At 42.0% G+C, this 130160-nt stretch overlaps 4 protein-coding genes across 5 annotated transcripts; 2 read left to right on the top strand and 2 right to left on the bottom strand.

Moving 5' to 3' along the window:
• Positions 1-3459: 3459 nt before the first annotated feature.
• Positions 3460-14578, top strand: LOC109271509 (uncharacterized; the record flags this gene model as incomplete). Its single annotated transcript, XM_053905333.1, has 3 exons — positions 3460-3738; positions 13593-13950; positions 14363-14578. Coding segments are annotated over 2 exons (627 nt in total), but the record flags the coding sequence as incomplete, so codon positions are not given.
• On the bottom strand, positions 10215-12733 carry CLPS (colipase). The gene is made up of 3 exons (XM_019456896.2): positions 12591-12733; positions 10925-11047; positions 10215-10459 (listed from the first exon to the last, which is right to left on the bottom strand). The coding sequence occupies exons 1-3, from the start codon at positions 12672-12674 to the stop codon at positions 10328-10330; spliced, it is 339 nt and encodes a 112-aa protein (XP_019312441.1). The 5' UTR covers positions 12675-12733; the 3' UTR covers positions 10215-10327.
• Positions 13997-40146, top strand: LHFPL5 (LHFPL tetraspan subfamily member 5). Of its 2 annotated transcripts, none has more exons than XM_053905094.1 (5): positions 13997-14045; positions 21419-21966; positions 28603-28839; positions 34583-34611; positions 38123-40146. In XM_053905094.1, exons 2-4 carry the CDS (start codon positions 21555-21557, stop codon positions 34591-34593), a joined length of 660 nt encoding a protein of 219 aa, XP_053761069.1. In that variant the 5' UTR covers positions 13997-14045; positions 21419-21554; the 3' UTR covers positions 34594-34611; positions 38123-40146. The 2 variants fall into 2 exon arrangements, with proteins under 2 accessions (XP_053761069.1, XP_053761068.1); XM_053905093.1 differs by lacking the exon at positions 13997-14045 and adding an exon at positions 14052-15049.
• A 4481-nt stretch (positions 40147-44627) lies between these two features.
• SRPK1 (SRSF protein kinase 1) lies at positions 44628-125907 on the bottom strand. Its single transcript, XM_053905091.1, is given in 16 exon segments — positions 44628-47174; positions 48687-48779; positions 53695-53764; positions 58214-58321; positions 66738-66838; positions 67208-67627; positions 68004-68217; positions 68644-68669; positions 70177-70342; positions 71196-71302; positions 75589-75676; positions 76706-76793; positions 77734-77842; positions 79240-79358; positions 125292-125814; positions 125817-125907. Coding segments are annotated over 16 exon segments (2493 nt in total). The 5' UTR covers positions 125893-125907; the 3' UTR covers positions 44628-46989.
• Positions 125908-130160: the final 4253 nt, after the last annotated feature.

The raw sequence follows: 130160 nt of genomic DNA, 5'->3' as shown, positions 1-130160 counted from the left end.
GAGCAGGGGAGGGGCAGAGAGAGAGCGGAACACAGAATCCCAAGCAGGCTCCACACTGTCAGCACAGAGCCCGATGAAGGGCTCAAACTCATGAGCCATGAGATCATGACCTGAGCCAAAGTCAGACACTTAACTGAGCCACCCAGGTGCCCCTCAGAAGCCTTATTTCTAAGGCGAGGTCTCTACCCCTATAGTTTCCTCCTTCTCTCAAATACAAGGCAGAGACTCTGATGCCTTGATGCCCTGAATTCAAGTCCCATTTCATTTTCTTCATCCCTGGCACCAGAAGGACTGCCTTCCTGCAGGTAGCTTGGGCTGTGTGAATACTTCTGGCCAGTGAAGTGACCAGTGTAACTTCTGGGCCGAAGCAGAGAAGCCCAAGTGTGACACAATAAAAAGGAAGACTGTTTTTGATGGTTGGCCTGTGACAGTTTTCAAGCTGTCACCATTTAAGCATTGTGTCACCCCTGTGATGACCGCACTAGCCCGCAGTTTGCAGATGGGGAAGCTGAGGCTCAAAGAAGTTAAAAAGTCTGTCCGGGATCATGCTGCCAGTAGTCAGCAGAGCTGGAATTGGAACCCAGATCTTGAAAGTGCCAGAGCCCCAGTGCAGACTAGACTATTCTGCTGGCAGCCAAATGAGCATAGTAAATGGTTCAGGACGCAGCGGCGCTTTCTGGAAAACGTCCACTTCACCCCCTCTGTTTGTTCCTCTGTTCCTTTGATCTGGGAGCTGGCAGCCGGCCTCTCCAGTCAACCCTAGGAATGGGCAGTCACACCTCATTAGGTACCCTCCAGGCCTCCATCACATGGCAGTCACATGCCAAGGCAGGGATTTCGGTGGGAACTTAGGAGCACCACCACCAGCTCTGGGCCATGACGCAGCTGCTGCTCCTGGTCCTCCTCTCCCTCCTCCCTCTTTTCTTCCTTCTCACCAGCGGCTCATTGGGCACGGGACGAATCAATTATTTGGTAAGGGACCTAGAGCATACAGTCGCCTCTTCTGCCATTGTGCTGAGACCCGCACTGTTTGGGGAGGTGGGTGCACACTGATGTGGGTCAAAGCCGGACATCGGAGGCAGCAGGGGGTGATGGCTGGAGGACGTCCGGGAGGAAAAAGAGACCCCCGTCCTAGTCACGGGAGCTGTGCCAGGATGTGCGAGGCGCTGCCACCGCACAGGGGAATATGACACAGGACTCCCCACCCCCGGCTTATGTCTGGTAAGAGAGACAGACATTCGTTCAGTCAACCCATTTTACCAAGCACCCAGGGAAATTCTTTTTGTAGGTGCTAGAGATAAGGCTGTGAACAAGACATAAAAATCCTTGCCCTTGTAGTGTGGCTATTCTACTCTAGGAGGCAAATAGGTAAAATATTTACATATCCCAGGTGATAAACACCTGAGGACAAAGGAAATAAGGAAGAGGCTTCAGGTGTGGTGGCGTAAGGAGAGGTTGCGGTTTGAAACAGTGTGCTGAGGGAAGACTTTATGAACAAAGCGAAATTTAGGCAAAGACCTAAAGGTGTGGTATTACAATATTACAACCAGAACCTACCAAGGGTGAGGACTTTAGTCCTAGAGGCTAAGAAACACAGCAGTGAGCAACATAGGGAAAGAGCCTTGCCCTCAGAGTTGAGGCTCTAGCAGGAGGGACACAGAAAGTTAAAAAAGAAGAAGAAGAACAAAAGATGAAGATAATTTCAGAGAATCCTAGTGTTGTGAAATAGTGAAGCCAGGTGATGAGGGCTGCTGTAGCTGGGTGTTTGGGGAGGGCTCAGTGGGACACAGTCAGGCAGAGCTCAAAGGACAACATGTTCTGGGCAGAGGGACCAGCAAGTGCAAATGGCCAGGGGCCAGGTGATTCTGATATGTTCAGAGTCCCAGTGATGGCTGCAGGGTGTGTGTGTGTGTGTGTGTGTGTGTGTGTGTGTGTGTTGGAGGTGAGGCAAGAGATCTAGTGGTGGGCAGGCAGCCCTGGGATGAGTAAGCCCTGCAGGTCCCATAAAGAATTTTGGTATCAAAATGCCCTGGGGGGTGGGGTGGGGTGGGGTATTGCTTTGAAGCAAGGGAATGACATGATGGGATTTACCTTAAAAAAAAAAAAAAAAAGATTCCTCCTGGAAAGAATGGGGAGAGGGGGGTAGGTGAGACTGTTGCAGGGTGGAGGTCAGGGGTCTGGGGTGGGTTACTGGGAAGAGTGAAATCAGGGAAGCCAGTAAGAGGCTACTGGCAGTCCAACCCTCTCCTGCTTTATTTTCTTTATGGCACTTAGTCAAACGCAATAGATAGGATTATACATACATAAGTAATAATTGTTCATTAATAATATCTAACACATATATGTTAGGTAAAAACTATGTACAGTAAAATGCCCAAATCTTGATTTTACATTAAAATCAATTAATTTAAAACCCATGCAAACACCCTCGTAACCACCACCCCGATCGAGCTACAGAGCACTTCCGGCACCCTGCAAGGCACCCTTGGGCTCACTGTCAGTTGTAGGGCGAAAGGTAACACTCTCCAGACCACTTCTGTTCTAGATTAGTTTTGCCTGCTTTTGAACTTCATGTAATGGAATCACACAGTATTCTTTTCATGGCTTCCTTTGCTCAGCATTTTGTGCCACTCTGTCTATTTCACTTATTTATTATCTGTCTTCTCCCTAGAGCTGCTCATGCTTGTCCGATAGCAAATCACGAGTCGCAAGAGTGACTGAAGTTAATTAATTAAAATTAAGCAAAATTTAAAGTTCAGCTCCTCATTCACACTCGCCGCATTTCTAGTGCTCATTAGCCACACGTGGCTAGCGATCACCAAATTGGAACATGCAGAAAAAGCACATTTTCGTCCTTGCCAAAAGTTCTACTGGACAGCTGCTCTGGCGTGCCAGCTCCAGGAGGGAAGGCGTGTCTGGGCATTTCTGTTTGTTTTGTTCCCAGCTGTATCCCCGGTGCCTGAAACGTACTTGGACACAGTAGGTGCTCGGCATTTGCTTGTTGAATGAATTGAACTTGTCAGAGGGATGATGGTGGCAGTGACAGATGATGTGATGGCCTAGCGCTGGGGATCGCTGGTGTGGGTGAGTGTGGGGGAGGAGGGAGCCTGTAGGTGCCGTGCAAGCTCGACTGAAAAGGTAAGTAGGGGGGCTCCTGGGTGGCTCAGGTTAAGCCGAGTGCTGACAGCTCAGCGCCTGGAGCCTGCTTTGGATTTTAGGTCTCCCTCCCTCTCTCTCTGTCCCTCCCCTGCTCGTGCTCTCTCTCTGTCTCTCAAAAATAAATAGAAGTTAAAGAAAAATAAACATTAAAAAACAAAAAAGTGAGTAGGAGTTTGCAGAGAGAAGGTTGTGCGGCGGAAGGAACCGCAGGAGCCAAGACGGGAAGGCCTGGATCACCCTGGTGTGTGTGTGAGCGAGAAGTAACCTATCTGCGGGACTCTAAAGGCAAACCCGTGATATCTCTTTGGTCCCCCTTTGGGAAAAATCCGGCGCCCCTCCGCACAGACATCCGCCGTCCCCAACTCCAGCCCGGGCGAGAGTGGGGGCGGCGGTGAGGGCGCAGCGCGGGAGGGGAACCTGCAGGGAGGAAGCCCAGGGGCGCCATCTCCCCGCGGGACGACAGGGAGATCTGCATCCAGGAGCAAGAAGTGCAAGAGCGGGTGCTGTCGCCGGGAGACCGAGGGCTGCGAGTCGCACTGCGCCCCCAAGGGGTCCGAGGGCAGCACGCGTCACCCGCAGGTGGGTGGCGGCGCCCCCTGGGGGGCGGGCGGGGTGAGCGGGGAGGACCCCCGGAAAGGAGGGGCAGGGGCGGACCCGGAGCCCAGGGGAGGGTGCGGGGTCGGCGACGGCGATCCGGAGCGGGGAATTGTCTGCTGCGACGGCACCTCCCAGCCGCTTGGGGGAGCCTGTGGACCGACCCAAGGTGGGACCCCACGCCAGGGGCTTGGAATCCAGATGGTTTGTTGTTGTTTTTATGTTTATTTATTTTGAGAGAGAGAGGGTGGGAGTGTGAGCGGGGGAGGGGCAGGGAGAGGGGGACAGAGGATTCCAAGCCGGCTCCGCTCTGACAGCGGAGAGTTGGAAATGGGGCTGGAACTCACCAAAGGTGAGATCATGACCTGAGCCCAGGTAGGATGTTTAACCGACTGAGCCACCCAGGCGCCCCCATGCTTCTCTTTCTGATATAAGTTCCCCTTTTCAGTGGGTCATCTAAGTAAACTCTGGAAGTAGCATTGTCAATTGGCACAGGTAGAAGGTCTGGTCCTAATCATGGTTCTCAGCCCACCCTTCTCAACAGCCCCACGGGCTCTGCTGTGGCCCCAGGTGTTCTGGGCCAGAGGTTGTGGGCTGGGGTAGCCTCTGAGCTGGGTGTGCAGGAAAGGGGTGTTGGTTTGCTCATGAAAGGACTTCAGGAGAAAAGATGGCGGTCCCCTGTGGGAGGGTGTTTTTTCACTCGGGATAGACACCTGGGCTAATGACAGGAAAGGTGATGCCAGAGAATGAACTAGGAGAGCACCAACAATCCTAGGGGTCAGCCTGGAGGAGGCAACCAGAGGCACAGACTGAACAGTGCATGAAGGGGTCCCTCAAGCCCGGGCTCCTCTGCTGTGTGCAAGCAGATGGTCTTGCAGGGGAGCACTTCCAGGGGAGTGAAGGCTGCCCCCTCAGGGCTGAGGGCAAAGCAGCCCCCAAGGTCAAGATCAAAGTCCTGCCTTTCCCATACATTCCTGGGCCTGTGTAAGGAGTGTCCCTGCCTGCCGAACCTGACGTGTGCATTTCCAAAGAATGAGAAATCATTTAACATCATCTATGGCCGTTGTAAGAAAATTGAAAAAAGGAAGTCAGCTAAGAACATTTTCTTGTAATGCTCCCTCTTTGCTGCCTTCCCCACCTCCTCCATCTATTCCTACGCCTCCCCAAATTTGTGTTCTTGCCCCTAGCCCTCAGAGCCTCCACCAGCAGGGGAGGGGCAGGGAGGGAGGGAGGGATGATGCACCATCACTGGAATAAAGACTTTTCAGTGTTTGCTGCCCCTGGTGCCAGGGGCTGGGGAGGCGTGGCTGGGATGGGCCGGGCACAGGTTGCTGGGGAGTGAAGGGGCTGAGAGGCCGGAAGCTTAGTCTTGGGCCTTTCCCCTGTTGGGGCATGAACGAAAGTCCCCCAGAGGAGACTTGAGCTCTTCTCCCCACCCCAACCCCTTTCTGGCTTCAGCCCATTCCATAATCCACCCGCCAAAAGCTCAGTTCACACCTGAACTCTTGGTTCCCCCTGACCTTAAAGGTCAGAAATGTGAAAGGAAGTGTACAAGACAAATGTGTATGAAGAATCGGCAGTCTCAGTGGGTAGAACATGTGAGTCCTTCTCTGGGTCATGAATTCGAGCCCTGCGCTGGGTGTAGAGATTTAAAAAAAAAAAAATTGCCTGTGTTTATGGAGCACTTACTTTATGCCAGGGGTGGTGCCAGATCCCTTACACACAGGATCTCATTTCATCCTACAAAAAAACCTTAGGAGGAGGGGTCAGAACTTTGATCACCCCATCTCAGGAGAACCTGAGACAGACTGAGCAACTTGTTCACAGTCACAGCGCTTGAACGTGATGAATCGGACTCTTTTGGGAGATCAGAAGAGAAAGGAGGGATGAGAAAAGGAGAGCCAAGGAAAGAGCGTGAGGAAAAGAAAGATCAGAGCGCCTACTGTGCTGTGGGGACGGGGAGACAATGAATCAGGACGAGTTTCTGCAAGCTGTACCTTTGGGTTGTGAGGCTTTAAGAGCCAGACGCTAGCTTGCTGGCTGTGAGTGTCGTGAATTCTCTGCAGAAGCAGGCTTCAAGGCAGCCCTGCTATATTTGGGTTACGTTCTGGGAATAAATAATTCAGATTTGGGACCCAAAGTTCCATGGTTAGCTACACTTCTGATTAGCTGAACCAAGTGTGAACCCAGATCTGAGCCAAGTATGTCCTCCAGGACGTCAGGCTTATGGTGCGAGAGCTCAGTAGTTGAGATGGAAGCTGAGGTTTACTTAAAGCACCCCCTGTAAGTCTTAGCAACACTCTAACCTTTATCTTGGCGGAAATTGCTCCTAAATGTGTCAGACAGATCCACAGTGTCACATGTACTTCAGAAAGACACAGGGCTCCGGTGCATGAGCTCCCCTTATTTGGAGAAAATCTATGAAAGGCCCTTGGAAGGGGAGATTGCAGGCTGGAAACCCAGCCTCCAAGAATACCTAATGTCTTCAAATTTAGAAGGGGAGGGGGAAAATACATTGCTGATGTGATTACACTGGTTTCATACAATGAAGAGGAGAAACTTTTCCTCTACCCTCTTAGGTTCAGTGTTGGGGGTCTGCAAATTAAACTGACAAAAGACAGATTGGCAAGAGAAAAGAGAGATTTTTTTTATTCACATACAGACGCATGTGGGGGAGTTCACAGAAAAAGGTGACCCAATGAGTCAGTTAGAATTTGGGGCATATATATCATCTTTATTGGGGAAGGGGAATGGGAGAAGGACCCTCTGGAAAATGGCTTCTTAATAGGGGAAGAAAGAGCACTTAGGGGAAAACACATTATTTTTTTTTTCAACTTTTTTTTTTTTTTAATTTATTTTTGGGACAGAGAGAGACAGAGCATGAACGGGGGAGGGGCAGAGAGAGAGAGGGAGACACAGAATCGGAAACAGGCTCCAGGCTCCGAGCCATCAGCCCAGAGCCTGACGCAGGGCTCGAACTCACGGACCGCGAGATCGTGACCTGGCTGAAGTCGGACGCTTAACCGACTGCGCCACCCAGGCGCCCCTAAAAAACACATTATTTTTAAGAAAGACAAATGGGCCCTTAGGAGAGTAGATGACAGTTATGATAGTTTTTGTGACAATGTCCATTTAGGTGTGGTGCTGACTTCTGCAGTGATAAGATTCCAGCACAAAGAGTCAATCTTTCTTGGTTGCCAGAAACTTCTCCAGGAGGGACTTTATGATAGTTGAGTTCTTTGGGGAGGCTCTGCTTTTAGACAGATGAAGGAGTTCAGAAAAATGCCTCTTCTCAAAATCCTTCAGCTTAAAAGAGCAGCACTGTCCAGCAGAAGGTGCAATGTGATTTTAAATTTTCTAATGGCCATATTTAAAAAGTAAAGAGAAACAGGTGGAAACAATTTTGACAATATAACACAATCAAAAATGTTATTTCAACGTGTAAAAATTATTTGAGATCTTTGACATTCTTCTTTTGGTAATAGGTCATCTGAATCCAATTTGTATTTTACGCGTACCCCAATTCAAGTGCTCAACATGTGACTAATTGGTACCATATTAGACAGCATATGTCTACAGGGTCCAGCATCCAGCATTTTTTATGGATTCAAGGCTGAAAATATTGCCACTTCTGTAGCTGAATTTGTAGCAGATCTAGAAAAAAGTTACAGCAAGGTGGGGAGCTCCTGGGGTTAGGATATTAAGGTGGAAAGTATCAATGGCAAGGCTACAACCTGTAGGACATCTTTATGGGAATTTGAAAACAGGGACTCCTTGGGGCCCCTGGGTAGCTCAGTTGGTTAAGCATCCGATTTTGGCTCAGGTCATGATCTCCCGGTTCGTGGGTTTGAGCCCCGCATTGGGCTCTGTGCTGACAGCTTGGGGCCTGGAACCTGCTTCAGATTCTGTGTCTCCCTCTCTCTCTCTGCCCCTCCCCCATTCATGCTCTGTCTCTCTCTCTCTCTTTCTCAAGATAAATAAACATGAAAAAAAAATAAATATATTAAGAAAAAAAAAAAAGAAAATGGGGTCTTGTCTGGGCTCCAGGCTGGGTGAGAAGAAGGTGCCTTTGAACAGCAGCAACACAACAAAAAATGTTCCCCTTCTTCCAGCAGTCGTGTATTACTCAGTCTCAGTGCCAAAAACAAGAAGCACTCCAGATGGTTCAAGTAGAAAGGATTTAACACGGGGAACAGGGGGTTGAGGTCTTTGCCCCTTGCTGCCACAGAGCCCAGCTTCCCACTCACCCCTGGAAACTCGGGACATTTCCCTCGCACCCTTTATAGACTGTAACACAGTGCTGGGCACTATGGTCATTCAACAGATGTATGAAGAAGTGAATGAATGCAGGTTCCCACCCAGCTTTGGATCTAGGCACCACGGAGTATGACCCAACCCTGCCTCAGAGTCTGAGCCCCCTACTGGGTTAAGATATTGAAAGCCCCTCCAGTTGAGCACTAACTTAGGTATGGAGGATACTTACCTGACTCCCCAACAGCCTTTACCCCTCTTCCTTGCTAACTGAACCCCAGTATTGTTTGGCTGGTACTGGGCCCAGCCCTGGGAGAGGGATCTAATTAGCCCAAGCCAGTCATGGCGGTCCTATTCCCTTTGCCCAGTACTTGCTTTCCCAGCTTCCCTTGTGGCCAGAGGTGGTCCCTTGACCCAGTTGGAGCCATTGAGATATGGAGATGTCAGCCTGGAGGCTTTTGGGCAAGATAAGAAAGTAGGCTAGGAGAAATAATCTGCCCTCAGCCCCTATCCAGCCACCCTCTACTCCATGCTTCTTAACTTGAACTTGGTAAGAGAATATGACCATTAGGAGCTGCCGTGAAGGCATCTGCCAGTTGAGAGGAGGTAACAGACGCACAGTTCTGCCAACACTTCCTATCTCCAGACTTCTTTTTAATGTTTGTTTGTTTGTTTGTTTAGAGAATGAGTGGGGGAGGGGCAGAAAGAGAGAGAGAGAGAGAGAGAGAGAGAGAGAGAGAGAGAGAAAGAGAGAGAGAGGGAATCCCAAGCAGGTTTCCTGTCAGTGATCAATGCAGAGCCTGACGAGGGGCTCAATCTCATGAATCATGAGATCACGACCTGAGCCCAAATCAAGAGTCGGACGCTCAACTGACTGAGCCCCCCAAGGTGCCCCCTCCAGACTTTTTGATTCGTGAGAAACATGTGTCCCTATTTGTTTCAGCCATAATTCCTTGGTTTTTTTTGTTACTTTTCAGGTAGATCCTGTCTTAACTCAGAAACCTAGTGGCTACTCTAAGGATTCCTTAATCACAGACTACAAAATCCTGGGGCTGGGAGAGCATCTCAGCTTTAATTAGTTCATTCTCTTCCTTCTTTGCATGAATCTCCTCTCCTACATCCCCACTGAGGGTCAGTGAACCTCCACTTGCATATCTCAGTGACGGGGACCTCAGTACTGCCTAAGGCAACCTAGGTTTGATGGTTTTTATGTTAAACCAAAACCAAATTCCCTACAATCCCACCCATTTGTCTTAGTATGAATAATTGGGAAAGAACCAGGAATTGTAGAATGGGTAGGGGGGTGGAGTTAGCGGGTGTGCTGCTAACTTTTTCTTTAAGTTTTTAATTAGCAGACCTTTCTTTCTTCTTTCTCTTTCTTTCTTTCTTCCTTTCTTCCTTTCTTTCTTTCTTCCTTTCTTTCTTCCTTTCTTCCTTTCTTTTTCTTCTCTTTCTTTTTAAAGTTTATTTATTTATTTTGAGAGAGCACAGTTGGGCCAGGGGTAGAGAGAAAGAGGAAGAGAGAGAATCCCAAGCAGGCTCTGTGTGGTCAGTGCACAGCCCCACACAGGGCTCGTTCCCATGAACCGTGAGATCACAACCTGAGCTGAAATCAAGAGTCAGACACCTTACCGACTGAGCCACTCAGGCAACCCCCAGATTTTTCTAATTATGTGACATTGAGCAAGTTGCTTAACTTCTCTGAACGTTAGTTTTTGTTTTTGTTTTATCTATAGAGACGATATATTCTCCCTCCTAGATCATTGTGAGGATTTGCTAGCAAAGAGTAAGCCCACAGCAATTGTTAGTGGTTTGACTCCTTAACACATGGGTTGTGTCAACCAGCTGGCATATCTGAGAGTTGGGTCCAGAAAGCAGATAGGACCCCAGGACAGGGGGTGGTAAATTTTGACGCAGGGCAGAGAATATGGGCCATTATGACTCCCCTCGAGAAGTGTGTGCATGTACCTGTCTGAGAACTTGAGGGGCAAGAAGCGCATCCCAGGGAGGTGTCACGGTCCCCAAATGGAGAGGTTCTCAGCATGGCTGCTTCACAACCTTGTCTCCAGTCTGTCCAGCCTCATCCCACCTGGCCCCCGACCCATCCCTCCTTCCTCTGACCTATTGACTTCCTCTGACCTTGATGAGGCAAAGGCTTGAGGTGACATCAAGGAAGACGCTGACTCAACAAGAACATTCAGGAGCCTGGGGAAGGTTGCAGGAAGAGCTTTAATTGCTGAGAATCCAATCAGAAAAGGGAGGTGCTGGCCAAGGGGTGGCCAGCCAGGGAGGGGTGGTGGAAGAGGGGCAGCCTTCGGTGGTTTTACTCCCGGGAGCGTCCAGCATCGTGGCAGAAGCCAAAGTTGGTATTGGTGATGGAGCCCACGATGGTCTTGTCAACCTCACAGGTCAGGCCCCGCTCACAGGGACACTTGTAGTAAACCCCATAGAGTGTCTGCAAAGACACAGGGCCATTGGAGTCACAGGCTGTGTGTTGGGGGGGGGGCTACTTTGGGCATAACGTGCCCCCTGGCCTGACCCCAAGAACCCCTGGCCAGTCTCTTTTCAGTCTGTCTTCTTCTGACTGCCACCCCAGAGGGCACTGTGGGCCCCGAGGCTGGTCCCACTCTGTGCATTTACGCTGACTAATTACATCTCTCTGGGGAGGCCTCTATTCACCTGTCCGTGAAACGGGGATAACAACCCCCTGCCCCCATTCATCTCACTGGTCACTTGTGAGGGTCAAAGGAGATGATGGCATGGGAAAGTGCTTTGAAGCCTGCTGACCTCCCCCTCTTAATCTCAGCGTTCAGGGCCCAGGCTGACGCTCCTCCGCGATCCTATCCCCAAGCCTGAGGGCCCTCCTCCTCTGAGCGGTCCCTCTTCCCACCACGACCGCCCCCACTCCGTGGGCACCCACCTTGGCAGAGCACTCGCTGTTCTCACTGGCCTTGGGTGCGCAGCGGGCCAGGCTCAGCCCCGTGCTACGGTGGCAGCACTTGCTCTTGCATTGAAGGCTGTTCAGGCAGAGCTCGCCGTCTTCCTGCCGGGGCAGCCGGTTAGCCCAGGACCCCTTCCCTTGGTCCCTTCTCTACACCCCCCCTGCCCCGCCACCCACTGCCGCTGACAGTGCCTCCCCTGGTGGGGGCGTGTGTAGAGGAACCCAGCCCCTGGGTCTGGGGGCCAATCCGCCTACCCCCAGCCCCAGTGTGTGAGAAGTGGGCAGGGTAGTGGTTGCGGGTCAGGACACGGGTTCTAGCACCCGCTGTGCTATCAACTCCCTGGGTGACTCTGGGCAAGTCACTGCCCCACACTCTGCCTCGGTGTTCCCAAAACGGGGTCTCCAAACTTCTCTGGTTCCCACGCTCCGTGGAGGAGCCTGTGAAGGGTGAGGACCTTCTCCCTGGAAAATTCCTCCCTCCCCTGACTTTTACATATAACCTCAGGGGGATCCCGGACCCTCTGAGCCATGTAAGGCCCTGAGTTAAGAACCTTTGGGTACAGAGGCAGCATGGGGCAGCGTGACAGTGTGGCTCTGGAGCCAGCAGCCTGGGCTCCAATCCCTGCTCTGTGTTTTCCAGCTGTGTGACCTCAGGCAGGTGGCTTAACCTTTCTCTACAACTGCTTTCCATCTGAAAACAGACCTGATCCGAATAGGACCTATCTCGCGTGGTCAGTATGAGGCATTTAGAACTGTGTCTGTGTGTCCCTCTAGGTCAGAAGCCAGACTCCCTGGGAGAGCTTTTTAAACTACTGCACATTTCTGAGCCAGGGTTTCCAGGGCAGGACCCTAGGGCTCTAGGTTTTTCTGAAGCTCCCTCAGCCAGTTTGAACCATTGCCCTGAGCATGTCCCATGCTGGTCAGCCTTGTCTGAGGCGCCAGCGGAAGAGGGCAGGACAGTCGTGGGCAGGATAGATAGAGATGCTTCACCTCTCAGCCTCCAGGCAGCCCCAGGTGGAGACATTAGAGGTTAAGATCGAAGCTTAAAAAATCTCCACCTGGGCACATGCACCCCAATATTTATAGCAACACTATCGACAGTAGCCAAATTATGGAGAGAGCCCAAATGTCCAATGACTGACAAATGGATAAAGATGGATAAAGAAGATGTGGTGTATATATATATATATATATATATATATATATATATAATGTAATAATACTCGGCAATCAAAAATAATAAAATCTTGCCATTTGCAACAATGTGGATGGAACTAAGAGTGTATTATGCTAAGCGAAATTAGTCAGAGAAAGACAAATATCGTATGATTTCACTCATATGTGGAATTTAAGAAACAAAACAGATGGACATAGAGGAAGGAGAGGAAAAATAAGATAAAAAAAAAAAACAGAGGGAGAGGTGTTGGTGGGGGCTGGGCTAAATGTGTGATGGGCATTAAGGAAGACGCTTGTTGGGATGGGCACCGGGTGTTCTCTGTAAGTGATGGATCACTGAATTCTACTCCTGAAACCATTATTACACTATATGTTAACTAACTTGGATTTCAATAAAATTTAAAAATTAAAAAAAAAAAAAATCCCTGCCTGGATGTTCAGATGACTCCTTCCCTGAAGCCCCTCTTACCAGGTGGATAATGATTCCCCGAGGGTCAGGCACCGCATAGGCCACTGCGAGGGCAACCAGCAGAAGGACGAGGACCTTCTCCATGATGGACGGGCACAGCTGGTGTAGACAGCCGCTGGCAGGTCAGGTGGCAGAAGACAGACCCGGCCTGGGTGGTGGAGGTATAAAAGGGACTCTGTCCACATGTGACTCACCTTCCCCAGCCCGCTCGCTGGGCTGGACGTGAACCGAGGCCCAGCTGTGGCCAATCTGCTGGGGGGGGCGTGTCCTGATAAAGCAAATGGGCGACACCTGGTTCCTTGTGCATGCGTGTGCGTGTATGTGTGCACCTGTGTGTGTGTGTGTGTGTGTGTGTGTGTGTGTGTGTGGTGGTGATACTGCATCGTGGTTGGGTGTGGACTCTGGAACACTTTTACTTGTAAAGTTATTAGCTGGGCAAGTTATCTGTTCTGAGCCTCAGTCTCCTTATCTTCAACTGGGGATCATTTTGAGAGTTGGGAGGGCTGAGTGAGTGAATATGTCGCATATATCTTAACACACATGGGTAGCTCAGCCCCGGGCTTGGCTCTGTCATTAGGATGTGTCAGCCGCTGTTACCGGTGCTCCGTTCCCCGCTGGTGCCCGGAGCCCTGGTAGGGCTGGGACTCGGGTGAGGCAAGAGAGGCACCAAGGGTGTGAGCACCCCCTTCAGCTTTGCATGTAGGCACCTCTCACCCCAGTCTAGGCCCTGCTTCTGGCTCCATCCAAACCCAGGGATCAGGCCCCGGTGAGGAGGGGCCCCAGCCTCCCCTGGGGCATTTTAGGGCAGGTCGAGGCTGCTGGGGCTGACCCGCTCTGTGATTGACCACCGGAGGGGGGATGTGTGTTCTCACTTCCCACCTGCCCTCACACTGTGGGGGAGGCGGGGAGGGGGGGCCTGCCTCCGTGAGTGATTTCAGGGGCCCTTAGGATGGTCCTTCTCACACAATTGTCTCCCGTTTCCTCTTCACTCAACATCTGCAGTCCCAAACCCCTTCAGTTAAGGCTTCCACTCAGCCTGTCCCCTACACAAGGCCACCTGTGAACGTGAGCTGTAGTCTATCCTGGCTGAGGACGAGGAAGTCTTGTGAATCGCAGATGGACCCAGGTCGGGGGAGGGGGGCTGAAGGCTGGGAAGGGTGCAGCTGCCAGAGTGTGCTCAGGTGTGGGACCAGAGCAACTTTCCCTGGACGACCGCTCACTGCAGCCAAGGATCCCATCCCAGGAGGTGGAAGACCGCCCCGCTGTGGAGGCCCTGGATCCGGTTCCCCAGAGCACAGCTTGGATCCATATAGACTTGGCTTCCAAACTCGGCCCTCCCTAGCCACGTGACCTTGGACAGGTAATTTAAATCTGTAAGCCATCTGAGCCTGTTTCCTCTGTACCGAGGAAGATGATGGCTCCTTTGTAAGGTCAGGATTGAGTAAGACAATGCAGGTGGGAGTGCCTAGCGTCTAGTAGGTGTTCTGCCCTCGTAATACTCCCACCCCTCCGCCTTACAGCCCTAGAGGGTGGAATAGAGGGGAGTAGCTGGAGGAACGAGCTAGGAGACCCTCACAATGGGAGAAACCTGACACAAAAGTATCACTGATTAAAGCAACACTAGTCTGTCTTATTTTTATGGAACTCAGTGTTTAAAACCACTTTCCCCTATGAGGTCATTCTGGCCCCTCCTTCGCTTCCCACTCCCCTCCCCCCCAGTACCCCTGTGAGCAGAGCCACAGGGAGGGTAATTGCACTTTGCTTTTCAGCAGCCAAGGCCAGGAGGCTGGGGAAGGAACTGGCGGAGCTCTTTCCATCTGTGACCAGAGCTGTGAAAAGTGCATCAGTCCTATCTCCGGCTGGTCACAGCCAACTTCCCAGAGGAGGAAGAATGGAGTTTTTTCCGTTACAGATGAAGAGTATAGCAAAGAGAACTTTGGCCAATGTTTCTGCTTCCAAAATATAAGCAAAAATTAGATTTTTTTTTTTTTTTACCAAATCCCCATAAGGTTTAGCCACCCCTTGCCCAATCTAAAGAGTGTTGTGCATTGCGTTTTTCCCCTTTAAAAAGGAACCCCACATGCAATCACATGGATTAACTTCAGAGGCATAATGTTGAGTGAGGAAAGCCACAGACAGAAAACATACAGACTGTGTGGTTACGTTTACATGCAGTTCAGGAAAAGGCAAAACTAACCTATGGTGATAAACATCTGCAGGTTTACCCCTGGGTGGGCAAATTGGCTGGGAGGCGGCAAGAGGAAGCCTTCTGGAATGTTGGAATTGTTCTAAATCTTGATTTGGGGCATTGAGAGAGAGAGGGCATGAGTGAAAGAGGGCAGGGAGGGAGAGAGAGGGGGGAGAGAGAGACTCTCTGATGCGGAACTCACGAATGGTGAGATCATGACCCGAGCAGAAGTTGGATGCTGAGCTGACTGAGCCACCCAGGTGCCCCCACAGTATGTACTTTTAAAAAGTTGTGTTTTATTTTTGTTTTTATTTTTGGCCTGGCTTCTTAGCATAACACATTTGGGATTTGTGCACGTTGTGGCCGGTTTCTGTAGTTTGTTTCTACTGTTTCTGCTTCTGTTGTGTAGAATGGAACCACAGTGTGTTTATCCATTCCCGGCTGAAGGACATTTGGGTTATTTCTGAAAAATTTGGGGCAATTATTAATAAAGCTCTTATACAGGAGCACCTGGGTGGCGGGGTCGGTTAAGCGTCTGACTTCAGCTCAGGTCATGAGTTCGAGCCCTGCATCAGGCTCTGTGCTGACAGTTCACAGCCTGGAGCCTGCTTCGGATTCTGTGTCTCCCTCTCTCTCTGCCCCTCCCCCACTCATGTACTGTCTCTCAAAAAAAAAAAATAAACGTTAAAAAATGTTTAAAAAAGCTTTTATACATATTTGTGTACAGGTTTTTGTATGTGTGCAAGTTTTCATTTCTCTGGGACAAATAATCAGGAGTGAGATGGCTGAGTCTTGTAGCAAATGTTTGTTTCAATTTCTGAAAGATGTTGGACTGTTTTCCAAAAGGGCTGAACTAATGTGCATTCCTATCAGCAATGTATAAACGTTCCAAATGCTTTCTACATCCTCATCAGGGTTCGGCACTGCTGGTTTTTTAGTTTTTTTTCTCTTTCTTTCCTTCTCTTTCTTTTTTTTGTTGTTTGTTTCTTTGTTTTTGGTTTTTAATTTAGCCTTTCTAATAGATGTAAGAGCAGTATGTCATTTGCATTTCCCTACCGACTGATGGTGTTGAGCATTTTTTCATGTGTTCAATTGCCATCCATGTATCGTCTTTGATCAAGTGTTTGTATCTTTTGCCAACCAATCTTTAATGGTTTTTTGTTTTCTTATTACTGAGTTTTGAGAGTTATCAGTGTCCTACAGGGGCTTGAAGTCTGTTCATATTATTGGGAGCCAGTAATGACTGGCTGGGTCCACCTTAGTGGGAAATCCATTCAGTCTCCGTCTGTCCCACCATGGACCCCTTGTTATGAGTCTCTGAGCCAGTGCAGGGTAGGAGTGGGTGGGGAAGGAGGCTGGCTAGCATTTACAGGAGTGGGGTGTCCTGTCCAGTTGATGTTAAAACCCTCTGCAGTAGCAAACCCTTGGAGAACATTCTTATAGGACTCAAATACTCTCTGGTTTTTGTCCCTATTTTGAGGATTCCATGTACCCTACCCCTTTCCTGAAACTCTTAACCCTCCAACCTTACTCTGTTGGAGACGATGACCATCTGGCTTGTACATCAGCTGCTGCCCACAGACTGACGTACCTCAGACTGTCTCTCCTTACAGGAGAGGTGGTATACTTTTTGAGGCAGCCATAACAAATTACCACCCACTTGGCAGATCGAAACAACAGAAGTTGGTTCCCCTACAATTTTGAAGGCCAAAAGTCGAAATCAAGGTATCAGCAGGGCTGTGCTTTCTACGGAGGCTTTAGGGGAGAATCGGTTCCATGCCCCTTCTTGCTTCTGGTGGTTACCAGCTTCCTTGGCTGAAACCCCATCATTCTAGTCTCGACCTCCATGGTTATGTCACCTTTTCCTTTTTGTCTGGATTCTCCTCTTGTGTCTTAGAAGGATACTTGTCATTGGATGTAGGACCCGCCTAGATAATCTGGCAGGATCTTCTTATCTCAAATCTTTACTTATAGCTGCAAGGAACCTTTTTCTCAATAAAGTAATTTTTACAGGTTCTGGGCATTAGGATGTGGATCTTTGGGGGGTAGATAATAACAGCACTAGAAGTGCTACCTTCTGGGGAGATTTCCTTTCCTCACTGTCCCCAGGGCTGTCCTGAGTGGGGTTGTCATGCCACAGTAGTCCACTCCCACCTGGCCAGCACCCCCATCAGAGCTCTCTCTGGAGCAGGCGGAGGGTGGGGCTTCCACAGTGAGGGAAGAGGCCCGACTGTCCCCCTGGCCTCATACAGCAGAGTTTCACCCTCACATAGGAAGGAGGTCAGGGTGCTGGCCAGCCCAAACCAAAACAATGTGACAAGTGTCCACTAGAGACGGACATTTGTCTGCCTGCATCTTTTGAGTGACTGGTAGTGACTCATTTCTACAGCTCCCCTGGGGACATAGTGCTCTTTTTGATTTATTATTCGGAGAGTAAGAGAGAATGCCACAGGCTTTCACGTAGCTCTTCCTGGTACATTTGTCTTTAGCTCAAGGGTCAGGGAGCCAAGGTGAGGATTTGACCTGTTCCTGAGGTGATCTGGCGTAACCATTTAGAACATAGGATGGATTTCAGGCCTTGCAGTTCTGTACTCTCACAGCCCCTGAATCTTATCTTAATGGCCCTATGCCTTATAGCAACAGGTCTCAACAAATTCTCAGAGCCATAGCACATAAAGGTCTTGACTTAGGTTTTTTAAATCTTTATTTATTTATTTTGAGAGAGAGCATGCTCATGCCTGAGTGGGGGAGGAGCAGAGAGAGAGAGAGAGGGAGAGAGAGAATCCCAAGCAGGCTCTGCATTGTCAGTACAGAGCTGGACTAGGGGTTTGATCTCATGAACCATAAGATCATGACCTGAACTTAAATCAAGAGTTGGATGCTTAACTGACTGAGCCACCCAGGTGCCCCTTAACTTAAAAACATTTTTTTTAAATGTTTTTATTTATTTTTGAGACAGAGAGAGACAGAGCGTGAGCAGGGGAGGGGCAGAGAGAGAGGGGGACACAGAATCGGAAGCAGGCTCCAGGCTCCAAGCTGTCAGCACAGAGCCTGACATGGGGCTCGAACTCACAGACTGTGAGATCATGACCTGAGCTGAAGTCCGACGCTCAACCGACTGAACCATTCAGGTGCCCCTTATTTTATTTTTTTTAAAGATTGTATTTTTAAGTAATCTCTACATCCAACATGGGGCTTTAACTCACAACCCTGAGACCAAAAGTCTTATGTTCTAGTCAGGTACCCCTCATTTTATTTATTGAGTCAATAATCTAGATATTTGAGCTTGTCTTGCTTGATATTATTCAGTGCCCCCCACTGAATTTCCTGATTTCTTCATTCTCCTTATTTTATTTATTTATTTTTAGTAGGTGCTGTGCCCCAGCATGGGACTTGAACTCACAACCCCTCAACCAAGCGTCACATTCTCTACTGGCTGAGCCAGCCAGGCACCCTTTCTTCATACCCTTTAAATCTATTTTGACCAGGGCCGCCTGGGTGGCTCAGTCGGTTAAGCGTCCAACTTCAGCTCAGGTCATGATCTCGCGGTCTGTGAGTTTGAGCCCCGCGTCAGGCTCTGGGCTGACGGCTCAGAGCCTGGAGGCTGTTTCAGATTCTGTGTCTCCCTCTCTCTGCCCCTCCCCTGTTCACGCTCTGTCTCTCTCTGTCTCAAAAATAAATAAACATTAAAAAAAAATTTTTTTTGAATAAATCTGTTTTGACCAAAGCCACTTGGCTCCCAGAACTTGTCCCTCAGAGGGCACATGATCTCTGGTGTTCATGAGTGACAATTTTATTAGCTATTTCTCCTCTGTGTACCATGGAACATAAACAGGAATCTCAGAGCGTTTTGCCCGAAGCCCTCTTTCTGGTGCCAATGTTTGGATCAGTTAGGGCTCTTTGGTGCCCACGGCCAAAGCGTACTCTGGCTAATGAAATAAAAAAAGAAGGAAATAGAAGGATATCGGGTGGGTCACAGAGCTGAAGAAGGAGCAGGGCAACTGTCTAGGCAGAGTGGGAATCAGGGTGTGTCTGAAGTTCCCAGTAGCAGCAACTCATGGATTGTTTCTTAGGGATGTTGCCAAGGCCTGATAAAGCAATAGCTTTTTTTCCCTTTTGTCAGTCTACTACCAATTCAGATTCTCCAGGGAGAGACTGATGGCCTAGTTTGGGTCACCCACTCATCCTTGTCTCTGGAGTCTGTATGCCCTGTGATTGTCTCACCAGATCCTCAGGAAGCAGGAGAGTCTGTTCTCAGAGGCAGGGGAAGTTGTGCTGGGCAGGCCAAACAGAGGTGGTTCACCAGCCTAGAGCCTTCTCTGAGTGGGAGAAGATACAGTCTGTCTCTAGGGAAACTGCCGGTCTGATGGTGGACACATAGGCTGTGCCCTCAATGACCTTCCAGTCTGATGGGAAGACTGGTCACAAAACCAAAGAGATTTAAGAGAAAGAGGAAATGTAGGCAGTGGCACAAGTATGTTCAAGACAGGGTTTGGGGGGGGGGTGAGGGGAAAGACAGGGTTTTGGTTTTTTTTAGTAGTGAAAAACTGGAAACTGCTAAAATACCCTAAAAAGGGGAAATGCTCAAACAATTAAATGATTACATACTCTGAATCAATATACACACATTAAAATCATGTTTTTGAAAAAAAATAGTAATATGAGAAAATATTAATGGTGTAATGCTATGTGAAAAAAATTGGATACTAAATTGTCCAATTGTATAAAGCAGTATATGCAGAAGGAAGGAAATATGTCAAAATGTTAACAGAGGTAATAATAATGATAAACCTTTTGAGTACTTTTATATGTGAGGCCCTGTGCCAAACAGTTTACCTGTATTATTTTACCTAACCCTTAGGTGATAGGAACTATTCTCCCCATACTTTTTAAAAGCAGGCTCTACGCCCAGTGTGGGGCTTGAACCCGTGACCCTGAGATCAAGACCTGAGCTGAGATCAAGCGTCTGACTCTTAACCAACTGAGCCACTCAGGCTCCCTCTCCCCATTTTATAGATGAAGAAACTGAGGCTTGGGGAGGTTAAATCCACAGATAGTCATATAGCTAGTAAGTGGCTAACTCAATCCAGATGTGTCTAAAGCCAAAGTCCATGTGTTTTTTTAAAAAATGTTTATTTATTTATTTTGAGAAAGAGAGAGGGAGGGAAGGAGCATGAACAAGGGAGGGGCAGAGAGAGAGGGAGAGACAGAATCCCAAGCAGTTTCCACACTCAGCATGAAGACAAGCTCATGAATGGTGAGATCATGACCTGAGCTGAAATCAAGCGACATTTACCTGACTGAGCCACCCAGGCAACCCCAAAGTCCATGTTTTTAAGATAATCTTGACTCCCCTTAGCTTCCAATGTTGGGGTTATGAGTGATTTATATCCTTTTATGTAGCTTTCCTGAATTTGCTAGATCCCTACACCAAACATGTATTTACCTATACAGTCATGAGAAATACATATTTTGAAAAAGAAGGGGGAAAAAGAAATATGCAACAAAAACATATAAACAGGAGAAAGATATTGTATTGAACAAAACCATTTGGTAATGGATACCTGGGTGGCTCAGTCAGTTAAGCGTGGGACTTCAGCTCAAGTCATGATCTTGTGGTCTGTGAGTTCCAGCCCCAGGTCGGGCTTTGTGCTGACAGCTCAGAGCCCGGAGCCTGCTTGGAATTCTGTGTCTTCCTCTCTCTCTGCTTCTCCCCCGCTCACGCTCTGTCACTTTCTTTCTCTCTCAAAAATAAATAAACATTAAAAAAAAAAACATATGTTAAAGTCTGGGAGGCCTCACAAGTATTGTCCTTTGCTGTGCTTTGTAGTTTTTTAATATAGCACTATCAGTCTGCATTGCAAATATATCTACGGATATACATATATGTAAATGCCTCACTGTCTTTGAGGGGAGGGACCCTCTTTTATCTCTGTGGTTTTGCCTAGGGAAGATACCCTCCAACATGGGGCTTAGCACATAGTAGGTTCTTAGAAATTGTTGATTGAAGAGAAACCATATGGACTAGAAACCAGTGACCGGAAGACACAATCAGAAAAGGTTTTGCTGGACTCCCCTGTATTGGGATTTCTGAGAGGGCGACTAGGGAGCCAGGGCGGGGTTGGATGGGATGGGGGAACAGTGTTCAAGGAGAGGTTTTGGTTCTGCGGCAGGAGTTGAGCGGGAGGAATGTGACAGCTGCAGCCCCACCCTCTCAATTTTTGTCACCCCCCCCCCACCCCCCCAACTCAGGAGGGTGAAGAGGGGTCTCAGTTCCCTGAGAAACTGAGCGGTGGGCGGGCCAGGAGCTCCCCACGCCTCCCCGGGCCCTCATCTGTTTCCCACCCTCCTCCGACCGGAGTCCCGAGGCGCTGGCCGCGGTGCTGAAGCAGCGCTCTCCGAGGAGGGAGGAAGGAGGGGCCGGGCCGCGGCGAAGAGGCGGAGCTCTATGAAGCTCTGAGCTGGAAAGGGGGGAGGGGCAGGGCGGCGCCAGCAGGCCCGAGACCCTGGCAGGCTTGAGAGGAGGCAGGAGACTGGAGACGGCCTGGCTAGAGTGGACAAAGGCATCTGGACAATCTTCCTCGGAAGAAACCAAGGTTGTCGTCCTGGTCTTATAAATCCTCTCTCTTCTACCTTGGAGGGACCCTCACCTTGTGTCCTGACCTCAGCCTCGTTCCCAAACCCATCTGAGGAGTGACTGACTTCTAGGCTTTTCTGTCTGCGAAGCCACTAGCTTACAGCCCACAAGACCCCAGGTGAGGGCCTACTGCCTCACCATGGTGAAGTTGCTGCCCGCCCAGGAGGCAGCCAAGATCTACCACACCAACTATGTGCGCAACTCGAGGGCTGTGGGTGTGATGTGGGGCACACTCACCATCTGTTTTTCGGTGCTTGTTATGGCCCTCTTTATCCAGCCCTACTGGATTGGTGACAGCGTTAACACACCCCAGGCAGGCTACTTTGGCCTTTTCTCCTACTGTGTGGGCAACGTGCTGTCCTCTGAGCTCATCTGCAAGGGTGGCCCGCTGGACTTCTCCTCCATTCCCTCTAGAGCTTTCAAGACTGCCATGTTTTTTGTGGCCTTGGCCATGTTCCTCATCATTGGCTCCATCATCTGCTTTAGCCTCTTCTTCGTCTGCAACACGGCCACTGTCTACAAGATCTGTGCATGGATGCAGCTGGCTGCAGGTGAGCAGGGTTAATGGGAGGGCAAGTGGGGGCTCACCCCCCGCCACAGGGGACGCTGCACCATTCCGCCCTCTGGAGGCTCTTGGTCTTCTTCCCAGCTGTTCCTCTTTATTTTTTTTTTTCTTGAAGATTTAATTTTTTAAAGCAATCTCTACATGGGGCTTGAACCTACAACCCCGAGATCAAGAGTCACATGCTCCACCGACCGAGTCCACCAGGCTCCCCTCAGCTGTTCTCCTTTAGCCCAGCCCTACTCAATGCTCTGTAGAAGCTTCTGAGGAGTAGAGAACTTTAGACTGGTTGAGACCAAAAGGATCGTTGAGATCAAATTGTTCAACCCCCTCATCTTACTGATAGGAACTGAGGTCCAGAGAAGGGGAGTGACTTGCCCAGGAGCACACAGCTAGTTGATAGAAGGTGTCCTGACTCCCAGGCCACCACATCAGAGGTTGTTGTTGCTCTGAGGAGGAAAAAGAAGGAAGCTTCCATTGTCAGCCATGTGGAAATAGGATCCAGCCCAGGGCAAAATGTCAGGCACATCCTAGATGTCTCCATCTCCCACTTCTGGGCGTTTGTTCTTTCTCTTTATGGATCCCCAGATCCCTGCCCTCACTCTTCCCCTCTCACCCAAAATTGCTCTCAGGGAGATTCTAAAGTCAGTTGTTTATTTGGAGTGTTATGCTGTGACCTTTCCCATAGAAACTTGCATTGAAGTTCTCTCTTTCATGGTGGAGTGAAAGTCTTTGTTCCCTAGTTATAGGTTTCTGTACTTGAGGCAGCAAACGGGAGTGATATTTTGTCATGGGGGGAGTGGTGGTGGTGGCTAGGGTCTTTTATTATTATTTTTAATGTTTATTTATTGTTGAGAGAGAGCATGAGCAGGGGAAGAGTCAGGAAGGGGGGGAACAGAGGCTCCAAAGTGGGCTCTGTGCTGACAGCAGTCAGCCCTATTCAGGGCTTGAACCCATGAACTACAAGATCATGACCTGAGCCGAAGTTTGAGGCTTAACTGACTGAGCCACCCAGGCATCCCAGATGGCTAGGGTCTTTTAAAACTATGGAGGGGTGGGGCACCTGGGTGGCTCAGTTGGTTAAACCTTCGACTCTTGGTTTCCACTCGTGATCTCACGGTTTGTGGGTTCAAATCCCACACTGGGCTCTGCACTGACAGTGCGGAGCCTGCTTGGGATTCTCTCTCTTCCTCTTTCTCTGTCCCTCCCCTGCTGTCTCTGTCTCTCTCAAAATAAATAAATAAACTAAAAAAAAATTAAACAAACAAAAAACTATGTGGGGTAGGTGGCTACTTATGGTGCCCCAAAGCAGGCCTTTCCTGCCCCTTTTTCCTGCTCCTGGCCCAGGCAGGCCTCTCGGTCCTTGGGCCAGCTGCTCCCGTTTTCCTCTAAAGCTCAGGAAGACATGGCCTAAGGCCTTGTCCTTCAGCCCTTGGTCCCCTCCCATCCCAAGGACCACGCATAGACTGCCCATTCTAGGGAAATGTCCAGGGGCAGTGTGGGGACTTCAGACTAGAGAGCAAACCATCTTGATATCGTTGGTTAGAATGAGAAGTAGTATTATCCATAACAGGGGGAATGGAGCGGGGATCAGAATCCCAGACAACAAGGGGCGCCTGAGTGGGTCGGCCGGTTGGGCGTCTGACTTCGGCTCAGGTCACGATCTCGCGGTCCGTGAGTTCGAGCCCCGCGTCGGGCTCTGGGCTGATGGCTCAGAGCCTGGAGCCTGCTTCGGATTCTGTGTCTCCCTCTCTCTCTGCCCCTCCCCCGTTCATGCTCTGTCTCTCTCTGTCTCAAAAATAAATAAATAAAAAAAAACCGTTAAAAAAAGTAAAAAAAAAAAAAAAAAAAGAATCCCAGACAACAAAACACATAGATTCAAGACTCTGTCAGAGTTGGAGGGGACCTTAGAGAGCTATAGGTACCCCCCCACCCCCGCCCAAAGATGAGGAATCTGGGACTGAGAAAGAGGAAAAGACTTGGCCAAACCTGTAACAGATCAACTGGCAACTAAGGACCAAGGAGAATTAAAGCAGCAGGTTCCAAGAAACAAGATGTATTCCAAACTCACTTTTATTGAGCCACACATTTACATAAGTATAATGACTTACAAAGCACTTTCACATCTACCCTCTGGAGGAGCCCATCCCTACCTAGTGAGGTGGGCATTCCTCTTATTGATAAGAGGAATAAGAGCCTTATAGATAAGGCTCCTAATGGGTAACTTGACTTTTAGCACAGGTAGTGGTGGACAGAACCTTTGATTCCAAATTTTGTACTCAGGCTACTCACTTGGCTCCAGAGCTGCGTCTGCAATCCACCCACCATCTCCCTCTCTGGTCTCTCTGTATCATGAGTGAGAGGTTGGGACAGGGCTGAGGTAAATCTTGGTGGGCGGTGGGGAGAAGGAGGAGAAATGCAGATGTAGCAGTTCTGGGACAAAGAGGAGTAGAATGGACCCTGGCATGCTTACCAGCTGGTCCTCCATATCAGAGCTATGGGATGCTGGAAACACAACCATTCCTCTCATTCTCCACACTGCCCCCTCCCACAACCTCCTGCAACAGGTGCCATGTGCTGAACAGGCAGTGCTTGGGAGGGACTACGTGGGGGAGACGTCACCAGGCCATTTGAGTTAGACCCTGCCGGGTCATGGAGCTGGAGACATTGATAGCAGAGGTGGCCAGATGCCATCCCATGAAACATTTACATTGGGAAGAGCAAAAGTGGTGTCATGTTCCATTCTTTGGTGCAGGGGAATGGAAGATGAGCCAAAGGGAGGGATTAAGAGGGGGTCTGCTTTGCAGTCAGCAGCTGGGAGACAGGTCCATTTGAAGATGCCTAAACCAGTTAGTTTAACCTTGCCAAGAAACCTGAGGCCAGGGAAGGGAGCAGGAGAAAGGAAAGAGGATTGGTGCCTGGGCCAGTGGGGGGCTGTAGTTTAACAATGTTAATTGAGCTTCTGGATCCCAGGTATAAGTTGTGTGTGGTTCCAGCTCCTAGAAACACAGGTAGAGCAAGTTGCTTGTCTCTCTGAGTCTTGATAACCTCATCTGTAGGGTGTAGCAACAGCACCTCCCATCACAAGGTTCTTGTGAGGATGGGATGTATACTGCATGTAAAACACCTTGTACGGTCCTTGACACATAGGAGGTGCTCGGCAAATATGAAAAACACAAAAACAGTCAGGATGGGGGGGTGTGACAAAAAAACTCCCAAATCTTAGTGGCTTAAAACAAAGATTTATTCTTTGCTGGTGGCACAAGCTCACTGAGGATCAGCTGGGGGCTCTGCTTTCACCCTTCTCTTCTGGAACCCGGGCTGATGGAGCACCGGCTGTCATCTGGCTGTCATCATTGCAGAGGGAAAGGGAGCTCTGGAAGGCGTCTCCCCAGAAGTTACATGCTGTGGCCCGCAACCCCACACATTTCCGCTCCTATTTTGTTGTCTAAGGGAAGTCTTATGGCCTTGCCCAACTTGAAAAGAGGGGAGCAAGGAAATCTAACACCGCTATGTACCTGAAATGTTTGTGAACAGCTCTAATGGCATTCACATCCCCTGAGGTTGCTTCCATCTGACTTCAATGCCAATAATAATAGCAGCAACTGACTTTAATTGGCTGGTTACCATGTACCAGACACTGCAGTAAGCATTTTCTTTCTTTCTTTCTTTCTTTCTTTCTTTCTTTCTTTCTTTCTTTCTTTCTTTCTTCTTGGTTTAAATGTTTATTTATTTATTTATGAGAGACAGAGAAAGAGAGAGAGAGAGAGAGAGACAGTGCAAGCAAAGGAGGGGCAGAGAGAGAGGGAGACAGAGAATCCCACGCAGGCTCCACACTGTCAGCACAGAGCCTGACTCGGGGCTCGAACTCAGGAACCATGAGATCATGACCTGAGCTGAAATCAAGAGTCAGATGCTTCACCAAGCTGAGCCACCCAGGTGTCCCCACAGTGAGCGTTTTCTATACATGATCACACTTAATCTTCGTAACTCCGCTGTGAGTCAGGTAGTATTATCCTAATTTTACAGATGAGAGAATGGAAGTCAGAAAGGGTAAGTAAACTTGCCTGAGGATACCATGCTGGCCTCTGCTGAGAGTCCTGAGACATTACAAATGGAGTTGCCCCCCACTGTGCCCGGGTGGATGGGTCAGGTGCTCACAGAGGGTCATGGCACCCATTGTAACAACCTGTTTCCAGGTTGGAGGCCCTGGGCTATTTTCCAGAGATGCTACGGAAGGAGAAGGGGACCAAGGGGAGGAGATGGGGAGAATGGAAAGTCCAGAAGGGCAGCTCCTTTCCACATTGACCCATTCCACTCCTCCGCCCCGGTTAAGGTGGGGGCCACGGTTGGCACCAAAACTCTGGTCTTACACCAACTGGGGAAGGCCATAGGTTTTACCGAAGAGCTCTGGGAAAGTCTCCCCTCCCCTATGCTAAGTATCTTCCTGAAACACTTCTCATTTTGTCACGAAGTCTGAAATGTCAGCACTAAATACATTCAGCTCTTTGGAGTGATGTCAGTCTGAGAGTTTAGGGAATTAACTTTGAGGGAAAAAAAAAAAAAAAAAAGCCAGGAGCATGTGTTCAGGTCTTGACTCTGCCCTGGGCAACTCACTTGGTTTCTCTGAGACCTCAGTTTTCTAATCTGTAAAATGGGATATTAAGACATGGCCTACTTCACAGAACTGTTGTCAGGATCAAGAGGAAAAGGGTACACGAAGTATTTTGGACCTAAAAGACCTATACGCTTATATGAATTAGCTTGTCCCATGTAAAATCAAAGGCGAGTTGATGCATTTAGGTGGGGAGGGGGGATCCTGATCTTTATACTTTACTGTGCGTTTGTTTGATCTGTTGACTTTCCTTGCAAGCACAAACGGAGCCCAAGGTAGGTAACTGGGTCCTGTGAGGTGTTTCCCCGAGGTGCTCCTGGGTAGGGCACAGCCTCGGAACTGAAGAGCCTCTGGGCCCGTGGAAGGAGGGTGAGGGCTCAGAAGGTGGCACAGAGAATGGAAGGAACCCCCTGCCTGCATGTCGGTTGTGCTTGGGGTTGGCCTTGGTCACATCCCAGGATCGTGTCACATATCTGTGCAGCTAAGGTGGGGTGGTCCTTGGTGGGAGGGCAGGGAAGTGAGGAGAAGGAGGGAAAATGAAATTTTTGCCTGTAAATACTAAGTCAGTGAAAGCACAGGATGGGATAATTGTAGCTAACACTCGTGAAGCACTAAGTATGTGCTAGGCACTTTTCCAATATTAACTCATTTGCACCTCACTGCAATCCAAACAGGTAGGGCCTACTCATATTCCCACTGTATAGACGAGAAAACTGAGGCCAAAAAAAAAGCTTAAGTAGCTTGCTCTGAGTCACACAGCTAGTTAGGAAAGAGCTGGGCTTGAAATCCAGGCAGCCCGTTCTAGTGTTTCCCGCTTTTCCTAGTGAGAGAATTACCTGAAAGAATGATTTTCAAAACAGGGATTCCCGGGGCACCTGGGTGGCTCAGTCAGTTGGGCGGCTGACTTTGGCTCAGGTCATGATCTCACAGCTTGTGAGTTCGAGCCCCATGTCGGGCTCTGGGCTGACAGCTTGGAGCCTGGAGCCTGCTTTGGATTCTGTGTCTCCCTCTCCGCCCCTCCCCCACTCACACTGTCTCTCTGTCTCTCAAAAATAAACATTAAAAAAAATTTTACCCCCCCCCCAGGGATTCCTGAGCCCACCCCTGGCCTGGGAATCAGCATTTTAAACAAATACTCCAGGGGATTCTCAAATTTAGGGAAGTATGGACAACTGCAGTGTTATGCACTGAGTTAAGAGGGAGAGACCTATTTGCTTGAATGAAAGGTTCATGAGGGAAGCAGCCAGAGATGGGGCTGGAAAACTTTGTGTTTTCATTAAATCTAAGATTCCCAAGTTGCGGGACATACCATGATTCTATGTGTGTAAAAAGGAAAAATACTCCTTTTTTTAAAAAAGTTTATTTATTTATTTTGAAAGAGAGAGAGAGAGAGGGAGAGCGAGTGGGGGAGGGACAGAGAGAGAGGGAGACAGAGAATTCTAAGCGGGCTCTGCCCTGTCAGCACAGAGCCTGATGCAGGGCTCGAACTCACTAACCAGGAGATCATGGCCTGAGCCGAAGTCAGACACTTAACTGAGCCACCCAGGTGTCTCCAAAAGAAAAAAATACTTGTAATCAAACCACGGCCTGAAGCTTTCTTACTATTTCAGAGATATCGGAGCACGAATAAATATATGTCTTAGGAGTGACGAGTTCTCTGGGTCGGGACCAGATTTTGGAGGGGTTTGAAGCCAGAGTAGCCAGTGCCTCGTCAAGTCCAAAGTGAGGGGCACGGCTGAGGGCCTGGTAGGATCACCTGGTGCCATGGCAGAACCTTCCCCGGGCGGAGGAGCTCCACTTTCTGCCTCTATCCCCACCAAGGGCAAGTCACTTTAACTCTTGGATCCTCCATTTTCTCCCCTGTGCTCTACAAGAACCATGGTAGGAGCTTCCCGCCCTCTCAAGGAGGAGGGGGAGTGACAAGGTGGCAACAGTGGGCGGGGGGGGGGGGCAGTAGCAGACTGAGCACAGCCAGCCTGACACCATCTTCACCCTCTCCCACCCCCTCAGCCACAGGCCTCATGATCGGCTGCCTGGTCTACCCGGATGGCTGGGACTCAAGTGAGGTGCGACGCATGTGTGGGGAGCAGACGGGCAAGTACACGCTGGGTCAGTGCACCATCCGCTGGGCCTTCATGCTGGCCATCCTCAGCATCGGAGATGCCCTCATCCTCTCCTTCCTGGCCTTCGTGCTGGGCTACCGGCAGGACAAGCTCCTCCCCGATGACTACAAGGCCGATGGAAAAGGTAACCTGCCCTCCCCCGGGGAGGTGGGGCTTCCTCTCAGCCAGTTACCAGAGGACTGGTCCCTGGCCCGGGGTTGGGGACGGACACCAAGACCAATTGGACACAGGCCTCATTCCAGAGGCCAAAAGTCAGTGGGGGGTTGTAAGCTGGCGGCTGATGAGGCAATGAGAGAGACCTGTGGGGCAGAGGCTGTCTGTGATAGAAGGGTGTCCTCATGCCTCCCCCGCCCCTGACTTATGTCAGGGTCTCCAGGGGAGAGAACCCTGATCCAGCCTGGGGGGCGAGTTACGGCCTCCTAGAGAAGGCGGTGCTGGGGCTGGGTCCCCAAGTTCACCGGGAGTCTGCTTGGTGGAGAGAGGAGCGGCCAGTCAGGAGAGGGGCTGTGTTGTTGGGGCAGGAGGAGAAAGGTAGGTGAGGGGACAGATGTGACAGCTCCTGGAATGCATACGGTGGGCGGTCCCTTGAGTTAGAATAACCTTGGGGTTCTCTGTATGCCATCCTGTTTCAATTTCCTTCTGCCCAAATCCTACCCCTGAGTCATGAGTCAGTTGTAGGAGACCCGAAGCCCAGACGGACGCTTTAGCCTTTTCTGACTCCTTCCCAACTGACCTTTCTTCCTCTTATGGTACTTTCTGCTCCCGTTTCTCTTTCAGGGCATAAATTTTATCTCCTAGTCATAGGGCAAGGCCTGTCTCACATGCGTGTGAATCCAAAATTGCCCACTCTCCCCACAGTCTTCGCCCCATTGACCTGAACTCGAAGGGGGAGGCAAACTCCGTTGCCCCCTGGGACCAAGGACGCTTCCCAGATGAGGAACTTGCAGCCCGGAAGGGAGACCCCCCCCCCCCCCCCCCGCCCCAGGGCTACACAGAAAGGTGGTGGCAAAAATGACCAGACTCTGGCTCAGCCCAGGGCCCACTGCTCCATAAGGAAGTCATTAGACATCTCATCCTCCTCTGGCAGTGGAAGACTCGCACGCCTAAGTTATAGGATGAAAGCTGAAAACCAAATTGCTAGAATGAGCTGGACCAAGGAGGAGAGGAGAGAGAGGTGTCTTTCTGTTGAAGGAGGGGGCCGATAGTTCCTAGGTTCTGGGAACACTTAAGGTCTGGGTGCCTCGAAAACCCCGTGAGGGGAAGGGAAATGGGACTGGTATGTACTGAGGCTTTGCCATGTGCAGGAGTGATGTAAGGTTTGTTCCCCGGGGGGCCATCTTTGTTTAATCTGCACAGCAGCCCTGGGGGGACGGGTTGGAGGTGGGGGGGTCCAGCAGGATCTGTCTGCACAACCAGCACTTTCTCCAGCGATGGAGGTTTTTCCAAGGGAGGCTGCAGCAGGGGCCGCCGCTGGAGGCATTTTGTTCAGCTTTTAGCCCCCAGGCGGGGCCAACCTTAAATCTGGAAACACTGCAGAGAACATTTTTGTAGTCCTTATTTGCATTCTTTCCTTTTCACCAGGGATTCTTTTAGCTGGAAAGAAATGTTACGCGCGCGTGGCGCGGAGTTCCCTTTACAGCGCTTCCTTGTGGAGAGATGGGTTTGTCTCTTTGACCCTTTATCTACTGATCAAAATGTCAGTTGGCTTTCCTCTCTTTCCTTGTCCCTCTTCTTTCGTGCCCCATGCACCTGTTTCAATCTTTTCAGATTCTTTTCTCTCCATATTTTAGTTCCCTCACTATCATGCAGGATTCAATTTATCCTTCTTGTTTATAACCTGTTAGGAAACACCCACATAACCTTTCTGAACACATCTAACTACTTAGTGAAGTAGCTATCGCTGCTGTCAAAGCACAAAATTGGGTCAGGAAAGCAGAATTAAAAAAAAATTTTTTTTTAAATGCTTATTTAGTTTTGAGAGAGACAGAGAGACAGAGCATGAGTGGGGGAGGGGCAGAGAGAGAGGGAGACACAGAATCCGAAGCAGGCTCCAGGCTCCGAGCCGTCAGCACAGAGCCCGACGCGGGGCTCGAACTCACCAACCGCGAGATCAGAACCAGAGCCGAAGTCAGATACTTAAGCGACTGAGCCACCCAGGTGCCCTGGAAGGCAGAATTTGAGTCCCAGTTCCTCCAAGTCGCTTTCCTCAAGGTGCTTCCCACGAAAAAGCAGGACACTAACTCCTGCTCTGCCACCTCTATTATTGTGTGACATGAAGGAAACGATGACAGAAGTGAAGGCTTGCATGAGTACATGGTTGCTGATCCGCTCGTTAAGGGTTAAGGAGGCAGAGGAGAATGAGTGTGGGCTTTGGAGTCAGACCTGGTTTTAAAACTGGGGCTCCGTTGTTAACCAGCTGTGACTGCAGACATTACTCAACTTCGCTGAGCGTTTCCTCATCCGAGCCCCGTTTTTACAGGGTGAGGTGGCAGGTTTCTCCTCGGTTGAAAAAATTACCTACTTCAAAAGATCGTGCTCAGGCACAAGACAAGGATGTCTGCCGTTGGCACTGCAGTTGAAGAGCATACTGGAGGTTATAGCCAGGGTAGTTAGGCAAGAAAAAGAAGGAAAAGAAATCCAGTTTGGAGAGGACAAAGTGCAACGATCTCTACTAGCAGATGACATGATTTTGCATATGGAACGTGCTAAAGAATCCACTAAAAAACCATGAAAGGTAACATGCAACATTAGCGAGGCTGCAGGATATAAACAATATACAAAAATCTATCACATTCGCACACACAGCAGTGAACAATCTGAAAATGACTTGTCAGAAAGCAATGTCACTTATAATAGCATCAAAAAATAAAATATGTAGGGGCACGCCTGGGTGGCTCAGTCTGGTTAAGCGGCCGACTTCGGCTCAGGTCATGATCTCGCGGTCCGTGAGTTCGAGCCCCACATCAGGCTCTGTGCTGACAGCTCAGAGCCTGGAGCCTGTTTCGGATTCTGTGTCTTCCTCTCTCTGACCCTCCCCTGTTCATGCTCTGTCTCTCTCTGTCTCAAAAATAAATAAACGTTAAAAAAAAATTAAAAAAAAAAATAAATAAAATATGTAGAAAAAAATTTAACAAAAGAAGTGTGAGGTTTGTACATGAAAATTAAAAACCGCTGTTGAAAGAAATTAAAGGGCTAAATCAATGGGAGCATCCACATTCACGGATGAGAACACTTCATATTACAATGGCAATGCTCCCCAAACTGATCTACAGATTCAGTGCAATCCTTATCAAAATCCCAGCTGGCTTTTTGCAAAACTTGGTAAGCTGATCCTCAAACTCGTATGGAAACGCAGGGGACCCAGAAGAGCCAAAACAATCATGAAGAAGAACACAAGGTGGAGGGCACACATGCCGTGATTTCAAAACTTACTACGAAGCTACAGTAATCAGGATGGTGTGGTCCTGGCATGAGGATCGACATACAGATCAATGGAATAAAATTAAGAGTCCAGAAATGAACCCAAACATAAATGGCAAACTGATTGTCAACAGAGATGCCAAGACCATTCAATGGAGGGAAAGAATAGTCTTTTCAGTAAATGGCGCTAGAACAACCAGACATCTACACGCAAAAGAATGAAGTCGGGGGCATCTTGGGTGGCCCAGTTGGTTGAGTGTCTGGTTTTAGCTCAGGTCATGATCTCACAGTTCATGGGTTCGAGCCCCAGGTTAGGCTCTGTGCTGACAACTTGGAGCCTGGAGCCTGCTTCAAATTCTATGTCTCCCTCTCTCTCTCTCTCTGCCTCTCCCCTGCTCTCACTCTGTCTGTCTCTCTCTCAAAAATAAATAAACATTAAAAAAAAAAAAAAGAATGAAGTTGGACTGCCCACCTCACATGATATTTAAAAATTAACTGAAAATGGATCAAAGACCTAAATGTAAGATGTAACATTATAAAACTCTTAGAAGAAAACATAGGTATAAATCCTTGTGACCTTGGTTTAGGTGGTGGTTTCTTAGACGTGACACCTAATACACAAGCGACCAAAGGAAAAAATACGTATAAATTGGATTTCATAAAAAATGAAAGCTTTGGTGTGTCAAGGGACACCAACAAGAAAGTGAAGAAAAGACAACCCACGGAATGGGAGAATGTATTTGCAAATCATAATTCTAATATCCAGAATATAATAAGGACTCCTACAACTTGACAAATAAAACTACGAAGAACCCCATTTTTAAAGTGGGCAAAGGATTTGAATAGACATTTCTCCAAAGAAGATATCCAAATTGGCAAGACAGTTGACATCACTAGTCATGAGGAAAATGCAAATTAAAACCACAATGAGCTATTACTTCACATCCCACTAGGATGGCTGATAAAAAAGATGAACAGGGGCGCCTGGGTGGCTCAGTCGGTTGAGCATCCGACTTCGGCTCAGGTCATGATCTCATGGTTCATGAGTTCGAGCCCTACGTCGGGCTCTGGGCTGATGGCTCAGAGCTTGGAGCCTGCTTCGGATTCTGTGTCTCCCTCTCTCTCTGCCCCGTCCCCGCTCATGCTCTGTCTCTCTCTCCGTCAAGAATAAATAAAACATTAAAAATTAAAAAAAAAAAAAAAAAGATGAACAGTAACAGGTGTTGGTGAGCACGTGGAGAAAGGAACTCTCATACCCGGCTCGTGAAAAGGTAAAATGGCGCTATTGCTATAGAAAACAGGACGGCAGTTCCTCAAATGGTTAAACATAGAGAGAGGTGCTCTGTGACTCACACATTTATTCCTAGATACGTAGGCAAGAAAACTGCAAACACGTTTGCACAAAAACTTGGATATAAAGCTTCATAGCGGCACGAAAGCCAGGAAGTGGAAACCAACCAAACGTGAGTCAGCTGATGACCTGGATAAATAATATGTGTAAATCTACACAGTGGAATATTATTCAGCTGTAAGAAGTACTGATAATTTCTACCAAGTGGATGAACCTTGAAGACGTTGCAAGTGAAATGAGCCATACACAAAAGGCCATGTATTGTATGATCCCACTTATTTATTTATTTTTAAAGTTTATTTTCATTTATTTTTAAAATTTTATTTATTTTTATTTATTTCCAAAGCTTATTTATTAAAAATAAATTTTTAGAGAGAGGGTGCACGTGTGAGCGCACAAGTGGGGGAGGGGCAGGAGAGAGAGAGAGAGAGAGAGAGAGAGAGAGAGAGAGACTCCCAAGCAGGCTCTGTACTGTCGGCGCAGGGCCTGATGCGGGGCTTGAACTCACGAACTTCGAGATCATGACCTGAGCTGAAGTTGGACGCTTAGCCAATTGAGCCACCCGGGTGTCCTAACAGCGGTGATGGCTGCACAGCCCAGTGATTATCCTGGAACCCACCAACCTGTATGCTTTGAGTTGAGTAGATTTCGTGTTAGTGAATTGTATCTCAAAAAAAACCAAAAGACTGCGTGAAGGATTAGGCAGTGGGTAAATCACTAACAAAGCCTACATGTTATACAGGCGATTAACAAATGTTAGTTCTCTCCTCGTTCTGTCCTTCCGGTATCTCTACTTCTTACGTAATCACCTGCCCGACCACTAACAGCTCCTGGGCTCCAGGTGCCCACTGACACCCCCAGACACTGGGGGGGACAGCGGTGAGGGAAGCGGTCTGATTGGACCTTACCGTCTGATAAGGGACACCACATACAAAATGCAGTTACAAGCTGGTACACGTTAGGAACAACAACAACAATGCGAGCCTTCTCGAGAGTGAAGAAATCTGATCTGGTTTGGCGAGGGAGTTGTGTGCAGGGAATTATCCTGCAAACGAGGCCCGGGTGTATACACATAATGTTCTCTTTTTCATTGCAGAGGAAGTCTGAAGCAGCTGGCGTGCTGGTGAGTAATCCCACCGTTGGGTGGTCTGCCTGCCTTGGGGAAGGGCTGTGGCCTCCTTGGCCTCCGTTTCCTTACAGACTCATCAGGCAGAATGGCCCGTGGGGCCGGGTGTAGGGGCTGGCGTAGGGCCTGGGGGGAGGAGCAGTGACTCCCGCAGGAGCTAGCTGGCATCTGAGACCCCCTTGTTTTACCTCTTACTTGAGAAGTGGAAAAAGAACAGGAAGAAATAATGTCAAACAGCCAGGTGGTTTCATAAACTCATCTTTCTGTGGAGCCTGGCAAACAAGAACAGACTGCTTAGAAGTCATTCTTGTAAATGGGGCCCTTATTTTCAGAAAGACTTTAAGTGATCTGTAAGAAAAATGGAAAACCTAATTAAAAAAAAAAAATAAAAGTCACAGAGAGGAAAACAAATATTCTAGAAAGCTAGGCTAATAGAAATACTACCTTCCTTATGCTTCCTGATAGCCAACACAAAAAGAAAAATATGACTTTAACTGATTTTAATGTCTGGTTGAAAAGGAAGCACAACATATCAATTTCCTTATTGCCTTTCAGGTTTCCAAAATGTGATTTAACAAGAATATTAAGGAACACATTAAAAAAATATAAAAGCCCATCATAGTATCACCTTCCAAGTAGCTGCCATTTATTGAGGACCTACATCAGGCTAGGCCCTTCGTGTGGGTAGAAGGGGTTATCTCCATTAAAAAGAAACTTTTTTTTAACGTTTATTTATTTTTGAGAGACAGAGAGAGACAGAGCATGAGCATGGGAGGGACAGAGAGAGGGGGAGACACAGAATCCGGAGCAGGCTCCGGGCTCTGAGCTGTCAGCACAGAGCCCGACGCGGGGCTCGAACTCAGGGAGTGCAAGATCATGACCTGAGCCAAAGTCGGCTGCTTAACCGACTGAGCCACCCAGGCGCCCTGGGGTTATCTCCATTTAAACGATTTTAATTTCTGCAAAGTACCTTCCAGTCCTTGCCCACATAGATATACTTTTTTAAATAATAATAAGCATTGCCCGCCCCCACCCCCGCCCCCCCATTAGGTGATTCTCAAACTCTAATATGCATACAACCTACCTGGGAATCTTCTTAAAATGGAAATTCTGATTCAGGGGCCATAGACACTGTTCCTAACCTGCTTCACGTAATGGCTACACTTTGAATAGCAAACTGTTAGAGTGTAAACATTTTCTCATTTTTTTCCCAATGTTCATTATTATAAGTTTTTTAAAGCCACAAACTCCATAGCCCTGGTGTACTTTTTAATGGCTAAACAAGACCTTGGTTATTAGCCATCGAGGACTGTTCTCACAGATAAGAACGTGTTGCTTCTGTTGATAAATTCTGGAGTAGAATTGCTGAATCAAAGGTAACCACACCTCTATGTCTTTTCACCCATTTCTCCTATCCCTCCGTATCTATGAGCTCGTCATTGTTTTTAATGTTTATTTATTTATTTATTTTTGAGAGAGAGAGATAGAGAGAGAGAGAGAGAGAGAGAATTCCAAGCAGGCTCTGCAGTGTCAGTGCAGAGCCAGAAGTGGGGCTTGAACTCATGAACAGTGAGATCACGACCTGACCCCAAATTAAGAGTTGGATGCTTAACCAGCTGGGCACCCAGGCACCCGTTTTTTGTTTTTTACCTTTCAAGATTCCACAGAGATTATAGGCAGTATTTGTCTTTTTCTGACTTATTTCACTTAGCATAATGCCCTGGAGGTCCATTCATGTTGTCACAAATGGCAAAATTTCATTTTTTTTTTGGCTGAATAACATTCCAATATGGATATATAGCACAATTTTTTTTAAGTTTGTTTATTTTGAGAGACAGAGACAGCACAAGTCAGGGAGGGGCAGAGAGAGAGAATCCCAAGCAAGCACCACACATTCAGTGCGAGGCCCAGCACGGGACTGGAACCCACGAAACTGTGAGATCATGACCTGAGCTGAAACCAGGAGTCTGATGATGCTTAACAAACTGAGCCACCCAGGAGCCTCTATAGCACAGTTAAAAAAAGTTTTTTTAAATTTTATTTTAGAGAGAGTGAGAGAGCATGCAAGTGAGGGAGAGGGGCAGAGAGAGAGAGAGAGAGAGAGACAGAGACAGGGGATCTTAAGTAGCCTCCACGCTCAGTGTGGAGCCTGATGCGGGGCTCAATCCTATAACCCTGGGATCATGACCTGAGCTGTAGTCAAGAGCTGGGTCCTCAATCGACTGAGTCCCCCAGGCATCCCCCCATAGCACAAGTTTTAAGTGTCCACTGATGGACAGTTAGGCTGTAAATGGCGCTGCCATGAACATGGGAATGCGTACATCTTTTTGAATCAGTGTGTTTTTCTTTGGATAAATACCCCCAAATGGAATTGCTGGACCATACGGCAGTTCCATTTCTAATCTTTTGAGGAACCTCCATACTGTTTTTCCTAGTGGCTGCACCAACTCATAATCCCATCAACAGTGCACAGATGTTCTCTTTTCTCCATAACCTTGCCAACACTTTTTTTGTGTGTTTTTGATAGTAGCCTTTCTAAAAGGTGTGAGGTGATATTGTGGTTTTGATTTGCATTTCCCTGAGAGTTATTGATGTTGAGCATCTTTCTATGTGCCTGTTGGCCATCTGTATGTTTTCTTTTGGAAAATGTCTATACAGATCCTTTGCTCATTTTTTATGTATTTATTTATATTTATTCATTTTTTTCTTTGCTCATTTTTAGATTGTTTTCTTGCTATTGATTTATAGGAGTTCTCGATATATTTTGGATACATGATTTGCAAATATCTCCTCCCATTCAGCAGGCTGCTTTTTTATTGGTTGATGGTTTCCTTTGCTGTGCAGAGCTTTTTGTGTAGTCCCATGTGGTTTGTTTTTTTTTTTCGCTTTTGGTGTTAAATTCAAAAAATCGTTGCCATGATCTATGTCAAGGCGCTTACCGCCTGTGGTTTCTTCTAGCGGCTTTATGGTTTCAGGTCTGATATTAAAGTCTTTAACCCATTTTGATTTAACTTTTGTGTATGGTGTAAGGTAGTGGGCCAGTTTCCCGGTACCATTTAGTGAAAAGACTGCCCTTTCCCCATTGTATATTCACGACTTGTCATAAATTGGCCACAGCATAGGTTCATTTCTGGGCCGTCTACTCTGTTCCACTGATCTGTGTGTCTGCTTTTATGCCAATACCATACCGTTTTAAGTTTTGTAATATAGGTTGAAATCAGGGAGCCATGGTATCATGCTTCTAGCTTTGTTCTTGCCCAAGATTGCTTTTTAAAAATGATACTTTATTTATTTAAGAGACCTGAGTTTTTACTTGATGCACATTGACTATTATTTTATACACTAACGAAATTTGCCTGTCTGGGTAGGGCTGAATCAAAATGTAAGCTTCCGGGGGACATAGGGCGCATACATGGGGAATTTGGTTTTGCTTGGCTTTCTAAAAGTGTCAAATTTTATACTCTTGCGATTTTTTTTTTTTTTAATACCACAGGTCATCTATTTCCCTGACAATGGAAAATTAAGGAATCGAATTCTTCAGCGATAGAAACTTGTTCCGTCCACGCTTCCCTGTTCCTGGCCACTATAGGTCTGATACCCTGAAGCCTTTCACTATAGGATTCGAACCTGACACTCTCCTGAGACAAGACCTCCTACCGTATGCAGAACACTTTCAGGAGGAGCAGAACTACAGTGACCCACATTAAAGATATTCAGAGAGACATGGGCGGTACTCTCCTGACGGGGCCCCAGTTCTCATCGTATCCCCTTCATACCGGGGATCACGTTACTCCCTGGAGGCCTCTCGTCTGTAAAATGAGAGGGCTGAGTCCACGTCTCAGGGCTTCCCAGGTCTGAGTCTCGAGAGCCTGAGGATACATTCGTTTGCAGGCACAGCAGACACTGCCACCCAGCTCTCAAAGGGCAGCTGAGGGAGAGGCGGTTGTCATGCCAGATCATTTCAGGTTGGGGCTTAGGGGGTCCTTTGCTTCTCCTTTCTTAACTGTTTTCTTATTGATGATCAGAGGTGGGTAAGGAATGGAGGGGCCACCAGAACCCAAATCTATCAGGAAGTCCTATAAAGACTGGGTGAACATAGGATCTAAAAACTTAGGAGAGTAAACTCCATTACGTTCCCTCATAGTGCCCACTCCGACCCAATCAGGACTGGCCCCCAGCTTAAGAAATTTGTTACTTGTGTCCAAGTAATTTGTTTTAGTAATAGATCACATTTCTTGTAAGAACAAAACAAAACGACTTTGGATTTGGCACTCAATGGTGAATCTTTTGCCAGCCTCCAGAGGGGAGCTTGATTGAGGGAATACCTCCTTGTAGCAAAGACGAAGACAGGTTCTTTAGGCTATTCCCTGCCTGGAGACGGTACCTAGAAACAGGGCTTGCTGATTATCTGCAGTGGATAATCCTGAGAGGTAGGTAGTTTTTCCTGGTCTTGCGCATTTACTCAGTAAAGAGAAAATGTAGCTGCTGGTAGAGGAGGGGAGGTAAACACAGAACGAATCTGTAATGGATCTTGTTACTTGATCAAGGAGCAGTCACTGATAACGGTAAAGTTTCTCATTCCTGGGCTGTAAGGGCATTTTTTTTTTTTTTTTTTTAAAGTGAACTCTGCCTTCCAACATGGGGTTTGAACTCATGACTTTGGCAAGAGTCCCATGCTCTACCAACTGAGCCAGCCAGGCGCCCCTGTAGGGCATGCTTTTTAACCAATGCCCTGACAACCTACCCAGTGATGTTTCTTCTACAGTTCAGATGGATTTGGAACGAGCACCCCAGCATCGTCCTGTTGTTGGTAATGGGAACTATTGGAGTGAGACTTAAGAACAATCATATTCAGAGGTGCCTTAGTGGCTCAGTTGGGTAAGCATCTGACTCTTGCTCTTGGCTCAGGCCTTGATCTCAGGGTTGTGAGTTCAAGTCCCGTGTTGGGTACTACACGTGAAGCCTACTTAAAAAAAAAAAAAATCCCATTCATATTTTCTTGTGTTGATAAAATTATTTCAGTCAGGCATTTACTTTATGCAAACTTGAACAACAGAATTTGACAATTTTTGTAGCTTAGTGCCTTTTCTACTTTACATCCATTTATTTCTCATAATTTTACTTTTCATATGAAAAGAAACATTTCTAAGTCTACCTTCTCAAAATTTCTCACTACAATGGCAACCATGGTGGGCCACAGAAGCTTCTGGGGAACTTGAGCATCTGCCAATAGCCTGCACCTTGCTCTTGCCAGAACAGCACGTTTCACCAAAGCAGGAGTCGGTTTACTAATGACCAGTCCTGGAGAAGGATCTGCAAATCTGTTTAGGAGTCAGCCAGCATTTCACCTTTTGCTTGATCTTCAAAGAAACTCAGAATTCAACCTCTCCAATCACAGTAATGATTTTGGTTGAAAGCTAGTAACTGCTTATCAGCTCAAGTGGCTTTACCTTTACTTAAACTCCTAAGGGCACCTTGAATCTCATCTTTGAAAGTACATAGAAAATCAATAAAATCAGCACCTGTCTAACCAAGTTGCCTTCTCACTTGCCTCTGCCTTGGGCTGGGGCATAAGGATGGTTGTGATGCCCAAACTTCACCAGGGACTAGGCCTGGGCCGATATGGTCAAGAGAGGACTAGTCACTTAGATCTGAGATGCTAACTGGATGGATATCTTAAATGCTTTGTCTTACATCCCTGTATTAGTTACCTGTTGCTGCATACAGAGCACATTACCACAGAACTCAGTGGCTTAAAACGTTTCCGTTTTTGTGGGTTAGGGGTGTCTCTGTCTCAAGGTTTCTCACAGGGCTGCAATTAAGCTATCGGGATCTGCCTCCAGACTCAGTGGTTGTCTGCAGGATGCAGACTGTGGGCCTCCCCATACTGCTACTCACATGGCGGCTTGCTTCCCCAGAAAGAGTTCCAAGACAGAACGAGAGAGGGGGGCAGAGAAGACAGCAGGCACAGCCCTTTGTAACCCAATCGTAGAAGTAACATCTGTCACTTTTGCCTTGATCTGTTAAAACAGTCACTAAGTCCAGCCCACATTCAAGGTGAGGGGATTACAAAAATGTGTTCATATCCGTGTGGGAGTCGCTGGAGTCTTTTTAAAAGTTGAAGTTACTCATTATTTTCTGCTGCAATGGGCACTTCCCAGAATGGTTTATCGAAACAAAGGTTAGAGTCCAGTAACCTTACATGCTGATGGATACGTATTTGTTTTGAAATAAGTTGCTGAAGATCAAACAAGGGCTCTGACCCTCTAAACTCACCCCTCTTTGTTATTGAACCTCAAGAGGATTTATAGTAGGGCCCACTAATTTTTTTTTTTCAATATATGAAGTTTATTGTCAAATTGGTTTCCATACAACACCCAGTGCTCATCCCAAAAGGTGCCCTCCTCAATACCCATCACCCACCCTCCCCTCCCTCCCACCCCCCATCAACCCTCAGTTTGTTCTCAGTTTTTAACAGTCTCTTATGCTTTGGCTCTCTCCCACTCTAACCTCTTTTTTTTTTTTTTTTTTTTCTTCCCCTCCCCCATGGGTTTCTGTTAAGTTTCTCAGGATCCACATAAGAGTGAAACCATGGGGCGCCTGGGTGGCGCAGTCGGTTAAGCGTCCGACTTCAGCCAGGTCACGATCTCGCGGTCCGTGAGTTCGAGCCCCGCGTCAGGCTCTGGGCTGACAGCTCAGCGCCTGGAGCCTCTTTCCGATTCTGTGTCTCCTTCTCTCTCTGCCCCTCCCCCGTTCATGCTCTGTCTCTCTCTGTCCCAAAAATAAATTAAAAAAAAAAAAAAAAAAAAAAAAGAGTGAAACCATATGGTATCTGTCTTTCTCTGTATGGCTTATTTCACTTAGCATCACACTCTCCAGTTCCATCCACGTTGCTACAAAAGGCCATATTTCATTTTTTCTCATTGCCACGTAGTATTCCATTGTGTATATAAACCACAATTTATCCATTCATCAGTTGGACATTTAGGCTCTTTCCATAATTTGGCTATTGTTGAGAGTGCTGCTATAAACATTGGGGTACAAGTGCCCCTATGCATCAGTACTCCTGTATCCCTTGGATAAATTCCTAGCAGTGCTATTGCTGGGTCATAGGGTAGGTCTATTTTTAATTTTCTGAGGAACCTCCACACTGCTTTCCAGAGTGGCTGCACCAATTTGCATTCCCACCAACAGTGCAAGAGGGTTCCCGTTTTTCCACATCCTCTCCAGCATCTATAGTCTCCTGATTTGTTCATTTTGGTAGGGCCCACTAATTTATTAAATTTTTTTTTAACATTTTATTCATTTTTGAGACGGAGAGAGCATGAGCAGGGGAGGGGCACAGAGGGAGACACAGAATCCCAAGCAGGCTCTAGGCTCTGAGCTGTCAGCACAGAGCCCGATGTGGGGGCTTGAGCCCACGAAGAACCGTGAGATCATGACCTGACCTGAAGTCAGCCACTTAACCAACTAAGCCACCCAGGAGCCCCTAGTGTTAACTAATTTCTAACACTGATGGTCCTCTCCTCCGTATTCAGTAAATCCAAAGCAATCAATGCAACGTCTTAAAGGCACAACTTCTAGGAGCATAGCTCAAATGCAGGCAGCCGGTGCACTTCTACAACACGGTCAAGTTCTGCCAATTGTTATTGTATTAAAATGGGCAAAAACTACATCTGCATTAAGGACAAGATTATGATAAAAAAGCCTCCTCCCTTATAAGGAATGGTATGGTCAGCAACACAACTACATACTAACGTAAACTTGCTTAATTCGTTAAAACTTCTAAACACTTAAGATCATCTTCAATCTTCTGGCTTTTTAACGGAGATATTTGATATCACAAGGACTTGGTGTGGACTGGCATTTGTGCAAAGACATAAAGACAAACGCACATCATGCGTGTAGTTTTTAAATTCCAACTTTTAAAAACAGGACTTTAGTGACAGAGACAAACCTCCTCCTCAGTAGGTCTCAAGGTTCACATACTATCTTCATGTAATAGATACAAGTTTATATAATCCTCATATACTGAAGACTATGCAAGCGATGTTAAGATACTAATACCTTGCCAACTGCAAAGGCACCACATTGGCGGGCAAAACACAAAGAACTGACGACTATTCAAGCTTCTTTGGTGTCATTAGGCCTGATTTCTGGAGTAAATGTAACTCTGATTCTATTATCAATAAATCATCCATTTTCTTTTTTAATTTTTTTTTTTTTAACGTTTATTTTTGAGACAGAGACAGAGCATGAACGGGGTAGAGTCAGAGAGAGAGGGAGACACAGAATCTGAAATAGGCTCCAGGCTCTGAGCAGTCAGCACAGAGCCCGACGCGGGGCTCGAACTCACGGACCGCGAGATCATGACCTGAGCCGAAGTCGGCCGCTTAACCAACTGAGCCACCCAGGCGCCCCTAAATCATCCATTTTCTATGAGACAGTCATCCAACAGCAAATCCCTTTCCTCAGAAGGGCAGACTGTTAGATTCCACAGGTTTCACAAATAAAAGAATGGGCAGTAATACAGTCTTGTAACCTGGGCCTGCTCTGGGGCAGCTAAATGGTTCCCCTGTGGACACTCAGGGCAAATGAAGAGTGAAAAGCAGGGGTCCGGGGAGGGGGATGGTTTAACTCCATCTCCGTTTGCTGGTTCTTTTGAGATTGCGACAAGCTCTCCTAGGACAACAGCAATGAAGTTTTCCAAAACCCTCTGAGCGCTAGGCCCATACATTTGACACAAGGCCTAGTGAGACTGCCTAGACTGGTCAGTCCAGTAAACCAACACGTTGGTTTGAGGAATTCTGGTTTAATTCGTTTAGGTTGTTTTTTAAACATGTTACATTCTCTTCTGGGCAACACTACAATATGAACACACTGCACAGGTCTTCAGCATGATGTAATTAAATTAACTAGGACAGTTTATGTAGTTCAGGGGTGGGGAAGGACTTTCTATTGAATAACGTTAACAAACATAACAATGAAAGGCAAATAAAAAATTGGAAAAGTATGTGATGGAAAATAATAAAAATGCATCATCTGTAGTATATAACAAATCCTTACCACATAATCAAATAGGGAAGCACGCCAACATAGAGCTGGGTAATGGAGGTAGACAACCAAATAAAAATGGCCAAAAACCCATGAAACAAGTTTCTGACTTCACTAGTCATCCAATCTGCAGATTAAAACAAGACACTCCTGTTTTTTTTGGCAAACTGGGCATCAGGAATAAAATGAGTGTGGGGACGCCTGGGTGGCTAGTAGGTGGAGTGTCCAACTGGCTTAGGTCATGATCTGTTTGTGAGTTTGAGCCCTGCACGGGGTTCACTGCTATCAGCACAGAGCCCACTTCAGATCTTCTGTTGCCCCCTCTTGTGTGATCTCTTGTTGCCCCCTTTCCCACTTGTGCTCTCTCAAAAATAAAATAAGTCTAAAAAAAAGATTTTAAAAAAGGAATAAAATGAGTGCGATCCTAACAGGCCCATCCAAACACTGCTAGTCACAGCCAAACAGTCCGTTTCCCACAGAAGTTATGGGACATTCACTACAAGCCATAAAAATGTGCTTACAACCTGGCCCAGCCATTCCATGTCTAAGAATTTGTGCTAAGCAATAAATCAGATGTGTATGAGAGCCTGGGCACAATAGGGTTTGTCATGCCAGTGCCTTAGGCAGAGTTCACAAATCTTTGGCGTTCTGCATCTACAATGATTGTAATCTGAGGCCGGGGTGGGAAAGACATTACCACAAATATTCTGGGAAAATGCTATTGGATATAGGGAATAACAATTTTCTTAAAACTTTCCAAAATGTACTGTTAATCTCACCTACCCCCAATTTAAAGATAGAAGCAAAGCTACAAATGACATAAAGTGGCATGTGTTCAAGCTATACAATTTCACTGCTTATTTAAGTACAAAAAGCATACTCAACCAATCCTTTCCTCCATCCTGAAGGTTGGCTCAGACCAACTTGGGCAACAAATGAACAGAAATGCTCTGGAAACATGTAGGTTATTAAATAATTTGTTTATTGTACTGCATTTATAAAGAAAACAGACAATGCACCTGATAGAAAGAATAAAAATGCATTTGGGGTTTTAACTGACAGCAATAGAAATCCTTTAGTAAGATCATGGCAATTTGACAGTATTATGATTAAGTTCAATAAAGGTACATGGGGTACTTGGAAGATCAATTTCTATAGCTGCCTCTTTCTACGGCTTCTAATTCATCTGGCTCCTTAAATGACAGGGGGAAAAGCCCTTATTTGGAGGGAAAACATGTCCAAGAAAGAAGTTATAGGTTCTCTCTTCTTAAAATTTCTTTTTACATCAATTGTTAAAATGGGGCCTTCTATTTGTGTTTTGGTTATTTTACTTTAATATCATCACCAGAATTCCTGTAATTCCACAATTGTTATTTTACAGTGTAGAAAAGAATTCAGTTCTAGTCTGCTATTGCTTTAGATGTATATACAGCTGAAAAGCCAAAGTGGATTAGAAGTGCCGAAGGATTTTCCCTGCCGTTGTTGGATACAATCTATTTTCTTTATTCTTGATAGGTGCATAGACAGCCTCACTTAAAATTCTTTCTACAGGAACATGTCTGATTTCAGGACTACCCAATCAAGGATCCGATGAATGGCTGGCCATCGGTACTCAGGGTTCTAGGTTTATGAGTTAAATGGATTGCATAATTGCACCATGTTTTCCTTTGCTGTTGTTGGTGGAAAAATGGCAGAATCTGGACTCCAATTTCCTGTATAGAGGGTCAGCTACCTGAAAGTCTCATCAGCAGCTTTGCTAGGAGAGCCTCAAGTTGCACTTCCTTGGCTTTCTGTAAATCACTCCTGGAGCCGTCTCCGCAGAATGCTGTAGTCCTCAAGGCCCACTTGGTCTGTGCTGAACAAGTGGCTGTGACCCCAAGCCTGCCCCTCTTTTACTTTTCAATATGACCCGAGGAATATATGATGTCTAGGGCAAGTCTAAGAGACGCCCATTCTAAAGTAAGATTCACAGAGCCTTTTCTCATTTAAAAAAAAAAAAGAAAAAAAAAAAGCCTCAAGTACATCTCAATTATCCCAAAATTGCAGTTAAAAACTTACATTATACAAAGAAATAGCAGCAGAGAATGGCTAATCTTAAAACAACCAAAAACAAAAAACAAAAATAAAAACAAAACAAAACACCCCCTCCAAAACAAAACAAAAAAACCCCACCCCAAAAAGTGCCATCCCACCCTTCCCCTTGGTTCTTCTATACTGGGATTTCACTTAAGACCTGAAGCCTCTCAGAAAATGAGAAAGGCTAAGCCACAGAGGGAAACTGCTTCAAGGCTAAATTTGGACAAGATGAAGAAAAAGCTGTGAATACAAGTAGGGGACTGATTGGAAAAGAATCAGGAATTCTAGGGCATTTTCTTCTTAGAGGGGAAATCTCTGATACCCAGATCTCCTTTCTAGAGTCATCCTGAATTCTTTAGTTAGTTATGGGGCAATAAACTCAAGTGCAGTGAGTAAAGTGCCAGCCAGGGGTTAAAACAATGAAAAACAAAACAGCCAAATGAACGAACTCTGCTGTTAGGGTAACAGAAGACACACAGGAAAGGACTGTTTTGCAAAACAGCTGTGGTTCTGCAGAAATTACAAATCAATGGTTCTGCTTCTGTTTTCATCAAAAATCACACCAAAGATTCAAGGATCTTAGAGTTATTAAAGGATGAAAGGAATTTGATAGTGCTTTGAACAGTGATAAAATGGTACCCAAATTTGGAGCTTATACAGCTCCTTTAAAAAGATAGCCTGAAAGTCGCAGGAAAAAATGTGAACATAGAGAGCAACAGAAACAGTCCAGGTAGATGATGCAGCCTGGATACAGCAAGTTTAAGGTCTCTGCTGTACACAGAAGTAACACCCTTTCCCCTTCTCATCCTTATGCTGGCACTAGGATACGCACTAGAAAATTTGACTCTTAGAGTCAGTGAATAAAAGGATGAGCTCATACATCTTCATAGTTTTTAAAAAGGATGTGTATAATTTAAAGGGTGTTCTAATGGAAAGACAAGGGTACAGGGTGAGAGGCTGTTTCACATTTTAGTCTATTCATCTTTGGCAGAGCCCAATCAAGGCCAAATTCACCTAGGATGCCCAATGGCTGTGGGGGATCTCCACAGGGTCAAGTAAGCAAACCCAAATGAACAGATTGATTTAAAAAAAGAAAACAAGAAAACAAAAAACAAAAAAACAAAACAAAAAAACCCCTTAGGAAACCCTTGAAGGAAGAGCTTCACCCTGAAAAGGGAAGAGGGAAATGCTTGTTGGGGAGGGGTGACGGTCAGCATGTGATCTCTGCTGCGCTGTTAGGCTGGGGCTTAGGAGTTGAGCCAAGGGTGCCGGAGACAATCGGCAGCAGTGGCTCTCTTCTCGGGTATCAGCTCCAACATGGGCAGTAAGAAATCCGTGAAGCCAGCTGCCTCTTCCTGAGACCACTCATACTTCTCCACTAGAACCTCAAAGAGGCCCCAGGGTTTCAGTTTCGTGATGTGTTTCAGGTCACCTATGATAAAGACAATACAAAAGAAACTGACTGACACTGACAAGTGACAAGAGCCTTTTGTGGATATCCAGGAACTAATCCGGGTGCTCTATAAAGAAATTTTGCCACCAGAATTGAATCTTTCTTCATTCAAATTTCTCACATTCTCCATTCTGAGGGCCTAAAAACTTAAGATAATTTGTTTGCTCCACCATTCCAGAATATTCTGTCCCAGTCAAATTGGGCAGGCCTAGCATGAACTAGGTATTCACTAAAATGAATATTAAATGCCTATATACGCAACATGGTGTCATATGGTGTTCAGAGGCAGTTTATTACCACATACCAAGAACAATTTGTTTGTACTGTTTTTTTTTTTTTTTTGACTTAACAGTCTAGTAAATATTGCTTCCAAATAAGGCAGTAAGAGCTAATACCACGCCAAACCTGTATAAAAGCAACAAGACTAAAACAACAAACCCCACACAGGTTTCAGATATAGCTACACTACACTTTGTAGTATTCTGGAATGTCATTCTAAATTTTGCTTCTTTGAAATGATAATTAAAAAAAAATAAGGTCAATTACAGTGCCTTATTAAGGTAAATGCTGCTTTAAAACTTCTACAACACTTATTTGAGGTCTCTTCTGTGGGCAGTGAGTGCCTGATTAATTACCTACTCGGTATATGCATGCCATTAACTGGTCTTTGTGCAAGGAGGAACTCTTATGAAGCACTTCAGTATTTTCCTGCCAAAATAGAAACATTAAATGTTTCTGAGGATGCTTGCTGTCAAGTGTTGAGAAAAATGATTTTCCTCAGCATTAGTGTAGAGGTTGTGAGGAAAAAGGGAATCATGGCAAAAAGGGAAAAAAAGGCCAGTCTTCCAATCCCTTCCATGTCAGGTGTTCAAATTTCAGCTTTCAAATTTTATTTGTATGCATAAGTACACATTTAAATATGCCAATGTATATTATCGAGTCAAAAAGTTGAAGTAAGAGTATTCTCTTGGTTTCCTTCACTCCTCAGTGATGACATAAACTTACAAAATTGTCAAGGGTAAAGTTAATTTGTAGAACTGATGGGCTTAAGTGACTATGTTGGGTGTCACTAGGCCACAAGACAGAGTGAGATGTAATCCTGCCCTTAGGAAGCTTGAAGTAAATGATTTGCCCTTTGAAAGAGGCAGTTCTTAGACCAAATGCTAGCAAAAATCTGCCCATTTTCCAGAAGTGCTATAATAGGAGTAATCAATGTGCCAGGTACTATATACAAAGTAACTTATTCAATATGAAGTAGACACTTATAATCTCCAGTTAGAAATCAGCAGACTGAGGTTGTGTAGCAGCTGGGATTTGAACCCAGATAGTCTGGTTCCAGTCTCTGCTCTTGACCACACTACTACAGCTCAGCAGTCAAGACAGGACCATTCTTCTATAGGTGCTGGGAATACATGTACCCAGCAGTACTTACCTCTTCATTTTTAAACACTTTGCCCCCTTAATGTCTGGGAACAAACACATTTATTTTACCTTTTTTGGTGAAAAATTCCTTGGAATATTTTCCTGCCACAATGAGCTTGCGAGGCACCTTCCCCAGAAGTTCTATGATCAATGCAATGTGATCTGTATGTTTCAAACATTTCAGGAAAGGGGAAAAAAAAGACATACATAACAGGAGTAACAAATGCAGTTCTAGACAATGGCAGAAAGAGTAGCATGCACACCTCTTTATGAAGCATTTCAGGGTTGCTTTCTGTCCTAAATAGGAAGAGGACTCTATCCACCTAATGGAGAGTCCAGAAAACCATAACAAAATCACGCACCCACTCCAGTGGGACTTGAGTGATAAGATAACTAAAAACAATCTTGGTGTGAATGCTCTGCTTCCTTAAGTTGTATACCTGGGGCCTAGATGAAAACTCATGTTAATAATACCACCTCTGCGATTGAAGAAGTCCTGTGAATATTTCCCACTGAGGGCAAAGCGTCTTGGAATTCTGCCTATCAGCTCTATAATGTGCGCAATGTGGTCTAAAATAGAAGGGTAAGAAGAACAGGATCAAGGACAAGCTGTAAAGGGTTTTTTTTTATGAATAGCTTTTTCAAGGACTAGCTCTTTAAGAGTAACTACAAATATAACCAAGGATATTCCAGGGGAGACTGGGAAGGTCGAGAATTATTTCAGGTGGTTGGTTACCTGATAGCAGCTAGCAAGTCCCACTCTGGAGTTTGGAGGCTTAACTAGATCTTTATTTCTATTTTGCCTATACATCTAGGTTCAGGTGGGTTTTTCAGATGAGGTGAAAAACTGTACCAATATTCTTTATACATTCTGGAACTGTTATTTATTTATGATACTGCCCTGGGCTTCACGTAATAATATCACTCTATTTAACAATGTTCATGACGATTAAGTTATCACATATGATTATTTGAGTTTTCACGACCACCCTGTACAACAGGCCAAAGATTAATACCCCATTGTAAAGATGAGAAAATAGAACCTCAGAGAGAATAAATGGCCTACTTGAAGGTACAGGGCTAAAAGGAGCTAGAACTCAAATGAAAACCCACATCTCATCATGTCTAGTTCAGAGCTATTTAAAATAAATCATATTTTAAGTACAAATTAGCGAAAAACATTTTACTTTTCATTTATTTTTTAAATTTTTTTAGTGTTTATCTTTGAGAGAGAGTGACAGAGTGTAAGTGGGGGAGAGGCAGAGAGAGAAGGAGACACAGAATCCGAAGCAGGCTCCAGGCTCTGAGCTGTCAGCACAGAGCCCGTTGTGGGGCTTGAACTCACAAACTGTGAGATCGTGACCTGAGCCAAAGTTGGATGCTTTTAACTGACTGAGCCACCCAGGTGCCCCGAAAAACATTTTAAAATACAGCTACTTGACTTCTGTAGGCCACGAAAAGATGTCCACATCACAGCAGTGCGTTGTAACTGTCACGGCATGAATATGGACTGTGAACACTGCCAGGGATGTGTCCAGTGTGTCCCCAGGTGAGCCTGGGACTGGCCAGCATCCATCCACGCTTACAGGCAGCTCTACTACCTTTTTTTATTCTGCAGGTAACTAAGAATACGAAGTACATTTTAAAAAGTGATGGCTGCTAGTCACAAAAGGACTTTAATCCTGTTAGAGAATCATGAAGATCAAAAGGAATTACTTAAAGATTTCTAATGTTACCTTAAAAGGGAATAATAATATGCCAGAGACATCAATATATCTGGGAATTTGTGAATGTCTCAGGTCCTATCTGTTTCTCATGTAAAGGACCCAGTGCTGTCATTTTAAGAGGGCTTTACATTCATGAATTCACTATAACCTTTTGGCAGTTTTGACTGAATTTATAGTTCGGTAACAAGGACTCAGCTGCTAAGAAATTTCTGCCTATTTTAGGCAAAACCTGCAAATAAATGTCTTTGTATAAACAGATTATAAATGAGACCACAGTTTATCTTCTGTAAACTTCCAAGTGAAGTATTGGTTCTTTTAATATTTTTCCTATACCAAGGAATTATTTTTCCCCTGAATGTGTTTTTACATTTAGTTCCAGCAACCTGTATCTGGTTTATCAATTGATCATAGGGCTGATATACCTGATAGGCAAAATTATCCAAGTATTATTCCAAGAGTTAGGGGCTGGAGAATATCATCAGAGAACATGCTTCTTAGGTTGGCCCCAGTCCTACCGTGACTTGTAACAAACTATGTATACACTGGCTGGAGGATAAGGGTTTGCTGTTTTCTGCTCTTATGGGCCTCTTAGGCAGTAGTTTAAAGTTTCACCTAAAGACTGTTAGTATTGACTGGTACCGGAGGAAATAAATTTGTATAGAAATACCTAGGATAGGTGGTTCTCCCTTATTCCTTACTTGGGACTTTTTATATATGTTTCAATCATCAAGTTTGGTAGCATAAGATCCTATACAATATAATTCCAGCTGCTCTGTGTGTTCTGTACCACACACTATTTACAGAGAGTGTACAAAAATAGAAAAAAAAAAATCAACTACCCTCCCAAACAAAGATAGTAGGGCATTTCTTTCTTTCTTTCCTTCCTTCCTTCCTTTCTCTTTCTTTCTCTCTCTCTCTCTCTCCCTCCCTCCCTCCTTTCTTTCTATTACATTTATTTATTTTTGAGAAACAGAGTGAGACAAAGCATAAGCAGGGTATGGGCAGAAAGAGAAGGAGACACAGAATCTGAAGCAGGCTCCAGGTTCTGAGCAAGCGGTCAGCACAGAGCCTGACACGGGGCTCGAACCCATGGACTGTGAGATCATGACCTGAGCCGCCGAAGTCGGACGCTCAACCTACTGAGCCACCCAGGCACCCCTATAGTAGGGCATTTCTAAAATGGTGTAAGTCTATAGTGCCAAACTTACAACCAGAAAAAAAAAAAAAAAGCAGCAAAGACTAGGGAAAATTAAGTGTGTACATAGACAGTAATTACAGTTATATTCTTACAAGGGCTGATGTATAGAAAACACATATATACTGTACCCACTAAAATAGGCATTTGGCTACGGGAACTGGCGCAACATTTTCCAAACAGTACTTATTAGGAATGTCAGGAGGTCCTACTAAAAATGCCTACTAATATCCCAAGGGACCACAGTGTGAGAAATAGAGCTTTCTTGGTTCCACAGAGCACAAAACTTGATTTCCCTAAGATGGAGGAAAGCACAGGGAGTGAAGGACATATTTTCCTTATTGGGAGGGTATATTGCTAGTGCTCTTTCAAAGTAATTCCCGTTAATCCTGAAAACAAAATCTGCCCAAACTGTTTAATCAAGAAGGTAAGATACCTCTTTAACAGTTCTTTCATTCACAATTATCTCATCTAAGTTATCTGGCCACCACCATGATTAAAAAAAAAAAAAAAAAAAAAAGTCACATGTGGGGATTAAGCTTAGGAATTCCCTGAGCTTGCACAGATGGGTTAATAAGGCATAAGGAAATAGAAAGCTACAGGATGAACGCATCCAAGATTAGGTAAACAGGGCAAAGGCCCCCAGTAGAGGACAAAATACTGGAATAGAAAAGCCTCAGGATGAAAGTATCAAAAATGAGGTAAACAAGATTAGGTATTCAGGGCAGAAACACCCCCCCAACTTAGTACAATAGCAAAAAGCTGCTTTCACAGGGAAGAAGGACCAAAATAGGTAAATAGGGCTATAGACCCCAGTAGGGCCTAGAGTGGAGCCCAGAGTGGAGCCCAGAGTGCCCAGAGTGGAGCTAATTAGCAAAAGAAAGGTGCCTTGCTGACCCTTGAGGGTGCAGGCTCTGTCTTGTCCCCTAGGCCAGTTTAGGTAAACAGAGGTGGTGCCTCAGGCCTGCTGTAAACAAACTCCCTCCCAGCTTTGTTTTGTATTGACCCAAACCCCTAACACCGCCTATCTTCAAAACTCTTCATTCCCCCGTCTATGAGTTAATGTTCATGGTTTCACGGTCTCTTTTACACATCTGCCACGCTTGTAAGCCTTCTGATCCTAATAAAAATGGAGCAAGGACCCTTACTCAGGGCTCTTGTCAACTCCTGAACATTAGCCTCTCTTGCATTTTAATCCTGCATCCCACTCTCTTGCTGGACAAGAGAGAACTCCAGACCCAGTCTACGACAATCACACATTTAGTTGTCTGCTTTTACAGCCTCTCAGATGGAGCAGCTCACAGCTTGGGCCTTTCCCACCGGCTATCACAAAATGTAAGCCAATAATATTTTGTTTTAAAATGGAACTCTAGGGGCGCCTGGGTGGCGCAGTCGGTTAAGCGTCCGACTTCAGCCAGGTCACGATCTCGCGGTCCGTGAGTTCGAGCCCCGCGTCAGGCTCTGGGCTGATGGCTCGGAGCCTGGAGCCTGTTTCCGATTCTGTGTCTCCCTCTCTCTCTGCCCCTCCCCCGTTCATGCTCTGTCTCTCTCTGTCCCCCCCCAAAAAAATAAATAAAAAACGTTGGAAAAAAAAAAAAATTAAAAATAAATAAATAAATAAATAAAATGGAACTCTAAATGTTAATATCATTTAAAAAGAAAAAAAGTATGGCTTTAATTTTTAGAAAAAGAGAATGCTCAATATTGTAGAATGTATACAAACAGGATATAGTCTCTGCATTCACAAACACCATTCAAATCGTATGTTTGCCTATAAAATTACTGACTTCCAAATAAAGTTGCAGGCATAAGTGAGCAAGCTGACGAACAGGTAATTCAAATGGGGTAAAGAATGAATCACTGATTTATAGAGAAAGGAAAATAACTAGATGTTTTAGAAGAAATTACCCAGTAAATACAATTTTTAGTTTGACCATGTGTAGCCTTTTCTCTTAATCCTCACAGAGTTCTTTAATAGCTACTATAAAATATTGAGTATACCTAATACTTAATATAAAACATCTTATATTTCTATCTTTTCTGGGATTTATATATTCTTAGCATACTAAAAAGACTAAGCTCTTCAGTACTACAAACCACACGGCCACACAAGTGTAACTACCATGCACAGACATCCTCAGTTAAGAGGACTCACCTTCATCCCGAGTGTACTCTTCCCCTGAATGCGGTTCAAACAAATAGTCGCCTGTGGCCAGTTCAAACGCCTAAGAAAAAGAGGACAATATATGAAAGCAACAACAACAGGAAGCCTTTAGGAAGCTTACTGCTTGCTATTTGGCTCAATATGAAGTAATTTTTTCCTTCTCTGGAAAAGCCACAGATGATCATTTAAAAAAAATATCTTAAAGATTATTCCTAAAGAGCTTTCCTTCCACACCTGTATCTTCGTAAAATGAAGCAGGAAAACAGCAATAACATCATCAACATATGGATTATCCCCTCCCCCCATCAGCAATTCAGCTCTCTTGAGTTTATCTTTTTGCTGAGTGGGGTACATTTGGATATTAAGGTGGTTCTAAGTTATTAAATTATTCACGAGAAGAGCAGCTCCTCTTATGTTGTAATTTCACATGGCTAGAAATTAAGATTCTGTACCCAGCGTCAAAACCAAAAAACTGAGACAGACACATCTCTACCTACGTATGACTATTATTTGGCAAAAAGTATAGTTTTTCAAAGTTTTGCTTTGGAACATACTCCCTAAAGTTTTAGATAGAACTTCCAATTCCTAGGTCTATAGAAAATCAGAAAAGGGTTGGGTGTAAATGTGGTCAAGAGCAATTCATGTTTTATGTGACTGGCACATTTAGCATTCACCACCGAGAAAAGAAAGACACGTCTTCTACAAGAAAAGCTCTTGTAAACAGTGTTCAAGAAGCGTGAAAAAGTAATTTCCTTTAGAATATGTGCCAAGCAGTACGGAAAGACAGCATCTGAGTGACGTTAATCTTTCACTGAATAAAAAGATGGATTAAAAGCAAGTAGTACAACTGCAGTTGTATAAAGAACCTAACTGGCATAAAAGTACAGTTGTAAGTCATTAGTCACGGGTCAATTTTGATCGAGTCGATGGTACTAAGTGGCCCAGACAATTACAGGAACCACGGGGTGGATTCCGGAGCACACTCTCTAACTCGGGCCCAGATGCAGGTCTCAGTGCTTGCCAGTGTCCGCTTCTGCAGTTTTCCCATGGGACAGCTTTTCTCAAGACATTACCTGAACTGTACTACCGCCCAGGCCACAAAACTAGAAGTTTCAGGACAGTCCCTAAAATGTCAGGGATGCTATGGCTTCTTACCAGGCATAGCTGGTTTTACATCCCAGCAGTTTATTTTGAAACTGAACCTGGTATGTGTTCTACCCCCACCCCCTTACTGTCCTGAGGTTTACAGTCCCAAAGTGGAAAAAAAAACCCCTGTTAATTCTTATTCATCAAAGTTTGTTACTATCTTCAGAAACCAGTACTTTTTCAAAGCCTCAGAGTGGGAGCTCAGTAAATATCCTGAAATTAACGTTCACAGAGGTAAAGAATATTTTCTAAGATTTTAGTATTTTCTAAATCTTTTCGTCTAGATACTTATAACTAGTTACCTAAAGCTCTCTGACAGAACTATTTTTTGGAACATAAGGTTGATGCTAGTAGTTACCATTTTGTAAGTAATAGCAAAAATCCCCCCACAAATCAAACCAAACCAAAAGATCACAGTACCAAAATTCGAAACTAGCGGAAGCTCTAGGTTACGGAACACTTCAGTTGAATACGCTTCCCTTTACAGATAAGAAAACTGTGACCCAAACTGACAAGCAAAAAAGCCCATCCTAGAATGTAGGGGCTCCTAATTCCCACTCCTGCCCTTGTCTCACGCTGACCAAAGAGCCTGCTCTGTGACAGTCAGGGTCACGCGGCCGTACATAGGCAACATCAGTTATGCAATCCAGTGAGCTGGCACATCCTGACAATGGAGTATCATTTAGTGTTGAAAAAGAAATGAGCCATCAAGTCGTGAAAAGACAAAGGAGAACCTTAAATATTTGAATATTATGAAGTGAAAGAAGCCAATCTGAAAAGTTTACATTTTTTATGACTCCAACTATATGACTTTCTGAAAAAGGCAAAACTATGAAAACAATAAAAAGATTGGTGGTGGCCAGGGGCTGGGGCTGGAGGAAGAGGGAGGAACAGGCAGAGCACAGAGCAATCTTAGGGCAGTGGAACCGTTCTGCAGGATACTCTTGTGGTAGATATAGGTCACTGTACATTTGTCAAAATCCACAGAACGGAGGATTTAAAAACATCTATTCTTTATCAACTCTTAAATGGTCTTCACAGAACATTCCCTTTTCATAACTGCCCTTCTAACTCGGTAGTCTCAATCACGAATGTGGCAGGCAAACTCTCTCTCAGAGAGGGTCCAATCTTTCTATTAATTGTATCAGATGCAGGATGATCCATCGCTTTCAGGCACTTCTGATATTCCAGGATTTGTTTTTACTTTCTGGTTATGGCTAAACGTAAGGCAACATTTCTAGGTCTATTAGCAAAATGAGAGAAATTTGGGGGAACAAGTGGGGCTCAACTTGTCACAATATTGTCATATCAGGTAAGTGCTTTCCTTCCCTTGGTCAAGAAATTTCCTGCATGTAAGCTGGTCCACTTAACAGGAGGCAAGGTTAATTCCCCTTTTATTTTTTTGCCTTAGTATTAATGTACTAAATAGCACGCAGGACCTACTGGCCTAAACAGTTAACCTCCTACTAAGAACCACATCATAATAAATCATACGTCATCTATAAACTAGCTATATTTTGTAAACGGTGGCATCTCTAGCACGTATTTTCTCTAGCAAATCAAATTCTTCCAAATATAAAACTTTAAAAGAAGTTAGATTTTATTCCAATGTTCTTCCATCTGGTGCACAGTACCAAACCTTACATTTCAGGCAGTCAGCCATCTTAAAAGACCCCTGATACACCCTACCTAACAGAATGATTTACAAGGTCATGCCATATTAACAACACAGTTTTAACTCTATTATCTCTGGAAGACATAGTTTTTCAGGAATGTGCGTATCAAGAAATCTATGATCTTCTAGTCTGTAGTTTCTCAAGTTTTTCCCAGAGTTGACTGTGAATATTGTTAATTGAAATGACAGTTTAACAGGTTTCTGGTTTAGTTTCCTCATTTGATGGTCCACAAATATGTACTAAGTACTGCTTATATAATAAAGAATCTATTTGGTCTTTGTTTCTGTTTCCTGACAGGAAGCCTCTAAACGCTTGGCATTTCCAAGTGATGAGTACTTAATGGCACCCCCCCTACACAGTTAAGACCGGGGGGCTGGATATGCCTCCTAATTGCACAAGATCCAACTGTGTGAGAACTGGGGCTTTGAGCCAGCATTATCCTAACCTCCAGGGAAGGAATGGGGGCTGGAGATGGAGTTCATTCAATCGATCATGACTAAGTAATGAAATCTTAGTAAAAAAAACTGGGCACCTGAAGCTGTGTGAACTTCCCTAGGTGGTGGTACACACTGATATGCTGGGAAAGTGACACGTCCCAACGACACAGAAGCTTCACCTTTGGTACCTTCTTAGGCCTCACCCTATGCATGCTTTGATTTGACTGGTCCTGATTTGTAGCCTTTATGACAAAACTGTAATAGCAGTTTTAACACTTTCCTAAATTCTGGGAGTCATTCTAACAAGTTACTGAATCTGAAAGGATAATGGAACCTCCCAATTTGTAGCCGGTAGGTCAGAAAAGCAGGTGGCTTGTGGACTCCAGAGTCTGCAGCTGGAGTCTGAAATGAAGGCAGTCTCGTGGGAAATTATGCCCTTACTCTACAAAGTCTGCCAGAATTCTGGGTAGTTACCACCACAACTGCACTGTAAGCACCCACTCATAAGGGGCCAGGCCCGGAAGCACACAATTAGCTATACGTAACAGCCACGATTCCTGTCAGCATGGCACTCACAACTTCGTAGAAGAGAAACAAGAAACACAATTACAAATGAAAGAGTATACTCTATTTCAGGAAACAAGAGAACATGTTCTAACATAGGCTATTTGTGGGAAACCATTTAGTATCAACTAAATCTGACCTCTTGAGTACTTTGCCAGGGACAAAGTAGCCATTTAAGAATCTTAGAATGATTGGGCTTCACATCTTGTGGGGTGTAAAGATGTCTGAGGAACTGTCAAACTGTACAGAATGAAGTAGTTTCCAGGGGTTTCCCTGATCTGAAAACAGATGAGAGCTGAAAGGGCAAGGGTACCTGTAACCTCCTCATCAAAAACAGTACCACCTTAGCAGTTGTTTCTAACAGCCCCTAACCCCCAGCAGCAGTAAGAAACATTTGGTGCCTTCAGCGCAACAGCAGTTTGGCAGAACCAAATGGAATGCCAGATGTTTTTAATTAGCTTTTGAATTCCTACCTATCCAGACAGAAAATTTAGACTGCCAGTGATGTCACAAAAAGTTTTATTTTCTTGTTTGTAAAATTCACTAGTCTACTGAAAATCAGCAAACAGAGCAAGGCACAGAGCTACCGCATAACGTTAACGTAACGTAACGTAACGCAACGTAACATCTATCACATACCACATAACAGAGCTACCACATAACAAGGTCAAGGGGAAAAAACATTACCATGCATGCCGTGCTCCAAATGTCTGCAGGGGTATTATAGCCAGATCCTATCAGAACTTCCAACGAGCGATACTGCCTTGTTTGAATATCTTCAGTGAAATGCTTGTGCTGAGTAAATGAAGAAACAGTATTTTAAAATTCAGTTACTCTAAAAAGTAACACGTCACAATTACTTAATGGAGATGTAAATAAATTCTCTGAAGTTTTCCCTCAAACCAGTTTTCATTTACCTAGTTTAAGATACCATTTTTAAAAATTAGTTAATTTATTTTTAAGAGAGAGAGAGAGAGAGAGAGAGCGCACAAGCAGAGGAGGGGCAGAGAGAGAGGTAGACAGAGAATCCCAAGCAGGCTCCATGCTGTCAGTGCAGAGTCTGACGTGGGGCTAGAACTCAGGAACCTCTGAGATCATGACCTGAGCCAATATCAAGAGTCAGACTCTTAACCAACTAAGCCACCAGGAGCACCAAGTTTCTTAAGGTTATCATTTTGATGCTATTACTTCCAAACAGTACCTTGGTTTAACACACCATCCACATCAAATTATTTTTGCAAACATGGAGTCTAACCTTAATATAGATGCACGGATGGCAGAATAACAATGGCTTTTTAAGAAATGGAAAACTACTACCCCCAACAAAAATTAAGTTGTTCATTTGTCTAAAGTTAATAAGTACTTGAACAAATAAATGACACCAATACAGGGTCAATTCAAACCTTCCTTGCCATGCGCTCATTATGAAGAAATAAGACATTAGGCTTCAATTTTCAAGAATCTTATAAGCACCATCTATAAAGAACTCTTGCCCTCAATTCTCCTCTGTCCCCCTCACTCCTCTACAAAACCCAAACATGATTCTTGGGGAAACAGGGACCATGGCAAGCACTATGAGAATGCAATCAGCAAAACAACTGGAGTTTCTTTAACACATTAAATCGTATAGGAAGGGAAAACCTCTGAAGTAAAAGCAATTTAAGAGACATAGTACTCAATTTTGTATCCATGGATTTTATTTGGATCCTGTTACAAACAAAACGAAAAGGATGTTCCCAAGGTAACTAGCAAAACTGACGGAATAGAATCATCTTTTGGAAAGCTGTATTTATGAAAGAACATAAGATACCTGGGATATAGTTCGAAATAATCTCGAGTGGGTGGCAGAGTGGGTATATAGATGAAAGAGGACTGGCAATGACTTGATAGCTGCTGGGTGATATTAGCGTCATGACACCGGATTTCACTGTTCTATTCTCTCTACTTTGGTGTAGGTGTGAAGTTGGCCGTAATAAAAAATATTGCAGGAAGCAGCGGCTTAGAATGATTCGTACACACAAAACAAAATTCAGGTAATATTAAAACATGAAACAACAAAGTGTGGAAGACGATTCTCCAATCCTACTGCAACTCAAAAACGAGGAAGGGCACTTGTGAAGAGGAGAAATTAGGCAGATGAAGTTTCAGACAGAAAACCAGTATTGACTAGAGCTCCAAAGGGACTAAGATTGACCAAAAGACCAAAAGACCTGCACTCCGGGTAGAGACAGCATCACCAATAAAGGCACAGAAAGACATCTGCTGAAGCCAACGGCTAATTTGCTAGGTTAGAGTTTGGATTTCATCTGGCACCACTGAGTGTTAGCGCACAAGAGAGTAAGAAGACTGTAAGAAGACTGACAGGACATCTAAGGACAGCATTGCTTCTGGTTGGTGGCCAGATTTAGGCTTAGTAATGAAAATCACTGGTTGTGGAAATAGGAGAGGGAAAAGTAAACCCAAGGATGGCCACAGAAAGAATAAGCAGAACTCAAAAATTCAGTGGCTATGTGTGAGAGACAGTAAGGAAGAGCCAAAAGGAACTTATTAGTGGCAGAGGGACAGCTGTCTGCTGACGAAAACAAGGTGGAGAGACTTTGGGAAGTGGTTTTAGAAGAAGACAATGGGTTCAGAGACGGAGTCTGAAGTGGGATGTACTGCAGGCAACTGCGATGCTGTAATTTATAAGACACATTTATATTTGGTCATTCATGTGTACTGGTGATTCAAAATGTATTTCTCATATACATTTGGTCTTCCTCCACTCTTCTCAGCTCACAACTCCCCAAATTCTTGGAATTCCCTGAGCAGTAAGAGTAATAGCATATTTGTTATATATGGTCTCTTGTCCTCAGTTCCAGAAAACCCTTCAGAGCTGTAGAGGTAAAATGGGTGTCTTATTATTCATAAGAAGCCCCTTTCCACTGCAATTGAGTTTATGTTAATGAGCTGACTTTTGGAGAGCACCTAAGGATGGGGGCTGGTTGCTAGAGGAACTGACCATGAATAGAGGGAATCCTACCCTCTGATTTCTGGGGAGGGGAGAGGGGCTAGAGACTGAACAATCACCGATGGTCAATGAATCACGTCTATGTAATGAAGCTTCCTCCAAAAGGAGGGGTGGGTTTGGGTAGATTCCACTCTGGGGAACCAGAATGCTTCCATATGTACTGGGGCAGGCCCCAAGCTGAGGACACAAGCATCTATGCATCTCTTTTCCTCTGGTTGTTATATCCTTTGTAATAAACCGGTAATGTAGTGAAGTAAATGTTTTTTCTGAGCTCTGTCAGCCATTCTAGCACGTCAGTCAAACCCAAGGAGGGGGCTGAGGGAACCTCTCACCTATAGCCAGTTGGTCAGAAGTACAGGTAACAACCAGGACTTGTGACCGGCATCCTGACTTGGAGGGGCTGGTTAAGCTTCCAATTTGTAGCCGGTTGGTCAGAAGCACAGGTAACTTGGGCTTGCAAGTGGCATCTGAAGTGGAAGGAGGTCTTGTGGGACTGAGCGCTTTACCTGTGGAATCTCATTGATCTCCTGGTAGTGTCAGAATTGAGTTGAATTCTCAGCCTGGTGCCCCAAGAATTGCTTGGTATGGGAAAGCCTTTACACACACACGCATTTTAGGATTGGGTCCAGTGAGACATTTAGAAAAATGGACATGCTGCTCAAGGGACTTGTCTTTTACTCCTTGTGCCTCATTAGTGCCTTAAAAAGATGGTGTAAATGATAAATGAGGTCAAGAATCAAGTGGATCAAATACAAACACATATCCACTCACTCCTAAAACTCCACTTAGTAGAGAATCCAGTGTTAATTTTTATTTATTTGTTAAAAAAATTCTCTTTAATGTTTACTTTTGAGAGAGACACACACACAGAGTGTGAGCAGGGGAGGGGCAGAGAGAGGGAGACACAGACTCCAAAGCAGGTTCCAGGCTTTGAGCTGTCGGCACAGAGCCTGACGCGGGGCTCGAACTCACAAACTGTGAGATCATGACCTGAGCCGAAGTCAGATGCCCAACTGACTGAGCCACCCAGGTGCCCCTCCAGTGTTAATTTTTAAAGCATAAACTGACAGAGAGAATGGCAAAGAAGTTAGAGCGATAAAACTTACAAGATGGAACAGATCATTGGTAAATGTCTTAGTGGATCCAAGAAAACAGAATAAGCCGCAGGTGAAAGCTGAGAAGCGCTGTGATGTATATCCCCTCAAGGCTCAGAGTTGGGCAGTATTAGGTGGGATTAAACCAGAAACACTGCTTTAAAACATCCTTTAAACAAATAGGGCTCCAGGGGTACCTGTGGTGGCTCAGTTGGTTAATCGTCCGACTTCGGCTCCGGTCATGATCTCGCAGTTCATGAGTTTGAGCCCCATAATGGGGCTCTGTGCTAACAGCTTGGAGCCTGGAGCCTGGAGCCTGTTTCACATTGTGTCTCCCTCTCTGTCTGCCCCTCCCCCGCTCACACACACACACACACACTCTCTCTCAAAAAACAAAACAAAAACATTAAAAAAAATTAAAAGAAACAGGGCTCCAGAGCACAGGGCATAGTGCAATCTAACAGCCCCTTCCCTGGCCAGACAGATCATTTGGAGGTTTTCTCTAAATGGGTAAAATGGGGTCTCTGGAAGATGCTCCACACAGTTGAGGAGAGAGTACCGTTCTGAAAACAAGGAAATTAAGTGATTGTGTAACTGCATGTTGAACCCCCCATTTTCCTGCAGAAAGAAGGCAACAGACAACACACAGGAAGAAGAAAATGTCAATAATAGGATAATAAACTATATCCTCTAACAGATAATCAGAGAACCAAGAACTCTTGAAAAGTAAAAATATAATAGGAGAAATGAGAAAAAATAAAGCTTATAATAACTAGTTGAGAAATCTCCCAGAAAATAAAGCAAAAAGAAAATGACAGAAAATAGGAGAGAAAGGTACGACACGACCTGCCTAGGAGGTCTAACATTTGAATAAGATTTCAGAGCTAGAGAAGAGAGACCAAGGAGAAGACAAGACAGACTGTAGACAGACAAAACCAAAGAACTAGAGTTTCAATATGAAAAGTACATACCAAGTTCTTAGTATAAAAACAGACCCAGCACAACAGTGTGAAATAACGACCCTACAGACTTTCACAGGGAAAAAGGTTTCACACAAGGGATCAAGAATTAGAATGGTGTTGGTCTTCAGCAGCAACTAGTCCTGGAACTAGAAGATAATGGAGCAAGACAAACATTCCAAGGGAAAATTATGTTTGACCTAAAACTTCACATGCAGCCAACTGACTGTGAAAGCAGGAGAGACACTAGCAAACATACAAGGTGTCCCCTCCCAGTTTCACACACCCTTTCTTAGGAAGCTACTGCAAGTTGCATGTACTCCCCAAACAAAACGAAACAAAACCCACAAACAAACAAAAACTAAAAACCAAAAAGATGGAGTAAACCAAGAAAGATCAGTGAGGGGTGCCTGGCTTGCTCAGTCAGTAGAGTATTAATCTCAAGGAGGTGAGTTTGAGCCCCACATTGTATATGGAACCTACTTAAAAAAAAGATCGGGGAGACAGAAAGAGAGTAATAATGATCTCCCGGATGATGGTGAAAGGAAATCCAAAAGACACTAATGCAGCAGGCCTACAAGGCAATCCAACAGGTGAACACAGAAGAAGTCTCCAGGTTCCAAGCCAGAGCTCTTCGGCAAGAAGTTGAAAGAGTGCCTGAGGTATCTGTATGCATTAAAGTATATGTATTTATACCACTGGGTGGAAGTGTGGGGCAATAAGTAGTGCAAAGATGACTAAGCAAATGAAACAGAGTGTTAGGCAGAAAGGGAAAAGGAATCAGTATAATTTATGCTTGATAGAATTAGAGTCCCAATAATGTAAACACGGAACAATTAACTAGCCAAAATCCTATCAAATCTGGAACATGGTGGGTGGTTGCAGTGGTGATACGTAAGTCCTATTTTCCAGAGGGAAGAAATAATGCCTAAAATTGAAAAAGAAAAAAATTGGGAGCAATACAGCCAAGTTATTTATTAGCGATATAAAGGTAAATACTGTCGCACAGGGAGAAAAATTTGGCAAAGGGAAGGGGCAGATTTTTGAATTAACATCTAAATTATATACATGCATAACTGACACGAATATTTTAGAAATCAAGCTATCTGAAAATCATATTGAATCTCTGCTCTGCTGCAGAGATCAGTAAGGTGTGAGATCTGAGCAGGACCCAGCAGGGCAAGACGCCTGTGTCTAGCTCACCGCTGCATCCTAGTAGCCAGCTCAGAGCACGTGTCAGTACCTTTGCTGAAAGAGTGAATGGATGAAAAGACTGCAAAGTCGTCTTAGCACAGAGACACTTTAACAAAAGAGAAAAGACATGCAAAAGAAAAAAGAATACCTGTGGTAGCAAAAGTGGCAGGAAAAATTGTATCAGAATAAAGAACAGTGTGCCAAATGGGTGAGACAATTATGGAGGAAGGTGTTCTAAACACAAAAGCACAGAAACTTGAATATAGTGTGGGCAGAAACTGACAAGCATTTGATGTTCGTACCATGTGATATTTGTGACACAGTCAATGTGGTTTTTACAATTCATTTACTGCAGTATTTATTGAGCACTTCCTATGTACCAGGTTCTGTTCTAAGTGCTATAGATACAGCAGTGAACAAATCTGTTGTGATGGGACATACGTTTAGGGAGAGGAATATTAAGCAAACAACTATATAGAATCAGACCATGCGTGAGAAGTGCTATGGAGAAAAAAAATTGAGTGGGGAGAGGCAGAAAGAGAAAATACATGAATTAATACAATGAAGGTGGTATGGGTTTGGAGAGTGGTGGTCTGCTAATTATGTTAGGTGTTCAGGGATAGATAGAGCTCCCTGATGACAACTGAATAGGAACTTGAAGAAAATGAGGGAGTGAGTTGTACATATGATCTTGGGAAGAGAATTCCAGGCAGAAGGAAGATAAGTGTTTTTGGCTTGGTGGTGTGTGGGACCTGGTAAAGACTTTGGCATTCATTTTGAGGGAAGTCACTGCAAGGTTCTGAAAAGAGCCTCCAGGGCTCACATTTAAAAGGATCGCTCTGATGGCTGTGTTGACAACAGTGTGTAGGGGGCACAGGCACGGAGAGCCAGGAGGCTACTGCAGCCATCCAGGTGAAGCCTTGGGGGCGTGGACCAGACAGAGGTATGTGGAGTAATTCTCATTCTGTGAAAAGCTTTTCCCCATTCTTACCGGTCAGTGCTAAGCTTGACTTCACTTTTTTCTCAAAGGTTATCATAATATTCTAGAAGTGATATCCTCCTAGAGTATGAACCATTGGGTACAGGATACCACAGGAAATTTGAAGTATTAAATAAATAAATAAATAAATAAATAAATCTATGAAAGTGGTTTCAACCACGCATAGTTTTTGCCTCAACAATCTTCAATGTTCCTATTTACACAGTATATGGCTCCAAGTACATGTCATTTATGCACAAAGCATTCTACTGTAGATTTTTATAAGCTATCCATTAAAATAATGCCCTCCCCCAAATTCTTAACTGGGTAAACAACTATATTAACATGACAGTATAGGGCTGCCTAGGTGGCTCAGTGATCTCACTTCAGCTCAGATCATGATCTCACAGTTTATAGGTTTGAGCCCTGAATCTGGCTCTGTGCTGACAGCAGAGCCTGCTTCAGATCCTGTCCCTCCTCTCTGCCCCTCCCCCACTTGTACATATGCACACACACGTGTGAGCTCTCTCCCTCAAAAATAAATAAAACCTTGGGGCGCCTGGGTGGCTCAGTCGGTTAAGCGTCCAACTTCGGCTCAGGTCATGATCTCGCGGTTTGTGAGTTCGAGCCCTGTGTCGGGCTCTGTGCTGACAGCTCAGAGCCTGGAGCCTGCTTCAGATTCTGTGTCTCACTCTCTCTCTGCCCCTTCCCTGCTCATGCTCTGTCTCTGTCTGTCTCAAAAATTAAAAAAAAAATTAAAAAAAAATTAAAAAAATAAAAATAAAACCTTAAAAAAAAAAAAAAAAACCCTTAAAAACAAACAAACAAAAAACCCAACATGACACTATATACACCAAAACCCCTTTAAGGGATGCCTGGGTGGCTCAGTCATTTAAGCATCTTACTCTGGCACAGGTCATGATCTCACGGTTTGTTAGTTCTTAGTTTGAGCCCCACATCATGTGAGCTCAAGTCCTGCTCTGGGCTCCATACTCTGTCTTTCCCCCTCTCTCTGTACCTCATGGGATTCTCTCTCCCTCCTTCCCTCTCAAAAGTAAATAAACTAATTAATTAATTAAAAATTTAAAAAAACAAAAACAAAAACACTCTTTAAAAAAGAGCCCCAACTTTGACTTAGCAATTTTATGTGTGGCACACAACCTAAGGACAACCACAAAAAGATTGAAGAGCGAAGATGCTCACCACAAAGAGCCATCAAAGATGTGTAGAAACTACAGTACATTAGGGAAAACTACACAACCAACTGAATTTGATGCAAATATCTGGTTAACAAAGAAAAGTGTCCAAAATATGTTAGGTGCATTCAAAGGTTACAATTAATAAGTTAGATACCAATTTTGAAAATAAGGGGGAAGTATGAACGTAAGGGTTGTGAGTCTGAAAGTGGGTGAAAATTCAGATAAAACAAGATTGGCCAGTAGTGAACATTACTGAATCGGGGTGACAGGTACCTGGAGTGGGAGTGGAGACTGTTTTATCATACCATTCTCTCCACTGTTGTAAATATATTTGAACTTTTTCCGTAATAAAAGGTTAAGAAAAAAGTGAAAAAATATGCACCAAAATGTTAACTGGCAACCTGGGTACAGAACTACAGATATTTTCTTCCTTAGCACAATTAAAGTCCAAATTCTCATTCACTCATAGTCACTAATCAAAATAGTCTAGTCAATGCTATTCAAAACATAGCATTAAGGAGGCACCTGGGTGGCTCAGTCGATTAAGAGTCCAACTTTGGCTCAGGTCATGATCTCACGGTTCGTGAATTCAAGCCCCATGTCAGGCTCTGGGCTGACAGCTGAGAGCTCAGAGCCTGAAGCCTGCTTTGGATTCTGTGTCTCCCTCTGTCTCTGCCCCTCTCCCGCTCATGCTCTGTTTTTCTCTCTCTCAAAAATAAACATTAAAAAAAAAATTCAAACAAACACCACACAGCACTAAGAGAAGTTTAACTTACCACCCAGCAGGCATTTCCAAGATCGGCAATTTTCACCTGGAGCTTTTCTGCATTTTTTGGCTCAAGGGGATTAACAAGAAAATTTCCAGCAGTGGATTTTCCTATAGACAACAGGCATCATCAGTAACACTGGTTAGTGAACACAGAAATACCCAAAGACTAATAAAACTCTCTGAAGTAATATACTCGGGCCCTTGACTGGCAACCTACACTCTAAATTTTCGAAGATAAAAAGAACAACATCCTCAGTTTATGGAATTAAAACCTACCTCTGCCTTCAGGGCAACAAAATGCTGTGCATCCACTACATTGACCAATACAGTTCAAAATTAGCTAAAAATTTACACACGGAAGGTAACCTGGTGCCTGCCATAAAGCTTTATGCATAAAAACAATGGTACTGTAAGTTTAGAAATTCATGAATATGCTATTCAGGGAAGGGTACTGGGGAAGTATGTCTGCACAGGTACCTTTGTTGTCCAATGGTCCATTTTGTTCTTGTTCTTGCTCATCTTCACAGGGTATCTCTGCCCGAATGCTTTCTTGAAGCTGGCTGATGTCCTGTTCACTGAATGACTGGTCTACATTTGGTGAAGACTGGCACATCATGGTATCTGACACCTCAGAGGTTATAGGTGTACAAGAGTCTGTTTCTTGAGATGTGCTGCTGTCTCCATTTTGGGAGCTTAGGAAACTAGGTTCCTGCTTCAAATTTTGGACATCACAGTCATTAGCATTATGTAGATCCTCTTTAAGCCTCAATGTTTCTTTATTATTGTTTTCAGTATAATTAACGATTTCAATTACTCCATTGCAATTAATCTCTGCTGCACCACCCTCTACACCACGTTCCATATGTGTCTGATCCTGGTTAATGGTACTTGACTCTTCTAAGGAACAAACAGACAAAAAGGATGTATGTGTATGTGTATGAGTGAAAGAACAAAAAAATTTCTCCATAAGATTAAAACGTTTTCTAGAACTTATACAGGGTGACATAAAAACATGACTGAACATCTAAAACCTATTTATGGAAGGACAAAGATCTTCTTATCCTTACTCAATTGCAAAATGAAGTCTATGTTGCATTTCCATAGAAAAGTCAGAAATTACATTTGAATATTACCTGCCTACCATTTATGAAAGTTCTGTACTCTTACTGTATAAGGACACCCCCAGAGATGTGTTTTATGCATGAAACCACTATATTATAGAACAATGATAAATTAATGTTAAAGTAAATTTTTGTGTATGCTCTATTTATACCAAGTTTTTCTTGGGTCATTTTATTAGGTGGGTTCTCTTTCAAGGGTCTTTCAACAGGACTCTCTGATTCTTCTTGCTTGTTTGGTCTTTTTTGCCCAGGGCCCGACTCTTTCTCCATTTCCTCAATTTCCTGCATTCGCTTCTCTAGTAATTCTGCCTGGCGCTTCTGCTTCTTCTTCAATTTCTTCTTCTTATTCTTTGACATTTTGTCAGCCTGGGCGGAGATTACAAACAGATAAAGCCTTCAGGTGGCTAATCCATTACCCCCAGTTGGAGATAACTGTTAACTTTAATATTTCCTAATTAAATTTCACTCTTTCCCTAACATAGCACTTAAGTTTCTCATTAACGTAAACAATGTGGATACTCTTATGAAACCAAATAAAAACAAAATTAACAATAAATCTTGGTCCTCTGATCAGTCTGTGGGGCTGGCTTACTCTCAGGCACACTCAAGTCCGTAGAAGCCTCACCAGTACAAACTTGTTAAAGATGCATGGGAATTTATTGGAAAAAATTATAGAAGCGCAGGAATATTTTCTTTGTTTTTCAAACTCTAAACAAACCGTGATCTCTAACAGAAAAATCCCTACCCACTGCCCACAGATCAGAATTAAACATAGAAACACCTTATACTTACTGGTTTAGGCTGGGGCGCAGTACTGACTGAAAAGAAAAGAAAATCAAGTAAGAATCCTGGTATTTGGCAGGCAACATAAGTTTATGCTGTAAAGGACACTGCTGTTATAAAGCAACTTTGGTAGAAGTACCATTTTTAAAAAAAATAATGCATATAAAAGTTGACAAACTTAAAATAAGCTTAAATAAATTAAATTCTTCTCCAGATAAAATCCAAGTCCCCATTTCTGGTTTTCCATTATTACTGCTGCAAAAATCTCATTCCCATGTATGTTTAAAATAGAAAATGACAGGCAACTACCTACCCCCTTACCCCCATCCAGGACTCCCATCTCTAATTCTTCCCCTTGGCACTGGTCTGTTTTAAAAGGAGCACAGCACCAAGAGCTAGAGTTATACAGCATGTTATGGATATTAGTTTAGCTTAGGTGGGAGGTAGAATCTTAAAAATTTTTTTGAAAGGGGTACCTGGGTGGCTTAGTTAAGTGTCTGACTTTGGCTCAGGTCATGATCTCACGGTTCATGGGTTCGAGCCCCACATCCAGCTCTGTGCTGACCGCTCGGAGCCTGGAGCCTGCTTCAGATTCTGTGTCTCCCTCTCTCTGCCCCTCCCCAGCTCACACTCTGTCTCTCTCTCAAAAATATTATTAAAAAAAAAAAAATTTTTTTTAAGAAGCCACACAAGGTAAAATTTCCCTCTTAACTATTCTTAAGTGTACAGTTCAATAGTATTAATTATATTCACATTGTTGTGCAATATTACTAGAACTTTTCCATTTTGGAAAAATGAAACTCTATGCCCATCAATTAACTTCTCATTTCCCCCTTCTTTAGTCTATCTTTTTAAAGAAAGCCTATGTTAACTGATAATTCAGCTTAAATTTCCTCAAAACTAAAAGTTCCTCAAATATAATAAAACTGCTAATATTAAAATCTATACCCCAAATGGCAAAAAAATCATCATAATCATAGTCATCATTTAATTAGCACATAATACTGTGTGGCACCCTACTAAATGCTTTCACATGGAACTAATCCTAAGAACTCCTGCCAAGAGGGAAAAGGAAGTCAAGAACTCGCTCAAGAACCCAAGCCAATGATGAAGCCCAGGACTCAAACCAGGTCTGTCCACTCCAATGCCTAAACTCAAGTTCTTGATAGCAAAGTTATCTTGCCCCTGCACAGATCACTGATCTATAAGCAAGCATGTATTGTCATGGTAAGAGGTAAACACATAAAAAATGGCCACTGAATCACAAGGGAAAACATTTTAAAACAAGAACATGAATTAGCTTTTAAAGTATACAAAATATCTGTACCTAAAAGACACAATCTCTAGACTTCTTTCTACAGGAGAGTGATACTGAGAATTAAAAAAGTCTTTTGAAGGCTGAGATTATTTCTTACACATAAATACTTACCATATATTATCGTTAAAGGAATGCGTGGTGCCTTACTTAACTACTGGTAATAGAACAAAACTAGGAACTTCTCTTAACTTCTAATGAGACCAAAGTCCTCAAAGAAAACATACCCGCAGATCCAGAGGGTGGAGGAGCTCCAGATCGCTGCCACTCTGTTGCTTCTGCAGCCAATCTTCGGATGTACTGCTCATTCACTGACAACAAGATGTTTTCTGGCTTAATGTCAGTGTGGATGATACGGCACTTGGTGTGTAAATAATCCAGACCCTGTAACACCTGGATGGGAATAGAGCAGTAGACTTGCAAACACAGAATACAAGTCTTTCTGGAGAAGGAAGAAATCACAATACAACATTTAAAAAAATAAAGATATAAAAACAATATGGTAGTTTTCAACAGAGAATAAAGCATTTTTAATAAGGCACAAAGAAACTTCCCCAGAAAGATTACTTGTAAACTATGAACAAAGGTCAGTGTTTATGTATAATAAAAAGTTTCAAGTGTTAAAAAGCTAATTCTATTTGGAGGTATTTAAAGAAGTACACAAAGACCAAGAATAAAAGTCAATATGCCCTTTGAGTGTTAAAATTTGGGTGATGAAAGAGATTTAGATATCTCTTAATTCACATTTCCTTGTTGATAAAGAACTGAGGTCTTTTGATTCCTAGTTTGGAGCTCTTTCCACAAAAACACATTATCCAAACAAATTATTTGCCCCTTGAAGTATTAATATTTGCCTGAGAGTGAACTTCTTTACTATATATTGAGAGTTATTTAAAATATTAGAAAATGCCCTTGAATGTTATATAAAGAGACAGTAATAATTTGACATAGCAATTTTCTATTAATACATAATCAATATTTGCAACCAGAACTTTCAAATTTTCAAAATCAGTCACTGAACACAGCTTGCCCTCTAATGACTATTATAGGAGATGAATCTGGGAGAAATGGGTTATTGCTAAAACATTTAAACACAGAATAAACACTAGGGACTGAATAAAACACTTAATTTTAGCAATTAAAAAAATCCTTAGTTTTTAAAATAAAAACTCTATTGGATATAGAAAACTCCTGACACTTTAAGAATATAAAACAATCACCACAGAGAAAATACTAAGATACATACTTGTTGAATAATTTTTTTGACACAAGGCAGTGGGAGCCCTTGATAATTGGACTTGATGATCCACTTGAGCAGATGATGCCCTAAAACTTCAAACACCATGCAGATATCTAGGAATTTGTTAAGGAAGGAAAAAGGAAGCACAAAAGAAGAAGCAAGATAAAATGTGTCCCATCCCAATGAAATTGTTACTGTATTGTTCTTTTAGTAAAAAAGTTATAGAATATGACTAAAAAAATATCTAGCTGTTAATATTCTGAATTCCAAAGATTGTTTAATGCTTTAGTTACTCAAAACATCCAAGAAATGGAAAACTCTGGGGGGGGGGTGGGGGGCTGGTTATCGATAAAACTATGCACATTAAAACACTGAGTAGTAAAAGTGAAACACACTAGGCTTAAGTTGTTGCCTTTTCCCTGATGTAAAAACTAATGTCCAGGGTAACAACTTTTACTCTCACAGCCTCAAAGCAAGGAAAAATAACTTCTGCTTTAACTGCAGGAGATAATGTACCAAAACTTAACCTAAAAAAATGTGAATGCCAACAGTTTTTAAAAGTAGGAAACTGACTTGTTTTATGCTCTGTAGTTCACAAAACTGATCTTGATTCTAGCGCCACCGTGTGTTCTCATTACGTACACACATCCCAATCATCACAGCAGGAATAATTCTTTGAGCCAGTAGTGTGCAGGGCACTGCTGGGACTTAGTTGCTACCTTGTACCTCTAGAAGTTTCTACATATGGGAAAGTTGAGCTATACGTATGTCATAATGACCTAGTGCCCAGACTCTTCCTTTAAATAAGATTCTTTACTGAAGGAAAACCTGGGCTCCTTAAAGAAATGGCCAAATCCTGTGTGAACCTGGAAACCTTGCTGTGACAACAGTAATGGAATACGTCAAGAGGAACATGTCTTGACCTCAAGAGGATGCCACCGGTCAAGCTGAAAACATTTTTTTTTTTTTTTAATTTTTTTTTTAACATTTATTTTTGAGACAGAGAGAGACAGAGCATGAACGGGGGAGGGTCAGAGAGAGGGAGACACGAATCCGAAACAGGCTCCAGGCTCTGAGCTGTCAGCACAGAGCCCGACGCGGGGCTCAAACTCACGGAGTGTGAGATCATGACCTGAGCCGAAGTCGGCCGCTTAACCGACTGAGCCACCCAGGCACCCCTGAAAACATTTTTAAAAATGCAGTTATGGGGGCACCTGGGTAGCTCGGTCCAGTAAGTATCCAACTTCAGCTCAGGTCACGATCTCAAGGTTCGTGGGTTTGAGCCTCGCATCAGGCTCTGCACTGACAGTGCAAAGCCTGCTTGGGATTCTCTCTGTCCCCCTCCCCTGCTCGTGCTCGTTCTCTCTCTTCCTCTTTCTCTCAAAATAAAGAAATAAGCTTTAAAATTATTATGGATAAAATAATGTATCTAAGGTTGGCCACAAAATTAGTAGGAGGTAGAGACAAAATAAGATTGGCGATGAGTTGGTAACTCCTAAAGTGGGTAATGGGTTTGTGGACATTCATTAAACTACTCTACTTTTGTATATACAAAATCCAAATCAGGATTTTTAAAAATGTAGACTGCTTTAAAAAAATCCAGAAAAACAGATTTTTAAATTATTCTCTTATGTTCCTAGTTTCAATCTTTTTATTTTATTATTTTAAGTAGGCTTTAGGCCCAGTGAAGAGCCCAACACAGGGCTTGAACTCACAACTCTGAGATGATCAAGACCTGAGCTGAGATCAAGGGTCAAAGGCTTAACCAACTGAGCCACCCCAGGCACCCCCTAGTTTCAATCTTTGATTTGTTGAGAGAAGTATTGCAATTTGACAATGGTATATGTATTTTTTGAGTGAGAGAGACAGAGAACAAACAAGCCAGGGAGAGGGATGGAGGGAGAGGGAAAGAGAGAAAGAAAAAGAGAGAGAGAGAGAGAGAGAGAGAGAGAGAGAGAGAGAGAGAGAGGGAGAATTCCAAGCAGGTTTGACACTCAGTGCAGAGCCCTATGTGGGGCTTAATCCCATGACCCCAGGATCATGACCTGATTAGAAATCAAGAGTTGGACACTCAACTGACTGAGCCACCCAGGCACCCATGACAATGTTTTTTTTGTTTTGTTTTGACATTTATTTAGATGACAGAGTGAGACACAGTGTGAGCAGGGGAGGGGCAGGGAGAGAAAGGGACACAGAATCTGAAGCAGACTTCCAGGCTCTGAGCAAGTGTTCAGCACAGAGCCAGATGTGGGGCTTGAACCCACGAACCATAAGATCAGCACCTGAGCCTAAGTCGGACGTTCAACCGACTGAGTCACCCAGGCAACCCGGACAATGGTATTTTAATTTGTAAGCAGTGATATAAAAAAGACCGAATATTTAAAAACTTAAGAAAGAAACAAACAAACAAAAAAACTGGAAAAAAGGATACATGAAAAAGTTTCTTGAGGAGATGGTGTAAAAAAAAAAAAAAAAAAAGAGGGCTGAAAACTAAGAAGAGTTAGATTTAAGTAAGAGGAGCTAGGGAAAGAAGGAAAATCCATACTAGAAAAAAGAAGTATCCTAAAGACATAGCAGGTCACATAGATGACCATAACTGATACTCATTGGGTAATGTCAATAGTATATACAGACTCGCTGACCCTCTTTAATCATTCCTCTCTCCTTACTACTCAGGGAAGTAGAATGATCCAAGTATCCCGAAGTCTACATGATTAACTTTCCAGTTCAGGGCCCTTATATTTCAGTATGAGAAAGGGCAGTGCTCTGGAGACGCTCAGATGCAAAGAAAAATACAGATACACAGCTCCATGCAGGCATGTCTGTGTGGTAAGCAGAGATGAGGGGCAGGAGAATAGCAACCCATTAACCCTTAACTCAGCATTCTGAATTTTATCCTTGTCAATCTCTAGTAGCAGCAAATAATGCAGTAGCCAAGACAGCTGGGAGACAAGTAGGAGGAAGGGCAGAGAGAAAACGGGCTAAGGACAAAGAGAAATAAATAAAACAGGGACTCAGTGCGTAAAAGTACAGAGAAACCATCTGGTAACATCCGGAAAGCATCTTGGAACTTGAAATTCAAATCCACTAAGATTTCAACAGTTAAAACAAAACGCATATACACACAGAGTAAACCGTCTACAAAGTGACTGCAATAGACACAAGACCCTGTTTTAAAATGGATGATTCTTGGAGCAGTCTCCTTCAGAGATCAGGGGTATGTGATTTGTACTTCTCAAAGGGACTAACTTACAACTGAATTCAGAATGACAGATAAAAATCTTTTCACATTATCACCTGTTCTCTTATTCTCTCTTCTTGCTTCTCTGTTCAAATCTCTTACCATAGTCCACATGATACAGAACCATATGCAGCCCACCTCCTTAATAAAGGCCATAACTGGCAATTAATAATGTGTGTTAACAGAAGCTAAATATGCAGAGGTATAGGAGAAATGAGAGGTATGAAATGTCTTTCCTTTTACATTTTTAAATAGTTTATGAACAGGTAGTTTTAGACTCTCCAATCCAAGTGAGATTCTACATCTTTTATTCTGAAAAATCTGACAGGTCCTCATAAGCATGGCTGTTGCAACGCCTCTTAATTAACTCGGTGTATGTCACTCTGATATGAACTTACGTAAGAGAAAAATCAGCTAAGGTTTCTTCCAACTCTAAAAATTCTAAGAATCCAGATAAAAACATTAAACAAGTCAGTTTTTTCATCATGACAGAATGTGATCACATACCTGTTTAGATTCTAAGCATAACCCATGCACAGCCTCTTCCCTGTTGAAGGCTGGGAGATAATAAAATGTGTTAAATTTTTCTTTACCCAGTGTTTATCATGAAAAATTACTTCCACTAAAATTTCTGTGCTAATTGATAAAAACTTATAGAACCTTTACTAATACAAGGCTATTTTTTAAAAAAGGTTTTCTTTTGGGGCGCCTGGGTGGTTGAGCTGGTTAAGCATCTGACTTCAGTCATATGTCACAGTTCTTGAGTTCGAGCCCCACGTCAGGCTCTGTGTTGACAGCTCAGAGCCTGGAGCCTGCTTCCGATTTCTGTGTCTCCCTCTCTTCTCTCTCTGTCCCTCTCCCATTTGCACTCTGTCTCGCTCTCTCTCAAAAATAAACAAACACTAAAAAAACCAAACAAGTTTTTGTTGGTTTAATTTGCCTGTAAAGGGGAAAAAGCCTAAAGCAATACTCTGAAAAATCATAACATGTAAAGATAAACATGATTCACATCTATGTTCAGAAGCTTACAATAAAACTAAGTAGTTTGCTTGTACTTTGCCTTGAGGAAAGAGACGAATGCTATTTATTAAATCTGGTTCCTTTCTTAGAGATAGGTTATTTCATGATTTATTTTCAAACAGGTTCTTAAAAGGATACGTGTTCCGTTAACTCCTGATATTTTAAAGTCATCTAGTAGCTGAACAACCATTTCTCTATTCGGATCATTAGGGTCTGAGTTACGAACCTGAAGTGAGAAAGACAGTATTTAGCAAAAGGAGAAGCATGGAAATAATCCAAATAGTTGGGGAGGGAATACCCGCAGCACATGTAACAATGGATTAATTACTCCCAAGAAAGGCCTCGTACAAATCTATGAGAAAAACATACTAAAATTTTAATAGCTCAAATAGACAAAGAAATAAACAGTTAACAAAAGGAAATACCACCAACATAGACTGTTGCTCTAATTCAACCATTTTTCTACTAAAAGTGTACCTCCCAAATTAATCACTGGTTATCAGGCCATGAGGAATTAAGGAGACTTTACAGGATGTAAACCAACCACAACATTCATCACACTGTTCATTCAGCTGACCTTCTCTGCCCCATAAAAAACCTTTCTCAATGAAGGAAGCAAACAGTACATTGATTTATTTTGGGGCACAAGCTCCTTATCTTGTCAGACTGGCACTTTGAAAATTACTCTCTTAGAGCTCTCCGGGTCTAACATGCTCATTTTACAAATGAAAACTCTAAGGCTCAGAAGAAATGAAGTGATGAGAGGGAGGATATACTAGACTAGGGCTGGTCTTAAAGCCCAGGTTTTTGGAGTTTAAGCTCCTTCTACTACAATGACAGCTTCCTAATTTCTTGCAAAACCCAGAAGTTTTTTAAATAAAATTTACTTACGTTTTCAGATATTAAGGGAATTAATAAAATGCTTATTTTATATTATATATAGTTTATAACATTTTAAAACAGATGTTATAAACTTATTCACACAACTTTTAACCATAGTAGGAAAGTAAAACATTTTTTGGTGCTGTCTGGCAAATAAAACATGCTCAATAAACATTTTTGTTTGTTTGAAAGTTTTTTTCAGTGTTTACATACAGAAAATTCCCATCACAGCGTATTCCACCACTTCCAGTACCACAGGCACAGAAGGTATACTTCATGTTCCTCTACCTCTTTAAGGATACTGGAACTTTATGTCTTAATTTAATATAACTTTATGATGCTTTGCAGTTCACACATATGATCTCATACTCACTGATTTCAGCAACCGGATTTCATCTAGTGCTGTTTCAGTATAATGTTCAGCACTTTTAACTACTTTCATTGCCACAAACTTCTTCCCCCTAAGAAGCAAACACAGGCAGTTAAGACGAATGCCCTATCCTTACTTTAGGAAGGTAAGATTCAGTCATAACTACGAGGCAATAAAAGTACAAATACGGATTCCATGTCTCCCTGTACTTAAACACAGGCTATTTCTATGGGATCACGTGTACCTGTTAATGGATGGCACTAACTGGCCAGATTTCATTTACAGGAGGAAGAAAATCCGTTTTTGGGTAATGTCAGTCACCATACATTTTCTCTAAGTTAAAGTCTACCTTCTCAATGTCTCCTTGAATCCAAGTAAAACCATGAAATGGGAATAAATAAGGGGGAAAACCCCATTAAACCAGAAGTATTTTACATATCTGCATGTCAAAACCTCAAAGGTTAAAACCTGTAACACTTTCCTATAAGAAGCCAAAAGAAATACTTGGGTGAAACCGAACTGATAAAAAAATAAATAAAGTGCACAGATCTCAAATACTGTCCCATCAAAGACAGACCATACACTTGTAGGTAAACCTCCAATGTTAATTACCTGTGATTTTTATATAGGAAAAATTTTGGACTGTACAGTCGAGCAAATCTCTTATCAAAACAAAATATAAGAAAATAATTTCACATAGGTTGGTCTAGGACATCATCTAAAAATTTAAATCCAGTAAAAGACAAACAAAACAAAACCCTATGAATTTACATACCATACTTTTATGGAGTTTTTGTAATGTTTGAGTTTCTGAGTTCCAAGTGCCTTATGGACACTAATTTTGCCCCTAACATGCTTCTTCACCAGAGGAAAAGACAAATTTGCCCAATAATATAAAGATTATCAACAACAAAATTCTGACCAAGAAATTGGTCTAGAGCTAGACTGAAGGCTGGATCATCTCTGGAAAATCAGACAAAAACACTTAGGCATCACTTAACTAATTCTTTTGCAGGACCACTACAACTTACTGAATATCCCATGATAACCACACTGTTGAAAAGTGTCCCCAGCCCAACTTTCGGATCACGTGATATCTCCCATTGAATAGATCTCCGATTTTCACAAGATGATAACCTCCTGGAAGAAACAACAGGGGGGAAACAGTCACTTAAGCAGTAAGAAGGAAAAGGTATCTCATAATCCATTTTCAACATCTATACACAGTTTATCAAATAAAAATGGTTTCTCTATGTAACAAATTGAGAAGAAAATTGTAAGTCTGACACACACAGCCACCTACTAAACTCATGTTACAGAAAAACATCTTCGCAAGTAAGACTAATGATTTAGAGTAAGCAAGTGATGCTTTGTTGAACAACCAATAGCTACTTAAAAAAATAAGTCACTGTCAAACAAAAACAAGGTTACATATCACAATATTCTTGGCCCTCAATAATCCAATAGATTTATCTAAATATATGAATGTTTAAAATAAAACATATTTATAGTTTCAGTCTCAGGATGTTCTTTTATGAAGGAGATTAATGAATTCCATCTATTTAGGAGCACCTGGGTGGCTCAGTTAAGTGTCTGACTCTTGATTTCAGTTCAGGTCATGATCTCATGACCTCAGTTCAGGAGTTCGAGCCCCATGTCTGGCTCTGCACTGACTTCTCTCTCTCTCTCTCTCTCTCTCTCTCTCTCTCTGTCTGCCCCTTCCTTGCTTGTGCATGCTCTCTCTCTCAAAATTAAAAAAAAAAAAAAAAAAAAAAAACAAACGCTTAAACTTAAAAAAAAAAAAAAAGAATTCCATTTAACATTAAAAGAAAGAAAGAAAGAGAAAGAGAAAGAAAAAGAAAAGAAAGAAAGAAAGAAAGAAAGAAAGAAAGAAAGAAAGAAAGGGAAAATAGAGAGTTTGCTCCCTTAAACAAAATAAAAACCAGGAAGGCCTGAAAAGGCTGCCAACAGTGGCAGGAATCAAGGTATTTTACATGTATCTTTGCTTGCTGAGAATAACACAAACTATGTTCTCCTAGATGGTAAGATACATTCTGTTGTAACTTGCCACCCAGAATCGTAGAAAGTCTCATAAAGAAACAAAAAAGCTTTATGACACAGTTTAAGTATCTATAATTCCAGTTTAACTTACCTTAGCAAGCATTACTATGAGAAAAAAGTAATGAAAAGGTTTTTTGAAAAGCCTGTATACCAAATCTCATCATTGGTTATTTCTGGGTGATACAGCATCACAGACAGTTTTTATTTTCTTTTTAATATATTTCGGAAATTTTCTAAGGTAAATATGCACTATCATTTTGAAGGAGAAAGAAGGGTAAAAACAGATTTAACATAAAATCAAGTTTTAATAAATTAAATTGAACTGAGAGGAAATATTATTTCTTATACTTAGAGAAAAGGATGCGATAAGCAGAAAGCATCAAAACAGCTTACACTGACAGACCCAACATTCAAGTGAGAAATTACATATACTCATGAGTATGTCTTACTTGGTGTGTTCTTATCAAAGGCCTTACCTTTACAATAATCATTGGGATCTTCCTGCTCATCATCATCAGATCCCAGAATCTCCTCTTCCTGCTCTGGTAGATCACTTTCCGAGTGGGGAGCAGAGCCTCGGTGCTGAGTTTCAGATCTAAGACACACAAACATGTTCATTCCACACGGACAGAATAAAATAGACATTAAGAAAATGGCATTATCAAAATGTCTCCCCACTTAACAGATAATATAAACAGAACACTATCTAGTGGTGGCCTACGAAAATATTAACTATCACTTTACCTTATGTTAGGAAAATAATACTTTTTATATAAAAAGTCAGTACATGATTAAATAAAATCTGGGAAACACAAGTACAAAGGGAAAAAATTACCTGAGACTCAATATCCAAAGAAAATTGCCAATAAAATTACATTTTCTTTCAATATTTTCCTGTATTTTTATGAAAATATGTATCTATAATCACACACTATACAAATTTGTATCCTGCTTTTCCTATTATAAACTTTTCTCTTTATTCCTATGCAATCTCTTAAATCCACATATTTCCCTTAGACATATCACCACTTACTTTGGCACGTTCTGCTCACTCAGCTGGACATTTAACCTTGTTTCTAATTTTTTACCACTAAAAATAAAGCCAATGAGTAATTTTTGGATAATCTTTATTCTGCATTTAGAATTATTTCCCTAAAGTTAAACTACCAGGTAAGGATAAAAACATTCTCCCTATTTATAAAAATAACATAATATTGAAAAATTGGAAAATAATTACTTTGTTTTAAAACACTGCTACTCTGAACAAATTAAGATTTTAAACTACTTCTTTCCAGTCTGTGGCCATAACTGGCTTTTAGGATTATTATTTAAGACTTTTCTAAAGGGGTTGTAACTGAATTATATCTCCTCACATATATGGGCTTCTGGTACTTAAGTATTACCAGGTTTGGAAAACTTAGCTTCTTTGATAGGTAAAAATGGTCTCTCATTAAAAATTTAAAAAATTTTACTAATTCCTTCCTCTACATGCCAATCAATTAGTTATATCAAAATTTCTGTGCACTGAAAGGTTCGGAGGCAAAAAGACTTAGATTTACACTCAGGCTGACACTTATTAGCTACCTGCTAATAATAATAAATAATAAATAAATAATAAAGCTTTAAACAAAATAAGTAAGGTACAAAACATTCCTTCCAGTAGCTGCAGGAAAAGGAATTTTAACCCCCATTTTCAATATTTTATTTACCTTTTTATCAATCTGTTTCATCAGATTCTCTTTTCAAAACAACAAAAAAAAAATTTATGTTTTTATTAAAAAGTTTTTTTTAATTTTAATTTTTTTTCAATATATGAAATTTATTATCAAATTGGTTTCCATACAACACCCAGCGCTCATCCCAAAAGGTGTCCTCCTCGATACCCATCACCCACCCCCTCCTCCCTCCCACCCCCCCATCAACCCTCAGTTTGTTCTCAGTTTTTAAGAGTCTCTTGTGCTTTGGCTCTCTTCCACTCTAACCTCTTTTTTTTTTTTTTTCCTTCCCCTCCTCCATGGGTTCCTGTTAAGTTTCTCAGGATCCACATAAGAGTGAAAACATATGGTATCTGTATGGCTTATTTCACTTAGCATCACACTCTCCAGTTCCATCCACGTGGCTACAAAGGGCCATATTTCATTCTTTCTCATTGCCACGTAGTAAAAAAGTTTCTTAATGTTTATTATTTATTTTTAAGAGACAGAGAATGAGCAGGGGAGGGGCAGAGAGCAAGGGAGACACAGAACCCAAAGCAGGCTCCAAGCTCTGAGCTGTCAGAGCCTGACACAGGGCTAGAACTCATGAACCATGAGATCATGACCCGAGCTGAAGTCAGATGCTTAACCGACTGAGCCACCCAGGTGCCCCAACAACAAAAAAATTTTAATAGCAAAACCAGTTATATGGGCTATTGAGACAGAAGACATACCTTGGCAAGCAACACTTAATGATTCAGATTAGATTTTTGGTGACCTTTCCAACCTGCCTCACTTCTTGACACTTTTGGTCTTCCAGGAACACAGAGCAGCTATAAAACTACATGATTCAATGTGTTCATTTTTAGTGAAAACGTGTCTTTGGAAAACTTAATTAAGAACTACCCGGCCCAACTTCCTAGATAGAAATAATGAGTCTGAATGAATATTCCTAAAATTCAGATCAAAATGAATTTCTACAACAGATCTCTAATTTCAAACTTGTTGCCTTTTACAATTAAAATTACAATTTGACTGGGGTGCCTGGTTGGCTCAGTCAGATAAGTAAGTGTCTGATTCCTGATCTCAAGGTCATGAGTTCAAGCCTTGCAGTGGGCTCCACACTGGAAGTGGAGCCTACTTAAAAACAAAAACAAAAAGCAAAAAACAAACGAACAAAAATTACTATAGGATTTTAAGAAGAACGAAAATTGTGAAAAATTTGAGAAGTACTGAGGTATAAGTGAAAACCAGACATAAAAATGCTGGAATATTAGAATTCTACAAATATCATGGGATTCGTTATGTTAAAAATTGTTTTTTAAAGATTTGAATATTCTCGGAAGCAAATACATTTGTGAACAGAAGTTTTTAGTTATAAAACTGGACATTAAATAGCATTCCCAGTTAAAGGATTTATGATTGAATTACAGACTGCAAGTCACAATGAGAAATGCAAGACTCTACCCTGAGACATGCGTTGACACAGAAGAAACCCTCTTCTTATTCTAAAACAATACAGAAAGAGATCACCTAAGAAAAAAATCCTACTTTAACTTTTAAATAGCATTTTAAAAATATGCTAAATTTATATATAAGCATTAATTTCAAATAGAGAACGTCTTAATGTTCAGTCATCTCTCTGAGGCAGATGTCCTGTTCCTTCAGTCCCAGAGTCTTCCTCTGTCTTGATTTACGTCTTCATTTCCATAGTGCATATTACTGGTAATTTCTGAAGAATGAGTGCATGGGAGGTAAATTTATTAAGATCTCTCCTATTATTTTATCCTCACTCTTGACTGCCAGTCTGAGTAAAAAATAAATGCTCCGTTGCCTTCTAGCTTTCAGTGGTGCTGACAAATCCAATCAATGCCTTCCCATTTCTGAGTCTCCTAACAGGGATTGTTTTTTCTCCCTGGAAGGAAGAAATCTTATTTTTAAAGAATTTTCTATTTTTTTAAATTTTATTTTTTAAACGTTTTTAATTTTATTTTTTTGAAAGACACAGACAGAATGCAAGCAGGGGAAGGGCAGACAGAGAGGGAGACACAGAATTCAAAGCAGGCTCTAGGCTCTGAGCTGTCAGCATAGAGCCCGATGTGGGGCTCGAACCCATGGATGAGAGATCATGACCTGAGCCAAAGTCAGATGCTCAACCAACTGAGCCATCCGGGCACCCCAAGACTTTGCTCTTTAATTCCCATATTCTGAAATTTCCTGAATGGCTTTTTGAAAATCTAACTTGCTAAGTACTTTCTGTATCAGTACTTACAAAGTAGAGATTCATTTAGTTCTGAGAAAGTTTCCTATATTTCAATGTGAATTTAATCCTCTGTCTATTCTCTCTGGAACTCTTTTTTTTCCCCCCAGATGCGGGACCCTCTGGCTTACTACACTAATTTCCTTACATTTTCTATCTCTTTAGATCTTGTTGTTCTATTTTCAACACTTATCCTTCTAACTTGTGTTGTCTGTTACATTTCTACCATATTTTTAATTTCCTAAACTTTGGTCTTTTTTTGTTTTTTTTTTTATTAAAGTAAACTCTGTGGGGTTTGAACTCATGACCCTGAGATCAAGAATCATATGCTCTAGGGGCGCCTGGGTGGCTCAGTCGGTTAAGTGTCCAACTTCAGCTCAGGTCATGATCTCGCAGTTCGTGAGTCCGAGCCCCATGCTGAGATCTGTGCTGACAGCTCAGAGCCTGGAGCCTGCTTCAGATTCTGACTCCCTCTCTCTCTGCTCCTCCCCTGCTCATGCTCTCTTATCTCTCAAAAAAGAAATAAACGTTTAAAAAAAATTAAACAAACAAAAAAGAAGCTTAAGCTCTACCAGCTGAGCCAGCCAGGTGCCCCTTTTTTGCTCTTAATGTTCCTTTTTTACAGACTCCTGAACAGTTTCAATGATGCACTGTAATCTTTTACCTTAAGGATACTATTTATAGTTTTAAAGTTTCCTTCTGATCCTTGCATCATCTTGGCTTTCTCAAACTGCCGATGTTTTACTAATCCCATACTTTTTACATATGATGTCCCTCAAGGAATATCAAACAACTGAAAAAAGTCTCTGTCATAAAAAGACAAAAAACAAAAAAACAAAAAAAGAAATTTTGAGGAAACAGAGACAGTTACTAATAGATAATGAGGATGATGACATGATTAAAGAATTCAGAATCACTGTTAACTTTTATTGATGATGGGTGTTAAGAGAAAAAAAAATCGGAAGAAATGTTACAGAAAGAAATTTCAGCTTATTAATATTAGGAACTGAAACCCATTCTTCCTGGAACAAAAAAAAGGAGAGTTCTAAAATAATTTCAGTCTGTGCCTTTAAACTCTTTATACCTACACTTCATGTCTCAAATATTTGCTATTCATGTTCAGAAGAAAGAAATTATGTCAGCACTTTAAAGCATATAAAATTTAACCCAATACATTTACAAAATCTCGAATAAATTGAAACAGACAACGGATAAAATTTTAATAGCAGTATGATTTCAAAAGAGTCAAATAATTTGTAACCTGATCAAAAGAGCAATAATGTTAGAAATAAGAATATACTTGGCCAGAATACAGAATGAAGCCAAGGCAAAAATCTATGAAGAAGGCAGAAAGTACTGGAAAAGTGTGACAGTTGCCGAAACCAAGAGGCGGACGCTTAACTAACTGAGCCAACCAGGTGCCCCCTGCTGCCATTTCTAAGGATCCTTTCAATTCAGATTCCATTCCTGGTATAATTCTCATTCCTAACCATCCTTCACCCCAATCACTAATCACCCAAATATATAGTAAAAACAAAGTGCCAAACAAAAACTTACTGTCTTTGTGAGCAAATACTATATATTGATAATTGCCATGAAGAATATGCTAATTATGAGTTTTTACTTAAACATTTCAGGAACTTACATATTTACATGAATGAACTACGTGAACTTCCCATCCCCTGCCCTTTTTTTTTTTTTTTTTTTTTTTTTAACCAAGTCTATTAGTAACCCACTAAATTGGTTTATAACCTCCTAGCAGGTTGGCTTGAAAAAAACTGTCGTAGAATTATTTTTAATTTTTTTAGTGAGATAGAATTCACATGCCATAAATTCACCAATCTAAAGCATATAAATCAGTGGTTTTAGTATATTCACAGAGCTGTACAATCTCACCACAACTTAAATTTAGGACATTTTCATGACTCCCACAAAAAACACTAATCCCATTAGCAGTAACTCACCATTACACCTTTCCCTTAGACTCTGAAAGCCATTAATCTACTTTCTGTCTCTAAGAATTTGCCTATTTTGGACACTTCATGTAAGTGGAACCACTCAATGTGTGGTCTTCTCTGACTTCTTTCACATAGCATGTTTTCAAGGTTCATCCCATGTTGTAGGATGTAGCAGTCCTTCATTACTTCTTATGGATGAATAATATTCCATTATATGGATAAACACATTTCATTTATCCAGTCATCAGTTGATGGACATTTGGGTTGTTTCCATTTTTTGGCTATTATGAGTCATGCTGCTATCTTGATTTAAAGAGGAAATGAAATTTAAAATTTCAAAGTATTTAGAAATGAGTGCATTACATGTTAAAATCTGTGACACTCAGTTTCACCCAAGAGAAATATTTGTAACCTTGACTATACCAATTATAAAACAAAAGCTGTTACTAAATAAAGAGCTAAAAACAAAAACAGAAGGAATAAGAATTTTAAACTCCAAATCAAAAGTTAATTATTTGTAAAAGATGAATAAGATAAGGCTTTAGGAAAATAAATTAAAAAAAAAAATCCTGTAACGGTGTAACAGTAATGGAGATTAAAAAATTGAAAATCCATATCCTAAAAAAGGCAACAAAAGTCCAGACAGTTTTCAGGTCAAGTGCTACTACATTTTCAAAGAAGGGTTACTGGATAGCTTTCTTTTTATAAATGTTCCAGTACATCCTAAGAATTGCAAAAGGTCTCCACTTTGAGATCACTGGCTTAACCCTGACTTCCAAGGCTGAGAAGAAAGACACACACATGTATACAATGCACATACAAACAACCAATAGAAAACCATTGGTTTAGACTGTCTATTAGTCTGTCTTTTCAATGAGCTTTATGTAAAATTACCGAGTAACATTCACAAGCAAATTTTTATAAAAGGATAAGCCAAACAAAAATAAATCTATTACTGTCATTCATGACTAAATATATGTACAGAAGAAAAGAACACAAAAATTATGAAAATGTCAGACAAAACTCAAGATGCATTCGGGATCGAAATCCTTGATAAACTAGGAAAAAACTTAACTTAAAGATATCTACTAGAAACCCATAGAAATATTACATACATAGTTCTACAAATCAGAAGATCTTCATTACAGTAAAACAGTTTTATGGTACTTTTCAAAGTTGTACTGACAGTCTTAGATGATAATTTAAGGCAAGAAAAAGAACCAGATTTGTCACCATTACAAAGTGGCTAATTTTATCCAGAAATTTTGAGAAAAACAACCAATTATAAAAGTATTTCTACAGACTAGCAATAACCAATAAAAAACATAATTGATAAAATACAATGAATTTACAGTAATAATACAAAATTGAAAAATATGTGATGCTTTAACAAACAAAAAGAAAAGCTATTCCTAGATAGGAAAAATCAAAACTGTAAACGTGTCTATTTTCCAGAAAGTAATCTATATACATTCAAAATCATCTCAATCAAAATCAACAGGATATTTTGTAGAACCTGTCCAGTAAAATCTAAGAAAAGAAAATTAGCTAAAATAGCCAAGATTTTTTTAAAAAGAGAAATAATTGGGAACTTGGCCTCTAAGGAGTAAGATATAATAAACAACTATAGTAATTAAAATCCTGTAACACTGATACTGGATTAGAATGAAATCAAGTATTGGATTAATGGAGCATTTCAAAACAATGGGAAAAACACTGACTGTTTATGATAATCACTGGGAAAATCAGCTATGTGGGGGAAAGGGTCCTTCCAAGGAGGCAGGTAGATCAATGAGACGGGATGTGATAAAATGTGAAGAAATGGGCCTTAAGCCAAGAACTGCATGCAGGTGGCCTGTAGAAGTTGTGAAAGACAAAAAATGGACTCTTCCCTAGAGACCCCAGAGGAATACTGATCTGCTGACCCATTTTAGACTTCTAACCTCCAGAAATGTAAGATGGTAACTTTGTGTTGTTTTAAGCTACTAACTTTATGGTAATTTGTTACAGCGGCAATAGGAAACTAATACAGCCACGTAGCATTACTAATATGTCAATTCAAGAAAGATTGAAATGGTCCATGAACATATACAAGTATCTCAAAATCAACAGCAACAGGGAAACAAATTAAAACAAAAATCTTTTGGGGCACCTGGGTTGCTCAGCCATTTAAGCATCTGACTTTGGCTCAGGTTATGATCTCATGGTTTGTGAGTTCAAGCCCCACGTTGGGTTCTGTGCTGACAGCTCACAGCCTGGAACCTGCTTCAGATTCTGTGTCTCCCTCTCTCTCTGGCCCCCTAACTCTCTCTCTCTCTCTCTCTCAAAAATAAATAATGAAAACGTTTTTTAAAAGTTAAGAAAAACCACAATGGTCTAAAAAAGACCATTTTTGCCACTGACTTGGCAGAAATTAAAAAGGATTAATTTCACATGTTGACAAGGATTTGGAGGGCATAGATGGGCATTCTTTTATGCTGTTAATGGGACTAATGTGTGAGTCTTTTTGAAAGGTAATTTGGCAGTTTAAAGTTTAAAAAATACATATCCTTTGACTTGGTAATAGTCCACTTCTGGGAGGCAATAATAATGGAATGGTTAAGAGCCCAAGTTCTGGAGGGTGACTGCTTGAATAATGAATCTGTCCTACCTTCTATAAGATGTGTGACTGAAGTCACTTAAGATCCCAAGTTTCACAAATGACCCATCTACAAAATGCCTAGTAAGTAGGTAGTGCTTGTTATTAGCTGTTATTAATGCATGTACTTTAGAAAGTACATATACATGTTTAAAACAACCATGTCGGTGAGGACTCAGAGAAATTGGAACCCTTGTGCATTGTTGATGAGAACGTAAAAATGGTGCAGATGCTATGGAAAACAGTACGGTGAGTACTCAAAAAATAAAAAATATAATTGCCATAGAATCCAGCAATTCTACTTCTGGGTATACACCTAAAAGAACTGAAAGCAAGGACTCAAATATTAAATAAGCACAGAGTTTCAGTTCTAGAAGATGAAAGAAGATGGGGATAGATGGTGGTGATGATTGCACAACAATGTGAATGTATGTAATATCACTAAACTACACTTAAAAATGGTTAAGATGTTTGTTATGTGTACCTTATCACAAGCTGAAAAAAAAAACAAAACATCAACCTAGAAAAACTCACAATCCAACCCCAAACACCATGACAGAATTTGTAACAGTGCTTTGGCATGATGCTGTGATGTCACACAATATATAGATCCCTAGATCTTTTAATTAAGCAGGAAATAAAAATACTAAATTAAAAAAAGGAAAGCCATCACTTTATTGTTAGTGTGACATAAATGAATACAATTTGTAATCAATAGTAGCAGTAATTTAAGTAATTTATGGCACCTCCATAAAAAGCAAAGGTACTACAATGGAAAGCTCTCTAAGACACACCATTAAAATGAAAAAGACAAATGCTTGCTTTGGCAGTGCACATACTAAAATGAAAAAGATGAGTAGCTCAATGATACATAGAGTGTGATCCATTTCACATATTTTAAAAATGTATGTAGGTACATATACTACTATACAAACATACTGAGGGGCTTTCAAGAATACAATTGTTCACAGCGTTCCCCTGGAGGAAAGAATGAAGGAATAAGGAAGGATGTAGGGAAATATAAAGGGAGTTTTCACATTTTGTCTTGTATAATACAATTCTGAATTGTTAGGATCTTTTCCAATGAGAATTACTCATGAAATAGTCACACACTTAAAAAATAGATAAAATTAAAAACAGATAAAACTCACTGTTAAATTGGTAAGAGTGCAGGGACAGGACTGCTACTGTCTGTTTTTTGCTTTTGTTTTTTTTTTAAGTTTACTTATTTTGAGAGAGTGTACACATGAGCAGGGGAGGGACAGAGAAAGAGAGAGGGAGAGAGAGAGAATCCCAAGCAGGCTCGATACTGTCAGTGTGGAGACCAATGTAGGGCTCCAACACATAAACCATGAGATCATGATCTGAGCCGAAATCAAGAGTCAGATGCTTAACTGAGCCACCCAGGTGCCCCTGGATTGCTACTTTCACACTCAGCTTCATTTTCTGTCCAGCATAATTTCTGAAAGGAAATGACCCTCTACAACTTGCCAAGGCCGCCAATCACATGGCTCTATCCACCCTATCTCCCTAGACAGGTGCACACATGATCTAAGCAAGATCTAGAATCCTTTTTAGAGGGAAATGACAGATGCAGAGCTCTATTTCTGAAATCTTAAGCAATAAGGACCAAGGAGTTGAGTTGTCAGAGATGATTACTGCCACCAAGTAGGGAGATAATGTCTGAGAATGAAGTCAAAATAAAAATAAAGCTAAGACATTTATTGGCTAGGGGTGGAAAAAAATAGGTACCGAATGTATCTCCAGTGTCCAGAGGCAGTTCCCTACCTATTAATCCCTCTGGATATAGCCTGAGTTTGAACTGGGTACTTATAAAAAGAAGCATTCTAAATAAGACACATACATAAACACAATGAAGCAATAATCGCAACAATTTTAAACTATTCCACTTCTAAATATTTATCCTATAAATTAAAATAAATACACACATGAACACAGACTTTATAATAATGTCAACTTCTTAGTTTTGATACAGTTACATAAAAAGCAACTACTGGGGGAAACTGGATGAAGGGTAACTGAGATCTTCCTATACTATCTCTGCAACTTCCTGTGAATCTGCAATTATTTTAAAATTTAAAAAGCTTTAAAAATTTGTGGAAAAAATCAAGATACACACAAAGATTTGGACATAATGTTTATCATAGTATTTATTACAGCAAAAAATTAGAAACAAAAACTTTAAGATGATGGATTACACAACATTTATATTATCTTCCTGCTCCAAGCCAATAAAACTAAAACAAAGGAGTACATTAATAAATCTAAAACAATGTGGAAACAGAGAGAGAGCCAACATCCTAACAACCTAGAAAACCAAAGGTGGGGTGAGTCACAGTGGTGGAGGGAGACAGCCAACCTATCATTAAACTATGGATACAGAGATATGATGGAAAGCGGGTATAAGAAGAGGGATGGTAAAAAGAGTTTTACAAACTGAAAGTTTGTAAAATAGCATTGATACCCTAACACAGCACAGTAGGCAGCCTGGAATTTATCCTGTAGGGCTATGATCCCTAAAGAAAATGAACACAAACAGAATAACAAAGGCTGTCAGTGTGGATACTGGTACTCCAGAATAAAGTTCTCCAGATTCTGGTGCCCGGCATCATGGTGGTGTTCTGCCTATTCACCTGTAAGAAAAATCCTTGGTAAGGACACAGGGCTTTCAATTAGTTCTCTAATTGTTCATCTCATAAATATGAAAAGCTGACCAAGTATAAGTAAACATTTGAGGAAAACCTCCAACCCCCAAAGATAGAGACCAAGATAAACAACTAGAAAACTGATCCTAGAGGAGAGAAATGCATTCAGGAAGAACACGATTTTTAAAACTACAGTTGACCCTTGAACAACATGGGTATGAATTATGTGGGACTATTTATATGCAATTTTTTTTGACAAATACAGTACAGTCCTGCAAACGTATTTTATGATTTTCTTAGTAACATTTTCCTTTCTCTAGCATACGTTATTGGAAGAATATAGTATCTAATATACAACATAAAAAACAACGTGTTAATCAACTACGTTATGGGCAAGATGAGGATTCTGGTCAATAGTATGCTTTTAGCAGTTGAATTTTTGGGGATTCGAAACATACATGGACTTAAAAAAAATTTTTTTTAAACATTTTTATTTATGACTGATAGAGAGAGGCAGAGCATGAGCATGGGAGGGGCAGAGAGAGGGGGAGACACAGAATCCGAAGCAGGGTCCAGGCTCTGAGTTGTCAGCACAGAGCCCGATGCAGGGCTCGAACTCATGATCTGAGCCGAAGTCAGATCATACATGGACTTTTGACTGTGTTGGGGGTCAGCGTCCCTAACCCCTGTGTTGTTCAAAGGTCAACTATAATTATGTGAACAAAGAGATCTTAAATGGTATTGGCTTCCAAACGGAGTAAGATTCACTAAAGGAAAAGTAATGAGTGAAAAAGAAGCTTCAGAAAATAGTCTTCTAAATGTAGGAGAAAAAAAATTACCCATGGAGATGATAAATGCACCAAAAAGAGGTAAGAGGCAAAGGCAATCAATTCAGAAGGTCCAACATCTGAATAATGGGAGTTGCAGAACAAGAGATTTGGAGGGGAGGATATAATTAAAGAAATACAAGAAATGTGTGGGGATTAAATGGAATCTCCATTTAAATCAGAAGAGCCCTCCTGGTGCTAACCTGGATTACTTTTACCTACAAAGAGATAAATTACTAAGGAAATTTCAGAATCCAGTGTTATGATCCTAAAGGCTTCTAGGGGGGAAAAAGGTTTAAAAGGGCAATAATCACACTGGCATTAAATGTCTCATTTAGAAACCCAGGATAAAAAAGGACCGTGAGGCAATGACTTCCAAATCCTGAGTAAAATCTTTCTTTTCTTAGCCATTCTAACTCTGAATTGCATTGGAGGGCAGAGTCTTTTAAACATGGAGGGATTTTCCTTCCCTTTCCCTTCCTTTCTTAGTAGGCTCCATACTGGGCAAGCCCCAATGTGGGGCCTGACCTCATGATCCTGAGATCAAGAGTTGGCCGCTTAACCAACTGAGTCACCCAGGCGCATCTATAATTCATCTTTTCTGAAGAAGTTACTTGAGGACAGAAAACAAAAGGTAAAACTGAGATAGAAAACATAAGATCCAGGTAAACAGTGAGTCCAAAAGAGAGGACAGGAAAAAAAGGTTCCAAGAGAAGAACTGTAAAGAAAACTATGGGGATTCAGAAGTGCACTTGTGATGAGTACGAGGTCGTGTATGGAAGTGCTAAGTCACTATATTGCACACCTGAAATGAATATAGCACCATATATGTTAACTATACTGGAATTAAAAAAAAAAAACAAAACCTGAAATGCATTTAATCTGAAATTAATCCAGAGCCAGAGACCAGAGGTCTCTAAGAGAGATCTCAGGGAAAACACATAGACAAGAAAGTATACCTGAAACACTGGAGGTACATGATAAAAGGAGACGACACAAAGCAGAAAAATAGAATTCCAGAAAACCACCAAAAGTCAAACAAAAAAGGATATACAATTATAGGTATAGCTGTTAAAGTAACATAAGTTACTGATGGATTATTGATTTTCCACTTTCAAAATCAACATGATTAAACATGCATCTAGGGGGCTGACTGTAATCCTTTCTAGGGACTTCAGAGGGCAGGCACCATCTTTGTGCTCTCCTGCCATGCTCTGGAGCACCAGGGCCTGCTAGAGGGGAATTTTACATGCAGTTGGTACTCTGGTTTTTATGTCCTGTGCCCTGGTTTTTGAAGCTGCCACTGAGAGGATAACCTATCATCACCTGGTTCTGGTGGCCAATGGGGCTTGCATTCCAGTTCCATGGGACTGTAGAAGTCAAAGAGATACTTCTTGGCAGGAAACTATCTCCAGGGCACTGTGCAGACTGCGCATCAAGGCACAACCCCTGGTCTTTCTGTGAAGGAGACCTCTTGGCTTGTCCTGGGACTTCAGTCTCAGAGACAGGCTTCAGGTTTGGCATACATCTAGTAGATTACAGAGCTGCTCTCAAGGAACATAGCTGTGGACACCTCTTGGCATTCTTCCTCTGCCTTGCTCCAGCTTGCCAGTATCTACCAGAAAAGAGATTATACACTTATCTAGAGGCCTGATTTTTGCAACTGCTGCCCAGGGGACACTGGACAGTAAGACTTATGCTTGTGATTCCACAGGAATGTATGTATCTGCACACATTTAAAAGCTGCTGCCTACGGGTCTGGCTTCCAAAGAGCCTGATTCTAGGTGCTTAAATCCTCCCCTTAGGGACATTCTCAATTACTGGGAGCTATTAAGAACTGCTTGGCATGTTCTCAAATCCTGGGATATATGAGAAATATAATAGGCTGCTTGGACAAACACAACATTTTGAAAGACAACAAAGAGTTGGGGTAGGGTTAAACAATAAGGTTCATCTCCTACATGAGGCCACTCCTTCAAGACTGGGAGAGGTGGCTGTTTTCAACCAACCAAGAGAGTCAAGCAAAATGATCAATCAGAAGAATATGTTTCAAACGAAAGAACAAGATAAAACCTCAGAAAAAAAAACTCTTAATGAAACAGAGGTAAGTTCAAAACAATGGTCACAAAGCTGCTCACTGAACTTAGGAGAAGAAGGGATGAACACAGTGAGAACTTTAATAGAGAGATAAGAAATACTAAAAAGTATCCAATAGAAGTCACAGAGCTGAAGAATAGAATAACTGAACTGAAAAATACATGAGATTCAACAGCAGATGAATGAAACAGAAGAAAGGATCGGTCAACTCAAAGACAGTGAAAACTTAATTAGAGTAGGAAAAAAAGTGAAGACGGTTTAAGGGGCTTATGAAACAATATCAATTGGATGAATATTTGCATTATAGAGGTCCCAAAGGTGAAGAGAAAGAGAAAGGGGTAGAAATCTTGTTTGAAGAAATAATGGCTGAAAACTTCTATAACGTGGGAAAGGAAACAGACATCCAGATCTAGGAAGCCCAGAGAATTCCAAAAAAGATGAATCCAAGGAGATCCACACCAGGACACACGATTAAAATCTTAAAAGTTAAAGACAAGGAGAAAAAGAACTCATTATGTACAATGGAACCACCATAAAATTATGAGCAGACTGTTCAGCAGAATTCTCTGCAGGCCAGAAGGGAAGAGTACAATATATTCAAAGTACTGAAAGAAAAAAACCTTCCAACCAAGAGTACCCTATTTGCAACGTTATCATTCAATATTGAAGGAGAGATGAAGTTTTCCAGACAAGCAAAAGCTAAAGGAGTTCATCACCATTAAAGCAGCCTTATAAGAAAAAGAAATGTTAAAGCGACTTCTTTAAGCTGAAGAGAAAAGGCCCTAAGTGGCAGCAAGAAAACGTAAGAATGTATCTCCCTCAAGAAGCAAACATATTGTAAAGAAACATAATTAATCACCATAAAGCTAGATGGAGGTTAAAAGACAAAAGCAGTAAAAACAACTATGATTATAATAATGAGTTAAGGGATACACAAGTAAAAAGTGACATCAAAACAAAAAACATGGGGTTGGGAGAGCTTTAGAATGGGCTCAAACTTAAGTTGTCATTAACTTAAAACAGATTATTAGATATAAGTTGTTGTATGTAAGCTTCATGGTAACCACAAAGCAAAAATCTATAGTGAATACACAAAAGGTAAAGAGAAAGGAATACACAATTGTATCAGTAAAAAAAGTCATTAAATCACAAAGAGAGCAAGAGAAGAAACAGAGAGGAACTACAAAACCAGCCAGCAAACAACTAAGTACATACCTGTCAACAATTACTTTAAATGTAAATGGAATAAATGCTCCAACCAAGACATAGAATGGTTGAATGGATAAAAAGCCAACACTCATCTATATGTGCCCTACAAGAGACTCACTTCAGATGTAAGAACACACAGACTGAAAATGAAAGTATAGAATGATATCCCATGCAAATGGAAACCAAAAGAAAGCTGGACTAGCTATACTTTTATCAGAAAAAAATGGACTTTAAAACAAAGACTGTAATAAGAGACAAAGATGGCATTATGAAATGATAAAGGGGTCAATCCAACAGTAGGATATGACATTTATAAATATGTATGTACCTAACATTGAAGCACCTAAATATACAAAGCAAATATTAACAGATCTCAAGGGAGAAAAGGACAGCAATAATATGGTAATAACAGGGAGTTTTACTATCCTACTTACACTGATGGACAGATCATCCAAACAAAAAATCAATAAGGAAACTAAGGTCTTAAATGACTCATTAGACCAGATGGACTTAACAGATACATACAGAATATGCCACCCAGAGGCAACAAAATACACGCTCTTCCAAGTGTACATGAACATTCTCTAAGACAGATTGTATGTTCACAAAACAAGTATTAATAAATATAAAAGGACTGAAATCATATCAAGCAGCTTTTCTGACAACAGTATGAAACTAGAATTACAAGAAAACTAGGAAATAAGAGATTAAACAACATGCTACTGAACAACCAATGAGTCAAAAAAATTAAAAGAGAAATAAAAAAATATCTTGAGACAAATGAAACTGAAACGTACCAAAATTTGTGGGATGCAGTACTTCTAAGGAAGGTCACAGTGACAAATGCCTACCTTAAGAAACAAGAAAAGTCTCAAACAACGTAACTTTACACCTCAAGGAACTAGAAAAAGAAAAACAAAGCTCAAAGTTAGTACAAGTAAGGAAATAACAAAAACGAGAGCAGAAATATATAAAAAAGAGACTAACAAGACAACACAGAAGATCAATGAAACTAAGGGCTGGTTCTCTGAGAAGATAAACAAAACTGACAATCCTTTAAACTAGACTAAGAAAAAAAGATGACTCAAAATCAGAAATGAAAGACGAGAGGTTACAACTGCGCCTACAAATATACAAAAGATTATCAGTGACTACTATGAAACAATTATATGCTAACAAACTGGACAACCAAGAAGAAATGCATAAATTCCTAGAAACATATAACTTACCAAGATTGAATCATGAAGAAACAGAAAATCTGAACAGACCAATAACTAGGAAGGAGACTGAATCAGTAATAAAAAATCTCCCAACAAACAAAAACCAGACAGGTTCACTGGTTAAGTTCTACCTTAGAGTCAAAGAACAATACCAATTCTTCTCAAACTCTTCCAACAACGAGAAGAGGAGGGAGACCTTCCAAATTCATTTTACGAAGCCAGATTTACCCTGATCCCAAAACCAGACAAGGATACCAAAAGGAGGGAAAATTACAGGTTAATATCCCTGATAAACATAGATGCAAAAATCCTCAACAAAATATTAGCAAACCAAACTCAACAATACATTAAAGGATCATTCACCACAATCAAGGGGGACTTATTCCAGCGATGCAAGGATGGTTCAACATCCGCAAATCAGTCAACATGACACATATTAATAATAAGAAGGATAAAAATTATGATCATCTTGATAGATGAAGAAAAAGATTTAACAAAACTCAACATCCATTTATGATAAAAACTCTCAACAAAGTAGGTATAGAGAGAACATACCTTAACATAATAAAGGTCACATATGACACGGCCCACACCTGACACTGTATTCAACAGCAAGAAAGCCTTTTCTCTAAGATCAGGAACAAGACAAAGATGTTCATCTCACTGCTTCTATTCAACACTGTACTGGAAGGCCTAATCAGAGCAATTAGGCAAGAAAAAGAAATAAAAGGCATCCAAATTGGAAAGGAGTACAACTGTCACTATTTGCAGATAACGTGAGATTATATATAGAAAAACCTAAAGACTTCATCAAAGAACAGAATAAATTCAGTTCAGTTGCAGAAATCAATACACATAAATTAGTTGTGTTTCTATATAATAATGATGAACTATCAGAAAGAGAAATTAAGAAAATAACACCATAAATAAAATACCTAGGAATAAACTTAACAAGGAGGTGAAACATCTGTATATTGTAAACTATGAAAACATTAATGAAAGAAAATGAAAAAGACACAAATGAATATAAAGACAGTCTATACTCTGGATCAGAAGAATCAATATTGTTGATTAAATAAATGTACATACTACCTAAAGCAATCTACACATTCAATGCAATCCCCATCAAAATTCCAATAGCCTTTTACAAAGAAAAAGGAACAAATAACCCTAAAATCCTGTATGGAACTGTAAAAAAAACCCAAGCAAACCAGTAACCAAAAAAATCTTGAGAAAGAACAAAGCTGGAAGTTTCATGCACCTTGATTTCAAACTACATTACAAAGCTACAGTGGTCAAAACAGTATGATACTGGCATAAAAATAGGCTCCTGGATCAACAGAACAGAATAGAGAACCCAGAAATAAATCCATGCATATATGGGTTTAAATTAATTTATGACAAAGGAGCCATGAATATATAAAGGGGAAAGAATAGTCTCTTCAATAAACAATGCTGGAAAAACTGGACAGTCATAGGCGTAAGAATGAAATTGGACCACTATTTTACACCATACACAAATAGATTAAACACTTTTAAGACTGGAAACCATGAAACTACTAGAAGAAAATATAGGTGGTAAACTCCTTGGCAAAGGTTTTGATTTTTTTCTTAATTTGACACCAAAAGCAAAAGTAAATGGGACTATATTTTGTACTAAAAAGCTGCACAGCAAAGGAAACCATCAACAAAATGAAAGGCAAGCTACTGAATGGGAGGAAACATTTGTAAATCATGTATCTGATAGGGGGCTAATATCCAAAATATTAAAGAATTCATAAAGCTCAACAGGGACAAAATTCAATTAAAAAATTTAGATCTTCTAAAAGAAGATCTGAATAGACATTTTTCCAAAGACAGAGAGATGGCCAACAGATACATGAAAACATGTTCAACATCACTAACCACCGGGGAAATGCAAATCAAAACCTTAATGAGATATCACCTCACATCTGTTAGAAAGGCTATTAGCAAAAAAGACAAGAAATAACAAGTGTTGGTGGGGATGTGGAGAAACTGGAATACTCATACATTGCTCATGGAAATGTGAAATAATATAAACACTTTGGAAGTCTGTTAGTTTCTCAAAATGTTAAATGTTAGAATTACCACATGACCCAATAATTCTACTTCTAGGTATATATCCAGAAATGAAAACATGCGTCCACACACAAAGAAACTGTACACAACTGTTCACAAGAGCATTAATCTTAATAGCCCCAAAGTGGAAACAACTGAAATGTCCATCAACTGATGCACGGATAAATAAAAGTATATATATTCGTATGATGGAATATTATTCAGCCATAAAAAGAAATGAAGTACTGACACATCTGCAACATGGATGAACCTTAAAAACATTATACTAAGTGAAAGAAGTCAGCCACAAAAAGACCTCATATAATACTCCATTTACATGAAATGTCCAGAATTGGCAAATTCAGAGACAGAAAGTAGATTAGCTGCCAGAATCTAGGGGAAGGGTGTAAGGTGAGTGGTAATCAGTTTTGGCCTTTTTGTTTTTGGTGGTGGATGGTGGTGGTGGTAAAAATGTTCTAAACTTATATTGTGGTAAGATGGTATGACTCTGCTCTAGGATACGGGAGAGAGAGTAGAGGTAGGATAAGTGAATTAAGTCTTCTTTAATCAAAGCAGGACTTAGGGCACCTGGGTGGCTCAGTCGGTTAAGTGTGGTTAAGTGTCTGACTCTTGATTTCAGCTCAGGTCATGATTTCACAGTCGTGAGATCGACCCTGCGTTGGGCTCGGGGCTCCTGCTTGGGATTCTGTCCTTCTCTCTCCCTCTGCCCCTCCCTAGCTTGCACGTTTTCCTTCCTTCCTTCCTTCCTTCCTTCCTTCCTTCCTTCCTTCCTTCCTTCCTTCCTTCCTCCCTCCCTCCCTCCCTCCCTCCCTCCCTTCCTTCCTCCCTTTCTCTCTCATAAATACATAAATAAATAAAATTTCAAATTAAAAAAATCATAGCAGGAATAGATGGTAATAGGTAAAGCTGAGCAATCAAGAAATCGCAATAAGCATGATGGAGATGTGCACTAAACAGAATATGAAATGAATAATGTTACATGTCGATTATATTCCAATAAAACAAAGCAACCAGCTACAAAGAAACAGCTCAAAGTAGTTGCCTTAGGAAGTAGGCCCATGACTGGGGAAAGGGTAGGGCAGAACACTGTGTAGCTTTTGTTTAAAAAGGTTTCCATGCTAGGGGCACCTGGTGGCTCAGTTAGTTAAGCATCCTGACTCTTGAATTCAGCCCAGGTCAAGATCTCACAATTCGTGAGTTCAAGCCCCGCACTGTTAGCACAGAGACTGCTTGCAATTCTCTTTCTCTCTCTCTCTCTCAAAATAAGTAAACATTAAAAAAGAAAAAGGCTTCCATTCTTCTTTTTTTTTTTTTCAATACTAAGAGACATAATTCATCTTGGAAAAAAACAGAAACCTAACCATCCAACAAGAGAGAGCTAAGTGAATTTATTGGCTGTTTAAATCATCATTTGTGTCAAATTTGACTGCCAATTTGTTCATTTGACACAAAAATTGTAATTGCTGAAAAGATCACCTATTTGTACCCCTTAATCAATGTATTTCATTTTCAGGCTCTACTATTTTTTAAATGTTTCTGTGCAATGAACTTCTAAAGTATACATTACTATCTTTTTTTAAAAAGCTAATTTATCATACTGTTAGATTCTTCCAGTGTGAAGCATACTTCTTGTCTATGTGTTTTCCCTAAGACCTCCCTCTTAGAGCCCTCTGACCTCTAGCTCCAGAGTTTGTTTCCCAAAACAAAAATCACAAAAACATTCTACATAAACACTTGCAGAAAGAAGTTAGCATTATTCCTGTACCTTTATAGTCCCAATAAGATTAAGGGACTGTGTAAGGGAATTCATGGCAATTCAGATTATGTAAGGAAAAAAAAAGTTTCCTCTATATGAATTGACCATAAGACCTTAGATTCTACAGAACATTTGTGCCCTGTTGTCTCCCCTCTTCCAGAATCTCAATGCCAAACAGATAATCATATCTTATGAAAGATGTTATAACGGGGTAAGAGCATGGACTGCAACATAACTCACCTACAGTCAAATCCTGGAAATCCTGGCTTTGCTATTTATTCCCTGTGTGATCTTAGGCAAGTAACTTAACCTGTCTCTGTTTCCTTGTCTATAAAGTCATAAAAATAAAAGCACCAAGTTTATAAGGTTGCTCTGAGCACTGAATGAGTTAGTAGTACTCACCAAAAGGCTTAGGATAGTGTCTGGTAATAGGTACTACTATTCCTTTTTTTTTTTTTTTTAATTTTTTTTAACGTTTTATTTATTTTTGAGACAGAGAGAGACAGAGCATGAACGGGGGAGGGGCAGAGAGAGAGGGAGACACAGAATCGGAAGCAGGCTCCAGGCTCTGAGCCATCAGCCCAGAGCCCGACGTGGGGCTCGAACTCACGGACTGCAAGATCGTGACCTGAGCTGAAGTCGGACGTCTAACCGACTGAGCCACCCAGGCGCCCCTAGGTACTACTATTTCTAATAGAGAAATCTGGATAGTCTCTTTGGCTGGAGCTCTTCTCTGTGATAGTTTAAATATTAACAAATACTGGCAGCTAGTCTGAGAAATGCAATGTAAAAGTTTTGGGAGAAAGGTACCTGCATTTAACCCAAGTACAATTAATTTTAAGACACAATATTATTTGAGATAAAAACACTATCTGGACTTCGAAAATATTTATTAGATGGAAGGTTTTTTTTTTTTCTTTTTAGAGTGGCACTTTTTGTCATAGATGAATCACTGTTTCTAGAATCTTCTTCTTTTAACAGAAACATCACCTAAAAGCTACTGATTCTATTGCTATCCCTGTCAATAAATAACGGATCTTATTTTGTTGTTTGCCACTAAGAAATATTATTTAAGTGAGTTCAGTAAAGCTCCTTACATGATTAACGTATACAAAAGCACTCTGATACTGAGAGATGAGAATTTTTCTTGTAACTATGAAGCTGCTTCGCTGTGGTCATCTATTTGTGCCTGATGCTTATCATACACCAGCATGCCAGCAAACACAATTCTGTTGCTTCTCTCAAGGAAGTGCAGTTGTTCATTAATGATAGAGAAACAATAGGAAGAAAAAAAGAAGTCTGAACTTGTTACATGATTTTCCTCCCCTTTATTTTATTTGGACATGTTCAAATCATTCATGACTGCAATTATTTGATGGTAACCTTAAAATATCTCTTGACTTCAAATTATTACATATTGCCTAAAATGTTATAGAGAAGTCAACTGACAGCTCCCATCTAGGGCAGTTTCTGCACTTCAAAGGAATACAGTTTAGAAATTCCAACTCATAAAAGCATGTTACAATCTTTCCTCTCCAAAGACAGAATAGATTTAAAAGAAGCAATGTTTTAAATAACATCGGGGCACCCTGGTGGCTCAGTTGGTTAAGTGTCTTGACTTCGGCTCAGGTCATGATCTCACAGTTCCTAGTTTGAGCCCTGCGTTGGCGGTCAGGCTCTGTGCTGACAACTCAGGGCCTGGAGCCAGCTTTGGATTCTGTATCTCCCTCTCTCTGCCCCTCCCCCACTCACACTGTCTCTCTCTCTCTCTCTCTCTCTCTCTCTCTCTCTCTCTCTTCAAAATAAATAAACATTAAAAAAATTTTTTTAAATAACAAAAATGTCAACTTTAAAAACTGCATACACATCTACTTTTCAAATTTATTCCAAAAAGACCAAGCCTCCTTGTTTCAGCCTAATTCAAAACCACAAGGAGGTTAAAGTCCACCACCGCTTTATGTAATGACTATGTACATAACAGAGGAAAAGTTATTTTAAGTATTTTACCAAAGTACATGGGAATACAGAACAAAATTACATTGCAGCCATTCCTTCCCATCTAGTTCTTTATGCACTACTGAAAATAGTCCAGGAGGAGAAAGTATGCAACAAAATCAAAACTTGTTCTCCCGTTTGGGGGGACAGAAAAGCCATCAAGTTCAATATATTCACAAATACTAGTGTTTTCTAATGTAATCCAAAGGGGACATGTACTGTAACAAGGTTTTACCTTAAAAATTATTCAAAACCTAGATTCTAATAACCACATGGTCAAACTTCCCATTACACGTAGCAATACAATATGAGAAACACAACACCTTCTTGAATACTCTCATCAAAATGTTTAACTGAAACCTAATCAATCTTTTCGTCTTAACTTCCAGTTTTAAGGAAATGCAAGGAAAGGAGGAACAAGTTAAACAAGTTAGACAAATCCAGAGTGTGGGGTATTTTCTAAGACAACTGGTCTGATCTCTTGGCTGGGGGTGGGGGGGGGTGGGGTGGGGGGGGGAGGGGAGTTATGGTGGTGGGGTAGGGGGAACTGTTTTAGATGAAATATATACACACAGAAAATATGAGAACTTGATTTAATCATGATTCAAACAGCAGACATTTATAAGGCAACTGGGGAAACATAGATATAAACTGCCTGTGAGATGATATTAAGGAATTATTGTCCATAATACCATTAGCACAGCTAAGAAAGATATGTGAAAGAACATCCTTATTCTTAGGAGGAGCAAGCTGAAGTATTTAGGGATATGGGGTCATGGTTTCTGCAACTTACTTTCAAACAGTTCAGTCAAAAGAAGTATTTATATACATATATCTAACTAACACCCCTAGATGGCTAAATGTACTAAGTATTTATTATGCTAGTCTCAGCTTTTCTAGGTTTTTGAAATTTCTCATCATTGAGGAAAAGGATTAGGATAGAATCAAACTTTTCTTATGCTTATAGTCATTATTATTACACTTAAAAACATTAAATATTCCACACAGATGCATTATTTATTATTTCTAATTTGTTGGAAATTTAGATTTCTGTGGTTAATAACTTCAAACACTAAAAAAAAGGGATACACAGGAAAGCATTAAATCTACTTTCCTGACATGGTACAACTATAGGTAATAAATCATTTTCTTGTAGCTTATAGAAATCTAGTACAGGTATGGTTATGAATTCCATTTATATACACCACCAATCTGTGTCAAAGCAGAAATTTCCTTTGTAAAGTAGGTATTTGTTCAAGAATGAAAAGTGTTTCTTTGACATCTGGTCAACCAGATTTAGTCAGCAGGTAGAATATCTGTGTAACAATGTTAATTTTTCTAAAGTATTTATTTATTGGGATGCCTGGGTGGCTAGTCAGTTAAGTGACTGACTTCAGCTCAGGTCATGATCTTACAGTTTGTGAGCTCGAGCCCCATGTCGGGCTCTGTGCTGACAGAGCCTGCTTGGAGCCTGCTTTGGATTCTGTGTTTCCCTCTCTCTCTGCCCCTCCTCTGCTTGTGCTCTGTCTCTCAAAAATAAACAAACATTAAAAAAAAACTTTAAGTTATTTATTTGAGACAGCAAGTGCGAGAGAGAATGAGTAGGGAAGGGGTGGGGGGTGGGGGCGGGAGAGGACAGGGGGCTCTGGGCTGACAGCAGAGAACCTAATGGAGGACTCAAACTCACAATTCATGAGATCATGATCTGAGCCCAAGTTAGATGCTCAACTAAGCCACCCAGGTGCCCCCCTTATCCATTTTTGTTTTACATACTCCCTCATATTTCATAGGCATTCAAATGTTTACTGAATTGAACAGACTTATTTCTTTGGCTCCTGTTAATAAATATAATCATCCTTCAATTTTACATCAAGGTTTCATTCTATCTACTAATTCCATGAAAAGGAATGTTTTCCTGTTGAGTTCTTTAAGAAAACATTTTGATGCTTCTCTTAGATCCAATCCTAGTAAAATGAAAAGATATGTTCACTCAATAATTTATACATAAATTCAGAGAAACTTCATTCATAATAGGCCCAAACAGAAAATAACACGGATGTCTATCAATGGAGTAAAGATTAAAAACTGAGGTACAGGCATGTAATAGATTAGTATTCAGCAATAAAAAGGAACTACTAAAACATACAACAAACACAGATCAATCTCGAAGCCATTATGCTGAGCAAAAGAAGACAGACACCAAAGAGTAGATACTGTACAATTCCTTTTATATTAGTTCATTGACCAAACTAATCTAAAATGAAGAAAGAAGACCTGGCCCGGGGTCAGGTTGGGGAGGGGGTAATTACATGGATACATACATTTGTCAAAATATACTGAACTATACTATGAAATGGGTTAATTTTATTGTTTGCTCATTTTACTGTATTGTTACACCTCAATAGAACTGACTTTAAAATAGGGCATGGTATTCCCTTCCTTCTATTTTTAATAGAAATTAAAGCTATCCCTGGATTAATACAAAGCCAAGGAACTGAATTCTCCTTGAGTATTCAGAGTTTTTGCCATTTGGCAAACAACAGGAAACTGAGAGCTCTTCCTAAGGAAAGGTCCTGTAACGGAGCAGCAATAAGCAGTGAATGAGACAAAGGAGGCAAGAACAGCAGATCTAGAGACAAGCACTTCATTTGCAAGGGGCCCTTGAAAGAGCACAAAGAATGGGTGCTAACAACAAAAACAAGTAGGAGAAATACATGTGGGTCAGTTTAAGATTACAAAATGCATACCTTTAAGAGGAGACATTACAGAACAATTTCCCATAATTTAGTTTGGAAAAATTCATAAATTTGGAAGTCTGCCTAATTTCTATTTCCTTTTAATAAAACCTACTTGAAAATGTTTCTATACCCTAAAACTTTTTAGAAATCTGAAGTCTAGTTGATTCTCTGTAGTCACTTGAAATCCCTCTAATCTCAAATGAATTCAAGCAGCAGTCATTCAAAAGAACTAATGCACTTCTTGATTTTTAGGGTAAACTAAGATTTAAAAAATTTTTTTAATGTTTGTTTATTTTTGAGAGACAGAAAGAGAGAGAGAGAGAGAGAGAGAGAGAGAGAGAGAATGAACATGGGAGGGGCAGAGAGAGAGGGAGACACAGAATCTGAAGCAGGTTCCAGGCTCTGGGCTGTCAGCATAGAGCCCAACATAGGGCTCAAACCCACTAACCATGAGATCATGACCTGAGCTGAAGTCAGACACTCAACCAACTGAGCCATCCAGGAGCCCCTACAGTAATTGTTTTTAAGCTGACACACGGCATACCAGAGAAAGACACCATATTTCCCAGTCTCCCTTGCAGCTATTTACAGGCCATGTAGAAGGAAACTCCTCAAGAAACTGGCAAGCACCCTACACCATTTCCCATGCTTGAAACAGATGCTACCTGGGCCTCTGAACACACGGGGCACAACCCAGGATGGCAGGAGAAGTGAGCAAGGAGTCTGTGGGTCCATAACACTTTGTGGAGTAAGCCACTGTGAACAGCTAAGGATACATCCCCAGAATTTTACACTGGGAAGAAATAATCTTGTTTTAGCCACTTATTACTTTGGATCTTTTGTTACTCACTGTTAAAAGTTAAGCCTTTCTCTTACTCCAGCTCCCCATCCCTTTTCCTTTCTCCAAAGGGAATACAAGCCAGTTTCTCCTATATGATTCTATACAAGAGTAAATGTATATATGGGTGTACATGGGTGCACATATACACATATCCTTATTTTTAACTACTGTTAGCATACAATACAATATTCAAGGCATCCCTTTTTCATTCGGCAACATTTCAGAATAATGTCTTAACTAGGGATGCAGGTGTTTCCTTTTTTTCCCCTAAGAAATTAGTTTTTAAAAGAGCAAGGGAAGGGCATAGAGAGAAGATGACACAGAATCTAAAGCACGCTCCAGGCTCTAAGCTGTCAGCACAGAGCCCGACGTGGGGCTTGAACTCACAAACTGTGAGATCATGACCTGAGCCAAAGTTAGACGCTTAACAGACTGAGCCACCCAGGTACCCCAGGTGTTTCATTATTAATGGGAGCATGATATACCCTAATTCTTAAAAAGTATGCATTCTGTGGGACATTTCCTTCTACGGTCACAAACTACTAACCCTTGTATTTAATACTTTTTTACACATGGATATGTATATCAGTGTAACAAATGCCTAGAAAAGGAAAAGTCAGGTCAAAGGGTATGTGCAATTTAATTTACTTTTTGATACATACTACTGATCGCCTTTCACAGATGCTATATCAATTTACACTCCTATTAGCAATGTATGACTGTTTCTCCATTTCAATGCCATATATTATTTTTTGTTTTTTTGCCAACTTGATGGGGAAACACAGAATCTCAAAGGATGGTAAAAAGCCCTATAATTCAAGTTGATCACATTGGTAGTTGTCTTAAGTAAAAACGAAAATGTTATGATCTCACTGCCCATGAGTTCAAGCCCCGCATCTGGCTCTGTGTGGACAGCTCAGAGCTTGGAGCCTGCTTTGGATTCTCTCTCTGCCCCTCCCCAGCTCATGCTCTGTCTCTCTCTCTCTCTCCTTCAAAAAGAAATAAACATTAAAAAAAAGTTTTTTAATAAAAAAAATAAAAATGTTAGAGTAAAAAGCACGCAATCCTATATACACTGTAAATAGTTATTATTACCTAAAACATAGAAGCAAACAGGCCATTTCTTTGCCTAAGGAGGTACTGACTCCTGTGCCTAATCACCTTTCTTGCAATCATCACACCCATATGTATCAATTCTAATTTCCAGTTGGGGTTTCTCTGAAGTTAAGCAAGAACTTAAAAAACTTGGAAATCCATAAAAAGAATGATGATCTCTAAGAACAGGTACAAAGTGATTTCCAGAATACAATGTTAAGGAGAAAAAAAGTACAGTGCAAAAGAATGTATGCTTATTGCCTTAAGTACAAGACAGAAAAATAATATATAATACTTGCTCATTTTTACAAAAAATAAGTCAGAAATGAATGAAATGGTTATACCTTTAGGCAGTGGGTGGGAACAAGAAAAACGAGAAAGGGATGGGAATCGACTTCCTGAGCCATGTACAACGTTTTAATTACTGAAATGAAAAGAAAAAACTGATGGGGGAAAAAAAAAACAAACCTTAAAGGGGAGCCTAGGTTGGCTCAGTTGGTTGGGCATCTGACTCTTGATTTCACAGGTCATGATTTCACAGCTCATGAGATCAAGCCCCACGTCAGGCTCTGCGCTGACTGAGGAGCCAGCCTGGGATTCTCTCTTCCTCTCTCTCTGCCCCTCCCCTGCTCATGCTGTTTCTCAAAATAAATAAACATTAAAAAAAAAAAAAATCAAACCTAAAATTAAATGTAAACAGATGAAAAAATAAATGAATAAAACATAGGGAAAAATTAATTCTGGACAGTTGTCTATGCATCCTTAAGTGGGATATTATCATGAGGACTTAAAGAACTATAAAGAAATCTTGCACTTAATTGACTGTTGATGGTGACATGTAATCTTGAAAGTACTTGTGTGTAACTGGAGGAAAGAAAAAGGAATATAGATTCATTGAGAACAAAGAAGGGATATGTCAATACAGAATGGGAGAAAGTGAAGAAAACCCATAGTACATTTGAATTGGAAGTACCATAAGCTACCTACCTACCTATTTTTTAATATATATTTAAATATATTTCCTAGCTCCACCCTCTAGGCCCACTGAAAGGGCCTAGAAACAACAGAACCCTAATAGCAATGAGCAGGACCAGCATCTAGACCTCGGTTTCCAAATATAATTCCTCACTAAAAAGCACAAGGGGGTGGGGGGAGGTCTTTGGAAAAATGGGAGATTCCAGTCTGGGGCAGGGACAGCAGATAGAGAACCTGGAATATCTCCTTTTGCAGAAAGCTAAGACATAACTAAAGATAAAGAGACATAAGCAAATGTGATGCTTGAACCCTGGCTAAATTCTAGATCCAAAAAAAGAAAGACGGTATAAAAGACATGTATGAGAAAATACTAAAATATAAATATGGTTGGAGTATTAGATGATATTGAATTAATATTCACTTTCTTACATGTGATCATTATCAGTGTAATAATGTTATTGCATTTATTAAAGGAAAATGTCATTGTTAGATGTATCTTGAAGTATTTAGAGATGATGTGTCATGAGACCTGCCACTTCCAAATGCTTCAACAACAAATACCACATAGACAGTTTTATTTCATTAGAGGCCCAAAACTGGAAACAATCCAGATGATCACCAAAAAGTGAATGGAGAAACAAATGGTGGTATAGCCACACACTGGAATACTACGCAGCAATAAAAAGAAATAAGCTACTGATAGATAAAACATGGATGCATGTCAAAGTCATCATGATGAAAGAAGCCAAATACAGAAGAATACATGCTGTGTATTTACATTTACATAAAATTCTAATTTTTTTTTTAACCTTTATTGATTTTTGAGACAGAGAGAGACAGAGCATGAAGAGGGGTGGGTCAGAGAGAAAGAGGGAGACACAGAATATGGAACAGGCTCCAGGCTCTGAGCTGTCAGCACAGAGCCTGATGCGGGGCTCGAACCCATGAACTGTGAGATCATGACCTGAGCCGAAGTCGGACGCTTAACCGACTGAGCCACCCAGGTGCCCCTAAAATTCTAGAAAATGTAAACTGATGTGTAGTGTCAGAGAACAGATCAGTCACTGCCTGGGGCCAGCAGCGTAGGAAGGGATGGACTGCAAAAAGGAAAATTTGAGGAAACATCTGGCACAACAAAAATTTTTGTACTTTGATTATTGTGGTAGTTTCACGGATGCATACAGTTGCCAAAAGTCATCAAATTGTGTACTTTGGTATAGAAAGATGGAAAAAAATACAGCAAAATGTCAGCAATTAGTAAACACAGGAGAAGATGATTACAGGTTATCATACCATTTTTTTTTAACTTTGCTGCAGGCTTAAATTTTTTTTCAAATAACAAAGTTGAATGGAGAACAGACAATTCACAAAAAGAGGTAAAAATGACCCTCCATAGATATGAAAAGAAGGTCAAACTCACTGAAAGAGAAATGTAAATTAAATACCAAGACACCATTTCTCACCTATCAGACTGCCAAAAATTAATAAGCATTCTGCTGGTGAAGCTGTTGGAAAATGGGCACTCTGATACACTGCTAGTGAGAATGCACACAGCACAATCCTGCTGAAATGAAATCTGGTAATACTTAATTATAAATCTCATTGGGTTTCAACTTAGCAATCCCACTTCTAGGAATCCACCCTAGAGGATACACCTTCACGAATGAAAATACATTTGCACAAGGCTATTCACCGCAGCCTTGCTTGTAATTACAAAATATTGAAAACAACCTAAACGCTCACACATGGGAGTGGTTGAATACACTGTGGTACATGCACAGAACTGAGCACTGTGAAGCTGGAAAAAAAAAAAAAAGATGAGGAAGTTCTTTATAACCTGTGATAGTGTAATAGTAACTGAATGGGAAAAGCAGAGTGCAAACAAGTTATTCCATGTTACCTTCCATAAAAGAAAGAAGAGGTTATTAAAAAACAAAAATACACACACCTGCTCATTTGTGCAAAACGAAACACAGTGGGACTAACAGAGAAACTAAAGCAACAATGGGCAAGTGGGAAAGGGGTGGAAAGAGAGGGGAATGGGGCCCGGGTATCTGGGATGAGGAGGAAGTGAACTTCTGGGTAGATATTTTGTATAGCTCTGACTTTCAGAACCACAGTAGTGTGTCCTTTTTGGCTCCCAAAATAAAAAAAATAAAAACCAGGATGCGAGGAGCACCCAAAATGGAATGCAAACACTAACAAATGAACCTAACTGCATGCCAAATGAACATCACACTTTGAGCACAGGTTCAAAAGGTTTCCTTTGTTTTGTTTTGTAAAGTTTATTTTGAGAGAGACAGAGAGAGAAAGGGAGGGGCAGAGAGAGAGAGAGAGAGAGGGAGGGAGGGAGGGAGAGAGAGAGAGGGAGGGAGGGAGGGAGGGAGGGAGGGAGAGAGGGAGAGAGGGGGAGAGGGGGAGAGGGGGAGAGAGGGAGAGAGAGAGAGAGAGGGAGGGGGGGGGAGAGGGAGAGGGAGAGGGAGAGGGGGAGAGAGAGAGAGAGAGAGAGAGAGAGAGAGAGAGAGAGAGAGAATTCCAAGCAGGCTCCACACTATTAGCACAGAGCCCAACATGGGGCTCATTCTCATGAACCATGAGATCATGACTTGAGGTGAAATCAAGATTTAGATGCTTAACTGACTGAACCACCCAAGAGCCCCTAAAAGTTTCTCCCCGCAACGTTTCTTCGGTTTTGACTCTCCTTTTTACCTTTTGCTATGCATACATTTTTTACTCTTATGGGATAAAATATTTCAGTCTTTATATATACAGCTTTTTGGTCATGATTAGGAGGACTGCCTTCCTCTAAGATTATTTCAGTTTTAAGTTTTACAGTTTTTCTTACATGTTCATGGTTTCCGTTTTCTTTTCTAATGTTTAAATCTTTGATCCATCTCTAATTATTTATGTTAAGAACAGGGTGAGAATATAACCTTTTTTTTTACCCCAGTTCTTCCAACAGCAGTTGGAATCCATTTTTTTCTGAATTCATTTGAAACACAACTTATATGGTGTTAAATTCCCATGTATTTACTTCTTTTTGGAGTCTCCATTCTGTGCCACTGTCTTGTCTATTCAGGCATCAGGATCAAGCAATTTTAAGTGTTATAACTTCTGGGAAGTTATAAATATCTGGGAAGTTCCCATACCACCCGTATTACTACACTTTTCAGAATTTTTACCATTCTCAACATTTGTATTTTTCCATAAAAGTTAAAATCTGTTTTAGTTTTAACAGAATATTGTCACTAGGTAGGAAATTTATATATTAGTTTAGGGAGAACTAATTATTATTTAAATGAGTCCTCACGTACTCAATATTTTAGGTGACGTATTAAGCACACATTCTACGATGGCACTGTGTCAAGGACAGAAATACGGAGTTTCACTACCACTACATTAATTACCATTGCTCCAAACAGCCTACTCGCTGCGGGGCAATGCCAACAAACAGGCATGAGGAGGTTATCACAGGTTCTGCCACCTAAGCTTTCCATTGGAAATAAAGAATTGTGATGTCACAGACCTACTACTATGCCAACATACTGTCCAACATAAAAATTTAAGACCTTAAAATCATATCCAAATCTTGGTTTCTAAACACCAGGGCTGGGGTGCCTGGGTGGCTCAGCTGGTTAAGCGTCCAATCTGGATTTCAGCTCAGGCCATGATCTCAAGGTTCGTGAGATAGAGCCTCGTCGGGCTCAGTGCTGACAAGCGTGGAGCCTGCCTGAGATGCTCTCTCTTCCCCCTTCCCCACCCACTCACGCTCTCTCAAAAATAACCTTTGAAATAAAATAGAATAGAATAAAAAATAATAAAATAAAATAAAATAAAATAAAATAAAATAAAATAAAATAAAATAAACCAGGGCTCCTTAGAGAAAGGACTGATCCCATGGTTGGAGCAGGCAAAGTACAAGATGAATCTGGAACATGCTATTGTGCTAGAAAGTGTAAATACTCAAAGAATGAAAGAGACTTGTTGAAAGATAAAGTGTCACCTTGAAGGGGCTCCCACTGGCCAAATATGAAAGAACATGAGTATCAAATAGAGTAATGGATTAAACTCACCGAATAAAAACAGATTCCCTAAGTTCATACCAATGATTATGACTAGGATGATGAATGGGAAAAAGGAAAAGTTTTTTCTAATAACAAAATGCTGACAATTAACTCTATAAGGAAATGGGAGAATTATATAATCACTGTTTTGCAACTGTCATATAACTGGCTTAGGCAAGAATCAATAATGGATACTAATGCAGTGAAATTTCAATGAGGAAAAGTTATTTTACACAGGTCAAAATATCTCCCCAAAATGAACTTATGATTTACAAAAGAGAAAACCATAATAATACGCTGAAGAAACTTGGTAGTCACCACCCATACTGGGACAGATATGTCTGCTGTGCCGATATGATTCACCAAGGAAGATTAACTTAGGTGGTACCAAAATGCATAACCTGAATCATGAGGAAACAGACAAACCCAAGCTGAAGGACAGTCTGAAAATAAATGGCCTATATTCTTCAAAAATATCAATTCCAGGAAAGACAAAGGCAGGCCATGGAACTGTTCTAAATGCAATGCACAATCTTAAGGTAGAGAGCAGGCCAGAAAAAAAAATTTTTTTCCTACAAAGCTCATTGGGACAATTGGCAAAATCTGAATAAGATCCAGATTAAATAATAATATTGTATTAATGCCTTATTTCTTATTTTGATAATTGCGATTATGTAAGTGAATGTCCTTGTTTTAAGGCAATACATGAAGTATTCAGGGGTAAAGGGGACAATGCAACTTACTCTCAAACAGTTCATAAGCAAAAGTTTTCTTCAGGCATCCAAATTTTCCATTTATATGTCTGAGCTGGCAAAACAAACTACTGTAGAGCCTGCTTACTATCTGGAAGGCTCACCCACATTTACAACAAACAACCACTAGATGGCACTCTGTGATCTTCTAATCCCAGCAGCCTAGGTTTCCATAGGCAGCATTTTAGACTTCATTCTGTTAAAAAACATTCATTTTGTTAAAAAACAAAAACACAACTGGTGATCTTTAATAAACCACCATTACCAGGCAACTACTACATTCAAAACAGATGTTTTCACAAAGGTCTTACAAGGTCTTTCATGATCCGACTTTTCACTGGCTCACAAACCCATCTCTCTGACCACATCTCTTTTAAGGTACCGCCTTTTCACAGAACTTTCTTGACACTTCTATATAAAACAGGAGTTGGCTGCATGCCCTCCCCTACCCCCTTACCCTACTTTATTTTTCTTCAGTACTTGACATTGTATTGTCTTCTTTCCCACACTCCCAGAATGTACGTCTCACGAGGACATTTATTTTGCTCAATGCCTGTATCCCAAATGTCTAGAAAAGAGATGCACACAAGGCACGTTTCTTCTCTTTCATCACTAGCTATTACTCATCCTCCTCCAATTGTCCATTACATGTCCACCCCCCACAACAAGTCCCCTAAAGGAGAGAGACTGTGAAGAGCCTTAAATGTCAAGCACTATTTTATGTGGAAGTCATCAAGCCATTTAAGCACAAAGTGACCCTATAACAACAGTGCTTTAGAAAAATTCTTTTGTCAAGAAGGTGGTAAAAGATAGTGGGAGTGGAAAGCAAAGATACAGGGACACTTTCGAGGTAGTGGTTACAACAGCCAAGGTCTCTGATGCCAAGAGACTTAGGTTTGATCCTGGCTCTACAGTTTGCAAGAGCTCCATGACTTTGGACAAATTGCTAATTCAGGAAGCTCTTTGTCCTTCAGCTGCCCAGTGTGTAAAAAAGAGGGCAGTAAAAAACGTACCTTATAGGGAACATAGAGGTTATGCTTATCCTATGCTTGGTACAGGGCCTGATACAGAAATTTTAGCATTGCATGTAGGAAATAAGGGAAAGGGAGTAAGCAAATATCTGTTCATTAGTCAATTTATTTTTACTGAGTGCTCGTAAGTATGTTGAGTACGTTTCTGGGCACTGGAAATGCAGCCATGAGCAAAAAGAAAAAAAAAATAGCTCAGAGTCTTTCTTTACCATGTTTATATTTGAGCAGGAGGTTAACAAAAAAATAGCCCTAAATATCTGAATCTACCTGGTTCTTGAGTTTCTGTTGGTGAACAGCTAATGCTGGGACAGCAAAGTCCTATTCTCAAGATCTCTCAGGTAGATACGTGTTCTATAATGTCAGGCTATGAGAAGGGCTATGAAGAAAAATGAAGGTAAGGGCACAACAATACATAGACATCATTTTAAATAAGAGTTGTGACATTCGAGTAAAGAGGTGAGAGATACTGGAATTTACTCTGGAATGTTTCAAAAAAAGTGAAATCCAGAAGAACAGATTTGAGGATGATATGTTTGGGGTCTTAGAAATAATTTAGCTCTGGCTTCAAAAAACAAACTAGGAGCCCCTGGGTGGCTCAGTCGATTGAGTATGACTACTGATTTTGGCTCAGGTCATGATCCCAGGGTCGTGGGATCAAGCCCTGTGTTGGGCTCCGCGCTGAGTGTGGAGCTTGCTTAGAGTCTCTCTCTCTAAAATAAATAATTTAAAAAAGGCAAACTAAAAGCGGATGAGAGAAAGCACCCTAACAACTCTAGTTTGCTTACTTGTAAACTTTAGTCTTCATTTCTTTCAACTGTGGAAAATAAAAAATTGTAGGATCTCCTAGTGCAGAGAACGGTCTTCCAGGGACTGTGTTATGGGTTGAACTGTATCCCCCCAAAACAGATACACTGGAGTCCCAGCCTCTATATCTCAGAATGTGACTTTATTTGGGGATAGGATCTTTATACAGGTAAACAAGTTAAGATGAAGTCATTAGAATGAGACCTAATCTGTAGGACTAGTGTCTTTATAAAAAGGGAAAATTTGGACACACATAGAGACACACACAGAGGGAAGATGATGCATAGACACAGAGAGAAAACGGCCATCTTCAAAATAAGGACAGAGGCCTGAAAAAGATCCTTACCTCTGAGCCCTCAGATGGAACTAACCCTGTTCACACCTTGATTTCAGACTTGTAGCCTCCAGAACTGTGAGACAATAAATTTCTGTGGGTTTAGCCACCCAGTTTGTGGCACTGTTACAGTAACCCTAGAAAACCAATACAGACTGAGAGAAGATCTATTTGCATACTCATCTCCCTTAAGATCAAAAGCCTGTTGGGGCACCTGGATGGCTCAGTTTGTTAAGTGTCCAACTCTTGGTTCTGGCTCAGGTCAGGATCTCACAGTCCGGCTCTGCAATGAGTGTGGAGCCTGCTGGATTCTTTCTCTCTCTCTGCCCCTCCTCCACTTGCTCTCTCAAAATAAATAAACTTAAAAAAAAAAAAAAAAAAAAAAGATCACAGGGGTTCCTGAGTGGCTTAGGTGGTTAAGCATCTGATTCTTGGTTTTGGCTCAGGTCATGATCTCGTGGTTTCAAGCCCTGCACTGGGCTCTGTGCTGGCAGCACCCATCCTGCTTGGGATTCTCGGTCTCCTCTTCTCTGCTCCTCTCTCACTCATGCTGTCTCTTTCTCAAAATAAGTAAACTTAAAAAAAAAAAATCATAAACCTCTTATAGGGTACAGCTGATATTGCTTGAAATCATCTTTGCATCTCTTTTGAAGTATCTGATCTAATGCAAAAACTTAATAAGATACTATTTTAAGTTCCGGCACCTAAACACAGTAGAGCTTAATAAGTACTCAAATTCTCCCACTACTTTTCCATATATATTTTTCCTGACAGGCATTTCTTTGTTCTGCAAATTGACAAGCTAAAGTTAATTTCTGAGACACACTGGAATTGGCCCTATCAAAATAAAAATTTGAGTGTCTAAGTTTATTAGGTGTTAATTAAATATAAACCGTTCTTTATCTTTAGGCAACTATACTCCAAATTAAACTTTATATAGACCCCAACAGAGGAAATACTGACAAGTTAAAACCATTAGTTTGATGCATGAGTAATAATAAAAAATGTCACATAAAAGTCAAAGGTGGGGCACCTGAGTGGCTCAGTAGGTTAAGCGTCTGACTTCGGCTCAGGTCATAATCTCATGGTTCATGAGTTCGAGACCTGCCATCAGGCTCTGTGCTGACAGCTCAGGGCCTGGAGCCTGCTTCGATTCTGTGTCTCCCTCTCTCTCTGTTCCTCTCCCACTCATGCCAGATCTGTCTCTCTCTCTCAAAAATAGATAAACATTAAAAAAAAATTAAAGGAAAAGTCAAAGGTAAATCCATCTAAGGAAGAACGCATGAGGAAGGAAGTAACCACCAAAGCACTTTACTCTAGCTCAGCACTAGGCTAGGCACTCACACGCAATTTCACCCTCAGAATCTCACCATCTACAGATAAGGCAAGTCAGACTCAGGAAGTCAAACGACATTGCCCAAGTTCACCCACCAGTGGCGCTGGAGGCAAATTGGAACCTGGGGCTGTGTGATTCAGAAAGACAAGCTCTTTTTGCTAAGGAGCATAGAAGCATGTATCTATATTAACCTTCCACCTTAGAAACATGAGCACAAGTTACCTAATTTAATCATATTATATTGTTAATACTAGCAACGAAAAATGCAAAATACAGTTCCTGTTAAATCTATTCTCAAAGTCATAGGTAGTTACAGAAGAGAAAAGGAGTATCAAGGGAGCTTGCCACCAAGCTCATGTGTAAAAACAAGCTGACATCTTTGATCAAACTCCTAGGTTGAAAGGACATTCAAGAACCTTCTCAAGCTGGAGCCGCACTATATACAATTAAGAGCAAAGCGAATAAGATACAGTTGCCATAAATTACATTTATAATCAGTTACAAAATAAGGCTACCTTAGGTCAAGAAACAAGAGTTCACAAAATCACACCCAAAAGTATTGGCAACCTTTTAAAAAATGACTAGCCACTCAGTACAAAGAATTTAGAACCTGAGTAAATTAAATATACAATGGTCATCAACGTGACTCATGGTACACCAAACTTCATGGCACTGATGTTTGTTCACCACGGTAGGTGACACTTCTCATCTGGTAGTTAAAATATCTATTACATGTTCTCAAAGTTTGTGATAAGCTACCCTAAAATACCCATCCATGTTGTTCAAGGCATTTAAGCCACCAATACATTTATTACCCAATAGCAACCAATTACCCCTGGCCTCAGTCTTCATCTATATAACTGAAGGCATGTCATGGTACTAATGAACGTGCTTTTTATTTATCTAGCTCCTGCCAACTGACTTTTGTGTCCAGTGCCACTATACTTCTCTGAAAATGAATAAAGTGTGTTTAATTTATTTTGTGGCTTCTGATAATTTCTGAAGTCATTCTTTGTCGAAGCAGTTGAAAAACTGTATACTCTGGTCTTCATAGCTGATCTCACGGGTTTTTTCAAACTCTCAAAGTTAATTCTCCAGTAAGAGGTACACAGAACCACAGGGCTCTTCCACAACTGTGCTTACGATAACTTTAGGAAAGGTGCCTAAGATTGTGATCCTGAAATTCCATTTCCCATTGAAAAGCTTCTTAGAGAAAGGGCTATTTTCTGGTCTGGGGCAGAAAACGTACAAGATAAATCTGGACTAACTGCCATACTAAATAGCAAAAAAGCTATCAAAGATGCCTCAGATTGAATCAAATGGACTTTGGGGCTGGGCCATCGTGAAGGGACTCCAACTGGCCAAAGACAGGACAATCGATAAAAATAACAACTACACGTTCTACAAAATGCATGAATGTTGAAAACATCATGCTAAGTTAAAGAAACCAGTCACAAAAGACCACTTATTGTAGGATTCCATTTATACAAAATGTCCAGACTAGGCAAATCCAGAGACACAAAGTAGATTAGTCACTGCCTAGGGTTGGAGGTGGTGTACTATGGGGGTAATGAGGAGTGATAGCTAATGGGTAAAGGGTTTCTTTTGGGGTGACAGAAATGTTTCAAACTTATTAGATTATGGTGATGGCTGCACAACTCTGTGAGCATACTAAAAACCACTGAGTTGTACACGTTTAACAGGTGAATTTCATGGTATGTAAATTATAATTCCAGAAAACTGTGGGGGGGGGGGAGCCCAACTACAATGGATTGAACCACAAATATGTTTACATCTATGAGCTCATACTAAAATTAACCTTAACTGGTCATTTCGGAGGATGCTAGGACTCTAACTCATTAATGAAATTTGGAAAGTACAAGTATTTATCCTGTGTCTTATATATAAAGTGTCTCTAGGGGTAACACCAAAGAAATGAGGTAAAGTTCCTTTTTATAGAACTATATAATTAATAAGTTAAAGAACTGAATATTACCATTTTGCAACACTAAATAAAATAAATGGATCTAGGCAATGCTCAGTGGCCGCTAACATCACAAAAAATTAACCAGTCAGTAGGTGCCTCCTGGTCAAAGTATACAATGCCACTTACGAAGCAAACAAAAACAGATTTGCAAGGAAAATAACCCATGAATAACATATAGATAAAAAGACCAGAGAGACTATTCAAACAGCAATATAATGACCTTATAAGTCCTGATTCAAACAAACTTAAAATTAGCAGGGAAATCTGAACCCTGATTGGGTATTTGCTATTATGGACTTGTTTCAAAATATTTTAAGCGTGGGGGCGCCTGGGTGGCTCAGCTGGTTAAGCGTATGGCTACTGATTTCAGCTCGGGTCATGATTTCCAGCCCCACATCAGGCTCTGTGCTGAGTGTGGAGCCTGCTTGGGATTCTCTCTCCCTCTGCCCCTATACCCCTCTCCCCCACTCACAGGCTCTCTCTCTCTCTCTCAAAACAAAAAAAAATTAATAATAATAATTTTTTTGAGTGTTATATTAGTACTGTAGCTATGTTTTGAAAATTAAGAGTCCATATTTTAAAGGCACCTGGGTAGCTCAGCTGGTTGAGCACCCATCTCCGGCTCAGGTCATGAGCTCATGGTTCATGACTTTGAGCCCCACATTGGGCTCACTGCTGTCAGCCCAGAGCCCCTTTTAGATTGTCTGTCACCTTCTCTCTGTGCCCCTCCCCCACTCATGCGCATGCGCACGCTCTCTCTCTCAAAAATTAAAAAAAAAAAAAAAAAGTCCATATTTTACAAAATGATATGATGTCTGAGGTTTGCTTTAAAGTAAGATGGGTGGGGGGCACCCGGGTGGCACAGTTCATTGAGGATTCAACTCTTGACTTCCACTCAGGTCATGATCCCAAGGTTGTAGGATCTAGCCCCACACTGGGCTCCACGATGAGCATGGAGCCTGCTTAACATTCTCTCTCTCTCTCTCTCTCTCTCTCTCTCTCTCTGCCCCTCTCCATTGCTCACACTCTCACAATCTCTAAAATAAAAACATAAAAATTAAAAAAAGATGGAGTAGAGCAGAAAAAGAAGATAAAGATGAAACATGAACCATAGTTAGTAACTGATGAAGTTGAGATGGATGCACAAAAGTTTATTTTGCAGGGCACCTGGGTGGCTCAGTCAGTTAAGCATCCGACTCTTGATTTTGGCTCAGGTTATGATCTTGAGGTTCACGGGATCCAGCCCACGTCACTGCACTGACAGCACTAAGCCTGCTTGGGATTCTCTCTCTCCCCCTCTCGCTGTCCCTCCCCTACTCGTGCTCTCTCTTTCTCTCAAAATAGACATTTTTTAAAAAGTTTATCTTGCTACTTTCTTTTTTGGATATATTTGAAATTTTCCACAAGAAACCTTTTTTAAAAAAATTCTTTATTTACTTAGAGAGAGGCAGAGAGAGAGTCCCAAGCAGGCTCCGTGCTGTCAGCATGGAGCCTCACTCAGGGCCTGATCTCAGAAACCGTGAATTCCTGACGTGAGCCAAATCAAGAGTCGGACACATAACTGACAGCCACGCAGGCACCACCACAATTAAACTTTTAAAAAGACAACAATGCTGCCAATGCCATACATCACTGGAATTACTCCATTTCACAGATTCAAACACAAATAGGTTTCCTACCATTCCCACATCTCTGAAATCAAGACAGCATCTTATAGCGAATGGTGTATCAGTTTAACTGGTAGTGGTTTTTTTTTTTTTGAGTGGCATATAAGATGGTGTAATTTAAAACTGATTGTGTCCCAAATTCAATGAAAAAAATGTACAAGATTATAAATATATCTGCTTATTTATCTCTTAGCTAAATTATTATTTGCATCATACTAGAAAGGAAGAGTTCAAAAAAATCTCGACTATCTCCATTTTCTTACTTGCTTAGGATTAATTCAGTTACAGTGAGAGAATCATTAAAATGATACTTTAGCCAATATAAAAATAAAATTAGTCTGCAAACTAGCATTCGTGATAGAGAAGATCTGGGAAGTATCGAGCAAAAAGTCTAAGTATGACGGGGGCGGGGGGGGGGAACACTGCCTCATTTATCTTGCCAGGTCTAAAAATTATAATAAAAACTAAGTCTAGTTGACCAGCCCATCTTTTCTTCATTTTTAATAAAGGAGTTCCTAAGCACCCACCACTTCGGCATTTGCATAAGTTGCTGGTTTCAAGTAATCTAAAGAACATAGTAATTTGGCAAGCCTCTGGGCCTCACTGCAGCAGAAAGACTAATGTAAACAAAATTTACTAACGTATATAAACTTATTGAGGAAGAAAAGAGAAGAAACTATTTCTGACAACCACAATTCTAGAAATGTAATTTTGCAAGCACGTACTTTAATGGAGTGACAATTAAAAATAATACCTTTTTAAGATGACAACTCACATTGAAAATTTCAAAGATAAAAAGCAAAGAAAAAGATGGATTGGGCACATTTTTTTAAAAATCAATAAATGAAATTAGAAAGGCTAATAACCCGAGAAATGTAAATTTGCCACATGACAAAAAGTATATTTCTTTTTTATTTTTTAAATGTTTGTTTACTTTTGGGAGAGACAGAGCTTGAGTGGGAAATAGGCAGAGAGCGGGGCACAGAGGATCCAAAGCAGGCTCTACACTGATAGCAGCAGGGAGCCCCATGTGGGGTTTTGAACTCAAACCATGCAATCAGAAGCCAGATGCTTAACCAACTGAGCCACCCAGGGGCTCCGACAAAAGGTATATTCTTAATAAATAGTTCTTAAGATTAAGAAAATGATCAATAATCCATACAAAAATGGGTAAAAGATAGGAGCTGGTTAATAAATACATCCCACAAATGGTCAACCTGACCGGTAACAAAAGAAATTAAAACAAGATACTTATAGATTACCAAATTTGGGCAATGTTTTTCAAGTAACAATGCCCCAGTTCTGGTGGCCAAGTAGGATGTGCAAAAATATTCCCACTTCCAACATTCTGCCTGGAGCAGTCCTCCTTCATTCACCTCCTTCAAGTGTCACCTCGATGCAGCTTCAATCACCCTATTTAAAACCGCACCCTCACCCCCACTCCTCAAATTCCCCTTATCTTCCTCTATTTTTCCAACTTATGGTCTTAACATACTACGCAATTTACTTATGTGCATTGTTTATTCTGTCTCCAACCCCCATGAAAATAAAGTTCCCAAGGACAAAGATGTTTTTCTTTCACAGGGATGGAAAACTGCTTGGGATATAGGAGGTCTGCAAAAATTGTTTGTTTAATGAATAGGAAAATTAAACTAGTTAATTCCTTTAAAAAAAATTTTTTTTAATGTTTATTTTTGAGAAAGAGACAGAGTGTGAGTGGGGGAGGGACAGAGAGGGAGGCACAGAATCTGAAGCCGGCTCCAGGCTCTGCGCTATTAGCACAGAGCCCAAGGCGGGACTCAAACCCATGAACCGTGAGATCATGACCTGAGCCGAGTCCAACGCTTAACTGACTGACTGAGCCACCCATGCGCCCCTAAATTAGTTAATTCCTAATTAAACTAGTAAATGTCTCTGGAGAAAATTTTGTTGACAATATGAATTTAAAAACCTTTAAAATGTACATAACCAGTAATATCCCTCCTAAGAATTTATCCTAAGTAAATAATCACTGATGTGAACAATGGCTATCCAAAAGACCATTCATCTTTGCTATGAAGTGTGAAAAACTTGAACCAATGTATACTGGAACCTTTAAAAGCAAGTGGAATATTTAATGCTATGAAAAACATTCATGATAAGGTTAGCTGGGGAAAAGTATACCCAATGATTCCATTTCTGTCTTAACTAAAATAAATTATGATATACCCGTTTAACAGAATGCCATCTAGATAAAGCTACTCACTGTGTCCTGATACAGAACCACTTCTAGGCCTTAGTGGAAAAGGCAGACCTTAAAAAAATAGTAAGGTTATGCTATAAGGAACTGATACAGAATCAATTTCCAAGGTACGTTGGTAAGTACAAAAAGCATCCAAAACCATTTAACTTAAAAAAATTGTTTCAAGTTCATGTACTGTACTGTATAAAAATGTTAGAAATTTTCAACTATCGGGGCACCTGGGCGACTCAGTCAGTTAAGCATCCGACTCTGGCTCAGGTCATGATCTGAACTGTTAGTTCAAGCACCACATCAGGCTCACTGCTGTCCGTGCAGAGCCTGCCATGGATCCTCTGTCCCCTTCTCTCTCTGCCCCTCCCTTGTTCACGCTCGCTCTCTCAAAAATAAAAAAAAAAAGAAATTTTCAACTATCCTTTCTTCTGAATTTTCAATATAATCAGATATTTTGGAAAATTAGGAAATAAAGCCATCTCTCCTCTCCTTTGACTTCACAGATTGGTGAGTACTAACATGAACAAAATCACTTCTCCAGCTCAAACGGTTTTACTACCAAATTTATACTAAACCCAGTTCTTTAACTGCAAGTAAGTAAAAATTACTGTCCAAAGTAATTTCCTAAGCTAAGTAATTATTAGATATGAATACCATTCTGGAAGTATGTTCCATAGAAGTAATGGGAAAAATAGGACACCTGGGTGGCTTAGTTGGTTAAGCATCCAACTTCAGCTTAGGCCATGATCTCGACGTACGTGGAGTTCGAGCCCCGCGTCAGGCTCTGTGTTGACAGCTCAGAGCCTGGAGCCTGCTTCAGATTCTGTGTCCCCCTCTCTCTTTGCCCCTCCCCTGCTCACGCTCTGTCTCTCTCTCAAAAATAAAGATTAAAAAAAATTTTTATTTGATTAAAAAAAATAATATGAAGAACAAACATTAACTGTGTTAAATTGTAAGAGCTATGACAAATGGATAAAGGCACACACCTATTGGTATATATATTGAAAACAGAATGACCAAAGGAAGATAGAGAATTACATCCTTTTGGAGACATAGCCAGGGGGCTCTGAAAGGGTACTTAAACTTTAACCCAGGCATCCTGTGGTACCTTATACAGAAGCCTTAGTTTGCTCAGTTTCTACCTTGTTTGTCCTCAGACACATCAGAAGGAACTGTCACTTGGGAGACAGCAGTGGTTAGTACCAGGGCTTTGTTTGGGGTATGTCGGACCCGGGGTTGAATACTAGCTTTACAATATTCTGTGGAAGTAATCTGGAAAAATCTCAATTTCCTTATCTGTAAAGTGAAACAGTTTATCATCAACTAGTTAATTTTAGTAAATAGGAATACAGCGTCTGAAAAAGTGAAGTGGAGACAAAATTCTTCAAATAAGACAACTGAAAACCCCCAAGGTCAAATCTTTCAGCACAGTGAAAGAGCCCAAAGGAAACAAATACTGAATAGCACTGCGCTGGAAGGCAGGGGCCCTGGATTCCAGTTTTGTCCTTGCTACAACCAGCTGCAGCTCCATGGACATGATTTTTCATGTATGTAGGTTCTAGTTTTAAGATCTACAAAATCAGGGGACTGAAATCCTTTCCACCTGTACCCCGCCATGACTAAATTACTAAGACGTTACTTACAGTTTTACTTTTCATTTAAATGCTTGGTTTTTCTAACTTCTCGGTTGTCATCATGACTAAGCCAAGACCATTTCCTTAACTAACTCATCCAAGGTCAAACTGCGAAAAAGTGGCAAAATCACAATTCAAACCAGATCTGACTCACTTGGGAGACCAAATTCTATGGCATGCTTCTTCTTTAGACCTTCTTCCTGACTAATCTGGTAACCAGCAGCTTGCCTTTGCAAAAGGACTGGAAGTCCAGAGTGCAGTCAGGGGTCATGGAACAGAGTCAAGTTACCTGAGTCAGGTGGGGCTTGAACTTCTGACACAGTATTCTAACCAAGTTAATTAGACATTTCAGCTACTTAAAAGGAGGCTGGAGAAACAAAAAAAGAAAGGTAAAATTGTCAAGAGAAACCATTAACTGAAGACAAAAATAAAGCACCTCTGAAACTGCAAGTAAATGAAGGTCATTCATTTATATAAAACTTCAGGAATTAACAGTTGTACAAAATGAAATATTCCGTAAAATAACTGCTAGATTATCTGTACTACTCGCTTGCTTTTGTGCAAGTGTGAAAATAATGGACACAAATTACCTAACAGTGAATGAAGGAGTAACAGAGAATCCAAAGCACATATATTCGGCTTTAGAAATAAAGAATATGGTTTAAATAGATAATCCAAAGTAATGATTATCTGGTACCAAAAACAGATGATGAGGTGTCTGGCTCGCTCAGTTGGTAGAGCATGCAACTTTTGATCTCAGGGTCATGAGTTCAAGCCCCACATTGGGTGTGGTGCCTACTTTAAAAATACATATATATATGATCACCTTTATATATTTTCCTCCCAAGTTACAGGTTGATTCAGGTTAATACAAAATAATTTCCATGTGGAGAGACCAAGACAGATCACTTCTCAACAATACAGTGAACAGTAAAATTACCATCTCTTTACATCAGCAGAAAATACGTTTTATAGCACATTCCTATCAGCTCCACAGGGAATAATAAAACTAAGGCACATACAAAAAAAGAGTAACACTTAAATTCCCACTGCAGACAAGAACCAGGTTAGCTCCTCGGCTGTTTCCATTAAACCAATGTGGGATTACGAACTGGTTCTGAGGGGCGCCTGAGTGGCTCAGTCCGTTGGGCATCTGACTTCCGCTCACGTCATGATCTCACGGTTGGTGAGTTCAAGCCCCACTTCAGGCTCTGTGCTGACAGCTCAAAGCCTGGAGCCTGTTTCAGATTCTGTGTCTCCCTCTCTCTCTGTCCCTCCCCTTCTTGTGCTCGGTCTGTCTCTCTCAAAAATAAACAAAAAAACATTTTTTCTTTAATAAATAAAAACTGGTTTTGGAACAACCCATATGTGGATAATCACGAGGCAAACGCAGGGAGATAAACTCACATTTAAATATGTTTGGTTACCAAGCACTTTATAAAATAAAAAATTTCATGAGACAGTTAACAGAAATGGAGCAAGAGGTGAGGTCACCTACCACTTTAGCTCTATTGCTATAAGCCATTATGTGTCATTCTCGAACATCAGGTAGTCACCAAAACCACACACACACACACACACACACACACACACACACACACACACGCATCTGATAATATCATTCAGAAAGGTAACCTAGGAAAACCTCAGAAATGCTCGTTTTCTCAGCTCAAGAAGGAGACCGTATACAACTCCACACAACATCAAGGAAATGGAAGAGTGTCTGGAAAATGATGCACTGTTCTCTAAAGGCAATTTGCAAGCCACTGCAATTAAACGTGAGAACAAGATAAAAGTTCTCTAGACTAAGCCTCACTTTGCAGAAGCCCTCTACTGGGCGTTCCCAAGATGTGACCAACTTTTGTGTTTCCCACAGCAGCGCTTAAAACCACGGTTATGCATCCTGCTGGTAAAACCCGGACATGTGGCACTTCACACACCAAACCAGAATCACCAAGAGCGTTGGCTAAAGAACTTGCCCGTCACTACCGTGAGGCCCACTCCACAAGGCATCTGCATTCAGCGCGAGGGCTGGAGGTTTTGAGAGAAGAAACAGAAACGCAGTGGTCTGCCTGCCACGGCGAGGAAGGCGACGCTCCGTGCGGGCTCAGGAAGTTGCCCGACCAGGGGGAAAGCTCCATGCCCTCCTCTATGAAAGCGAGTGGGTGGCTGGCAGACCAAAATGCGGAAAATTCACTTAAGAACTCCCTGACGGCCTACCGTGCAGACGTAGGAGTCAAGTTTAAGACTCGGGGAAGCAGGTGGGGGAGAGGCCAGAGTTCACAAACAGATAATGATCTACCAGCTCCGTCGGGAGGCCCAGACCCGGGGGGGGGGGGGGGAAGGGGGGGGGGGTCGTGCCTCCTCTCTGGAGTTGGGGAGCTGACGGACCGGACGGGCTCTGGTCCTCCAACAGCCCTTTCCAGCGGGCCTGGCCCTCGGCAACATCAGCTCCGCTCCGCATGGCTCACGGAGTGCGACCCTCCAAGGCCACTCCGCGGCCATGTGGCTGGAGCCGCAGGGCGCCCAAACCCGGCGCACGTTCAAGAGGTGAAACCAGAGGAGAGGAGGTGCGGGAGGAAATCCAAAGAATGGGATGTCGGGGTACAAGACTCACTTCCTCTGGGCTTTGTCCTTCTTGGCCTTGGTCCTTTTCTTTCGGGCCTGGAGCGCAAGCACTGCAGGAGAGAGGGATGGATGAAGGGCGAATGTGGAGTAAAGGAGGCGACCAAGGTGAGGGTGGAGACCCAGCAGGGGCGCGAGGCCCGGGTGCGGGGCCTGGCCGAGGGGCGGCTCCGGGACGAGCGCCGCGGCTTCGGCGAGGCGGCCGGCCGAGCGGCGGGCGGCCGGCGGGGCGCAGAGCTGCGCCCGGGCGGGGTGCGCCGGCGGGGGCTCGGGTCGGGTCAGGGGGCCGGCGGGCGGGGGTCCGCCTCGCCGGCCGCGGGCCGGGCCCTGCAGCGGCCCCAAGGCGCGGGCCGGCCTGGCGGGGAACAAGGGGCGATGACTGCCGGTGCGGAAGGACGCCTGGGCTGAGGGGCGCGGACCCGCAGCCCAGAGGCGGGGGGTGAAGGGCGGCGCCACCACAGTGGGGGGGCGCCGCACGCCCGGGGACCGGACTGCGGCGAATAGGCAAAGCTCCGACGCGGACCCGGGCCTCGCCCCGCCGGCCGTTGCCCCTCGTGGCGGAGGCCGCTCCACCGCTCACCTTTCCGCTCCATGGCGAGACCGGTAACCGCCAAGCGCCTGCGCACTCGAGTGGCGGCGACTCCCGCTCCCGCCGCGGCCCAAAACCAAGCCCGCGCACACCCCGCCCCCCAGTTCCCGCCCCGCCCCCGCCCCACGACGGCGCGCGCCTGCGCGTTGAGCGCGGAGCCTACCACCTGCTCTCGAGAAGGGGGGGCGGCGGTAAAGAATCGGGGGCTGGAAGAAGGAAAGAACGCCGAGTGTGAATGCTACAGAGGTGTTCAAGAACCAGGCTTGGAAGCCTGGCGGGCTCAGGTTCGTTCCATTTGCGGGGAGGTTGCCCTTTAGCAGAGGAGGAGACCGTGGCCTTGAGGGTTCCCTGCGTGCTGCGTCAGTGCTCTGCAGCCTACTGGAGTCCGCCTCAGTTTCCTGGTCTGTAAAATGGATTTAATTAGGCGTGTCCTAGTTCCTTCCCTGAGCTCTTGTGAGGATCAATTGAGATACTATAGAAAGAGAATGGGGGGCCGGGGGGAAAGATGACAAGTGAGAAAGAAAAGAAAAGTGGGGCAACACAAAAGAAAGACTGGAAGGACGAAACCCGTGAGCCTATCCTCACTTTAAAAGTGAAAACTTTAAAAGTGAATTCTCTTTTAAAATTTCACGTTTAAATGAAGGCTGTAAAGGAAGGAAGGGGGAGAATAAAGACAATGTTTCCTCATCTTACCACTATCATCTTTTCAGTACGTGATAAATATAGTTGTCGTATAGGATTTTATACTTTTCTAGGTGCATTATGTCTCATTTGATATTTATGACAACTTAGAAGCAAAATGTTACCTCCACTATACAAAGAAACAAAAAGCTGGAGAGGATGCGTATTTATTAAATCGTGGTGCCTCGATGCAATGATTCAATCATCAAACCCTTTTTGTAAAGCAAGGTTAGCAAAAATTTTCTGTAAAGGACCATATAGGAAACATTAAGGCTTGTGGGCATAAGCTCTCTTTCTCAGCTACTCAATTCTGCCACTGGAGCTCAAAAGGAAAATGGAAAATAAGGGCTGTGTTCCAATAAAGCTTTACTTAACGGTTCCTGAAATTTGCATTTCATGTCATGAAATATTCTTCTTCTGTTGATCTTTTTCCAACTATTTCAATCATTCTTGGCTCAGGTCTTAGTTTGCCAACTTCTGTTGTGAAGTACTACAACTGGACAGGGCGGAAGCTCTGGAGACCGTTGCCCTAAAAGAAATTAGACTATAGTGGGGAAGACAGACAAGTAATTAATTGAGAAAGGAAGATGAAAATGGGATAGTGCTGCACAAGTGAAGCATGGGGGCTTGGGTGGGATTTTGCTGAGCAAAGTAAATAATTACATCCAGCCAGGGAGGAGGCAGCTCTTGGACTGGGTCTTGGGAAATGGGTAGGGTTTCCATAGGTGGAGAAGGAGATGTTAGGCATTCCTGAATGAGAAAATCAGTTGAGCAAAAAGGGACCGATTTGGAAATGGGTGGGGGCTGGGACTGGTAATGACTGAAGTGGATCAAGTGGGATGCGAGGCCAGAAATGCCGGTTTGCCAAATTTGAAATTTAGATAATTAGTATCTGTTGCACGGAACCTGAATGATAGCATTTCTGGACATATTGCAAAAGAGGACAGCACCTGTTGGCCAAGGAAAACTTCTTCCCAATTTGCTCCCCACTCTGCTTAGGAACAGAAGGAGAGTTGGGTCAGACAGTGACACCCTTGGCCAAGGAAAACTTCTTCCCAATTTGCTCCCCACTCTGCTTAGGAACAGAAGGAGAGTTGGGTCAGACAGTGACACCCTTGGCCAAGGAAAACTTCTTCCCAATTTGCTCCCCACTCTGCTTAGGAACAGAAGGAGAGTTGGGTCAGACAGTGACACCCTGGAGTCTAAGGATTCTGCTAGGGCAGCAAAACCTCATGTGATTTAGAAAAGACGGGAGAGCTGTGGTAGCTGACGAAAAGTTCCAGAATCGGGAAAGTACCCTCCACCAGAGAGTTAGGTCTGTGAGGCTAGGGGCCCTGTTTGGATATTCCTTGATGTATCCTCAGTGCCTACAACAGTGTCCAGCCCTCAGTAGGTGCTCAGGTGTTTGTCTAATCAAAGAATAAATGATGTGCAGTGTATGAGAAAGTTCTGGACGAGAGAGAGAAAACGCTGAGAAGGACAACATGAAGCTGTGCTAACACCCAAATGGGTTCCTGCAGATTCATCAAAAAGGGAATAAGTTTAACTTGGCATGAGAGTGATCATTGCTTCTTTCTTTGCTCCAAGAGCTTACCAACTGTTTAATAATGCATTTGAGAATTTTTCCAGAGTCCATGTCAAAGTTCACTGGATTGAGTTCCCTGAATTGACCATTCCTTCCTTTTTTCATTTGGGCTCCCCATTCCCTCCGTCTCACCCCCACTTTCACAGGGCTTGTTCTATCCTGGACTTCACCCTTCCTCTTCAAGTGGTGGCCACTCTTGCATACATACTCCCACAACTGTTTTTCTCAAGTTCTTTTAAAAGTAGAATTATTCAGAGAACGTGAACTGTTCAGGAGTAGTGTCAGAATTTAATTTCTGAAATGATCCCATTCTCCATGAGCTAATTTCTTAAGACTGCCCTGGAGTCTTCCCTAACGCTTGCGCGTTTTGAAATTTGTTCACCCAAACTTTAGTTTCGGACACACTTTGGTTACCACAAACTCTTACACTTTGTCCAAAGTTTTGATCTGAATTAAATCCCAAGTATCATTTCTCTGTATGGCTTCCCCTTTGTCTTGTAAGATGAAATGGACAACAGAAGAAACTGAAAATACATCAGATGCTGGGAGCCTGGGTGGCTCAGTTGGTTGAGTGTCTGACTCTTGATTTTGACTCAGGTCATGATCCCAGGGTCATGGGATCGAGCCTCGGGTGGAGCCTGCTTGAGATTCTCTCTCTGTGTCCCTCTGTCTCTCTATCTCTCCCTCTGCCCCTCTCTGCTGCTCATGCTCTTTCTCTCTCTCTCAAATTAAAAAAAAAAAATTAAAAAAGAATACATCACATGCTCTATTTTGGAGATTCCCAATAGATGTCTACATAATTGGAGAACCCCAAGAGAATTTTACATAGTTTTGTAAAGTATATTGGGAAAACATATTCTAGACTTGAGTTTCAGGAAACACAAGGCATGTTCAACACTTAGTTGAAGAGGACTGGATGAAAGGACTGAGGTGTGGATAGGGTTAAGGGAAACCGACGAGGGATGGTGAGGCATCCAGGGAGTAGCAATAGTGGGAGTCTTTACCACCCCCAGGCCCGAAGGGACAGGGGGTGGAGGTGTTACCAGAACCCAATAATAGCTTGTATTAGTCTGCTTAGGGTTGATATAACAAAGGACCACAAACTGGGTGGCTTAATCCACAGAGAATTTATTGTCTCACAGTTCTGGAGGCTAGAAATCCAGGTATCAGGAGGGATGGTTCCTTCTGGGGACTGTGAGGGAAGGATCTGTCCTCTTTCCTTGGCTTGTACATGACTGTATCTCCGTATCTCTTTATATTTTCTTCTATGTGTGTCTCGATCTGTGTCCAGATTTCCCCTTTTCATAAGAACATCAGTCGTACTGGACCAGGACTCATCCTAATGATCTCCTTTAACTTGATGACCTCTGTAAAGACCCTATCTCCAAATAAGGTCATTTTCTGAGGTGCTGGGGGTTAAGACTCCAATATATCTTTTTTTTTTTTTTGGGCGGGGGGCACAATTCAACCCATATCAGAATTGTAGTGATAAGAAAGAAGTGCCTGACAGCAGCTGTGTCCCTTGATAAAAGGACAAAGCCATTGCCCAGCAGGGATTTAAATACCCCACTTCTTTCCTTCTCATCCTCTCAGGCTAGTGCCTCCCATTGACTGAACCCACTTCAAGTTAGAAGGCAAGGGTGCCTGGGTGATGCAGTCCATGCAAGCCAGCTGCCCAGCACACAGAGAGGGTGGAGACGGGTGGAGGGTTAATCTGGAGGGACAACAGAATATCCAGCACAGCCTGTCTGGGCAGTCTATAGGATACACCCAAGGTGGCTAGCATTTTTTAAGCCAGTAAGTCAGCCTTTTGGGCTCCCTGGTCCCTGGAGAGGCTTGAGAACAGAAGCTGCTTGGAGATAGCCCCCTTTCTGGCTTTGTTTGTTTTTTTCTTTCTATAAAAGCTTAAGCTTCACAAGGGAATTGTGTTGCTTAGGGGAGACTAGGGGGAGGAGATGAAAGAATAAAAGGCTTGGCTTGGTGAGATGGGAAACTACGTAAGTTCT

The sequence above is a fragment of the Panthera pardus genome, unplaced genomic scaffold, assembly GCF_024362965.1.
Source record: "Panthera pardus isolate Hobbes unplaced genomic scaffold, ASM2436296v1 HiC_scaffold_17, whole genome shotgun sequence".
Classification (NCBI taxonomy): domain Eukaryota; kingdom Metazoa; phylum Chordata; class Mammalia; order Carnivora; family Felidae; genus Panthera; species Panthera pardus.
This window is presented reverse-complemented; position numbering and strand designations above follow the sequence as displayed.

What these genes read in the sequence shown, in the direction of transcription:
- CLPS (XM_019456896.2), bottom strand. Translation starts at nt 12,674, where the DNA reads ATGGAGAAGGTCCTCGTCCTTCTGCTGGTTGCCCTCGCAGTGGCCTAT. An exon ending in GGGGAATCATTATCCACCTG is followed by an intron (nt 11,048 to 12,590) that starts GTAAGAGGGGCT and finishes CTGCCCCGGCAG; the next exon opens with GAAGACGGCGAGCTCTGCCT. An exon ending in ACAGCGAGTGCTCTGCCAAG is followed by an intron (nt 10,460 to 10,924) that starts GTGGGTGCCCAC and finishes GTGTCTTTGCAG; the next exon opens with ACACTCTATGGGGTTTACTA.
- LHFPL5 (XM_053905094.1), top strand. Translation starts at nt 21,555, where the DNA reads ATGGTGAAGTTGCTGCCCGCCCAGGAGGCAGCCAAGATCTACCACACC. An exon ending in ATGGATGCAGCTGGCTGCAG is followed by an intron (nt 21,967 to 28,602) that starts GTGAGCAGGGTT and finishes CCACCCCCTCAG; the next exon opens with CCACAGGCCTCATGATCGGC.